At 52.3% G+C, this 141,159-nt stretch overlaps 4 protein-coding genes across 4 annotated transcripts; 2 read left to right on the top strand and 2 right to left on the bottom strand.

Annotated features, from left to right (window-relative positions):
* Nucleotides 1–27,659: 27,659 nt before the first annotated feature.
* Nucleotides 27,660–28,601, bottom strand: LOC112996818 (olfactory receptor 6P1-like). The gene has a single exon (XM_026122503.1). The coding sequence runs from the start codon at nt 28,599–28,601 to the stop codon at nt 27,660–27,662; it is 942 nt and encodes a 313-aa protein (XP_025978288.1).
* A 17,516-nt stretch (nt 28,602–46,117) lies between these two features.
* LOC135326938 (olfactory receptor 14J1-like) lies at nt 46,118–46,933 on the top strand (the record flags this gene model as incomplete). The annotated part of the gene is made up of 1 exon (XM_064504580.1): nt 46,118–46,933. A coding segment is annotated over one exon (816 nt), but the record flags the coding sequence as incomplete, so codon positions are not given.
* Nucleotides 46,934–51,069: 4,136 nt separating this feature from the next.
* Nucleotides 51,070–91,019, bottom strand: LOC135326937 (olfactory receptor 14A16-like). Its single transcript, XM_064504579.1, has 5 exons — nt 90,978–91,019; nt 87,774–87,896; nt 72,602–73,543; nt 51,891–52,029; nt 51,070–51,161 (listed from the first exon to the last, which is right to left on the bottom strand). Exons 1-5 carry the CDS (start codon nt 91,017–91,019, stop codon nt 51,070–51,072), a joined length of 1,338 nt encoding a protein of 445 aa, XP_064360649.1.
* A 15,135-nt stretch (nt 91,020–106,154) lies between these two features.
* LOC135326936 (olfactory receptor 14C36-like) lies at nt 106,155–107,114 on the top strand. Its single transcript, XM_064504578.1, has one exon. The coding sequence runs from the start codon at nt 106,155–106,157 to the stop codon at nt 107,112–107,114; it is 960 nt and encodes a 319-aa protein (XP_064360648.1).
* Nucleotides 107,115–141,159: the final 34,045 nt, after the last annotated feature.

Below are 141,159 nucleotides of genomic sequence, written 5' to 3'. Positions count from 1 at the left end.
CTGTCTCTCCCTTTCTCAGGGCACCAGAGGGAGGTCTCCACACTCCCCTTCTAAGCAAGGACACACAGGGCTCTCTTCAGCTGCCCGTATACAGTTTCCCAATACCATCTCCATACTCTCAGCATCTCTACAGATTCTTCATGGATCTCTCAGACATCACAGAAATGCCATGAAGCAGCGGTGCCCTTCTGGAGGGTAGCTCAAAGTCTGGCAGGACATGACATGGAAATGGTCAAAGGACGTTAGGACTGAAGATGGGATTTCCTTGAGGGAGAGTCACCTGAACTCCTAACCCCACAGACTGCATTTCCTGGAGTCACACAGGTTAGAAGGAGGCTGCGGACACCCCACTCCCAAGCAGACCCCTCTCTTGCACAACTTGCAGGGCAGGTGTCAGAACTGCAGCTGAAAACCCAGCAGACCCAGGGAGCCTGAGAGAAGAACAGGGGCAACATGGAGAGGAGGGGAAACAAGGAGCAACACCATGATTCTGCTGCCAAGGGAGGCAAGGAGAGAGAGGCAGATGGGCACTCAGGAAAGCCTCCACCTTACCCAGCTGGGCATGCCACCTCACAGACGGTGACATCACAGGGCAGTCGCTCTCAGCCCCTTTGTCGGGCAGCAGTAAATTTGCCCGTGGCAGCAGAGAGGCCCCTCTCCTCTGCTGGAGGTCTGGCTGCAGAGGAGGGGGCTCATGCCCTGGACCCCATGGCTGCCAGGCAAGAGGCTCTGCTGGGTGGGAGGGGAGATGTGGGAGGCTTGCGCAGAAGAAGCTGTCTGCATTGCAGGGACTGACCAAGACTTGCTCAAATCCATTCTCCCATGACGATTCTGTTGGCAGTTCCCTCTCATTCCCTGCCCATCTCTGCTGCCTGGCACTGCCCCTGCTGGCAGCTCTTTCTCTGTCCCAACATGGTTTTCCCAGTCAGTGCTCACAGACCCCATCCCACCCTCTGTGTGCTCAGTTCTGCCCTACAGAAACTGCCCAGGACAGGGCACTGGGCACAGGTATCTCTGTTCTCACAGGTCCTAAGGAGCGGGTCAGAAAAACTCTTATCAGGCAATAAAGGTGCTGCCGGTGCTGTCTGTAGGCTGAGGTGGGGTTGAAGGGGTTTGCTGGAGTTTCTCACAGACCTATTGATCTCTGAGAGTGAAGGTTTGGGAGTCCATGTTCCTTTTGCCAAACCAGAAAGTTCTTTCCTCTTTTCTCCCTGCCAAAATTAAGATGTATTCTTTCTAGTTTTGGTAGTACTAACGAGCTTTTACTAGAAGGAGAACTCCTTCCCTTTCAATTAGGCTTTTTTTTTTTTTATCTTCCTCTGAAAAGACCCTTTGGACATAACCTGTGCATGAGCTCGAGCTGCTGGTACCCCTGACCCACGCATGGCCTTCTTGACAGGAGAATGAACCTGTCCTGCCAGAGGTCACTGAATTCATAACTCAATCTACCAATTATAGGATGGACTGGGTTCAGAAGACCCCCCCAGGAACGTCAGTAGCGTTGCCCTGCAGCCAGAGGCTTACCGTGTCAGGGGCTGTGAAGATTTCTCCCACAAGGAGCACTCAGCTGTCCTCCCACTCCACACTGCCTTGCACTTCTCTCTGCCTTCTCTCATCTCCTGTCAGCAGCAGCAGGCAGTGCCCGCAGCCCTGCTGCTCCTTGCAGAGGAGCTGCTCCTGCACACAGCTGTCTCTGGGCAGTGCTGCCAGGTTGCCATGAGCTCCCTCCATCCCAGGAGCCTGGCCTCACTCAGGAGCAGAGGCCCAGGTGAAGGCCTGAATTTCTCTGTCCCTTGTGCTCCCTCCTCCTGGGAAATGCTCACTGAAGTAAACTAAAATAATCATCTCATTGTCCTTTGCTAAAGAGTGGAGAGAGACAGATTCCAACATTGCAATTTCTTTCGTCAGAGGATGACTATCTATGAGAGGTCGAAATGTCCCACTCTGGAAGCCCCTATTCCCATCTCTTTACTGGGCAGGACACCTAGAAGGGGACAAGAAGGGAGCTCATGGACACAGGGTTCAGGTGCTGATTCAGATGAGTCAATCTGGGCTTCTCATGCCAGTTTAGAAGCCCCTGGGATGCAGTGAGATTCAGTTCCCTCCTGTGAACCCCACAAACACACAGGATTCCCCTTACCAAGCCAAAGTGAGCACAACAGAGGTGTCTGCATGGGAGCTCCTTGTCTAACCCTCTCCCCCGTCGTAATCACTGGAGATGGAGGGTGGGAGTCAACTGCTCACACACAAACACCTGGGGACATTGGAAGAGACAGAGGTGGTCCCAGGCATGTGCCATGTCTGTTTACTCTAATGGAGCGGCTATGAGACCCACATCCTTCTGGAGCATGAGGTGGGGGCCAGCTGGGGAATCTTCTTGGTCGTCTCAAATGACCCTGGATGCCTACTACAACTAAAGCTCATCTCACTGGGGAGCTGAGACATCTGAAGATCCCAATGCTAAAAACAGCTATTGTGGGTCAGTGCAGACACTTGATTTAATGACACAGAAATAGGCCTGTGGGGCCATCTCAGATGCCTGGGGTGTCTAGGATAACCACATGTTCCTAGTAGATACAGCATGGGACCTACAGGAAAACGATGCCCCTTCAGAGTGGTTGCTGGGCCAGTGTCCCAGGGCATCCCAGGTTTGCTGCCTGTGCCCAAGCAAATGAATCCCACCACTGTCTTTAGTCAAAATCTGCACTGTCTGCATCCAAGCATGCTTCATAAATGGGAGAGGCACATCACAGCAAGGTCTCCACTCTAGTCTCTACCCTCTCAAACCCTTCTAGTTCTCCTTCCCCTGAATGTCTTCTCACCCCCCAATATGATAAGAACAGGCACTGGGCTAACAGTGTCCTCAGGGTGGCTGGATCACGGGCTGCCCAGGCCCAGGGGCTTTTTCAGTTGCATCTTGTCCTGCCTGGAGATCAACTCACCTCTGTCACAGGCCCCAAAGTGCTGCAGAGTCAGCCCAGGCAGCAAACCCCTCTCCTGCCAGGGCTGCACAGCCCAGCTCTGCTTCTCCCTGCCTCGGGCACTGCAGGGTTTGCTCTCTTAGTGGGAACCTCCTTTCACCACTACATTGCCACCTGCTATCCATGCCAGCATGTCACCACTTGCAATCAAAGCCTTTGCATACATGAGGTCCTTGGTAACATGTTTCCTGAGACAAATCTTCAGCAGGCACCACAGCTGAGGTGCTGAAGCCAACACATATGCAAAGACATGCAGCCTGGGGTGCAGCCAGGAGCAACTGGAGATGCACAAGCCCTCCCAGGAGTGCCACATGGTTGGAATAGCTGAGATGTGGTGGGACCACTCGCATGACCGGAGTTCTTTAATAGCAGGGTGCAAGTTCTTTGGGAGAGACCACCAGGGAAGATCAGGAGGGGGATGCCCTATGTGTGAAGGGGTAGCTTGGATGTATGGAGCTCTTCCATGGGATGGACCAAGGGAGGCAGCTGTGAAGCACAGAGGAGCTCAGGAAAGCTGGCTGGTAATTAAGGACAGCACCTGTCAAGCACAAGAGTTCTCCATACAAACAGTTTGTAAAATTAATAGACATCTCTCGACCTCAGCGTGGATAAACAGGGAACTCCCAGGTGAGCTCCAGGGCAATAAGGCAGCATACGGAAAGGGGAAGAAGGCAGAGGCTGCAAAGGAGGAATTTAGAAATACTGTCCAGCAAAGTAGAGATGGTGTTAAGGAAGCCAAAGCTCCCCTGGGACAGGGACACTTACAGGGGATGTGAAGGACAGGAAGAAGAGCTGCTACTGCTTCAGTGACAGTAAAAGGATAAACAAGGAGATGTGGGCTCACTGCAGAATGGGGCAGGGATTGTTGTAAAGTGGATGTAGATCGGTCTGGGGAAGTCAAGTCCTTCCTGGCTTCAGCCTTCACCAACAAGGTCTCCTGAGCTGTTGTGGGCTCAAGTCAGGAGTCCTGAGGAGAAAACCAACCTGCAGTGCCCAAGTCTCTAGAGCTCAACCCACACAAGTCTATGGGACTGGATGTCTGGCCTCCATGGACACTGAGAGAGCTGGCTGCTGTGACAGTAAGGCTGCTCTCTATCATCTTTGAAAGGTTGTGGAGATCATGGGAGGTCCCAGTAAGCAGAAAAAGCAATATGTTGTGCCCATCTTCACAAAAGTCCACAAGAACAAACCAGGGAGCTGCAGGCCATTCAGTTTCACGTTGGTGAGGCATGTGTCATGGAGCTCACCCTCTCCAATCACATTTCTGGGCACATGAAGAAGGTGCCTGGGAACAGTCAGCATGGATTTCCTGATGGTGAATCACTCCTGACCCACCTGATTGCCTTCTGTGATAAAAGACCTGCACTTGTCGGGGAGAGGAGAGTAGTGGATGTGCAGTAGACATCCAGACGGGCAAAAAGCTGGTAGAACGATCAAGCTCAGAGAGTTTTCATCAATGGTCATGCTTTACTGGGAAGCCAGGTTAAGGTGGGGTATGCAGCGGTATGCTGTGCATCCTGTCCTGTTTGAAAGGCTAAGCTAAAGAGCCAGGGGAGGAGGAAGACTGGGAAACTATGGAAAGTGCATATGCCCAGATCGTCTGATGCAAAGTTGACTTTAGAAGTGATCAAATTAATCAGGGCATGTAGAATTAGGGGAAATATTAATGAGGTTAAAACCACAGCATATCAGAGAGAGCAGTGGTAATGCAAGTTAAGGGGCAGATCAACATTTCTTCTCCCGAGACTCATGCCCTTCCTCAAAATTTCCATTATGTCATCATGGGAAAACACTGACATTTTATTAAAATTATTCAGTCCTTTCAGCTGATGAAAATGGTCTCATATGGTTTTCTTTTTCTAATGTTGAAAACAGTTCTTCCCCTTTCCAGGCAGAGCTCAGGTGTCCAACCACAAGCACCCAGCAGCACTTGGAGAGGCCCCGGTGTCTCTGAGGGACCTGCCTGGGCCTGGCAGCTCTCACGGGGGACCTGCAGGAGACCGGAGCCCCTGGGAGCTGCAGAGGGAGGCTGGGCAGAGGGGAGCAGGGCACCTGAAATCCATGACCCTGTGACTGCATCCCACCCCAGTTCTGAAAAATCTCTTTCCTTTTCAGATAAAAAGATAACATATAATCACCCCAGAAGACCAGCATACTGAAACCGAACAAATCAAGAAAGACAATAAGAACACACAAAAAAAAGACAAACTGAAAAGTATGACAACACATTTCTTTACTTTGAATCTTTGTCCTAATTTCTTTCTTGTTTCATTTTTAATGTCATTTTCTAAACAGTTCTGCTATAATCAGGCCTGCACCATTAAACAAGATATTTTTGTGTCTCACACAAAGCCCAGTGCTCAGAAAACCACCCTCTGTCCACAGCTGTCCGTGCCACTCCCCACTCTTTGCACAGAGCATGTCACACTCTGAGGTGTTGGGCTCTCTCGACTGATGAGGAAAGCAAAGTGACCAGCTTCGTCTATTTTTGGATGACCAAATTTGCACAAATCTCAACATACCTGTGTTACTATGACCTTCTAAAGGAGTCCCTAAAACATCTAGCCACACACCCTTTACATTCCCTGCACAGTCAATGAAGTGTGACTGCATTTTTAGGGGACAACAGGGAGGAGGCTGATCTCACCCCATGCCAGACCCCGCCAGTGCAGAGGTCTCTGTCTGACCCAGTTGTCTGCACTTCCCTTTCTAGTCAATGGAGGGAAATAGGTTTTCTCAGCTGAGCTGTTTTAAGATACAATTCCTAATGACAAGCTAAGGTCCCATAGGAGCCGCCCCCAAAACCTCCAGCACCACGTGGGAACACGGCCATCCCAGGGCATCTCAGGCAGCAGCAGCTTCTCTGTGTGGTCAAATGAATCAAGCCCCAAAAGGAGAATCTAGTCATAAGCTGAAATCTTCTCAAAAAATAGCTCAGTGTGATAACTGACAAAAAAAAAAAATCCCCATTTCCAAAACTCCACACGTTTACCATTTCCACATATTTTTTTTTCTTTCTTTTTAATTGGCAGCATCATGTTCATGCACTACAGTGACCACGGCTATGAAGCATGGCAGGGACCAGGGTCCCAGATAAAGCTGCCAGGATGATGTGTGTTAAGGGCACATTTGCTCTTCTCATGTGTTTCATCTCTATCTTAAGCATTACAGAGTGGGAAAACTTGCTGAGGACTTTCAAAAACAAAGAGGCTGCTTTGGTGCCTCAAGGAGGAAGGCTGTGTCCTGTCCCAGATTGTCCTACATCCTGCTTCTACAAAAAGAGCAACCCACAGTAGAGATCAGCTTTGAGGCTCACCAAAGCATCTCAACCCTGGCCAGACTTTGTGCTGTTTCATTCCACATGACTTGGATCTCGTCTTTGAAAAATGCCAAATGCCAAACCAACCCCCACACCCCAGTTTCTTGCGCACATCTGCCCAGCGCAGAGACCTGACAGTGCAGGGGTGCAAAGTGACCTCTCCAGGGCCTCCTTTTAGATATATCACAGCCTCTGGCACCATCTGGAGATGTTCCTGGAGAATTTATCAGCAAGATTTTGCAAAATACCTGGGGTGAAGGAAGGGGAGGGGAGGGGAAATCTCTCTGCTCTCTCCCTGGCTGTGCCATCTCCATGGCAATGACCTACTGAGCCCTCAGGTGACACGAGCTGAGGTCACAGTGGGATGTGCTGCATCACAGGGAGGTCTCCCTGGTGCTGCAGGAGTGTCCTCACTTCCCTGCAAGGCCCAGGAGCTGCTCACACGCTCCCCACCACTGCCCTGCGGAGCTGCTCCATGGCAAGGAGTGGGGACAGGAGGCAGCGGGCCACCTTGGGGCCCCTCGCTGAAAGGCAGAGGAGCAGATTGGAGAGGAGTTTTGGGTGACGAGATGGGAAGAACATACTTTTTCCTGGATGGACAGAAGAGGTGAGGGCAAGGGGGCAAGCGAGATGGAGGACTGCTGGACCAAGACCATCAGCCCAGAACACAGTTTCTTCTTCGCAAGACTCCTGTAGCTCTCCGCCAAGGGTAAGGACCTTGGGAGCTCCTTCCCAAGGTGTCTCACAGAGACCGCTAACTGTAAAAACTACTGTGGGTCCTGGGCTCTGGGAGCGGCTGCACAGCGCTGGAGGCTGTCATGAGAGCCCTGCCTGAGGGTCCCATCTGGCTCAGGGGACAATGTGGCAGCCAGGACTCCCGGGTCCTGGGGCTGGTACTACCCTGAGTTCCAAGGCTCCTGTGGGGCTGGCTCCATCCCCTTGTGGAGGGTGGGGGGCAATCCATGGCCAGGATTCCCTGGGAGTGGGTCCCCCTTTGGCATCTGGCTCTGGCAGGAAAGGGGTCCTGCGTCCTGGAGGCTGCGGTGTCCTGCAGCTCCCGGGGGGCTCTCAAGAGCCTGCTGGAAAGGCCCTTGCTGGAAATGGATCCTTCACCTTGTAGCAACCCCAAGGGGTCTACTGCTTTGGTAGAACCTCTGTTCCTTGCCCCTGAATCCTTTCACCGTTATAACATGGCAGAGCATGTTTTGGGCTCAGAGATGTTGTCCTCCGATGGCCACAGCCCCTGTCCTCCTGCAAACTAGGATCCAATCTCTGCACCCAGAAGACAGCCTGTTTGGGGGAGCAGCTTGGGAACAGGTGGGGGTGCCAAGGCCACCCCACGAGTCCCTGCTGGCCCCAAGCCTGTTTCTCTGAGCTGTGGGGGGCAGTGCTGGGGGGAGCCCAGCAGGGCCATCTCCCCCACCCCCTCCCGCCCCCACCCCTCCACTGCCCAGCACCGGCAGGCCCAGAGCTGCTCTGGCCCCAGCTGCCCCGTGGCCCCGGGGCTCCTCAGCCCTGCGGAGCAACGCACCGGGGCCCAGCCCAGCCCCACAGAGAGCAGCCGCTGCCTGGCCATGGCCCAGCCCTGCCGGGCGCAGCGCAAGGGCTGCTGAGCCCCGGGGCTGCCAGGGGCTGGGGGCTGGGGCCCCAGGGGCCAGAAGGCCCTGCCTGGCCCTGCCCTGCCCAGGGGCAGCAGAACACTGCCTGCGGGATCCAGTGCCCCGGCCATGCCCTGCCCTGGCGCCCACAGCATGGCACCCAACCGTGAGGGGGGAGGGGGGAGGGGGGAGAGGGGAGGGGAGGGGCAGAGCTGGCCGCCAGGGCAGGAGGCTGCAATGTTCCCCTGGCAATGCCCCAGTGCTGCCTCCTATTGGCTGGTGTGAGGAGCAGGGCGGGGATGGGATTGACTGATAGCTCTTTCAGCCAATGGGAGTGCAGCATGCAGCAAAACTCAGTCCTGGAAGCAGAGCAGGATCGAAGTGGGTGTGAGCGGTGCTGCCCGGGGCTGCTTTCATCCTGGAGCTGCAGCAGGGGCTGGTGGGGCCGGGAGCACGGGACAAAGCGCCCTGGCCCCGGGGCAGCTGCCCTGCGAGCCAGATGTGCCGGCTGCCCCCGAGCAGCTGGGCCGGGGCGGCTGGGGGGGGGTTGGGAGCAGGAAGCTTTGCCCCTGCCCTGGGTCACAGACCCCTTGTCCAGCCTTTCCCGGAGCTGCTGCTTTGGGGCAGTAACTGGTCCGTAGCAGGTGTTTTGCTGCCCGACAAGCATTGTGAGGCCCCGGGGTGAGTCCGGGCGGCCGCTCAGGAGCTGGCTGAGCCTTGGGGGAGGCAGGGGCAGCTGCAGGCGGCAATAGCCGCGTGGCCGGGCTGTGGGCAGGGAGGTCACGGCTGTCTGTGAGAGCTGGGCCAGGAGATCCCCAGTGTCAAATCAGCTCTTGGTCAGTAGCTGCCAGGCCAGCAGGAGGCCCGTGGCTTGGCTGTTGATGGTGAGGTCACTTCTGCTGGAGTCCCTGATAGGCCAGCAGCAGGAACCAGGCTTGGCTGTTGATCATGAGGTCACTTGTGACTGATGAACTGATTGAACAGCAGCAGAGCAGTGGCTGGAAAGGCGAGTGTGAGGTCACTTGCAGCTGAGCAGTTGATGGGGCAGCAGCAGGTGCCTGGCTGGGACATGTGCTTTGGAGCTCACTCTGCCTGAGCAACTGATAAGCCACGATTTTACTCAGGGCTGGGGAAGTTATCGTGAGGTAGCTGCTGTCTCAGAGCCTCATAGGCCAGTGACAGGCACACGGCTTTGAAGGGGACTGTGAGGTCATCTCCTTCTGAGTCCCTGATAGGCCAGCAGCAGGCCCCTGCCTGGGAAGTCCCTTGGGAGGTCACTGCAGACAGAGCAGCTGGCAGGCAGCAGCTGGCCCCTGGCTGGGAACTGACTCTGAGGTCCCTCCTGTCCCAGCAGCCTCTGGGGCTGCAGCAGGTGCCTGGCTGTAAAGGTGCCTGTGAGGTGCCTTCTGGGTGAGAAGCTGATAGGCCAGCAGCAGGCTGTGAAGTGGGGAATGTGCTGGTGAGGTCAGCTGTGTCTCAGTATGTGATAGGCCAGCAGCAGGCCCATTGCTGGGAACTGACTTTGAGGTCATTTCCTCCAGAGCAGCAGGGAGGCCAGCAGCAGGCACATGGCAGGGAAATGTTTGTGAGCTCAGCTCTGTCTCAGTGCCTGGTAGACTGTGTGGAGGCACCTTGCTGGGAGAGTCGCTATGAGGTCACTTCTCTCGTCAAGGTTCACACTTGGCTAATGGCTTGGGCATATGCTTGTAAGGTCACTTCTGCCTGAGTCCCAGATAGGTCAGCAGCAGGCAGACGGGTGTGGGAGCAGATCATGTGGTCTCCTGTGTCAGAGTACCTGGTAGGGCAGCAGCATGTTCATGGCAGGGGATGTTATTTCAAGGAAACTTCCTTGTCTGAAGGCCATAGACCATCAGCAGGTACCTGGTGGAGGTATGGACTTGTGAGGTCACTTTTATCTGAGCAGCTGCTAGGCCAGGAGAAGGCCCATGGCTTGGATGTTGGTGGTGAGGTCACTGCTGGGTTTGGTGAGTGTGCCGGGAGGAGGGATTGACACCTGCAGAGCTCTACAGCAGTATAGAGATGCAACTAATAAATCAAGCAGAAGTAGACAATAACATTCCACACCATCTGTCACAAATTTTATTCCACTCCATGTGCATCATGAATTAGTAGTGCTACATTTAAAATGAGGATGATGTTTGCTGGTAAACGTAGGATTTCACTTTGTACTTCTTGCTAATAACTTCCTGCTGCTGGTGGATGAAGGAGTCCAGCTAGAATTTTTATGCTGCAAAATGAATGAAGTGCTGGCGTGAGCAGTGACATTGGTAATCTCTGAATTCCAGTGCCTGTGTGCTGCAGAGAATTCTGCCCCATCCAAATACCAGGGGGTTTCTGAGATTTTTTTCCTCCCAGATCTGAAGGATATCTCTGTCCTTTGATTCCTGGAGGTGGGAAGTGAACAGGCACAGGGCTGTGCCTGGCTGTTGGGAGGAAGGGCCTGTTGCAAGGCCTTGGAGGACTGGAAGGGAATGGAAGGGCTGGAGAGTTGGTGTGTGTGTGTTTTGGGGCCCTGGGGGTGCCCTGTCTGCTACCATGTGTGGTGCTGTGCCCTGTGTGTCCCTGCTGCAGAGGTGCGTGTTGGCTGGCCACCCTCTGTGAGGTGAGGGGTGGGGGCAGGGGGTGTCACAGTGGTGGGGTGCCCTTTCATGGGGATGGGTGGTGGCCCCAGTGTCTTGTTGTTACTCTGCATGGGAGGAGGTGTCTGGAGAGAGCAGTGCTGTGCGTGGGGAGTGCTGCCAGGCTGGGGAGCAATGCGAGGTGAGGAGGTGACTTGGCTCGCAGGGCCCAGGCTGCCCTGGTGGCGTGACCAAGGGAATCAGGGAGCATGCTGCCGTCTGTGCAGGATGTGCAGGCAGGATGCTGCCTAAAGGCCAGGCAGTGGTTCTGCTGTCTCTGAGATGTGAACCAAGCCTGCTTTTTCCCTCCTTCCCTCTTGTTTGCTTTCTGCAATGAGAGATTTCCCCTGCAGCAGTGTTTGCTGAGGGAGGAGGAGGCGGAGGGAAATGCTCATGACCTGCTGGCTGTTGGCATGCTGGCAGCTCTTTGGAGGAGTGAAGGCCTTGTGGAGAGGTGGTGTTTGGAGACAGGCAAGACTGTTCTTGGCAGATGACTGTTAAGGGGCTTTTACCTTCACATGCCGGATCTATTTAGGCAAGCAGGGCCTTTGAGAAGGCAAGCCAAGCCAGAGTGCCCTGCAAGGGATGCACAGCTCAGGTTTCTCTTCCTTCCAGTTGCAGTCTCTGCAAGTTCCTCCACTGTCCTGCTCTAGTGTGACCTTCCTGTGCTGCAGCAGGGGAAAAAGAGAGCAGCCCACGTGCAGGCAGGAGTGTGCTAGGTGTGGTGTCATCAGGTGCTGCCACTGCTGCCATGGGCAAGGGGCTGGTTTTTTCCTGAGCTTTGGGTGGATGTGAGGAGCCCCACTTAGCCCTAGATGCATTGCTGTGAGTAGCTGGAGCCAAAGCAGTGGTGTGGAGCACAGTCATCCGCCAAGGAGGCTGCCGGCTTCTGGGCAGGCATTGTGGACCCTGTGTGCTGGAAGCACTTTCCCTTGGCTTTTTGCAGATGAGTGCTTTTAGAGTTTCTCCTCATTTTTTTAGAGGATATTCTTAGAGCTTTTGCCTTGTGACCACTCTTGTTTTCCAGCTTGTCCCAGCTGAGGCCCTGATGGGATCGTCTCAGTACAGCCCTGCAAAGTCAAGGCACCAATGAGTGGAGCACTGGGGCTCAATTGCTTACTAAGAGAAGAGAGAGAAGTGGTCCTTCCTCCAGCCTGCCCCCGGTGCTGGTTTAGAGGAGAGGTCCTTGTACCAAACCTGAGGACAAAGGAGCTTGGCTCTCCCACACCCCCAGCTCCTTCAGTGGGTGACTCTGCTGGTGCTCTCGGACTCTCCCTGTGCAGTGCTATGTGAGACCTTGGAGGCAGGGCCTCAACTGGCTTTTGCATGTGTCATACACACTGCTGAAACCTGCTGGCTTGGCTCCAGGCTTTGCTTGGGAGAGAAATCCCAGCCCTTGCAGAGACAGGGGAATGCAGATGCTTGAGAGCAGCGGAAGCCTTGTGCCATTCTCCTGGTTGGAAGCCTGCTTGTCTAGGGCTGGTGCGCTGGCCCTGTGCGTGCTGGTCAGTGTGTCTGTGTGTCACCACATGGTCATTTGTGAGCCCCCTGCGCCAGCCCTGTGAGAGGGTGAGTGGTGCCAAAGAGACTGGGCCTCCTGCATTGGAGGCCTCAAGGGCACCTCCGTAGGGAGGCCCCTTGGGTGAGCGCCCTGGGGGCATGGGAGGCAAAAGCGAGAGGCAGGAGCTGGCCTGCTGAGCCCCTGGGAGAGCACTTGCTGTCTGCTTGCTGGAGGTGGGAAGTGAGCAGGCGCAGGGCTGTGCCTGGCTGTTCAGAGGCAGGGCCTGTTGCAAGGCCTTGGAGGACTGGGAGGGAATGGGAGGGCTGGAGAGCTGGTCTGTGTGTGTTTTGGGGCCCTTGGAGTGCCCTGGCTGCTGCCATGTGTGGTGCTGTGCCCTGTGTGTCCCTGCTGCAGAGGTGCGTGTTGGCTGCCCACCCTCTGTGAGGCGAGAGGTGGGGGTGCAGGGTGTCACAGTGGTGAGTGTCCTGTGGTGGCGATGGGTGGCGGTCCCCACACCTTGGTGCTCTTCACGAGAGGAGGTGTCTGGAGAGAGCAGTGCTGTGCTCCCAGGCCGTAGCCTGCCATTACAGTGTTCTTCTGGGAGACCTGGGGTGGGGACCACTGGTGACCATGTTCCCTCCTTGGAGCATCCTGGTGTGAGCCAGGGATGCTTGCAGTATGCTGGTTCCTGTCAGTTGAGGTTTAGGGTTGCAGTTTCTGAAGCTCTTGATGCTTCGCTGAGTCTTTGAGATTGTACCAGGAGTTCTGGGGAAAGTCACCTTCTCACTCCTTGAAGGCTTTCTCTTGAATCTGGATCCTCACTGCATCTTCCCATCCCAGACCCTAATCCATTCCGATCCATCAGAGAGATGGGGAGTTCATCGAAGCGGTCAGAGCCACTTCTCCCCTTTTTGCCTGCCCAGACCCTTGCAGACAGTGGAGATGCCACCTCACAGGAAGTCAGGACTCTTGGGGCAATGGGTGGCTCAGAGACACCTGTCCTTGGTCAGCTGTGGAGGTGGAAGCTCCAAAGCTTCTGGTCCCTTTGGAACAGAGTCTCAGAATAGCAGATCCCTTGAGCCTGCAAGGGAGGAGACATCTGGAGGTGGGGGTCCAATGCCATGCTCAAGGCAGGTCCCAGGAGATGAGGTATCTTTGGGCCTTTTCCAGCAAAGTTTTGAATCTCTCCAAGGATGGAGATGTGAGAATCTCTCTGGGTGCCTGTGCCACAGTTTGGCCACCTTCATGGAGAAAAACGGTTGCTTTTAATCTCTAGGGAGAATGTCTTATGCTCCAATTTGTCCCTGTTGCCTCTCAGGTTGTTACTGTGCACCTGCAAGAAAATCTGGTTCCGTCTTCTCTGTGCCCTCCATCAGGTAGCTGTGCAGAGCAAGAGGATTCCCCCCTACCCCTTGGCCTTCTCGTGCTTAGGCTGGACAAACCCAGCTCTTCCAGCCTCTCTTTATATGCCCCATGCTCCAGCTCCTGACCTACTTGGTGGCCCTGTGCTGCACTCCCTCCTGTGTGTTCCTGCCTTTCTGGAACTGGAGATCCCAGACAGGACCTACTATCCAGACGTGGCCTCAGCTGTGCCAAAAAGAGGGGTAGAAAGTCTCCGGTGGCCCTGCTGGCTCTGCTTTCACAAATAAATATATCTCGGCGTAGAGGGGAGACATTTGCCCCTGGCTGTTGTGACTATGTAAGGCCAGCAGAACTGACAGTAACCCTCCAATTCTTTCTTCCTAGGTTGCTCCAGTCATGGTCAGGTAGGCTGCCAGTGCAGTCCTGGAGCCCCCGAGGATGGAGGCAGGGTGCCAGGGTGTGTCCCTGTAGCTGTCAACACCTTGGCCAGCATTGTGAGCCCTGTGTGAAAGCAGCTGCTAGTGAATGAGGTGAGGCTACATATGGATGCAAAGGCTTCAGTAATTGCGCCTGGCTTTCTTGGGTGACCTGGGGTGTGGGTTCCCCTCCTGGTACCTCTGTTGTGCTGCTAATTCCTCCTCCCACAAATGCTGTTAGTGCCAGCCTGTGCAGCAAATGCTGTAGTGCCCCCTCCTTTTCCTAGATGGTTGTGGTGCCATATAGGACAAGTCAAAGACCCTTCTAATAAATGCCAGCATCCCCTGTGTGCCTTTGTCTGAGTGCCCCAAAGCCTGCTTAGCTTGAACTGAGGAAGTCTCAGAGCTCTTGGCCTTCTGGCTCTGCGAGGGGTGAAGCTGTGCCCAGGGCCAGGCTGCCCAAGGCACCCAGCCATCGGTGTGCTGCAAACCCAGGTGCGGAGCCCAGGCTCCTGCTGCAGAACCCGTTCCCACAGGACTGCAGGTGTTTCCCCAGACCTCCAGTCTGGGGCTGTCTCCTTGCTGATGCCTCCTTTCAAAGCCTCTGCACCCCTTTGCCCTTCACAGAAGCTCCTTGTCCAGCTAATGAAAGGAAAGGGGCAGAGGTTGCTTTGGGCTCAGGAGACCTACAGGACTCCCAGATGTTTCCAAGTTGTGCCTGTGACTTCTCTATTGCAAAACAAATGCCCTAGCCCTTGTCCCTAGCTGGAGGTTCGTGATGTGGTGGGGTTGTGGGGGTGGAAAGCAGCAGGCTGCTGTGCCCACAGGGAGCAGCATCCTTCCTTCTGAAAGCACCAGCATCACCCGAGGAGCCAGCTCTGGCCCTGGTCTTGTGCTGAGAGTTTGCACGCAGCTTGTGAGCCCAGAGTGCCTTGGCCACCTCCTGGTGTCACCACAAGAGCTTCCCTGTGTGTCTGAGGTGAGGATCCAGGGGAAGGCAGCGAGCAGAGCAGTGCCTGGGGAGTGTGCAAGTGGTGAGTGTCCTGCGTCCATCTCTTCTTGCTGGCACTTGGTTGTATCTAGCAGAAGGGCCAGCTCTGTGGGGCAGAGACAGTGTGTTTGCAGACTACCTGGCACAGCCGAGGTCTGGAGTCAGGTCGATGCCTGGTGCAGTGCTGCGTGGATCTAACAGTGTCAGAAACCCTTTCCAGTGCAGCTGCTGCCTGGGCTGATCTCTTTACCGAGGCCCTAGAAATGGAGGTGGCATCCTGCTGTCATTTAGCAGGTGCTGCAGAACAAGTTTTTCACAGCTAGGACTCAATAGTAAAGGAGATGCAAGTGCAATTGTTCCTTTTTATGATTTGTGCCCAGGGTGACAGAGTGGAGATGTTGCATGACCTGGAGAGAATCCTGCCAGGAGATGATAGCTGTTTGCAGAGGAGCGTAATGAAAGGAGTGAAGACAGTGACATCAAGGTGCATGAGAGCGGCCCAGGTGAGCTTCTCTTCTGTGAAGGGCATCAGAGAAGCCTGCCTTAACCCGTGTGTTCTTGTGAAATACAGAGTGGCCCAGAGATGTTTCTCATGCCTGAAGAACCAGTGGAGTTTCCCAGCTCCCCCTGTGACAGATCCTTTGGCAGAGCACCTTCCTGTAGAGAAAAGGCTGTGCCCAGCAGGCTCTTGGTTGGTGCAGGTTCTTGGGATGTCACCTCTGTGTCTTCTGCTGATCAGCAAGAAACCTTTTAATAGCTTCAGTGTGGCCTTGGAGGTCCCTTCTGCCTGAGTACCTGAGAGGTCAGCAGCAGGCCCATGGGGAGGGTCTGTGCTTGTGAGGCCACTTTATCCTCAGGAGCTGCTGGGCAAGCTGCAGGCAGCTGGCTTGGGTGCTGCCTGTGAGGTGACTTGTGCCTCAGCACCTCCTAGGCCGGGGGAGGCACCTAAGTGCTGTTGGTGCAGGTTGTGAGGTGCTTCTGCCTCCGTCCTTGATAGGCCAGCAGCAGGCACATGGCTTCGAGGCTGAGTGTGAGGTCACTTGTGCCTCGGTATGGGATAGGCCAGCAACATGGCTGTCATTGGTGCTTGTGAGGTCAGTGGTGACTCAGTACCTGCTAGGGCAGCTGTAGGGACACGGCTCCAGGGCTTAATGTGAGGCCCCTTTTCAATCCCTACCTGGTAGGCCAGCATCAGGGACATTCCTGCTGGTTGTCTTGGTGAGGACGTTGTGCCTGAGAACCAGAGAGACCAGCCTCATGCACATGGCTTTGGTGGTGATGATGAGGTCACTTGTGTCTCAAAATGTGCTAGGCCAGGAGCAGGCACGTTGCTGCTGTTTGTTCTTGTGGGGTCCTTTCTGCCTCAGCACCTCCTAGGCGAGCATCAGGCCCATGGCTTGGATGCAGATGGTGAGGTGTCCCTTGGCCTCAGTGCCTCATATTGGCATATTGGTGCAGTTTGTACTTGTGAGGCCACTTCTGCCTCAGTCCCTGATGGGCCAGGAGTGGTCACATGTCTTTGATGCAGATTGTGAGGTCACTTGTGCCTGCGACCCTGATAGGCCAGTGGCAGGCCTATGGCTGCTGTTTGTACTTGTGAGGTCACTTCTGCCTCAGGCCCTCATAGGCCAGGCACACTGAGCTTGAGAGAAATTGTTTGTCAAGTATAGGAGTTCATTAGAGATAAGTGGTCCTACACATATAACAAACATTGGGCAGCACCAAACCATCTACAAACTGTAAGTATTAACACACCTAAAAGTATATCCAAGCCCTACTGTTAAGCCACTGATGCACAGTGTAGTGACCATTCCTGCTTTTTCCTTGTCCTTATGGAGCCACTCCTCCGGTAACAGTTTTCCCCAGATTGTTCTCACCACACTCCAGCTGCGCTGGGATGATTCATGTCCTCCCTGGCAGTTGGCCTCAGCGTCGTCCCCACTGATGGGTGGGTTGTTGGGTCCGCAGGCCAGCTGATGGTGAGTGCGAGTCCCCACAGAGGTGTGTGGCTTACTCTCTTAGCCTTCCTGGGCTTAGTTCATCATCCAGTCAAACAATGCCAGACCACGGTTACACAACAGCCGTATGGCCCCAGTCAATACCAACAGGCATACCAAGAGATAACCCAGTGCTCCGTCGACAACAGTACACTTATTCAACAGACAACCGTACTCAGTCGATAACAGTACACCCATCAGCAGGTCCTTCAGTGGAGAATTCCACAGTACCCGGATGCCTGCGGTGTGAGTCTGTGGTGTCACTTCCCCTTTGCTGACCAGGTTTGTTCAGCGATCATGGGGTCGTTGCAGGGTGTGCCACTAGGCTACAGCAACTGCACGGTGTGGTGACTCCAGCCGTGGTGTCCCCAGGGTTTCTTAACTCTTGGGGAGCACCCCAGAGCAAACCCCTCTTCCATGGGCTGCCCCATCCTGAGTCCCGCGCTTGCCTGTGTGGCACCTATCAAATGGCTGCAAAGGCTCTAGCAGGAGATGGAGAGAATGCCCCCCCCATACTCCAAAAGGCCTGGGCCACATGTGTACAGAGGCCTCCTATTCAGAGAAGTTGAGGCAAAAAAGAGAGGCAAGGGCTGTCCTGCTGAGCCCCTGGGAGAGCACTTCCTCTCTGCTTGCTGGAGGTGGGAAGTGAAGAGGACCAGGGCTGTGGATGTGCAGAGGAATTCCCAGTTGCAAGGCCTTGGAGGACTGGAAGCAAATGGAAGGGCTGGAGAGGTGGCCTTTGTGTGTTTTGGGGCCCTTGTGGGTCCCCTGGCTGCTGCCATGTCTAGTCCTGTCCCCTGTGTGTCTCTGATGCAGAGGTGTGTGTTGGCTGGCAACCCTCTATGAGGCGAGGGGCAGGTGGTGCTGTGTCACAGTGGTGGGTGCCCTGTGGTGGGAACGAGTGGTGGCCCCAGTGTCTTGGTGCTCATCATAGGAGGAAGTGTCTGGAGAGAGCAGTGCTGTGTGTGGGGAGTGCCGCCAGGTTGGGGAGCTGGGGAGCCCTTGGAGGTGAGGAGGTGACTTGGCTCGCAGGGCCCAGGCTGCCCTGGTGGTGAGAGCCAGGGATGCTGGCAGCCTGCTGCCTTCTGTGCGCCGTGTCCCCGTTGCCTGCCTCTCCCCATCCCCCCGGCCCGTATACCATCTCTGGTGGGATCAGTGGTGGTGTGATTCTCTTCTTGACCTCAAAATGGCTCCTACCAGCACACAGCCCATGAGGTTCCTCTACAAGAGGTGACCTCACCATCAATACTGCAGTGTCACTTCTTTTTCTCCCCCGCCCCTCTTCTGAATTATCCTCGCTTCTGGACCCCCACCTTCAACATCCCAGCCATGTCCTCTTTACTGGCACCTCCCTCTCCCCTATCCCTGTAGAATTACACACATGTGGCAGGATGAAACTGGGCTCCTGAGGAAGGCAGGCTGGGATGGCAAGGAGGTGCAGGTGTGCTCTGTGCAAAGGGGTGGCTGGAGTGCAGAGACCTTTGCCTTGGAGCAGGTGATGAGCCAGTGGAGACCTTGTAGGAAGGACAAGAGGACACAGCAGTCTGGGTGACATGCTGGTAGGTGATTCAGCTAATTCAGGATCTGCTTGGCAGGATCCAACAGGAGACTTCCCTGGAGGGCAGAGGGGCCATGAGGCCTCTGTGAAGACAGACTAGACAGAGGAAGAGAGGACAGAGAGGCAGAAGAAGAGAGAGGAGACATGTCAATTTGAATGCAGTAGTTTCTCAGAACAAAGTTTCTCCATTCAGAGGGTTGCCAGGAAGTGTATCATGAAGAATAACATAGACATACATATAAACATGTAAACTCACATACAGTAATTACTGTAGTGCAGAGGCATAGTGCTGCCAATAAAAAAGAAATAAATTATTCATTAGAATTGATAAAGAATTTTTGAAATTCTGAAAACAAAGAATTTCTTCAGTTCTTGCATAGAGGTATTTTTTTCATAGATTTCAAACTGTGACAAGAACTTTACATTCAGGCCTTTATAGACACATATAAAGGCCACTGCTGCCTGAGATGCCCTGTGTAGCTGTGTTCCCACGTGGTGCTGGGAAATGTGACCCAGGAACTATGGGAACCTTTCTGGAGCATTAGCTGGTCACCAGGAGAGGCATCTCCAGCCCTCTCAGTGGGACAACTTATTTCGCTCCATTGACTAGAAAGGGAAGTCCAGACAACTGGATTAGCCAGAGACATGTGCCCTGAAAGGTCTGGCATCGGGTGAGATAATTCCCATCCCTGTTGTCGTCTGAAATGGAGTCGCACTTCATGACCATGCAGGGAATGGAAAGGGAGAGTGGCTAGATGTGTAGGGACTCCTTAAAGACGTCACTGTAACACAGGTACGTTGAATTCTGGCCATCAATAACTAGGGCATTTTATTGAAGCTGATCAGCCTGCTTTCCTCTATCATTGTGAGAGCTCAGCACCTCATGGTGTGACTCACTGTGTGCAAAGAGTGAGGAGTGGCAAGGAAGATCCTGGGCAGGGAGTGGTTTGAGGGGTGCTGGACTTGTATGAGATACAAAAATAGATGTTTTTAATACTGTAGGACATATCATAAAAGAAGACTTTAGAAACTGTCAATAAAAAAGAAAGAAGAAATAAATTAAATAAATTACTGAAAGTGAAAAAAAGAATGTTTTGTTACACTTTTGACCTTTTGACACTTCTTTGTGTTCTTATTGCCCTTTTTTGTTTAGTTCTTTCTTGATACACTAGTCTTCTACAGAGATTCTTTTCCTTTTTTTTTTTTTTTTTTTCCTGAAAGAGAAAGAGAATTTCAGAGCTGGGGTGGGATGTAGTCACAGGGTCATGGACACATGCTGCCATTGCAGGTGCCCTGGTCCCCTCTGCCCAACCTCCCTCTGCAGCTCCCAGGGGCTCCGGTCTCCTGCAGGTCCCCTGTGAGAGCTGCCAGGCCCAGGCAGGTGCCTCAGAGACACCAGAGCCTCTCCAAGTGCCACTGGGAGCTTGTGGTTGGACACCTGAACTCTGCCTGGAAAGGTGAAGAACTGTTTTCAACATTTCAAAAATATAAGCCCACTTTCATCAGCTCAAATGATTGACTAATATTAATGTCAATGTTTTGCTATGATGAAAGAGTGGAAATCATCAGGAAGGGTCTTAATCTCGGGAGAAGAAATATTGATCAGCCCTTGACCTTGTGTTTCCACTGCTCTGTCTGTTAGGCTGTGGACGTAATCTCAGTGATCTCTCACATATTTCCACATATCGTGATTAAATTCATCATTTCTAAAGGTATCTTTGCATCAGACTCTCTGGACATATGCACTTTCCCTAGTTTCCCAGTTTTCCTCCTCCCCTTGCTCTTTATCATTCAGATACCTCTCAACTCTCCAGGTGCTGCTCTGAGCATCTGGGAGTCTGAAGCTTGCCTTGTCTTTCAGCAGTCTCATTGTCTCTTTAGCCACCTCCTTTGTTCTGTTTTTTTGGTTTTTTCTTTCCCTATCTATCTTTTGAAAACATTTCAAGGAAGGTTATTTCTTGCGGGTGGTGAAGCTCACTGGAGGAAGCTTGGACTTAACATACACTTGAGGACAGTCTCTTTTATGAAGCTGTTTCAAAATTTATTTTTGTTTGATCACAATTAAGACAAATCCTTCTGTGCATGTTTGCAGCTAGTTCTCTAAGGCAAGCAGGTGGGAATTGGTGCACATGAGCTGTAACCTTCAGCTACAGCCTTGAGAGGAAAAAGGTGAGATTTTAACCAGAGTGCTCTAAGTCCCCAGTGGCTGATGAGGGAAGTGGCAGGGCTGGGGAGCTGGGGAGGAAGGTTGTCCATACATGTCTCCTATCAAAAATACTGCTTTTCCTACATGTCCAGGCTTCATTCGGAGACCCAGAAGGTCAGTATGAATTGGAGAATGTGGGTATCGCTTATTGTGAAAACTGAAGAATAAAGAAAGCTTCAGAAGCAGACATCTTTCTTTTTCAGGTGCTCATTGAAATCTGCCTAATCTCAATACACACCTGAAAACTTTCTAATTAGCCACACAAGATCTGAAGAACTGAAGAAAATTATGGAAAGAGGCATGGCACCTTAGAGGGTTTTTAATGACCCCTCGGGTGTATTTGGTACTGAGGGCATGAACCTCCGATACTGAGAAGAAACTGAATGAACCTCTCAAGAAGTTGAAGTCAGAAGCAAATCCCAAGTTTCTTGGAGTGCTAATGAGTCCCACTGAGGGCAATTACCAAGAAAGTCTCCCCAGGGGCTGATTAGAGCAGAAAGTTGGAGGCCCTGATTGCAGGTAGGCAAAGGCAATGTGCAGGTGGCTGTGATGCCAAGTCAACCTTGCTGTGTGTTATCAAGCAGAGCAGCCAGGCACTGACAGCCAGCCCCTGGGCAGGGTGATCCTTTCCATCATGCATTGCTCAGGGCTGTTCCTGGGGGCAGTGTGCAGGTAGGGGTGCGCAGTGCCGAGTGCAGGACCATGATATGGCACCTCCTGGGCTCCCAAGGGACAAGGAGGCAGCCAGGCCACAGTGCTTTAAGGAATGGCATCTTCTCCTGGGCCTTGGTGGCCCAGACACCAGCCATAGACAGGAGGACAAAGACCTCGCTGTTGGGAGCTTTCAGCCTTGGCAGTGCCCCTGGCCATCTCCACCACAGGCTGTCCTGTGCTTTCGCACACCTGTGCCTGTTTCCCTGCACACTGTACACACCCAACACACCCAACCTGCTTCCCCACCTTGCTCTCACCTCGGGGTCTCCCTACAGCTACTGATGTCTCTCTGTCCTTGCTTGCTTTTCCTTGAAACACAAAGCCAGGGGCTAATCACAGAGTCCCTCTGCATGACCTGTAGCACCACAGCACTTCCCTACGAGTGACATTCTTTTACTTGAAGTCCAATCTGAATCTCTCAGGCTGCTGTTTGTGGCTCTTTCCCCTTCTCATGCTGTTTCCCACTGTTAAGAAAGTTATTGAACTGAAGCTGTCTAGAGGTAGCTGCTTAGCACAACTTATATAAAACTTGCTTAGCATGAGTAGCTAAATTTGCTGAAGCCTTGTTGTGGTCTGGAATTACCACCTCTTCGTCAAGCCCTTGAGAGACAACGGCAGGACCCAACGAGGAACAAAGACACATCCCTCAGCAGAAACCGCAACAGTAAAGATAAGAAAAGAAACTGCCTGCCCAGGGACAGTGATGAGACCCAGTAAGGAGCAGGAGACCCCAGACCTGAATATTACTATTGGTCTGAACTACCGTGTGAGGGGTGGAGAACTGAGATTGAAAGCTCATAATTGCCCAGGGATTTTTTTGTTCTGGGTCCTCTTAGAAGGCACCCAGCTCGAGCTGTAATTACTGAATGTATGTCTGTCCCGATCCAATATCGGGAGGGTTTCGTTACGATCCCAAGGACGAGATTAAGACGCTAAAACCGGTCAAATATCGTACAACCTTTTAACTTTATTTTCCACAGAGTGGGGAATAAAGGTGGGGAAAGGCAAAGGGGAGGAGAGAGAGAGAGAAAGAGAGAGAGAGAAAAGGGGGGGAGAGAAAGAGATATCACCACCCGTGGATCCAGCGGCGTCCCGTTGGTCCTCTTCACCCTGGGTGTAAATTTTAGCGATGCACGTGCAGTAATTACAACTCGAGCAGGGTCCGACCCTAGGTTCCTGCTGAAAAGTTTGGAGCCAAATCAAGGCAAATTAAATAAATAAATTGTAATGACACGCGTGCAGTAGTTACAGCTCGAGTTGGGTGCCTCCGAAGAGGGACCCTGAACAAAGAAATCCCTGGGCAATTATAGCTTTTTTCAAATTAAGTTTCCCTCCCCTCATGCGGCAGTTCAGACCAATAGTAATCTTTGGGTCTGGGGTCTCCTGCTCCCTTATTGGGTCTCATCATTGTTATCTTTACTCTGCCCTTCTTTCTCAGGGCCTTGACAAACAGGTGTTGTTCCAGCAATTAACACTTACAGTGTTATCTTCCAAGGTCCTGATGAAGAGGATACAATCCAGACCCCCCTAATTAACACTGTTTCAGCAGTGAGGGGAGGCTTTGTTTCTCAGGGTCCTGGCGCCCAAGCAGGCCTTATTTCAAAGCCTTGACATCCTCCCTCCCGGAGTGTGACACATAGGAATGCAAACTGCTGGTAACTCCCTTATCTTTCCAGTCTGCACCAGCTCTGGGGCCCTTCCTCACTGAACTAGGGAGTGCGGCCTAAGGCTTCAGCAAATTTAGCTACTCATGCTAAGCAACTTTTATAAAAGTTGTGCTAAGCGGCAGTAATTTGCAGTCCAGGTCCCAAAGTCTCTGCCCGATCATGGTCCGGTTCAGCGCAGGCTCGGTGTGTCCCGAATGGTCGCAGGGAGACCATTTCAGGGGTCGCAGCAGCTCAGTCCTGTTTCCGCTGGGAACAGATGGCTTGTTTGGGGTTTTGGTTTGCTTGCACCTTATGTACCAAGAAATGTTTAAGGCAAAAGTTCACTCATCTGTCCGCCACAATGTCATTAAAATTTATTTATTTATTTAATTTGTTTTGATTTGGCTCCAAACTTCTCGGCAGGAACCAAGGGTCGGACCCTGTTATGGTGGCCGGCGAGCCTAACCTTCCATAAAATAAGATTCAGGTTTCATGATTACGGTTACAAGTTAGGTTTTCGCTTAAGAACATAAGTTTTTGGGTTAGTGTTTAAGTTGGCATTAGGATTCAGGTTCTAGGGTTTCGAATTAGTGTCATTAGGGATATGGTTAGGTTTAAGGTTATTGGTTACCTTTAGGTAAAGGTTAGGGTTATGAATTAGGGTAATGGTTGTTTTAATTGCTCGAGGTTTAGGGTTAGTGCTTGTTAGGTTTTGGCTTGCTTGATAGGGTAAATGTCAGATGGTTAGGTTTAGGGATCGGGTTTGGATTTTGTTTAAAAAATAGTGTCATGAGGCGTAGGTTAGGGTTTAGGGTTGAACATTAGAGTTATGGGCTAAGGTTAAGGTTTAGGTTTTGGTTAGGATTTGAGTTAAGCTTATGGGCCAGGGCTTGAGTTAGGGTTAGGTTTAGAGTTCTGGGGTTAGGGTTTTAGGGTTAGGATTAAGGTTTTTGGAGAATGGTTAGAGTTCAGGTTATTGGTTATGGCAGAGGGTGGGGATTAAGTAAGGGTTAGTGTTAGTTTTAGAATTCAGGGTTAAGACTAGGGTTAGGGCCATTAGGGTTAGGGTTGGGGTTAGGTTTAGGCTTTCCTGACAACATCCAAGCACGCCTGGGCCAGGTTTCTCAATTTGTCTTTGGAGCCTCTCCCTGCTTTCACCTCCTGCGTGCTGCCTGTTTGCCCTCGAGCTCCACCCCACGTGCCCCTGTTCACACCAGCCCGCCTGCAGGAGGGCAGGGGGACACCTCACCTGAGACAGTTTTAATACCGCCTGAAGGCCAAAATCTCTTTGGAGGGGGAAGCCACCTGTGCAGTAGTAAACCTCCAGGGCAAAGGCTTTGGGATGACCTCATGTGGCACCCACCCCTGAAGGAGGAAGGTCTCACCCCACAGCAAGAGCCCTTTCATCTAGGAACTTAAACAGTTTCCTTTGGGAAGGAAATCCGAAACTATCACTACCACCACCTGCCAAACCACCCAAGTCCTCCACCCAAGGTCTGCCTCCAAGTCCTGTCCGTGTCTTGCAAGATACAGAGATGAGATGCGCCTGTCTCCTCTCTTGGTGCCTCCCCTCCTCTCTTGTCATGCCGTTCAATCACTAGCAGGAATTCAGTGGTCAGAAACCTCCTGGCTGAGAGGCAAGAGCAGAAGTTCTCCCAGGAATTTGATCAGGCAGGGAAGTCGGGAGTGGGGAATCCTCCCTCAGCAGATGCCACTGACCTCATATTGTCAGGAGGCTCAGTGGTCAAACTCATGTCCTTTCCAGGTCCCTCCTGGGGGAACAGGTTTCCTCCCCATAAAGAGATGATACCAGGGTCCAGGATCAAGGGGGGAAACAGGAGATAACAGCTCCAGTGGTTCTGGCATCCTTGTCCATAGCCCTGAGGTCCCAGAGGGTTTGTTTGTGGAGCAATGAGCACAGGCCCATCTCAAACCTGGTGCAGAGCATCCTTCAACTCCCCTGCACAGGTCACTCCCAGCAGTCCCTGCTCCAGACCTTCCCCACGGAGACCACAGCAGGGCCAGGAGCGGGGAACTCCCCAAGGACCCAGACCGAGCCCCCGGGTTTGGCTGGGTGCTGCACAAATCCTTCCCGCTCCCACAACAACATCCTCCCATTGTGCCAGGTGTTGGACAGACACCTCTCCCCAGCTGATACTTGGTGCCCCTGTGTGCACGGTGCTGCACAGGCCCTCTGACCCAGACCAGGAACCATCCCATAACATGCTGAGCATGGCACGAACTCTGTTTTAATAAAACATTGGCCCCTTTCCTCGGCTCTTCACAACCATCCCCCATTTCCTCTCCCAAACCTGAACCTGAAAGGCCACCACATTGCCCCTTCCCTCAACATGCCCACCACCTCAGTCCTTAAACCAGGGTGCCTTACCAGGGAGTCCTGCAGAAAAAAAGGTCTCACTGATGAAATCAATCTATCAAAAGGGAAGGTGATTCATTTTCTCCCAGTACTTAGCCTCTGGAGCGAAAAAGAGAGTTTTACTGGGGAGAAATAGGGATGACAGCAAAAATGAGAGGGAAATGAGAATTCTTGTATAAAATAATATGTAAAGGAGATCAAGGAAATTAAGGAGGGATTCCTATTCTTCAGTTTGGACATGTCCAGAGGAAAGGCTCGATCCATTGCCCACTCATTGATCTCTTTACGAAGGGATGTGGGGGCATCCAAGACACACCCGTGTATCCATTCCTTCGATTTAGGGAAGCTGGTCAAAGAACCTGACTTTTAGAGCAAGTTTTCTCCCCTCATGGGATGGGTGCCCACAGATGGAGGGTGAATCACCTCCAGGAGTGCCCAGCCTTGCAGGCAGGAGGAGCCAGCAATCACTGCAGACTCAGGTGTCTCACTTGGGCTTCTCTGCCCTTGGAGGGAATGAATCCTTCAAAATCTCCCCAAGCATCTGTGTCTCCTGTGTTGATGCCTCCCTCTGAGGGTATCCCCTGCACTTCTGCTATGGCCAGGGGATGCAAAGGAGGAGCTTTGGGATCTCAGTTCATCTCGATCCACAGAGTCCTCCTAGGAAGGGGTAAAGTGATGGCTCTCTGGAACTGCCAATCTCCTTACACCTTCTGTAAAGGCAGACTAGCTGCCCTCACAGCTATCACAACTGGGTGTCAGATGTGTTACCCCATGATCTGAGAATGGCAATCTGTGTCCATCTGTCACCATTCCCAGCAAAGTTGCTCTCCCAGTCCAAGTCCTTTGCTGCCTGCCACTGACCAGGTAGAGGAAACAAAGCCTCTCCCTGATGCTGGTCACCTTCCTCTTTGCTATTTTGTGGCAATCAGGGTCCAACATCTCCAAACCTGGAATAAAATCCCAACACACGGGCATGGTTAATCATAGCTGAGATTATGATTGAACATCATGGCACACAGTGTCTGCGGTCATCTGCCTCTAGTTTCAGTGGTGCCTCTGACCCTTCTACTAAAGTTCAAGTTATGATTTCACAGGAAGGTAGATGAGAGGTACAGTGGGAACAATACACACAGGCCCTGAGATGAAAATGTCCCAGTTTGGCTTTTTAGCATAGAGAATGAGCCCTGAGAGGGAGGAGAGTGAAGGACAACATGGAGAGTGGTCAAGGTGCCTACAAAGGACTTTGAGGGCTTCCTAGGGTCAAAAGCCTGCCTTGGCTGATTCTGCTGACCTGATTGTCATGGGATAGAAAGGGATCCCCTGCTTACAAGCTTCCAGAGACATGGTCTCACCACAGACACCTACACCACACCTCTGAGGACCACCGCAGGTAGTGAAACTGCGGGTGAACACAGTGATTTAGACATTAGCAGGAATTGGGGTTTGAGGCCCCACTTCATCTCAGCAAAGGCTTTTTGTTGACCCGGGAGACTTTTTCAGCTGAGCTGACCTGCAAGGTCCCTGGAGAGACCACAGACAAAAAGAGGTGCTCTGAAGGGAAACTGCATGTACCCACTGCACTCAACATAGGTGGAACTGCAGACAGGCTGGCCCTGAAGTCTCTGCCTGCAAGTGTGAGTGCCCTTGCCCAGGCACGATACTGAGGGACTTTTCACGTGCCCTGGGGTTTGCCTACAGCATCCACTTGCAGCACCAGTCCCAGGTGGACCCTTCACTACCTGCCAGGAACCCACAGGTGTCTGGGAAACTTGAAGCCATCACAAATGACAGGAGACACCAACGCGTGTTTGGGCAACTCTACCAGTACGTGCCTGACCTTTAAACTGAAGAGGAATGAGGCCTGTGGGCTGAGACACTGCCTTCTACCTTGGAAATGTTCACAGCAGAGGGAGATGGGTCCATCTGAGGAACCTGCAGTCAGGAAAGCACTGCCGCTCCTGATCTCCATTCCTATTCTCCATACTCCTTCTCGACTTTAACTGTTCCTGTGATTCTGTTCTGTTCTGTGTGATTCTGCTCACTTTTCACCCCAGATGAATTTCCTCTCACCCCAGAAAAGGAAAATGACAACACTGCAGCACTTCCACGTACAGCAATACCACTTTATTGTCTGTAAAGGAAGCACGAAGAATGGGACACTTCCATTCTCTTCTGAACCACACATTAAATTGCTGATGGAAATCTATACTCTCTTCCTCCCTTCTGCTCACCACAAATATCCTCAGTGCTGTGTTATTCTGAAGGGATACCGGCTATGCAGCACTTACTACCCATTCTGACTTCACTACTTTGCAGAACCAGCAGTGTTTTGTACACAGGAGTGTACAACTGCTCTAAGCCAGAGCTTTCCTGAGTGCTTTCCTCAGGGCCTCCCTGACCTCCCTGTTCCGCAGGCTGTAGATGAGGGGGTTGACCAGGGGCGTGAGGACAGTGTAGAAAAAGGAGAACACTTTGTTGAGCTGCCTCAGCTGGGGGGTTCTGGGCAGGGTATAGACAACGATGAGGGTGCCGTAGAAAACAGTGACAATGGTGAGGTGAGAGGAGCAGGTGGAGAAGGCCTTCTGCCTGCCCACGCTGGACGGGATCCTCAGGATGGCAGCTATGATGCACACGTAGGAGGCCAGTGTGAACAAGAAGGGGAAGACTATATCCAGGATAGCAAGTATGAAAGCTAGCAGTCTGACCACATTGGTGTCACTGCAGGCGAGCTCTAGCACTGGGGTAAAATCACAGAAGAAATGGTCAATTATCCTGAGGCCACAGAACCTTAAATGGGATAAGAAAGAAGTGGCTACTGTAGAGGTAAGGAATCCTGCTAGCCAAGACGCTGCTGCCAGCTGTAGAGAGACCTTCCAGGTCATGAGGCTTGTATAGAGCAGGGGCTGGCATATGGCCAGGTACCGATCATAGGACATCATGGCCAGCAGGTAGCACTCACTAACTAAAAAACAGCCAAAGAAATAGAGCTGTGCCATACAGCCACGAACAGATATGATCCTGTCCCCAGTCAGGAAGCTGGCCAGGAGCCGGGGCAGGATGGTAGAGCTGTAGCAGGTCTCCAAAGAGGACAGATTGCCCAGGAAGAAGTACATGGGGGTGTGCAGATGCAGGTCTGCTATCACCAGCACAACTATGAGGATGTTTGCAGCCATCGTTACCAAGTAGATGATGAGCGAGAGGAGGAAGAGGGGTGTCTGGAGCGAGGGGACATTCCCCATTCCCAGCAGCATAAACTCCACTGGCAATGTATGATTATCCCATTCCCATTTCTCCATGCAGCACCACTGGTCCCTCATTCCGCTTTTGCCAGCAAGGGAACCTAGAAGAAAGAACATTTGCTTCATTCCTTCCTTCCTCTAAAGAATCATGAAGGACTTTGCTGTCAGAGAGAACATAAACTCTGCCACTTCTCTGACTACATTTGTGTTCCCTTTATGGCCTCCATGCCTAGTGAAAGGAGGGAACTAGGTTTTTCCGGAGAGTTAAACCATGCATCTAAAGAGAAGCATCTCCTAGGAGAACCACAGAGGTGAGCTGTCCCACGGAGGTGCTCATTTCATGCTTGGAGTGGAGTTAGAGGAGAGAAAGCATTCGCTCAGACTGTGACAGTGAGTGTGTCACAGGATGGATGTCTCAATGGTGAGCGGTGGGTGAGGTTAGGGAGGAGCACTGTTCCCATCCTGTTTGTGGTAAATGCCTGGGACCTGCCTGGGGGCATGGCCAGGGAAAGTCCCTGCCTGAGAAACACAGCCCTCAGCTTGGATCCTACCTCCCAGGTGAGGTGTTTCTGCCCCTCGGCAGGGTTCTGGGCTGGCTCAGGGGCAGAAAAAGTACAAACTCTAACCCTGTGCTGACCGGCAAGCTCCCCAGGACTCTGCTGAACTAACAAGGGAGTCAGAAGAAATGTGTGGAGGGAAGAGGAAGCTGGAGTAGAAGACTCCCAGGAAGGGAAATGTCCATCACCTTTCTCACCCATAGATGCCACCATGCAAAGCCTCACCAGCTAAAAAGGAACAGACCTGACTCAGAAGGCACAGCACAAACCTGCAGTCCTCAGGATGAGGTGATGACCTCTGCACTGATGGTGCTGGGCTATGATGATTGAGGTTGGGGTCTCACCCTCCGCCTCTTCCTTACCACGTCCTTCTCTGAGCTCTCTGCAAACCATCACCCAGGGTTCAGGCATTACTCTGTCCTTGCCATCTTCTTCCAGCAGCACCTGTGGTGCATGTCTAACAACACTTGAATGTCCCCTGCCCTCTGGTGTGTCCTGAGGTTTAAAGCACTAACCAGTCTCTGAAGGCTCCTGCTGCGGCTGGTCTCTCCCTACGGACTGAAGCGAGTGAGCAATGAGTAATTGGCTCTCAAAGGAGACTGAAACCTCTGAACTGCTGGAAACTTTGTAAACACTTCTGGCACATAGAAGTTTCCCCATAACTCTGGTCAGTCGCACTCTGGGACAGGCTCCTTTGAAAAGGAAACTGAGGCCAAGAAATCATCGGACCTTCTCCAAAGTCATGAAGCAAAGCCAGGAGAGATCCCATGAATGGGATTCCCCTCACCTCCCTGCAGACGACTGTCTGTTCACTGATTCTCTCAGGTTGAGAGTCCTGCTTGCCTGAGCTGGTCCCTCCAGCCTCCTGTGACGGTCAGTGGGGAGGAGAGGCTGAGCCACAGGCATTTCCTCCCAGCCATGGAGACTTGCCCTGGGCATGGGGTGAGTCCCCCTTGGGTGCCAGGCTCTGTCCCCTCACAGGAGAGGGCCCCTCAACCTCTCCCAGAAGCAGAGGGGCCTGGCATGTCAAGGGCTGAATGGAGCAGAGTTCTTGACATGTCCTCCTGGTTCGGGCCCACCTCTCCTCCCTGGCAGGTTCCCAGAGGCCTCTGTTGCTCGTGTTGTGGAACTAATGAGTTCCACCAGGCATGATTCCTCTTGGCCCTGTTGGATTTGCCTGTCATGAGATGCAATCTCCTAGGCCTTTGCCCTAGCTGGAGAGGCAGGAGCAGCCGGCCCCATGGACACAGAAGTTTGTGTGGCAGCCACTTGAGCATCCTGATGGCCTGCTACTGAACTGCCTCCAGTTTGTCAGTCTTGCCTTTATTTGGGACCCAACACTGGATGCAGCACTCCAGATGTGGTCTAACAAGCACTGAGTAATGGGGCAGGTGCTCACTTCCCTCCATCTCCTGGCCGTGCTCCTGTACACACAGTCCAGGAGGCTGGTGGCCTGCCTGACCGCCAGCGCACACTGCTAGCTCACGCTTACTTTGCTGTGCATCAGGACCCCCACAGCCTTTTCTACAGAGCTGGTCCTGGCCAGTCTGTTGATAGGTCCCTGAGGTCACTAACAGGCCTTCATGGCCCTGACCAGACTCACCAGGGGCCTCTACATGCAGCCCCTGCCCATGGGCCCAGGACCCTAGTTAAGGTCACGCCTGGGCTGTCAGTCCCATCTTGACCTACATTGCAGGTGTGCCTGTCTGCAGTTGTATTACAGCTGTGCCTCTTCCTGGCCCTGGACCCCTTTCATCTGGACTCTCAGGCACAGCTTGACTTTCCAGGTTGACCTTGAACCTACCTCATCTGTATGGACTGGCCCTGCAATTACGGGGTTCTGTCTGGCTCTGGTTACTGTCATTGGACCTGATCCTGATGTGTTCCTGCTTTGACCTCAGCCCTGTCTTGTCACAAAGAACTTTGCTGATGATCTGGACTCTTGGTTGAACCTGGCTACCATCTCCAGGTCTGCCCTGCTTGCCTTACTGTGTTACAGTGGGGCTGGGCCCTGGCTGGTGGGGCCTCTGCCCTGTCGACCATATTATCACACTCAGCTCCCAGCCCCCTGTCCCTCTGGGAGCAGCCGTTGCTTGCTGCTCCCTGAAATCTGTCAACAGCCTGCATTTTGCAAGGGGTTCTTATTTCCTAGGCAAGTTCCTATTGTCCAAAGCAAGATTTGGTATTTGTCTTTGCTGAATTTCATAGGAATTTCAATTTCATGCTACCTGTTCCTCCAGGCTTTCAAGGTCCCTCTGGATGGCTGTCCCACCTCTGAGCACATTGAATTGTACTCCGCCAGTTTATTCTCCTCTCCAGACCTCCTCCAGCTCAGTGATAAAGATGTAAAAATGGACAGATACCAGTGTAGACCCTGAGGGACTTCCCTTGTTAATGGCCCCCAGCTAGACTATGACCCATCAGACACTCTGTTGTGAGCCCAGTCTGCCAAGCAGTGTTTTATTCTCCTGGTTTCCACCCATCCAGACAACGACGTCCTGACTTGGGAGACCATGTTGAAAGCCTTGCTAAAGACAAGGTGGATGACATCCACTGCTCTTCCCTCTTCCACCAATCCAATGATCTGCCCTAGCAGCTAATAAGGTTAGGGAGGCAAGATTAACAGTTGGGAAACCTGTGCTGACTATTACCTGTCACATTCTTTTCCGTTTACTCGTACCCTTTTGCTCACGAATGTGTTTCAAGAGGACTCACTCCGTGATTTTCCAAGGCACTGAAGTGAGGCTGGCCAACCTACTGCTCCTTGGATCAGCCTCTTGGCCTGTTCTAAAGATGGGCTCAAATTTTCCTTTCCTCCAGCCATTGGGTACGCCTGCCCTCATCTCCACCACCTCGCAACAATGATAGAGTCCTTACAAGGATGTTGGCAACTTCCGTCAGTATGGTTGGATGCAGCCATTGGGTTCCATGGACTTGAGAGGTTGAGTTCTCATAACTAATCCCTTACTCAGGCCTCATCCACTGCAAGTCAGTGGATGATCCACTTCTCCTTGAACCTTTTCACTAATCACAGAGGAGTCCTGTGACTCCATGTCAGCTCTTCCCTTGTGTAGCAATGGGTCAACTCTTTCCTTGTTCAGCCTTTCACTACTGCCAAGGGATGTCCTTGAACTCCTTTAAAAGTCTCAACCATGAGCTTTGGCTTTCCTGACACCATCCCTCCATGACCAGGCCATGTTTCTCTATTCCTCTTTTGCAGCCTCTCCCACCTCTGGCATGCTGCCTGTTTGCACTGGAGCTCTCCCCCAACTGCCTGCCACCTTCACTAAGGGAGGAGGAGAACTTTCACACAGGGCAGTTTTAACACCTCCTGAAGGCCTAGAGCTCTTTGGAAGGGGCAGCCACCAGTTTGGTAACCTTCCAGGGCAAAGGCTTTGGGGTGATCTGACCTAACGCAGTCCTAATTGAGAGAGATGGACATGGGATCAGGACAGACAGCTAGATAGAGGTGACCACAGGAGGATGGGCAGAGAAATGATTACAGACAGGAATTAGTGACAAGGCTCAGGACTGGATATGTGGCCACCAATTACACAAAGGTAAGGTGGGATAAATATGAGAGAGAGGAATAAAAACTTGAAATAATGATAGCCAGACCGACCACCAGTCAGATGAACACTTACTGTGCCAACGTGGAGGCAGCAGAAGAACACAGTGGGATGAAGTATTAGCTAACTAAAACATTAGTAAGATAAGTTTAAATCATGTACACAATGACATTTTTAATTTGTAAAAAGAAAAATATCTTGCCTTAGATGGTACAATCTTCCTTACACAAATGGAAAATGCTGTTATAGAAGTATAAGAAGTATTTGCAAGATGTGCATAAGAAAAATGGCATTCTTAATTATAAGCACAAGATATGATTTCTCCTTTTTCCACTGGTATATATATATGCTGTTAAATTTCTAGATCACTTTTTTTTTAGCATAGAAAAGGAAAAGAAGATATTTTAAAAAAATAAAGCAGACATAAATCAAAGGGAAACATATTTTTAAGGTGACTCCTTGGTCCAAAATCAACCTCAGCAGTTGCCTGGATGCCAAAAAAAAGTTATAAAAATTGTTTATCCTACACTTTATTTTTCTTAACAACTTTCTTTGACCAATAGAAAAAGAGCAAATAAAAATAGCAGGCAACCTTTGCTTTTCATCCCCATTGAGATTTCTTCACATCATAGGTTTGACAACTATATCAAAGAAGTCCAAAGTAGAAGTCTGAATGGAGGGGGCATTTTCTCACACTAGTATAAGCCACAACCAGTATAGAGAAAGAAAGGGGGTAATCATGTTCCCCCTGTTCCCTTCTTGATTACAGAGGTTGAGGGTGCAGCCACATGATGGGAGGGATTCATGTCCCCTGGGCATCCCTGCGCACAGGGCAGATGTCACTTCTGAGCTAACCATGGGCTTACTTGCGCTCTGGTGAGGAATAGGCCAGAGAAGACCCGGGATGAAGGGTGTGGGGGGTGGACAGGGCCAAACGGTCCAGGAGAGGCTTCTCCAAAGCCCTACAGATGTGACCTACTTGGCAACAATTGTCCAGGGAGTGACAGGTCAGAGACAGGTCTCAGAGAGAGATCATGACAAAAAAATTCCCTGTTCTCAAGAAATATCAGTGGCTTGGGTTGAGCTCAAGTTTCACACTCCTCAAATCGGGGGTCTACAGAGAGGGTTTTTGATTTGGCCCGAGGAGAAGATTCACTTGCCAAGTGTCTAGGGACATTCAAAAGGACCGCAGGTGTCCAAGGCATCTTCTCAGCACTGGCAGATATGGCACTGGGAGGGGGGGGGAACACTCTTCTGAAGTGGCAGCTAGAGGCTGCGTGAGGTACCTTCCATATTGAAAATGGTTCCAGCATCCTCTGCTGAGGCAACAGCATTCCTCCCCTTCCATCCCCAGATATGCTCAGCATAGTCCATGGTGTCCAACAAGCAATTCAACTGAGGCGAAAATAAACACTCCCATTTGCTCAGCTGGAAGTCCTCTGCACCCCTGCCAGGGAGCAGCCAGAGCAGGGCTGCACCACAAGGTGAGACGAGCTGGGAGCCGAGGTGCCCCCAGAGCAGGCAGTGCTCTCAGTGACAGGCACAGTCCCACCGCATCCAAGCTGGGCGAGCAGAGCAGGGTGCTGGTGACAGGGTCCATCGACAGCCTCTGCAGTGGCAAGGGGACCAACCAGGTCCAGGGTCCATCCGGGGGGGCCCATCCAGAGCAACATAAAACAAAGACAACACCAGGTCTGGAGACAGGTACACGTAAAATATAGCTCAGGACAGGGCTGAGGGCTCCGGCTAGAGCTTAAATGGAGGCCTTGGAGCAAGGGGCAGAGGGTGCATGAGGGCAGGCCCCAGGTGGGGCTGGTCAGGGCAATTGAGGCCTATTAGTGCCCTCAGGGCCTGACACTCCTAGGAGAGATGCTCTGCCTGACTTGTTAGTCACGGGCAAAACAGGAAGAATGGTTTGGAGATGTGAAGATTGAGGCAGCCCTGGCTGTGCAGTGGTGGAGATCTAAAAGTGTAGGGAAGGGAGAAAAAAAAAAGAGCAGAACTGCAGCCCTGGACAGCCCGGGAGCAGACTTTGGCTTGTTCAGGGCTCTGCGTGCCAGGATCTCATGTCATACCTCTCTTCAGACATGGCAGTAATTGGGTGTAGGGCTCAGCCAGACAAACATACTGACCAGCAGCTTGTTGGCATGGCTCTGCTCCCTTTCATCACTCCTCCTCTCCATTTTCCCAGGGTTCTTCCTCTCTGATTTATCTGCATCCCCCCTCTTCTCTGCCTTTGGCCCTTCCCCTGAACATCACAACATAAGCTATCACATTCCCACAGTCCCCTTAAAACATCCCAAGAGACATTCTGCACATCTCAAAAGACTCCTCCATTATTTCACAAGATGTTTGCTCTTTCCCAGGAGCAAGAAAAATTTTGTCTCCTTGGCTCTATCTCATATGTTCATTTCAAACGGGAATCCATCGAGTGGCCACGTATGCTTCGAGCACGATGGCTGCATCCCCAAGCCTACCTCCTCATGCAAGTCATGCCGAGCAGAGCCACACCATTGCTGCTCTCCATCTTAACCCTGTGGACTGATGGTAGTTGAAACATCGACAGTGAGCACATGGAAAAGATGTTGAGCCTACTCCAAGGACTACTCGATGTCAAATCTGAAGAATCAGCATGGGACAACCCCTGGCAATGACAACCATCATGGCTGTCAACTTTAGTACAATGGGGAAAACACATTATACTCCTTGGTCTTCTGGACTGATTAACTTTTTATGCATATATGTTATAATATACTATATATTTACTATAATTTAGTTGCTTGTACACCTTAGCTGTCAGTTAAGCTAGTGCCTGAAAGACATGTCCAAACCTTGCCTACACACTGGTGGCACCAACACCACATCTCTGTCAGTCAGGGGGTGGAGTGCGGTGAGAACACCTGCGGGAGATCTGGTGAGGAGTCAGGGGACTGGCAGAGTACGTGGTCGCAGCCCCAGTGTGTGCTCTCTGCACACTGACTGAAACCCCTCAAGGCTGGACACACATATTCCATTTTGTCAGCCGTGTCTAGCTGCTTCGCAGACAGTAGCCACTCAAGGTTAGCACAGCTGAGGTAAGGAAATAGTTCTAGGAGATAAAAAGGACCTTTAATATACATAGAGTGAGTCCTGCCTGTGCATCTGACCTGTCCATCCAGCAGCATCCCATCAGTGACCCCTCCATGCAGTTCCCAGTTCATTAAATCTACTCTGTTTAACCCTTCATGAACCTCAAGTGTCTCTTTATGCCAATATCTGATCCTCCCATTCCCACCTTGCGGTCACACCATCCTCACACCCTCCTAGAAAAACAGCACATTTCTGTTTACACTTTTCTCATAGGCCCTGGTTTTGTTGGCCTTGCACCCTCATTTGGTGTTTCTGAAACTCGTTTGCTCCTTCTGAGATTATTGCCCTGGTAATTCCTATTTCAGCCAGCAATTCCATTCAACTAGAACCTCCTTTTATTACTTGTGGTGTCCTGCATTTCCAGGACACAGGCGTTTCCAGCAGGCTCTTGGGAGCCCCACGGGAGCTGCAGGCCACCCCAGACTCCTGGATGCAAGACCACTTTCCTGCCAGAGACAGTTCCCAAAGCGAGACCGACTCACAGGGAAACCTCGCCATGGATTGCCTCACAGCCTCCAGCCCCAGCCCCAGGGCCCAGGAGTCCTAGCTGCCACATTGTCCCCTGAGCCAGATGGGAACCTCAGGCAGGGCTCTTGTGGCAGCCCCCACCCTGTCCTGCCACCCCCATGGCCCGGGACCCACAGCTGTCTTTGCAGTTAATGGTCTCTGTGTGACAACTCAGGAAGGAGCTCCCAAAGCCCTTACCCTTGGTGGAGAGCCACAGGAGTGCTGGGAACAAGGAACTGCAGTCAGGCTGATGGTCTTGATCCAGCAGTCCCCCATCTCACTTGCCCCCTTGCCCTCAGCTCTTCTGTCCATCCAGGGAAAAAGGACACTCTTCGCATCTCATCACCCAGAACTCCTCTCCCTGCTCCTCTTCCTGGCATTGAGGGGCCCCAATATGGCCCTGCTGCCACCTGTCCCCACTCCTTGCACTAGAGCGGCTCCGAAGGGCAGTGGTGGGGAGCACAGGAGCAGTGTCCAGCAGCTCCTGCACCTCACAGGGAAGTGAGGGCACCGCCGTGGCACCGCAGAGACAGACCTCCCTGTGATGCAGCACATCCCACTGTGACCTCAGCTCATGTCATCTAGTGGCTCCGTCAGACACCACCATGGAGATGGCACAGCCAGGGAGAGAGCAGAGAGATTTCCCTTCACCTCACCTCCCTTCACCCCAGATATTTTCCAAAACTTGCTGATAAATCCATCAGGAATGTCTCCAGACAGTGCCAAAGGCTGCAATATATCTAAAAGGGGGCACTGGAGAGGTCACTTCTGCACCCTTGCACTGTCAGGTCTCTGCACTGGGCAGACCAGTGTGGGAAGCTGGGGTGTGGGGGTTGGTTTTGAGGTTTGGCATCTGTCAAAGATGAGATCAAAGTCATGTGGGATGAAACAGCACAAAGTGTGACCACACACTGAGATGCTTTGGTGAGCTTCAAAACTGGTTTCTACTCTGGGTTGCTCTTTTTGTAGAAGCAGGATGTAGCACAGTATGGGAGAGGCCGCAGCCTTCCTCCTTGAGGCACCAAAGCAGCCTCTTTGTTTTTAAAAGTCCTCAGCAAGGTTTCTCGGTCTGCGGTGCTTAAGGTAGAGATGATACAGCAGAAAAGAGCACATGTGCCCTGAACACATATCGTCCTGAGAGCTTTATCTGGGACGTTGATCCCTACCATGCTTCACAGCTGTGGTTACTGGAATGCATGAACCAATTAATGCCAATTAATAAGAAAGAAAAAAAATACGGAAATGGTAAAAATATGTGAAGTTTTGGAAAAGAGGATTTTTTTGTTAATTATCACATTGAGTTATTTCTTGAGAGGATTTCAGCTTATGGCTAGAATCTCCTTTTGGCGCTTGATTCATCTGACCACATAGAGAGGCTGCTGCTGCCTGAGATGCCCTGGGATAGCTGTGTTCCCACGTGGTGCTGGAGATTTTGGAGGTGGCTCCTACGGGACCTTAGCTTGTCATTAGGAAATGTATCTTAAAAGAAATCAGTTGAGAAAACCTGTTTCCCTCCATTGACTAGGAAGGCAAGTCCAGACAACTGGGTTAGACAGAGACATCTGCACTGACGGGATCTGGCATGGGGTGAGATCAGCCTCCTCCCTGTGGTCCCCTAAAATGAAGTCACACTTCACTGGCTATTCAGGGAATGAAAAGGGCGTGTGGCTAAATGTTTTAGGGTCTCCTTTAAAAGGTCACAGTAACACAGGTATGTTGAGATTTGTGCAAAGTTGGCCATCCAAAAATACACAAAGCTGGGCACCCTGCTTTCCTCATCAGTCAAGAGAGCCCGACACCTCAGAGTGAGACGTGCTCTCTGCAAAGAGTGAGGGGTGGCACGGACAGCCGTGGACAGGGGTGGTTTTCTGAGCACTGGGTTTTGTGTGAGACACAAAAATATCTTTTTAATGGTGCAGGCCGGAATATAGCAGAACTGTTTAGAAAATGACAGTAAAAATGAAACAAGAAAGAAATTGAAAAATAGAGATATTAATAGAAAAGCAATGTGCTGTTATACTTTCCAGTTTTTCTTTTTTTGTGTGTGCTCTTATTGTCTTTCTTGATTTGTTCTGTTTCAGTATACTAGTCTTCTGGGGTGATTATGCATTATCTTTTTGTCTGAAAAGGAAAGAGATTTGTCAGAACTGGGCTGGGATGCAGTCACAGGGTCATGGATTTCAGGTGCCCTGCTCCCCGCTGCCCAGCCTCCCTCTGCAGCTCCCAGGGGCTCCAGTCTCCTGCAGGTCCCCTGTGAGAGCTGCCAGGCCCAGGCAGGTGCCTCAGAGACACCGGGGCCTCTCCAAGTGCCACTGGGTGCTTGTGGTGGGACACCTGAGCTGGGCCTGGAAAGGAGAAGAACTGTTCTCAACATTTAAAAGTATATATATATGAAAACATTTTCATCAGCTGGGATGACTGAATAATTTTAATAAAATGTCAGTGTTTTCCCATGATGACATAATGGAAACTTTGAGGAAGGGCGTAAATCTTGGGAGAAAAATGTTGATCTGCCCCCTAACTTGTGTTACCACTGCTCTGTCTGTTATGCTGTGGCTTTAACCTCAGTAATCTTTCACCTGTTTCCACGTGCCCTGATTAAATTGATCATTTCTGAAGTCAATTTTGCATCAGATCATCTGGGCATATGCACTTTCCATAGTTTCCCAGTCTTCCTCCTCCCCTTGCTCTTTATCATTCAGATACTTCTCTACTCTCCAGTTGCTGCTTTAAGCTTCTGGGAGTCTAAAGCTTGCGTCATCTTTCAGCAGTCTAATTGTCTCTTCAACCAACTCCTTCACTGTGTGTCTATCCAGCCTTTCCTATCTGTTTGTGAAGAATGTTTCAAGGAAGGTTGTTCCTTGTAGACTGTGGACCTCACTGGAGGCAACTTAGTTTGGTCGCAATTAAGACAAATCCTTCTGTGTCTGTTTACAGCCAGTTCACTACTGAAAGCAGGTGGGAATTGGTGCACATGAGCTGTAACATTCAGCTGCAGCCTTAAGTGGAAAAAGGTCAGATTTTTAACAAGGGTGATCCAAGTCCCCAGTGGCTGATGAGAGAAATGGCAGGTGGAGAGGAGTATTTCCCATGGATGTCTGACCTCAAGGATGCTGCTTTTCCTCCATGTCCAGACAGCATTAGGAGCCACTCTGGATCAATCTCAGTTGGAGAATGTGGATATCACTCTGTTCTGCAAGGGGAGAAATAAGGAAAACTTTAAAAGCAGGCATCTTTTCTTTTTTTTGATGCTCATTGAAATCTTTCTCTTGTCAATACACTCCTGAAACCTCTCCAATTAGCTACACAAGACTTGAAGAGCTGAAGAAAATTATGGAAAGAGTCATGGCTCCTTAGGGATTTTTGCATTTTAATGAGCCCCATGGTGTATTTGGTGCTGAGCCCATGAACCTCCGATGCTGAGACTGAGCAGACTTCTCAAGAATTAAAGTCACAAGCCAAGTTTCCAAGTTTCTTGGAGTGTTAATGGGTCCCACTGAGGGCCATGACCAAGAAAGCCTCCCCAAGGGCTGATTAGAGCAGGAAGTTGAAGGCCCTGATTGCAGGTAGGCAAAGGCAATGTGCAGGTGGCTCTGATGCCAAGTCATGTGTTACCAAGCAGAATGGCCAAGCCCCATGGCCAGCCCCTGGGTAGGGTGATCCTTTCCCTCCCATGTTGCTCAGGGCTCTTGCTGAGGGCACTGTCAGGGTAGGGGAGGTGCACAATGCCTAGTACAGGACACGATACAGCTCCGTGGAGGCGAGGAGGCAGCAAGGCCACAGTGCTGTAAGGAAACGTCATCTTCTCATTGGCCACAGTGGCAGAGACACTAGCCATAGCAAGGGGGACAAAGACCTCAGTTCTTTCGGAGGCTTTCAGCCTTAGCATTGCACTCTGTCATCTCCACCACAGACTGTCCAAAGCTGTGCCAAAGCTGTACCTCTTTCCCTGCAGCCTGTAGACACCCAAAATTCTTCCCCACCTTGCTTTCACTGCAGGATCTTCCCACCTTTACTGACACCCCTCTGTCCTTGCTGGCTGCTCCTTGAAACACAAAGCCAGGGGCTGATCACGGAGTCCCTCTGGGTGTCCTGTTGTACCACAGCACTACCCTACAGGTGACATTCTTATCCTCCCCTTCACCAGGCTAAAGCATGCCAGGTCCCTCAGCCTCTCCATACAGGCCATGTGCTTCAGGTCCCCATCCCCATCTTGGCAGACCTCCTCTGGATCCTCTCCAGTTGCTCCCCATTCCTCCAGCACTGGGCAGCCCACTCTGGGACACACTGTTCCAGACGTGACCACAGCAGTGCTGAGTTGAGGGGGATAAGAAGTGCCCTTGCCTCGGTGGCCATGCTTTTCCTAATGCAGCCCTGTATGCAGCTGGCCTCATTTGTGGTGAGCACGCATCACTGGCTCATGGCTTGTAACGTCCAGGCCCTTCTCCTCAGAGTCACTCCTCTGCCAGTCAGGTCTCTGCCTGTCCTGAGGAATGTATTGTTCTGCCCTGCTGATGAGCCTTTCAAACAGGACAGGATGTGGGGTATACGGCTGCATAACCTCTGCATACCTGGCTTCCCAGTAAAGCATGACCCCTTCATGAAAACCCTTTGAGCTCGATCATCCAAACAGCTTTTTGCCCCTCTGGATGTCTACTGGACATCCACTCCTCTCTCCTGCTCCACAAGTGCAGGTCTTTCATCACAGAAGGCGATTAGATGGGTCAGGAAGGATTTACCTTCAGGAAATCCATTCTGACTGTTCCCAGGCACCTTCTTCATGTGCTCAGAAATGTGATCGGAGAGGATGCGCTCCATGACACACGCCTCCCCAGTGTGAGGCTGAATGGCCTGCAGCTCCCTGGTTTGTCCTTGTGGCCTTTTTTGAACACAAACACAACATATTGCTTTTTCTGCTCACTGGGACCTCCCCTGATCTCCACAACCTTTCAAAGATGGCAGAGAGCAGCCTTACTGTCATAGCAGCCAGCTCTCTCCATGTCCATGGATGCCAGCTATCCATTCCCATAGACGTCTATGGGTTGAGTGGCACTCATTAGGCACTGCAGATTGGTTTTCTCCTCAGGACTCCTGACTCAAGGCAGAACAACTCTAGAGACCTTGTTGGTGAAGGCTGAAGCCAGGAAGGACTTGACTTCCCCAGACCTATCTACATCCACTTTTGCTAGAATCCCTGCCCCTTTCAGCAGTGAGCCCACATTTCCTTGTTGATTCTTTTACTGTCACTGAAGCAGTAGCAGCTCTTCTTCCTGTCCTTCATATTCCCTGCAAGTGTCTCTGTCCCAGGGGACCTTTGGCTTCCTTAACACCATCCCTACTTTGCTGGACAATATTTCTAAATTCCTCCTTTGCAACATCTCCCTTCTTCTCATTTCCATAGGCTGCCTTATTGCCCTGGAGCTCACGTGAGAGCTCCCTGTTTAGCCCCGCTGGCGTCCAGAGATGTCTACTAATTTTACAAACTGTTTGTATGGAGCATTCTCATGCTTGACAGGTGCTGTCCTTAATTACCTGCTGGCTTTCCTGAGCTCCTCAGCCCTTCAGAGCTGCCTCCCTTAGTCCATCCCATGGAAGAGCTCCATACACCCAAGATGCCCCTTCACACATAGGGAACCCCCTCCTGACATTCCCTGGTGGTCTCTCGTGAAGAACTTGCACCCTGCCATTGAAGGACTCCATCATGCAAGTGATCCCACCACATCTCAGCTATTCCAACCATCTGGCACTCCTGTGACAGCTTGTGCATCTCCAGTTGCTCCTGCCTGCACCCCAGGCTGCATGTGTTTACATGTATGTTGGCTTCAGCACCTCAGCTGTGGTGCTGACAGAAAAGATGTCACAGGAAAACTTGTTACCAAGGACCTCATGTATTCAAAAGCTTTGATTGCAAGTGGTGACATGCTGGCATGGATAGCAGGTGCAATGTAATGGTGAAAGGAGGTTCCTACTGAGAGAGCAAACCCTGCAGTGCCCGAGGCAGGGAGAAGCAGAGCTGGGCTGTGCAGGAATGGCAAGAGAGGGGTTTGCTGCCTGAGCTGACTCTGCAGCACTTTGGGGCCTGTGACAGACGTGAACTGATCTCTAGGCAGGACAAGATGCAACTGAACAAGCCCCTGGGCCTGGGCAGCCCATGATCCAGCCACCCTAAGGACACCGTGAGCCCAGTGCCTGTTCTTATCATATTGAGGAGTGAGGAGACATTCAGGGGGAGGAGAGCTAGAAGGTTTTGAGAGGGTAGAGACTAGAGTGGAGACCTTGCTGTGATGGACCTCTCCCATTTATGAAGCGTGCTTGGATGCAGACAGTGCAGATTTTGCCTAAAGACAGTGGTGGGATTCATTTGTTTGGGCCCAGGCAGGAAACCTGAGATGCCCTGGGACACTGGCCCAGCAACCACTCTGAAGGGGCATAGTTTTCCTGTAGGTCCCATGCTGTATCTAGTAGGAACATGTGGTTGTCCTGGACACCCCAGGCATCTGAGATGGCCCCATAGGCCTATTTCTGTGTCATTAAATCAAGTGTCTGCACTGACCCACAATACCTGTTTTTAACATTGGGATCTTCAGATGTCTCAGCTCCCCAGTGAGATGAGCTTTAGTTGTAGTAGGCATGCAGGGTCATTTGAGACGACCAAGAAGATTCCCCAGCTGGCCCCCACCTCATGCTCCAGAAGGATGTGGGTCTCCTAGTCGCTCCATCAGAGCAAACAGACACTGGCACATGCCTGGGACCACCTCTGTCTCTTCCAATGTCACCAGGTGTTTGTGTGTGAGCAGCTGACTCCCATCCTCCATCTCCAGTGATTCCAGTGGGAGCTTAGACAAGGAGCTCCCATGCAGACACCTCTGTTGTGCTCACTTTGGCTTGATAAGGGGAATCTCACCTCCAGTATGTTTGCGGGGTTCACAGGAGGGATCTGAATCCCAGTCCATCCCAGAGGCTTCTAAACTGGCATGAGATGCCCAGACTGACTCATCGGAAACAACACCTGAAGCATGTGTCAGTGAGCTCCCTTCTTGTCCCCTTCTAGGTGTCCTGCCTAACTAACAGACAGGAATAGGGGCTTCCAGAGTGGGACGTTTCCATTTATCACAGATAGCCATCCTCTGATGAAAGAAATTGCAATGTTGGAATCTGTTTTTCTCCACTCTTTACCAAAGGAGAATAAGTGATTATTTTAGTTTACTTCAGTGAGCATTTCCCGGGAGGAGGGAGCACAAGGGACAGAGAACTTCAGAACTTCAGCTGGGCCTTTGCTCCTGAGTGGGGCCAGGCTCCTGGGATGGAGGGAGCTCGTGGCAACCTGGCAGCACTGCCCAGACACAGCTGTGTGCAGGAGCAGCTCCTCTGCAAGGAGCAGCAGGGCTGCGGGCACTGCCTGCTGCTGCTGACATGAGATGAGAGAAGGCAGGGAGAAGTGGAAGGCAGTGTGGAGTGGGAGAACAGAGGAGAGCTGCTTGTGGGAGAAATCTTCACAGCCCTTGACACGGTAAGTCTCTGGCTGCAGGGCAATGCTACTGACGTTCCTGGAGGGGTCTTCTGAATGCAGTCCATCCTATAATTGATAGATTGAGTCATGAATTCAGTGACCTCTGGCAGGACAGGTTCATTCTCCTGTCAAGAAGGCCATGCGTGGGTCAGGGGTGCCCGCAGCTCGAGCGCATGCACAGGTTATGTCCAAAGAGTCTTTTCAGAGGACGATCAAAAAAAGGCTAATTGAAAGGGAAGGAGTTTTCCTTCTAGTAAAAGCTCATTAGTACTACTAAAACTAGAAAAAATACATCCTAATTCTGGCAGGGAGAAAAGAGGAAAGAACTTTCTGGTTTGGCAAGGAACATGGACTCCCAAACCTTCACTCTCAGAGATCAATAGGTCTGTGAGAAACTCCAGCAAACCCCTTCAGCCCCACCTCAGCCTACAGACAGCACCGGCAGCACCTTTATTGCCTGATAAGAGTTTTTCTGACCTGCTCCTTAGGACCTGTGAGAACAGAGATACCTGTGCCCAGTGCCCTGTCCTGGGCAGTTTCTGTAGGGCAGAACTGAGCACACAGAGGGTGGGATGGGGTCTCTGAGCACTGACTGGGAAAGGATGCTGGGACAGAGAAAGAGCTGCCAGCAGGGACAGCTCCAGGCAGCAGAGAAGGGCAGGGAATGAGAGGGAACTGCCAACAGAATCGTCATGGGAGAATGGATTTGGGCAAGTCTTGGTCAGTCCCTGCAATGCAGACAGCTTCTTCCAAGCAAGCCTCCCATGTCTCCTCTCCCACCCAGCAGAGCCTCTGCCCTGACAGCCATGGGGTGCAGGCCATGAGCCGCCTCCTCTGCAGCCAGACCTCCAGCAGAGGAGAGGTGCCTCTCTGCTGCTACGGGCCTGCTTACTGCTGCCTGACAAAGGGGCTGAGAGTGACTGCCCTGCAATGTCACTGTCTGTGAGGTGGCATGCCCAGCTGGGTAAGGTGAAGGCTTTCCTGAGTGCCCATCTGCCTCTCTCTCCTTGCCTGCCTTGGCAGCAGGATCATGATGTTGCTGCATGCTGCTCCTGTTTTTCTCTCGGGCTCCTTGGGGTCACTCCCTGGGGGGGGTGGGGTTCAGCTGCAGTTCTGACACCTGCCCTGCAAGTTGTGCAAGAGAGGGGTCTGCTTGGGAGTGGGGTGTCCACAGCCTCCTTCTAACCTGTGTGACTCCAGAAAATGCAGTCTGTGGGGCTGGGAACTGAGCTGACTCTCCCTTAAGGAGAGCCCATCTTCAGTCCTGATGGTCCTTTGACCGTTCCCCTGTCATGTCCTGCCAGACTTTGAGCTGCCCTCCAGAAGGGCACCGCTGCTTCATGGCACTTCTGTGATGTCCGAGAGACCCCTGAAGAATCTGTAGAGATCCTGAGAGTGTGGAAATGGTGTTGGCCAACTGTATACAGGCAGCTGAAAAGAGCCCTGTGTGTCCTTGCCTAGAAGGGGAGTGTGGAGACCTCCCCCTGGTGCCCTGAGAAAGGGAGAAATGGTTGGACAGCTGTGGTTTTGAAACTGGACTCCTCTGCTCCTAGCAGTGGCTGGGGTTTTTTTTAGGGCAATGTATGAGAGTGACGGTCCTCCAGCTCAAAGCAGTGTGAGCACAGGACAGCTGGGAACAAGGCTAACAGACAGACAAGCTGTCCTCACTCTGTACCAAGTGGCAGTGAATCTTTTTGTTTTCAAGACTCACAGTAGAAATGCTGAGAATTTCTGCCTTTGAGGAACACTCCCAGGGATGACAAGGACATCTCAGAGAAAATAAACATTATTAAAACTTCCCTAAAACTCTGTTCCTCAGCTGTCATTCTTTAGAGCAGGTAGTGAAAACACTGAAAAGCCATTCCACATGACGAATAGATTTAGTTTGACAGAAACTGTGAGTGTCAGAGCTGTTGACCCCTGTTCCCATGTTCCCACCACTGTGCAGAAGGACTGACTGCTCTGTAGCCCATGGGCAGAGGCTTCTGCTCCTCACAGCACACTCAGCCAGCATAACCCAGAGCTCACGCAGGTTACCTGCCCAGTGATCCTCCCCAGAAAAGAGAGAAGTAATGTGGTGTTTTCAAAGATAAATGTTACTTGTTTTTTCCTTGGAACATCTCTCCTAACTTTTCAATGTCGTTTCCTCCTTAAACAGTCCCGAAAGCCCAGTGGGACCAAATGACCAACGGCAGCTCCTTCAACGAGTTCCTCCTCCTGCCATTTGCAGACACACGGGAGCTGCAGCTCTTGCACTTCTCCCTCTTCCTGGGCATCTACCTGGCTGCCCTTCTGGGCAACGGCCTCATCATCACAGCCGTAGCCTGCGACCACCGCCTCCACACCCCCATGTACTTCTTCCTCCTCAACCTCTCCCTCCTCGACCTGGGCTCCATCTCCACCACTGTCCCCAAATCCATGGCCAATTCCTTGTGGGACACCAGGGCCATTTCCTACTCAGGATGTGCTGCCCAGGTGTTTTTCTTCTTTTTCTTATGTTCAGCTGAGTTTTCTCTCCTTACCGTCATGGCCTACGACCGCTACATTGCCATCTGCAGACCCCTGCACTACAGGACCCTCCTGGGCAGCAGAGCTTGTGTCAAAATTGCAGCAGCTGCCTGGGCCAGTGGTTTTCTCTGTGCTGTCCTGCACACTGCTAGCACATTTTCAATACCACTCTGCCAAGGCAATGCTGTGGACCAGTTCTTCTGTGAAGTGCCCCAGATCCTCAAGCTCTCCTGCTCACACTCCTACCTTAGGGAAATTGGGCTTACCGTGGTTAGTGCCTGTTTATTCTTTGGGTGTTTCATTTTCATTGTGGTGTCCTACGTGCAGATCTTCACTGCTGTGCTGAGGATCCCCTCTGAGCAGGGCCGGCACAAAGCCTTTTCCATGTGCCTCCCGCACCTGGCCGTGGTCTCCCTGTTCATCAGCACTGGCTCGTTTGCACACCTGAAGCCCCCCTCCCTCTCCTCCCCAGCTCTGGATCTGGTGGTGGCTGTTCTGTACTCGGTGGTGCCTCCAGCAGTGAACCCCCTCATCTACAGCATGAGGAACAAGGAGCTCAAGGAGGCACTGAGGAAAGTGATCCAGTGGCAACAAGGTCAGCATCAGTAGCTGTCCCACATTCATTCACTCACCAGGATATCCGGCATCAAGGGTGTGTGTTGTGCATTTACTTCTTTCTTACTTTTCTCTTTTACATCTACAGTAAAAACGAAGAAAAATATCCAGTTCATGTCATGTCTCCTCTGGAATCTCTCCTTTGAATCTGACCCAGAGACCATGTTGAAACAGGAAGCCAGGCTTCCCCCTTCATCAGCAGAGGTGGGGGAACCTCAGAGCCCACTAGTTTGAGCTCCCTCGGATGCCCCCAGTGCAATGGGTTTCCCTTTGCAGTGTCTCTTTCAGAACTGACACCAAGGATGCTCAGAGGCCCAGAGCCAGGCTCAGATGAGCACTGACAGGGTGAGACCAGAAGTCCGATGTCCATTAGGAGAGCCCAGATCTCCTAGCCACACTCAGGGTGTGACCTCACACCCTTCTCCTGCGAGGGTGGCAGACAGCTGTCACCATGGGCTGGTCCTTTCCCTCTTCAGTGCTCCAACATTCACAGCGGAGCAGGAGCAGAAGGGAGGAGAGTCTGGATGCAGCTTGTGGGGACAGACCCTCTGCTCCTCAGGACCATCCCTACTACTCCCTACATCCCTACTGCCACAGCAGGCATATCCTTGCTGTAGCTTTGGAGTGGGGGCTGCAGCTTTCCTGCAGACTCGTCCACCAACAGCAGCAGGACTTTCTCTTTTCAAGGCTGTTCTCCTAATTTCCACACTGTCCTGCTGTGCTCTCGTGTGTGTACATGGCCTAAGCGCTCCTGTAACATGGTGCTTCCTTGTGCATTTCTGTGAGCTCAGGCAGGACCAGGCCCTGGGCACCCTTGTGCCAGACCTGACCTCCAGAACAACATTTCCATAATAAAAGAGGATCTCCTGTGTGACATGCCTGAAGTCTGGCCTTTCTTCAGAAGATGGAGTCAAAAATACACTCAAGGGGTTGCACCACTAAGGGGTCTAGCGTTCTGTTTGTGGACTCCATGGGTTGTAGGGGATGAGCTCCGAGCACCTGGGTGATCTGTTAGCAACAGAGGGCTGCACTCAGAGCTCATTTCTCGGTGACCAGTGCGAGTGGAGATGGGGAATGGTCTCTGAATCACCTGTGCCAGGCTGTCCCACAGGTGACAGTGCTGATGAGAGATGCCCATCCTTCTGGAGGGCAATCTGAGCCCCCAGGAGAGCTCACGGGGTCTCCAGGGACAGTGTGTGCCTGGGGGTGGGCAGTGAGTGGAGCCTCACAAAGTGAGGGATGGTCCATGGTGCAGTAACCAGAAGGTAAAGCACTAAATCCAGGGATGTAGGGGGAAACGAGGGCTCTGCAATCCCTGGAGAGGCAGTGGGGACCCAGGAGTCCCAGGGAAGGGGCCCTGGAGAGTGATTCCTGCCCCCTCAGTGAAACACCACAGCCTGGAGCTAGTGCCCACCCAAACACATCTCCTGCCATTGCAGGTGACCTGGGGTCACTCTGAGCACCTTCCATGAGCACAGACAGGTGCCAGCAGTATCAGTGGTGGTGATCCCTGTCCAGCTGGGTCTGATTCCTGCCCTGACCAGCATGGCCAGAGCTGAGTCAGGAGTCACCCCGTGGCCCCACAGCTCACTCGCTCTGCAGAGCAGAGAGGGGCCCTACGGGGAGCACAGGGCAGGGGTGCAGGAATGGCCAGGCCAGCACTGACACACTGACTTGGGAAAGGCTCTCTGGGGAGCAGGGATGCCCCAGGAGAGGAGCAGGGCAGCATTCAGAGATAGGAAATGAGAATGAGAAACAGGTTTCCCTAGTCACCAGAACGGGGCAGGCTGCTGTGTCCCTGGGGCAGCAGGAGTTGCCAGAGGGGCTGCAGGCAGACAGGGAGGGGGATCTGCTGGGCACAAGAGCAGGGGAGGCAGAGAGTGACCAGCCTCATTGCAAGGCCTTGCCCCCTTGCCAGGGAGCTGCTGCCCTTGTCCTTGGGCCTGACCTGAGTTATGCCGTGGACACGCCTGTGCCTGGCCCTGCACCTCTCGGATCCTGACCTCACCTTGTCCCCATCCTGCTGACCTGACTCCTCATCTTTACCTTGGACCTGCCTCCAGACTACAGTCAGGAAAACCTTGGCAAGGGAAGCTGGGACTGAGCAGATCCCAGAGAAGCCTGTAGGTACAGAAGGTGACCATATATGTCCACAGCAGCAACCCTTGCCTGACAGCCAATTTGAAGGTGCAAGGAGGGCTTTGGATTTGGACCCCCTACCCAGGTAGCACTGCACAGAAAGTCTGAGCTGGATGAAAAAGCGAGCGCAGGCACTGGGGTCTGATTTTATGATGCATAGTTAGGAGAGCAGGCTTTTCTGTGTCAGAGCTCGAGTGTTTATGCACCATTTGTGACAGGGATCCTGCTACAAAGAGTATGTTGTCAGGAGCAATAAGAGTGAGGCTGCTCTGTGTGGGAAGCAGAGCCAGGAGTCAAGGGTGCCGACAAGGCAGGCAGGGCAGTGCCCCACCGACGGGAGGTGCCCTCCCCCAGTGCCTGGAAAAAAAAAGCAGAGCAGGTTTGAGGATGGTAACCAGGGTCAGGCACAGTCCAGCGATCACCAGAGAGGACTGTAGGGCTCCAACCAGCCTCGCCTTGTGTGGGAGGTTGGACTGGAGACCTCCAGAGGTCCCTCCCCACTGAAACTTCTGTGACTCCGTGAATTCTTGCTCCTCAAGCTCTGCTCTGGCTCGACTGGCAGCAGGATGAGAGCTCCTAGGGCAGGGCAGAATCAGCCCAGCTGGGAGAGCCTCAGGGGGAAGATCCAAAGGTGCCTGGCTCAGTCCTGGGCTTTGGAAAACTCCCTCATGCATCAGGAGAGGCTCCGTCTGCCTCTTCCACCCTGCCCTGTGCTCCCCTCCCCTCAGCCAAAGTGGAGTCCAGCATCACCTGGGGACGCTCTTCCCCATGCAGAGGAGAGGGAGGGCTTTCACCAGCCCCCACACTGCCTTTCCCACCCCCAGCCTTTGCAATTGCATGTGCCTGGCTCTGCCCACTTGCCTGCATCACAGTCACAGCTGCACTGAAGCCCATGAAAATCCCGGAGCTCCTACCCTCGACCTGGCATCTACCCTGAACCTGGAGCCTGGTCACCCACCAAAGCATCACCTGTCCAGTGCCCCAGCTGTGCAGCTGAGGACAGGGGTCTTCGCCCCAATTTCCCTGCTCCTCCCCATGCTCTGGGCACCATTCACGCATGGGAGCTGCCTGCTGGCATTTTGCCTCTCCCAGGCCCTTTCCAGACCAGACCAGACCCTCCCCAGCTCTCCCCACCTCCCCTGCCCTCTCCTCAGCCCAGCCCAGTGAAGCAGCCCAGGCTGGGGTGGTCCCACAGCAGTGCCTGTGGCAGGGGGCTGCAGAGCTCTGGGCACTCACCCCACAGCCACAGCCCCTCTGCAGGGCACAGCAGCTGCTGGGGGGACAGGGAGGGGTGTCAGCCTCCCCATCAGCCCCACACCTGGGGGCCAGCAATGGCACAAGGAAATGGTCTCATGACCAGAGATCCTTGACCCTGGCTGCCTGCAGCCCCTCTGGGCAGCCCCTCTCCCCAGCACAGCACTCACGGCCCACTCCAGGCACATGCTGGCCCTGCAGATCCCCTGTGCTCCCTGGGTCGTTCCATATCCCCTTCCAGCAGCATGGGCATCTCTCACCAGCCCTGTAATATGTGGGACAGTCCCCGGCAGACACCTCTTGACCACTCACCCTCTCCAGGGGCACTGGGCATCCACAAGGGACAGCTGAATCCAGCCCTCATTCCCTAACGCATCACTCTATGAGCTGATGCCCCGTAGCCCATGCAAAACCCAGGCATGGCAACAGGGCCTTTTTGGGTGCATTTCCCTGAGTGCATTCCTGGCTCCAGTTTGGGAAGAAGAGCCCAGCCTCCAGGCACAGTACTGAGAATATCCTCTTTTATTACAGAGATGCTATTTGAGATGCCAGCTCTGAAACAGTGAGGGGCAGATTTACAAAAGGCCTCTCAGTCAGACACATGGGGTTTGTGTCTCTGGAGAAGTGGGATGCATTCAAACATTTGTTCACAAACATGACTGTCACAGAGAGAGCACTCAAAACAAAAGAGTTGCCTGAGATGAATTGGAAATGATATGTGAGGAGAGATGGGCAGCTTATTGCTGCTGAACTAGTACCACTTGAAGCAGTTTGCTGAGGGCCTCCTTGAGCTCCTTGTTCCTCATGCTGTAGATGAGGGGGTTCACTGCTGGAGGCACCACCGAGTACAGAACAGCCACCACCAGATCCAGAGCTGGGGAGGAGATGGAGGGGGGCTTCAGGCAGGCAAACATGACAGTGCTGACAAACAGGGAGACCACAGCCAGGTGCGGAAGGCACATGGAAAAGGCTTTGTGCCGGCCCTGCTCAGAGGGGATCCTCAGCACAGCAGTGAAGATCTGCACGTAGGACACCACAATGCAAATGAAACAAACAAAGACTAAACAAAGACTAACCACAATAAGCCCAACTTCCCTGAGGTAGGCATCTGAGCAGGAGAGCTTGAGGATCTGGGGGACTTCACAGAAGAACTGGTCCACGACATTGCCCTCACAGAGTGGAATTGAAAATGTGTGAGCAGTGTGCAGTACAGCATAGAGAAAACCAGTGCCCCAGGCAGCTGCTGCCATTTTGATACAAGCTCTGCTGCCCATGATGGTCCCATAGTGCAGGGGTCTGCAGATGGCCACAAAGCGGTCATAGGCCATGACTGTGAGGAGAGAATACTCTGCTGACAAAAAGAAGACAAGGAAAAAGACTTGGGCAGCACATCCCAGGTAGGAAATGGCCCTGGTGTCCCACAGGGAATTGGCCATGGATTTGGGGACAGTGGCAGAGATGGTGCCAAGTTCGAGGAGGGAGAGGTTGAGGAGGAAGAAGTACATGGGGGTGTGGAGGCGGTGGTCGCAGGCTATGGCTGTGATGATGAGGCCGTTGCCCAGGAGGGCAGCCAGGTAGATGCCCAGGAAGAGTGAGAAGTGCAAGAGCTGCAGCTCCCGTGTGATGACGAATGCCAGGAGAAGGAACTCAATCAGGGAGCTGCCATTGGAGATTTTGCTCTCTCCAGGCATGGGGGACTGTCCAAAGAGGAAAAGACATTGACAAGTTAGGAGAGATTTTTTTCAAGCAAATAAAATCCCCAGAATGTTCCGGTACTCATACAACCCCCCCACACACACACACATTCCTTCTCTCTTTACTGAGAGGATCTTTGTGCAGCTCCCTTGCTTGAGCTCCACTTTGCACTGGCTGAGCTTGCCGTGAGGAGTAGAGACCTCTGCCCGTGGGCTCCAGAGGACTCAGTCCTGCTACGCAGGAGTGGGAACAGGGGAATGGGGGTGACTAGCCCTGACAGTCACAGTTCCTGCGAGGTGAAATCCACTTGCCATGTAGAAGAGCTTTTCAGAGTCTTCACTCCCAGTTCTGAAGGATGAGGTTTGAGGAACAGAGTTTTAGGGATTTTGTAGGGATTTTACTTTCTTTTAGATGTCAGCCCTGGGCAGTGTTCCTCAAAGGTAGAAATCCTTGGCATTTCTACTGTGAGTCCTGAGAAAAACAGATTCACTGTCCCTTGTTGCAGAGTGAGGACATCTCATCTGTCTATTAGTCTCATTCCCAGCTGTCCTGTCCTCGCACCTCTTTGAGCTGGAGGATGATATTACCCTAAAAAGAAACCAGTCCCTGCTGACTGCAGAGGAGTCCAGGTTCAAAGTGCAGGTCTCCAAACTTCTCACCCTTTCTCAGGGCCCCTGAGGGAGCTCTCCACACCCCCCTTCTAGCCAAGGACACACAGGGCTCTTTTCAGGTGCCCACTTACACCCTCCCACCACCATCTCCATACTCTCAGCATCTCTGCTGCTCCTTCATTTGTCTCTCAGATATCACAGAGGTGCTATGAGACAGCTGTGCCTTTCTAGAGTGCAGCTTGCAGCCTGGCAGCACAACAGAGAGAAACAGTCGAAGGACTGTCAGGACTGAAGGTGGGCTCTCCTTAAGGGAGAGTCAGCTCATTTCCCAACCCCACAGACTGCCTTTCCTGGAGCCGCACAGCTTAGAAGGGGGCTGGGGAAACCTCATTCCCATGCAGATCCCTCTGTTCCACAATTTGCAGCATCAGTGTCTGAATTGCAGCTGAAACCTCTCTAACCCCAGGGAGCTCAAAAGCAAGAACAGGAGCATCATGGACAGGAGGAGAAACAAGGAGCAACACCATGATCTTACTGCCAAGGGAGGAAAGGAGAGAGAGGCAGATGGGCACTCAGGAAAGCCTTCACCTTATCCAGCTGGGCATGCCACCTCAAAGACAGTGACATTGCAGGGCAGTCGCTCTCAGACCCTTTGTCGGGCAGCATGAAATGAACCCGTGGCAGGAGAGAGGCCCCTCTCCTCTGCCAGAGGTCTGGCTGCAGAACAGGACGCTCATGCCCTGGACCCCATGGCTGTCAGGGCAGAGGCTCTGCTGGGTGGAGGGGAGACACGGGGGGCTTGCTCAGAGGAGGGTGTCTGCATTGGAGGGACTGACCATGGCCACAAAGGTGCTGCTGGAGGTGGAGCTGAAGGGGCTTGCTGAGGTTTCTCACAGACCTATTAATCTCTCAGAGTAAAGGGTTAGGACTCTCAGGTCCTTACCAAAACAAAACCAAAAAAAGCAACCCCCCCCGCCCTTTCCTTCACTCTCTGCCAAAATTAGGGACCTGAAAGCACAGACACTAGAAGGAAAGCTCCTCCTCTTTCAAGTAGCCCTGTTCCTGACATTCCTCTTGAAAAGCTGGGGGTTGCTCCTCTCACCCAAAGCTTTGTCCTGCAGCACCATAGGGAGCTCCCCGGGCAGGCTGAGTGCTGATTCTTGCAGGTGGCAGAGTCACTGCCCTGGGCGCACAGCACCCTGGGGCGCAGGGACACTGCTCTGAATTACAGCCCTAGGCAGGCCTGTGTGCACACCCCGGCTTCACACCCGTGCAGGGTCCCTGGGAGAAGGGAGCAGCATGCCCTGTCCCTCTGCCTGTGAGTCAGGGAATCCCTCCTTTGAAGCATCTCCTCCTCTGCTTATGCACCGGAGGAGCCGGGAGGATGATCCTTAAAAAGCCTATCAGTCATGGGATGGGATGGATTCAGAAGGCCCCTCCAGGAACCTCGGTAGCATTGCCCTGCAGCCAGAGACTTACCGTGTCAAGGGCTGTGAAGATTTCTCCCACAAGCAGCTCTCCTCTCTCCTCCCACTCCACACTGCCTTGCACTTCTCCCTGCCTTCTCTCATCTCCTGTCAGCAGCAGCAGGCAGTGCCCGCAGCCCTGCTGCTCTTGGCAGAGGAGCTGCTCCTGCACACAGCTGTGTCTGGGCAGTGCTGCCAGGTTGCCATGAGCTCCCTCCATCCCAGGAGCCTGGCCCTGCTCAGGAGCAGAGGCCCAGCTGAAGGCCTGACTTTCTCTGTCCCTTGTGCTCCCTCCTCCTGGGAAATGTTCACTGAGGTAAACCAAAATAATCACTGATGGTCCCTCTCTAAACAGAGTAGAGAGAGTGTTTCTAGCATTGCAATTTGTTTCATCAGTGGATGGTTATCTGCAAGAGGTGGAAATGTCCCACTCAGAAAGCCCCTATCCCCATCTCTTTACTAGGCAGGACACCTAGATGGGGACAAAAGCAGAGCTTGTTTTCCCATTGTTCAAGTATTGTTGCAGATGAGTCAGTCTGGGCTTCTTGGGCTGCTTTAGAAGGCCCTGGCCTGGCGTAGGATTCAGATCCTTCCTGTGAGCTCCACAAAAAGCAGCCAGGAGGTGGGATTGCCCTTGCCCAGGCAGAAGTGAGCACAGCATGGATGTCTGCATGTGAGATCAGGAGTCAGCTGCTCACACACAAACACCTGGTGACACTGGAAGAGACAGAGGTGGTCCAAGGCATGTGCCAGTGTCTGCTTGCTCTGATGGAGCAAGTGTGAGGCCTGCATCCTTCTAGAGCATGACTTGGGAGCCAGGTAGGGAATTGCCTTGGCCACCTGAAATGCTGCTCGATGCCCACTGCTCCCAGAGCTCCACTCACTAGGAAGCTGAGACACAGACAGATCCCGACATTGCAAACAGTTGATGTCATCCAGTGCAGACACTTGATTCGGTGACACAGCAATAGGCCTGCAGGGCCATGTCGGATGCCTGGGGTGTCCAGCACAACCACAGGTCTCTAGCACATACAGCATGGGAGCTATAGGAAAGCCATGCCCCTTTGGAGTGGTTGCTGGGCAAGTGCCCCAGGGCATCTCACGTTTCCTACCAGTGCCCAAACAACTGGATCCTACCACTGCCTTTAGGCCAAGTCCATCCAATCTACAGCCAAGCGTGCTTCATAAATGGGAGATGCACATCACACCAAGGTCTCTGCTCTAGTCTCTGCCCCTTAAAACCTTCTAGCTGTCCTCCCCATGAACCTCTTCTCACCCCTCAGATGATATGACATGGGAATGGGCTAGTGATGACCTCAAGGTGGCCAAATCACAGGCTGCCCAGGCCCAGGGACTTCTTCAGTGGCACCTTGTCCTGCCAGGAGATGGATTCACCTCTGTCACAGGCCCCAAGGTGCTACAAATCATCTCAGGCAGCAATTTCTGCTGCCAGGGCTGCACAGCCCAGCTCTGTTTCTCCCTGGCCCTGGGCACTGCAGGGTTTGCTCTCTTAGTGGGAACCTCCTTTCACCATTGCATTGCCGCCTGCTATCTGTGCCAGCATGTCTCTGTTCTGAACTGGGGCCATTGCACACACAGTGTCCTTGGCTCGTGGTAACAGGTGTCACCGTTACAAATCTGTTCCCTGTGTCACAGTTGAGGCTCTGCAACCCAAATATACACAAGTGCATGCATCCTGGGGCACAGAGAGGAACAGATGGAGATGCACAAGCTGTCACAGGCCTGAAACATGGTTGAAATAACTGAAGTGTGGTGGGACAGCTCGCATGACTGGAGGGCTGTGATGGCAGGGTGCAAGCTCTGCAGGCAAGATGGCTAGGGAAGATGAACAGGGGGGATGCCCTTGGTGTGAAGGGACATCTCAGATGTATGGAGCTCTTGCATGGGATGGACAAGGGTCAGGGCTCCAGAGAAGAAAAACAGCCAACAGTGGATGGGGGTTAAGTGAGGGACTGCTTGCAAGAGCCAATCCCATACAAGTCTTTGGGGCTGGATGGGCTGCATCTGAGGACACTGAGAGGGCTGGCCTATATAATAACAAGGCCAGTCTCTATCGCCTTTGAAAGGTTGTGTAGATCAGGGAGGTCCCAGTGGCCAGAAAAAGAAATATGTTGTGCCCATCTTCAAAAAAGGCCACAAGGATAAGCCAGGGAGCTGCAGGCCCTTCAGCCTCACTTTGGTGAGGAGTGTGTCATGCAGCCAATCCTCTTGCCTCACATTTCTGGGCACATGAAGAATGTGCCTGGGAGCAGTCAGCATGGTCTTACTGAAGACAAATCATTCCTGTGCAAGCTGATTGCCTTCTGTGAGCAGAGACCTGTGATTGTGCAGGAGCAGAAAGTACTGGATGTCATTTACCATGATTTTAGCAAGGTGTTGGACCCTGTCTCCACAAATATTCTTGAATACAAGTAAGGCTTTACAATAAGATGGGTAGAGAACCCAGTGGGTAAAAAAGCTGGTTGGATGATTGAGCTCAAAGGGCTTTTTGGTGTGGGTCATGCTTTACCAGGAAGCCAGGTAAATGTGGAGTATGCAGGGGTCTGTATTGGGACCTGTCCTGTCTGACAGGTTCATCAGTGACCTGGAGCATGCAACTCTCATCACTGTTGTAGATGGCACCTAATCAGGAGGAAGAGTCATTTGTTTGAGGGCTGCCATTCAGAGGGACCTCAGCAAGCAGGTGGAATGGGCTGTCAGGAATGTTGTGAAAGTGCAGGTCCTGCACCTGGGGTAGACCGACACCCTGCAGTGATAAGGCCTGGGGAGTGCCTGGCTGGACAGCAGCTCTTTGGAAAAGGACCTGGGAGTCTTTGTGGGCAGGCAGCTGAACATCAGCCAGCAGCGTGCCCTAGAAGCAAAGGAGGCCACAGTGTCCTGGGCTGCATGAACAGCAGCACAGCCAGGAGATCCAGGGAAGTGATTAGCCCCCTCTACTCAACACTCGTCAGAGCCCATCTAGATACTGCATCCAGCTGGGCTCCCTGTGGAACACTGTTGATCACATGGAGTGAGTTCAGTGGCAGGACCCAAGGTGGTTGGGGGCTGCAGCACTTGCCCTGGGAGGAGAAGCTGAGGGAACAGGTTTGTTCAGTGCAGAGAAGGGAAGGTTTCTGGGGGAACTCATAGCAGCTTCCCAACCTAAGGTTGGCACCAATAAAGAACAAGGCTTTTACAGCAATTCATGGCAGGAGAATGAGAAGCAACGGTCATAAACTGACACAAGTGCAGCCAAAATTCTAGATAAGAAAAATCAGTGAGGATCCTAAAGCATTTGAAGAAGGGTCCAGAGAGGTTATGGACTCTCTGTTCTTGGAGGCTTTCAGGACGCAGCTGGACAAAGCCCTGAGGAACTTGGTGTGAATTCAGTGTTGATCCCTATGTGAGCAGGAGGTTGGACTAGAAACCTCTCAAGGTCCCTTCCGACCTGAATGATTTGGTGATATTGTTATCTCTGGCAATAGCTACTACAATTCTTGCAGTCAGGAATTGTTTTCCTGCACAGAGGTTAGCACCTGACATGGCCTCCGCAGAGCCAGGCTCTCCTAGTGGTGTGAGTTGCCTCTTGGGCCTGAAAGGTTTTAAGGTCAAGGGTTAGTTATGAGTGACTGCTTGTCCAGAGTGAGCCCTCTTCACAGCCTACAACACCTGCACATTACAACATGATGCCAAATGAGTATGACATATGCAGAAAGTCACGGTAGGAGGGTGATTGCACTCTAACATCCATGAGGTCCTTTGCTGATCCAAAAATATCCAGAAGGATTGGAAGAGCCTTAAACCTTCTAGGCACACATAGCTAATGTTGACTTTGTCACTATGGGAGGCTGAGGGAGCTGGGTTTGTTCAGCCTGGAGAAGAGAAGGCTTTGGGCAAACCTAATAACAGCCTCCCCATACCTACCAGGATGTCACCAAGGAGATGGAACCAGCCTCTTCACTGTTGTGCATGATGTGAGGGTGAAGGTCAATGGGCATTAGCTGAAACAAGAGAGGTTCAGGCTGGGCGTAAGGAGAAACTTTTAACCAATCCAGACAGCCAAGCACTGGGGCAGGTTGCCCTGAGAGGCTGTGCCATCTCCATCCTCAGAGGTCTCCAAGTCCTAAATGAGTAAAGCCCTGAGCAACCTGATTGGAGCTGATAGCTGACCATGCTGTGAGAAGGAGGTTGGGCCAGAGACATCCTGAGGTCCCTTCCAGATGGAATGATTCTGCATTTCCTTCCGCCCCAGGTCTTCTCTTGACCTTGGGAAAACATTCAGCTTGCCTGTGATCATGGAAGCAGATCCCACAAAAGTATGACCAGATCAACTGCAAGTTCCTTGTCCTGCTCCAGTCAGAGTAGTTCAAACTGAGGACTGCTTGGCAGGTACCCACAAATAGCCTTGATTTTTAGCTGCATCTTTTATTGCATTTTTCCCTCTTTTCCACCTTCCAAATTCTTCGCTTTTAACATCCTGATACCCTCCCATGCTGTCAGCCAGTCTCAGCTTGCCCTGTCTCCATTGGCCCGGGATTTTCTTTCTTCATTCAGCTTTCTGAGATAGTTGCCATGGTGGTCCCTACCACTGCCAGCAGTCCCTTCAAACAACTACCTCCTTTTATTATGTGTGGTGTCCTGCAGTTCCTCCTGCCGTTATGCTGTCAGAGGCACCGCAAGACAGGATGAGGCATCTGCACACACTCCTTAACAGCTGACAGAAGGGAGCTTCAGTCCAGAGGGGCCTTGAGAAACTTGGGGATTTGGCCAACAGAAGCCTCAGGACGTTGTACAAGGAGCAGTGACTGGTCCTGCATAGAGTGGCAGAACAGCCTATAGATCAGGACAGGCTGGGATATGACCGTCAGAGGAGTGACCCTGCGGAGAAGGGCTTGGATGTTAGGAGGGATGCTGTATGAGCCAGGGGTGCACGCTCACTGCAGATGAGGCCAGCTTCATACGAGGCTGCTTCAGGAAGAGTGTGCGCACCCAGGCAAGTGGAATTATTATACCCCTGGGCTCAGCACTGGTGTGGCTGCATCTGGAATAGTGTGTCCCAGGGTGGGCTGCCCAGTCCTGGAGGAATGGGAAGGAAGCAGAGAGGGTCCAGAGGAGTTATCGTTCTGAAGCACATGGCTCATATGGAGAGGCTGAGGGACATGGGTTTCTTCAGCCTGGTGAAATGGAGGCAAAGGGCAGCAGTGTAAAAGGCACGAGAAGGGGAAACCAGGCTAAAACGGGAACTCACAACTCACCTCCAGGGCAATAAGGCAGCATACAAGAATTGGAAGGAAGGAGAGGCTGAAAAGGAGAATGTCAAAAACATTGTCCACCAAAGTAGGGATGGTGTTAGGGAAGCCAAAGCTCTCAGAGGGTAGACACTTGCAAGGGACATCAAAGGCCTGAAGAAGAGCTGCTACTGCTTCAGTAAGGGTAAAGGATAAAAAGGAAAACGTTGGCTCTTTGCTGAAGGCGGCAGAGAATCTCGTAACAGCTGACGTAGGTAGGTCTCAGGAGCGCAGTGCCTTTTTGGCTTCAGTTTTCACCAACAAGGTCTCCCACACTGTTGTGCCTAGAGTCTGGTCTCCAGATGGGAAAAGCAACCAACAGTGCATGAGGTCTGAGTGAGGGACCTGCAAGGACTCAACCCCTACAAGTCAGTGGGACTGGAACGACTGCATCCAAGGACATTGAGAGAGCTGACAGCTGTCACAGCAAGGCTGCCCTCTATCACCTTTGAAAGATGGTGGAGATGGGGTGAGGTCCCAATACCTGCAGAAAGGCAAACGTTACATCCATCTTCAAAAAAGGCCCAGAGGGCAAGCCAGGGAAAGACAGGCCTTTCAGCCACAATTGGTGAGGAGTGTGTCATGGAGTGAGTCCACCCATTTTTGGGCACATGAGGGAGAAAAAGGTGACAGCGAAGAGTCAGCATGGATTTACCCAGGGTGAATTGTGCCTCACCAACCTGATTGCCTTCTATGATTAAATAACTCTATTTGTGGTTGGAGAGTAGAAAGTGCCTTTCAACTTGACTTTTGCAAGGTGTGTGAAACTGTCTTCCACAATATTCTTGTGGAACAGATTTTGGAAATTCACAGTCTAGATGGGTGGACAACCAGATGTCTAAAGAACTTGGTGGATGATCAGGCTCCAAGGGCAGTGGTGAATGCGTAGTATTCTTCTTGGAGGCCAGGGAGAAGTGGAGCACGCAGGTGCCCTGTGACAGTGGAAGTAGACCAGCTTTCTTGTCCTCCTCCAGGCAGAATTTTTCAGATGCAGGGCTTCTTGTCAGGAATCCCCAAGATCAGCCTGATCAATCCTTTACTTCACTTTTAATATCCATGTCTCCTCCTCCACCCCCAAGTCTGTCTCTTTTACCATTCTGATCCCTTCCCCTACAATCAGTCCATTCCTGCTTACCCTTAACCCATTGGGGCTGTTTTGGATTGTGGGTTTTGGGTTTTTTTTGACACAGAGGAGCTTCAGTCCCGAAGGGTCTTGAGAAACTCAGGTGATTTGGATAACGGATACCTTATGGAGATTTAGAAGAGAAGTGTCAAGTCCTGGGCCTAGGCGGGAAAGACCCTGTCCATTACAAGAGGTTCAGGGACCTGGGCTTCTTCAGCCTGCTGAAGTGGAGGCAAAGGGCAGTAGAGTAGGAGCCTGTGACTGCTTGAAGGGTGGTTTCAGAAGTGATGGAGCTTTTCTTGGTAGTGGGAAACAGGAGAAGAAGGATAAAAAGCCACAAACAGCAGCTTGTGGGGTTTAGATGTGACATTAGGAAAAGGAAATGTCACTCGTAGGGTAGTGCTGTGGTGCAACAGGACGCCCAGAGGGAGTCTGTGATCAGCCCCTGGCTTTGTGTTTCAAGGAAAAGCAAGTGAGCACAGGAAGACATCAGGAGAGGTGAGGAGATCCTGGAGTGAGAGCAAGGTGGGGAAGCAGGTTGGGTGTGTACAGTGTGCAGGGAAACAGGCACAGGCATGGAAAAGCATAGGACAGCCTGTGGTGGAGATGGACAAAGGCACTGCCAGGGTTGAAAGCTTCTAACAGAGCTAGGTCTCTGTTTTCTTGGCTATGGCTGTTGTCTCTGCCACCAAGGCCCACGAGAAGATGCCATTCCTTAAAGCACTGTGGCCTTGCTGCCTTCTTGTCCCTTCAGAGCTCAGGAGGGGATGTATTATGGTCCTGCACGCAGCATTGCACACCCCACCCATGCACTGCCCCCAGGAAGAGCCCTGAGCAATGCAGGATGGAAAGGATCACCCTACCCAGGGGCTGGCTGTCAGTGCCTGGCTGCTCTGCTTGATAACACACATCCAGGTTGACTTGGCATCACAGCCACCTGCACATTGCCTTTGCCTACCTGCAATCAGGGCCTCCAACTTTCTGCTCTAATCAGCCCCCGGGGCGGCTTTGTTGGTAATTGCCCTCAGTGGGACTCATTAACGCTCCAAGAAACTTGGGATTTGCTTCTGACTTCAACTTCTTGAGAGGTTTCTTCAGTCTCTTCTCAGCATCGGAGGTTCATGGACTCAGCACCAAATACACCCGAGGGGTCATTAACATGAAAAACCCCTAAGGAGCCATGCCTCTTTCCATAATTTCCTTCAGTTCTTCAAGTCTTGTGTGGCTAACTGGGAAGTTTTCAGGAGAGTATTGAAATTAGGCAGATTTCAATGAGCACCTGAAAATGAAAGATGTCTGCTTCTGAAGCTTTCTTTATTCTTCAGTTTTCAGAATAAGCAATACCCACATTCTCCAATTCATATTGACCCACAGTGTCTCCTAATGAAGTCTGGACATGTAGGACAAGCAGCATTTTTGATAGGAGACAGGTATGGACAACCTTCCTCCCCAGCTCCCCAGCTCTGCAGTTCCCTCATCAGCCACTGGGGACTTAGAGCACTCTGGTTAAAATCGAACCTTTTTCCTTTCAAGGTTGTAGCTGAATGTTACAGCTCATGTGCACCAATTCCCACCTGCTTTCCTTAGAAAACTAGCCGCAAACAGGCACAGAAGGATTTGTCTTTATAGCAAACAAACAAAAATAAAATTCGAAACAGTTTAAGAAAAGATAAAAGACACTCCTCAACTCTATGCCAAGTCCAAGCTGCCTCTGGTGAGCTCCACTGCCCACAAGACATAACCTTCCTTGAAATGTTTTCAACAGATAGATAGGAAAGGATAGACAAGACACAGAACAAAGGAGGTGGCTAAAGAGACAATGAGACTGCTGAAAGACGAGGCAAGCTTCAGACTCCCAGAAGCTCAGAGCAGCAACTGGAGAGTTGAGAGGTATCTGAATGGATAAAGAGCAAGGGGAGGAGGAAAACTGGACAACTATGGAAAGTGCATACACCCAGATCGTCTGAGCAAAGAGGACTTTAAATATGATCAAGTTAATCAGGGCACGTAGAAATACGTGAGAGATCACTGAGATTACATCCACAGCCTACTAGACAGAGCAGTGGAAACAGAAGGTCAAGGGCCGGTCAATATTTCTTTTCCCAAGATTAAGACCCTTCCTGAAGATTTCCACTATTTCATCATAGCAAAACATTGACATTAACATTAACTAATCATTTCAGCTGAGGAAAGTGGTCTTGTATTTTTGAAATGTTGAAACAGTCCTTCCCCTGTCCAGGCTGAGCTCAGGTGTCCAGCCACAAGCACCCAGTGGCACGTGGAGAGGCCCCGGTGTCTCTGAGGCACCTGCCTGGGCCTGGCAGCTCTCGCAGGGGACCTGCGGGAGACTGGAGTCCCTGGGAGCTGCAGAGGGCCTACACTGTTAAAAAAACTACTTATGTGTCTTGCACAAGTCCAGTTCCCCTCAAACCACTCCCTGCCCAGGATCATTCCTGCTGCTCCTTGCTCTTTGCACACAGCAAGTCACACCATGAGGTGTTGCACTGTCACAGCTGATAGAGGAAAGCAGGCTGATCAGCTCAGTGAAAACACTCTATTTAGCAATGGCCTAATTTGCACCAATCTCAATGTACCTGTGTTACAGTGATGTCTTAAAGGAGTCCCTACACATCTAGCCACAAATCCTTTTCATTCCCTGCATGGTCCTGAAGTGCAACTCCATTTGAGGTGACAACAGGGATGGGAATTAGCTTACCCAATGCCAGACCCCTTCAGCGCAGATGTCTCTGGCTAATCCAGTTGTCTGGACTTCCCTTTCTAGTCAATGGAAAGAAATAAGTTGTCCCCCTGAGAGGGCTGGAGATGCCTCTCCTGGTGACCAGCTAATGCTCCAGAAAGGTTCCCATAGTTCCTGGGTCACATTTCCCAGCACCACAAGGGAACACAGCTCCACAGGGCATCTCAGGCAGCAGTGGCCTCTGTATGTGTCTATAAGGGCCGGAAAATAAAGTTCTTGTCATAGCCTTAAATGTATTCAAAAAATAGCTCTATGCAACAACTGATGAAAAATCTTCATTTTCAGAACTTTAAACATTCTAATGACTATTTTCTTTCTTTTTGATTGGCAGCACCATATGCATGCGCTGCAGAAATTACCCTATGTGAGTTTACATGTGTATACCTATGTCTATGTTATTCTTCATGATACACTTCCCGGCAACACTCTGAATGGAGAAACCTTGTTCTGAGAAACTACTGCATTCAAATTGACATGTCTCCTCTCTCTTCTTCTGCCTCTCTGTCCTCTCTTCCTCTGCCTAGTCTGTCTTTACAGAGGGCTCAGGGCCCCTCTGCCCTCCAGGGAAGTCTCCTGGGGGATCCTGCCAAGCACATCCTCTGTTAGCTGCAATCACCTTGGGCTGTGATTTGGCTTCTTGTCTTACGTCTCCACCATCCCACAATCTTTGCAGCCATAGCTGCCCTCAACCTTTACATCCCCATCCAGGTCTGCTTGTGACTGACAGAGTCCAGCCGGTGTTGGCTCATAGATCGCCTGTGCCAAGAAATTGTTCTCAGCACTCTCCAGGAATCTCCTGGGCTGCTTGTGCCCAGGCCCACTGCCCTCCCAGCAGATTTCAAGGGGGTGAAACCACCCTGTGAGAACCAGGATGTGTGACCGTGAGGCTTCCCCCAGCTGCCTGCACAAGGTTTCAGCTACGTCCCTTCCCTCCTCAGGCAGCCGTTAGCAAACACAGGATGTCACCCAGGCTGCTGTGTCCTCTTATCCTTCCTACAAGGTCTCCACTGGCTCATCACCTGCTCCAAGGCAAAGGTCTCTGCACTCCAGCCACCCCTTTGCACAGAGCACACCTGCACCTCCTCGACACCCCAGCAGCCATGTCCATCCCCCTGGAGAGCTAAACTACTGCTGGGCACCAAGTGACCATAATGCTCCTGAGGTATGGTGACCACCAACCCCATACTCAAGAGATGACGGCTCTCTGGTTCCAGGGTTATTTCTTTGTGTGGAAATTGCAGATCCAACCCTGCACTCCCGGGCTTGGCTCACATGGGGAGGCAGGCTTGGGGGGTGCAGCCGTTGCACTCTAAGCACATGCGGCTGCTCCATGGATTCCCCTTGGAAACAAGCATATGGGATAGAGCCACGGCATGGGTGGTCCTTGAGGCAGGCAGTTGCCTGATGAATGCTTTTGCTGCGACCCCTGAGAATACCAGAAGAGGACAATTTGTGCAACTGCTCTTTGAGCAGCCTGTTCATCTGCTCTGTCAATCCTGCCCTTTGCAGATGGCAGGGTATGTGATATGTCCAGGCTATTCCCCGCTCTCCAGACCAATTCCAAACATCACTGCCTGGAAAGTGAGTGCCCTGATCACTTTGGATTTCCACTGGGGAACCACATAACCCAGTCAAGACTTCTAATGCCTTAACGGTGTGAGCCTGGGTGGCTGTGGTGCAGGCGTGGGTGTACATAGACCAGAGCAGGTATCTACAGTGGTCAGGACATATCTGTGCCGCTGGCTCTCTGCTAACGGTCCAATGCAGTCAATTTGCCACTCCTCGCTAGGCTTCTGTCCTCTGCAGATATATCCCTTACTGGTCCACAACCGCTATGGAGCTAAGCAGGTGCAACGGGGGGCAATGCTGCCAGGACCCTGCTTGTGCCACTGGCAGCTCCCCCTCCATGCATGCTGCTGGTGGGGCAGTGGGTGTCGGGGATCCCCCTTGTGCTCTCCCGGGACCGTGGGGCAGAGCCCCCATCCTACTGAGCTCCTCTCTAGTAAAATAAACTGCCTCTGCCCCATCATCCCACAACCTTAACAGCCACTCTAAGAACCCTTCACAGGGCGGCTGCCTGCAGCACCCCTGCACATCCTGCAGCTCTGAGGCTTTAAAATCGCCGGTAGTTGTGGTCCCTTGTAGATTGGCTGCATTCGGTCTGGTAAGTGGCTGCTCCACCACCAGCTGGGCAGCTGTGTCCACCTCCTGCTCTGTGTCTGACTCCGAGCTGGGGGCCTCGTCAGGGTCGCAGACATTCCCATCCCAAGTTTCTGGATCCCAATGCACTTTTCACACCAGTGGCCGCACCACCAGAGGACGGACATCTTGTTGACCCCCCTGTCACCACCCACAATTTGCAATGTGGGTGGCCAAAACAGCATGTTGGTGCTACAGCTTGTCAGCTCCATCTGTGGTTGCAGTTGCAACCTCCTGGGTAGGTTGGCAAGACTCCTTAGCGGCTTTGAGATCGCTTCCCAGCTGCCCATTTCCCTGGTGCTGCATCAGTAACGCCTTGTCCAGGGTGCGGAGAGCAGTCAGGAGGATCCACCCCAGATCCCTTGTCGCCTTTCACACTGCCAGCCCTGCTTTTTCCAGCTGGAGCTTGGAAACCAGTTCCAGGAGCCGCTCTGGGGATACTCCCAGCTCACTCTCTAGCTCCGGCCATGCAGTGGGGCGACTCACCCCGCCAGCCTGCGAGCCATGGGTAACCACCAACCCGTAGTGGCCACCCAGGAACGTGGCTCCCCACCTCCCTCTTGTCCTTTCACACCCAAAGAGGCATCTCCACACTGGTCTCCTGCCGACTACACCAAATGTGACCTCAAGGCAGGCAAGAGAGGGTTGGATACCAGCAGAGAGGGACACTCAAGGTTCAGAAGGGGTTAAACAGGATAGATTTAATAAAGGACTTACACCACAGACTGAAGGAGGAGCCCCGGGAACCGTGAGGAGGGGTTGCTGATGGGAGGCTGCTGGAGGCATGGGTCGGATGCATGGGTCGGACGCCCAGGCAGGGCTCGACTCATTGTATCCTAAGGGCCCTTTAAATCTACTAGAACCATTTCCCTATCTCAGCTGTGTGAACCTTGAGAAACTACTGTCCGGGAAGCAGCTGGACGTTGCTGACAAAAGGGAATATGCCTGCCTGGCCCTGATGGGAATTTGGTCAGTGTGTAGTTTCACATGCTGGGCCTGCTGCCACGTACTCTGCCAGCCCCTGACTCCTCACCAGGTCTTCCACAGGTGTTCTCACTACAGTGGGGAATGGCCAGTGCTGGAAATGGCTGGTACAAGGGGTTGGGTGTGGGAGGAGTTTCCTGGGACAGCTTCTCCTCTCTGTTCATGCAACAACAAGCTGGGCTGGGTCTTTGGTCTGACAGACCCTGCTTGAGGCCCCCCACAAGATGAGGATGGTCTACAGGCCCAGTAGATGGTCTCAGGATCTCCTCTGCATGCTCCCTGCCAGCCCTGCAGAGCACCAGGAGAGGGCTCGTCCTGCCAGGGCTCACGGCAGGATGTCCAATCCTCCAGCTGGGCATGGAGCCTTGTCTGGATGTGACTTTTGGGGTAAGGACCAGGCTCTCTGTGCCACCCCTCACTCTTTGCACAGAGCGAGTCACACTTTGTGGTGTTGAGCTCTCTCAACCGATGAGGAAAGCAGGGGACCAGCTTCAAGGAAATGCTCTAGTTTTGGATGGCCAACATACCTGTGTTACTGTGGTGTTTTAAAGGAGTCCCGAAAACATCTTGCCACACTCCCTTTTCCTTCCCTGCATGGTCAGTGAAGTGTGACTTCATTGTAGGGGATAACAGGGAGGAAACTGATCTCACCCCATGCCAGATCCTGTCAGTCTCTGTCTAATCCAGTTGTCCAGACTTCCCTTTCTAGTCTATGCAGGGAAATAAGTTGAGATGTTTTGAGATACATTTCCTAATCGCAAGGTAAGGCTCCAATCTTTTCCAACAACTTTGCAAAGTTTTTACCATTGCCAAATATTTTTTTCCTTTTTATGACTTGGTAGTACCATGTTCATGCACTAGAGTCATTAGTCCGTCTATGTGAGTCTCCATACCTATATACACATTCTTCATCAAAATACATTTGCTGCCAATATTCTGAACAGAGAAAGTCTGTTCTGAGGAACTGCTTTATTTAAATCGACAAGTTTCAGATCTCTTCTTCTGCCTCTCTGTCCTTTCTTCTTCCTCTGCCTCTTCTCTCTTTACAGGGAACGGTTCCCTGAATCACAGCCCTTGGGGTGGACGAGACCTCTGGATTTCATCTAGTCCCAACCCCCCGGTCAGTGCAGAGGGAACTAGATGGGGTTGCTCAGGGGCTCCCTCCAGTTATGCATTTTCCACAAAGGTGCTGAGAGTGCGCTCCATCCCATGGTCCAGGCCATTAAAAAGATGTTAAACAGTCCTGCCCCACATGTTGATGCCACAAGGAACTGACTGCCCCTTGGAACTTGTACCACTGAGCACAGCGTTTCAGCCTGATGGTCCAGCCAATCAACCATCTGCCTTATTGTCTATTGATCCAGAGCAGATCTCAACAATTTGCCTATAAGGAGACTACGAGGGACTGTGTCAAAGGCCTTGCTAAAGTGAAGGTTCACAAAATCCCCTGCTTTCCCCTCGTGCACAAAGCCATTAGTCCTACGATAGGAGGCAATCAGGTTGGTCAGGCATGGTTTCCATTTCCTCTTGGTCAACCCATGCTGCCTCTTCCAACCCTTCTCCTTCATATGCTTGGAGATGGCTTTCAGGAGGATTTGCTCCATCACCTTGCCAGGGTTGGAGATGAAGCTGACCACTTTATTGTTCCCCAGATCCTCCCTATTGCCCTTCTGGAAAATGGATGTGGTCTGCCTTTTCCTAGTCATCAGGAACCTCCCTGGTTACCCTGACATTTAAAAGATGATGAAGAGCAGTGTTGCAATGACTCCAGCCACTTCTCGCTGCACCCTGGGGTGCTTCCCGTCTGGTCCCATGGACTTGTGTGTGCCCACTGGACAAAAGTCCTCCCCAGCTGCATCGTCCTCTGCCATGGGTGAGGCTTTGCTAACATAGATGCTGCCAAAGGTCTCGGGGGCCTGGCAGTAGACAATACCAGTAAAAGAAGAGGTAAAAGAGGCAATGAGCACTTCATCCTTTCCCCGTCTTTGTCACTAGGTCCTCTGCTCCACTGAGCAGGGAGACCACATTTTCCTTGGATGGCTGTCAACATCCTTCTCATTCTCCCCTCACCACGGAGGGGTCCAGGCAATGGATTTTTATGTGGTTAAAGGTGGATGCAAAGAATTTCCAGGGTGATGTAGATAAGTCTGAGGCAGAGCCTCCCAGGCTGCCCTTACAGTCAATGGGGAGGAGGAGGTGTTCACCTGCCTTCTTTCAGATGGTCACATAAAACACAAATGACTCCTGTCCCAGAAACATTAGCTCTGTGCTTGAAATGGGGCCTGAGGTCACAGGCTTTTAGGATAACTCAGGCTGAAGGGGCCACAGGAGGCCTGTAGTGCAACCTGCTGCTCACAGCAGGGTCAGAGAGAGGGTCAGAAACCAAAAGATGCTCCTGCCAAAGGACTTCTGGGGTGATATGGCAGGAGAAGACAGTAGAGGGTTGATGGGGTGGTAGAAGTCTCCTGGACAAAAGGGTTTCCTTTTTCCCTTTCTCCAGAGAATTAAATCTTGAGCTCTCCAGAGGGAAGGAGCTGGGACACTAGCTTTGCCACTAACATGGAGGCGGAGAAGCTCCTGAGGCCCTTACAGACAGAGACTGGTCCAAAGGCCACCACCCCCATGGCACCAGACCCCCAGGCATGCCTGCCTTGCTGCTGGGCACCCTCCAGCCCCAGGCAGGAGGTCTGCGGGGAACAGCGTGGGGTCTGCAGCCTGCAGCCCTGGCCACCCTGCAGGTGTGGTGGGACCCCACTCCTCTGGATGAGACTGGGCTCTGCTGCATTTCCCCAGTGTGAAGACTGTGTTCCCTCCAGCTGGGAATACAGCCTGGCAGGGAGGGTCAACACAGGAAACACAATCTCTGTTCCGGGATGTGAAGAGAGAGTGGAGGGCAGAGGGGGATCTGCTCATGCCCCAGGCAGTGATTCCCTCCCTGCAGCCAGTACAGCCCTGCTGATGCCCTGTAACCTGTGAGCCCAGGAGATGGGACTCCCATCTGCCCTGGCTCTAAAGATTTCTCAGCCCTCAAGACCCAGGATGCAAAGCACCGCTCTGGGGACACCTCAGCAGTCGAAGGGGCTGAATGCCTGACATGTTCCTGAGAACTTTTCTGCAGTCTTCTGCACTGGTTTGAGGCCTGTTGCCCATGGAGCAGAGACTCCTTTTGAGGATGAACTCACTCCCTGTGTGACTCTGAGGACAGAGTTGACCAGGCAGTACAAATGCCAGCAAGGCCTCAACCCCACAGCAGTGTCCCCTGCCCAGGACTCTACCTTCCAGCCCCTTCCTCCTGGAGGATTTGGGTTGGGAGGGACTGCTGGAGATCTCCAGGATCACAGTCTTCTCTGAGCTGGGCTAACTTTACAGTTGGATCAGGTTGGTGAGTGCTTTCTCCAGGAGAGTTTTTAAAAATCCCTGGGGCCTTGCTCCAGTGCTGCTCAACTACCATGGTTATTTCTTTATTTTTTTTCCTTAATCTCATCTGAAATTTTCCTTACTGAATCTTCTCCTTGCTGTCTCTTCTCCTTTCCTCCCCTTGGCCCCCAGCCAGACCATCCCATCTGCTTTGACCAAGGACAATCGCAGCCTCACCTCCAAGCACAGCCTTGCTGGGATCTCCAGGCCCTGTGCAGGTGGGCCGTGGTGGCCAGCTCCAAGCAGAGCTATGTGCTGCAGGTCCCTACATGGTCTCAGAGGAGAGTGTAGGGAGACATAACATGACCCAGGGCAGAGCCTGTGGGCTGACACCAGGGCAGAGCTGAGATCAGCAGGGGTGAGAACAGCAGACCTCCAGCAGCTCCTCTCCCTGCCTGTGCAGGGAGTGACACACCCAGCAGTGCGCCTGAGAGAGGACAGTGACGCAGGACGGAGGGCACCGTGAGCTGCGTTACTGGGCTCCAACCACCTGTGCTGGGTCTGGGAGTCCTGGCAGCCTGTGCCGCTGGCTGCAGCCCTCGAGAAATCCCCGACTCTGCTAGCAGCAGTGGTTCCCCTCCAGGACTGTCGGGAGCTTCTGGAGTGTCGTGGCTCCTGTCTCCCTCCTGTCCCTGTGCTGGCCCAGCCCTGCTGCCCTCCGTGTGACCCCATGGCCCCACTGTGCAGGCACCGCACAGGACAGGGTGCGTTCAGGGTGGGGAGATGTCCCCCCAGCATGGTTCCCATGACAGCCCTCAGTGCCCACTCCCCCAAGGCCCTCCTGCCCAGCAGCCTCCCACCAGTCCCCAGCCCCTGCCCAGCCCTGATCCTGTCCCCCAGGGTTAGCAGAAGGCCATGCTCCAGGGTCTGCTGGGGTCTGGGCCCAGGGAGAGAGGCCAAGCGGGGTGGTCATTCCCCCCACCCAGGTGCTGAGCCCAGCAGGCAGACGGAGCTGCTCACATTCAAAGATCAGCCCTCACCAGGACCATGGGGAATGGCCAGTGCTGGAGATGGCTGGTACCAGGGGCGGGTGTGTGAGGAGTTTCCTGGGACAGCTTCTCCTCCCTGTTCATGCAACAAGCAGCTGGGCTGGATCTTTGCCCTGAAGCACTCTGCTTGAGGTCTCCCATGGGAGGAGGATGGTCTACAGGCCGAGTAGACGGCCTCGGGATCTCCTCTGCATGCTCCCTGCCAGCCCTGCAGAGGATCCAGGAGAGGGCTCATCCTCCCAGGGGGTCACAGCTGGACGCACGGTCCTCCAGCTGGGCATGGACCCCTTTCTGGATGTGACTTTTGGGGTGAGGACCAGCATGCAGGGTGAGGGAGATTGTCTCAAGGTCATGTGCTGGGGACCTGGCATGAGGGACAGCAGCAAACTGAAATGGCTTCTGGGTCCTGCTTCCTTCAATGCAGGCTCCCACAAAGGGTTCCAGACTTTTTTTTTTTTTTTTTTTGGTGCCACCCATCAGGAGGGACGATGGCACTCTGAGCTGGGAGGGTGGGGAGCATTAATCCTTCTTCAGGCACTGCCCAGGCCATGGGGAGGGTCAGGACAGCGAGGACTTCTGGCTCTACACCGTAAGCTCGCTTTAGTGTACTCACACTCTGAAAGTTTACTTTTTTAATGTACGTCAGCATTTTTCTCTCCAAGACACTTTCAAGCCCAGTTCCACTTCCTTCTAATTTCTCCCAGTCACTCCTCTGATCTTGCTGGCCATTCCCACACCCCCTCCCCTGCTCTGCAGGGCACCAAGCTGCTGGCACTGCTCTGCAGAATGAGCAGGCTGTGAGGCCACAGGGCCATGACGTGACTCTGCACTGGCCGTGCTGGTCAGGGTGGGAGCAGACCCAGCCAAATGAGGATCACAGCCTCTAATCCCTGCAGGGGGACTGCAGATGTGGCAGGTGCTTGCAACGACTATGGAGCATTTCCAAGGGCGCTAGTTGTGTCCAGGTGTGCTTCTAGATCCTACCCATGGTATTTCACAGAGAGTGACATGAAACGCTCTCCAGGCTCCCTTCCCCGTGCCAGCTGGGTTCCCACTGCCTCTCCTTTGCCTGTGGAAACCTTGTGCTGGCACTTCATCTTTGACTCCACCTTGGAGCATCTTTCTTTCTATGAGGCTCCTCTCACTGCCCACCCATAGAACATGCTGTCCCAGGAGATCTGAGCTCTCCTGGCACCTCCTTCTTCCCCGCCAGAAGGACAGGCATCAGACACTGTGCTTTAACATGTGGCACAGCTCTGGGTATGTGAATCTGTGACCATTCATCCCCTCCACTGTCACTGGACACTGATGGGAGAGTCCTAAATCCAGCCGTGGTCTCTAAGAGATCATTACATGATCATGAGCTTTTTGCTCCTGAACCCATGGAGAACCCCATCAGCATCAGCCCCTTTGGTCATGATTTCCTTGGGCCTATTCTTGACAGCAGCTTTGGAGGAAGCCCAGCCTTCAAGCTCTGCACCAGAAAGAACCTACTTGATTTCAGAGATACTGTGAGGGAGTCAGCTCTGACCCAGTGTTGGACACAATATCATGTGGGCACCAGGGGAGACAGAGCAGTCTCAGTGAAGGTGGAATGAATCCAAGCATTTTCACAGCAACATGATAACAAATACTACTAATCATAGTAACAATAGTGAACAAACAATGCTCAGTCCTGGTATTGGATACCGTGGGAGTCATTGGTGGAGAGCAATGGCAATGTTACCACTGCTGAAAAATGTCCATGAAATCACTTTCCTCAGGGCATCTTGGAGCTCCTTGTTCCTCATGCTGTAGATGAGGGGGTTCACTGCTGGAGGCACCACCGCGTACAGAACAGCCACCACCAGATCCACAGCTGGGGAGGAGAGGGAGGGGGGCTTCAGGTAGGCAAACATGCCTGTGCTGACAAACAGGGAGACCACGGCCAGGTGCGGGAGGCACATGGAAAAGGCTTTGTGCTGGCCCTGCTCAGAGGGGATCCTCAGCACAGCAGTGAAGATCTGCACATAGGACACCACAATGAAAATGAAACACCCAAAGAGTAAACAGCCACTAACCACAAGAAGCCGAACTTCCCTGAGGTAGGCGTCTGAGCAGGAGAGCTTGAGGATCTGGGGGATTTCACAGAAAAACTGGTCCACTGTGTTGCCTTGGCAGAACGATATTGAAAATGTGGTAGCACTGTGTAGGGCAGCATACAGAAAACCACTGGCCCAGGCAGCTGCTGCCATTTTGACACAAGCTCTGCTGCCCATGAGGGTCTCGTAGTGCAGGGGTCTGCAGATGGCAACAAAGCGGTCGTAGGCCATGACTGTAAGGAGAGAATACTCAGCTGCGAACAAGAAGACAACCAGAAAGACCTGGGCAGCACATCCCGAGTAGGAAATGGCCCTGGTGTCCCTCAGGGAATTGGCCATGGATTTGGGGACAGTGGTGGAGATGGAGCCAAGGTCGAGGAGGGAGAGGTTGAGGAGGAAGAAGTACATGGGGGTGTGGAGGTGGTGGTCACAGGCTATGGCTGTGATGATGAGGCCATTGCCCAGGAGGGCAGCCAGGTAGATGCCCAGGAAGAGCGAGAAGTGCAAGAGCTGCAGCTCCCGCTTGTCTGCAAATGGCAGGAGGAGGAACTCGTTGAGGGAGCTGCTGTTAGAGGTTTTGCTATCTCCAGGCATGGGGGACTGTGCAAAGGAGAAAAGACATGGAGCAGTTAGGAGAGAATCTTCAAGCAAAAAAGCCCCCAGTTGTTGCAGTTCCCATACAACCCCCCACATTGCCTCTCTCTTTACTGAGAGGATCTTTGTGCAGCTCCCTTGCTTGAGCTCCACTTTGCACTGGCTGAGTGTGCTGCTGTGAGGAGCAGGGGCCTCTGCCCATGATCTCCAGAGGAGTCAGTCCTGCTGTACAGCAGTGCGCAGAGGGGAATGGGGGTGACGAGCTCTGACACTCACAGTTTCTGTCAGGTGAAAACTACTCATCGTGTAGAAGGGCTTTTCACCGTCTTCTCCTCCCATTCTAAAGAATGATGTTTGAGGAAGAGAGTTTCTGGGATTTTATATTTTATTTTAGATGGTATTGTCACCCCTGGGGAGTGTTCCTCAAAGGTGGAAATCCTTGGCATTTCTACTGTGAGTCCTGAGAAAAACGGATTCACTGTCCCTTGTTGCAGCATGAGGACAGATAGTCTGTCTGTTAGTCTTGTTCCCAGCTGTCCTGTGCTCACACCTCGTGGAGCTGGTGGACGATCACACTCATATGTTGCCCTGAAAGGAAACCAGCCCCTGCTGAGAGCAGAGGAGTCCAGTTTCAAAGTGCAGATCTCCAACCTTCTCACCCTTTCTCCAGGCACCAGAGGGAGGTCTCCACACTCCCCTTCTAGCCAAGGACACACAGGGCTCTTCTCAGATGCCCATATACAGCCTCCCACCACCATCTCCATACTCTCAGCATCTCTGCACCTTCTTCATTTGTCTCTCAGCTATTACAGATATGCTATGAGACAGCAGTGCCTTTCTGGAGCTCTCAGCCTGGCAGGACACCCTGGGGAAACAGTCAAAGGCCCATCAGGACTGAAGATGGTTTCTCCTTAAGGGAGGATCAGCTCATTTCCAAACACAACAGACTGCATTTCCTGGGGCTGCACAGCTTAGAAGGGGGCTGCAGACCCCTCACTTCCATGCACTCGCAGCGGTGGTGTCTGAACTGCAGCTGAAAACCCATCCACCCCGGACAGCCTGGGAGAACAACAGGAGCAGCATGGATAGAAGAAACAAGGAGCAACACCATGATCCTGCTGCCAAGGGAGGCAAGGAGAGAGACAGAGGGACACTTGGGAAAGCCTTCACCTTACCCTGCGGGGCATGCCACCTGGCAGATGGTGACATTGCAAGGCAGTCACTCTCAGCCCCTTTGTCGGGCAGCACTAAACGGGCCCGTGGCAGGAGAGATGCCCCTCTCCTGTGCTGGAGGTCTGGCTGCAGAGGAGGCAGCTCATGGCCTGGACTCCACAGCTGTCAGGGCAGAGGCTCTGCTGGGTGGGAGCAGAGACGTGGGGGGCTTGCTCAGTGCAGTGTGTTTGCATTGGAGGGACTGACCATGACTTGCCCAAATCCATTCTCCCATGATGCTTCTGTTAGCAGTTCCCTCTCCTTCCTTGCCTGTCTCTGCTGCCTGGAACAGTCCCTGCTGGCACCTTTCTCTGTCCCAACATCTTTTCCCAGGCAGTGCTCACAGACTGCATCACACCTTTTGTGTGCTCAGATCTGCCCGACAGAAACCTCCCGGGACAGTGCACTGTCCAGAGGCACCTCTGTGCCTGCAGGTCGTAAGGAGCAGGTGACATAAACCCCAGGGAGACCACACAGCTGATGCTGATGCTGTCTGTAGGTGGAGGTGGGGTTGAAGGGGTTTGCTGAGCTTTCTCACAGACCTCCTGATCTCTGAGAGGGAAGGTTTGTGAGTCCCAGTTCCTTGCCAAAACAGAAAACTCTGCCAAAATTAGGGAGAAAACAGAAAGCACAGAGACCAGAAGGAAAGCGCCTTCCCTTGGAAGTAGCCCTCTCTTCCTCTTGAAAAGACCCCCTTGGACGTGTCCTGTGCATGAGCTAGAGCTGTAAGCAGCCCTGACCCATGCAGCACCCTCTTGATGGGAGAATGAACCTGCCTGGGTGGGGGTCAATCGCCTCACGCAGAGCCTCTCCCCACAGTGCCGTGGGGAGCTCCCCAGGCAGGTTGAGTGTGGACCCTTGCAGGCGGCAGAGTCACTGCCCTGGGCACACAGCACCCTGGGGCACAGGGATGCTGCTCTGACTCACTGCCCTAAACAGACCAGGGTGCCCACCCCAGCAGCACACCACTGCAGTATCTCTGGAAGAGGGCAGCAGGATGCCCTGTCCCTGTGACAGTGTGGCAGGGAATCCTGCTTGAAGCATCTCCTCCTCCTGCTATGCCCTGGATAATCCAGGAGAGAGAACAACAAAAATGCTCTCAGCCATAGTTTCTGCTGGGTTCAGAAGACCTTGCCAGGAACCTCGGTAGCATTGCCCTGCAGCCAGAGACTTACTGTGTCAAGGGCTGTGAAGATTTCTCCCACAAGGAGCCCTCCTCTGTCCTCCCATTCCATACTGCCTTGCACTTCTCGCTGCCTTCTCTCATCTCATGTCAGCAGCAGCAGGTAGTGCCCGCAGCCCTGCTGCTCTTGGCAGAGGAGCTGCTCCTGCACACAGCTGTGTCTGGGCAGTGCTGCCAGGTTGCCATGAGCTCCCTCCATCCCAGGAGCCTGGCCCCACTCAGGAGCAGAGGCCCAGCTGAAGGCATGAATTTCTCTGTCCCTCGTGCTCCCTCCTCCTGGGAAATGCTCACTGAAGTAGACTAAAATAATCAGCTATTGTCCTTTCCTAAAGAGTGGAGAGAGACTGATTCCAACATTGCAATTTCTTTCATCAGAGGATGGCTATCTATGAAAGGTGAAGACGTCCCATTCTGGAAGCCCCTATTCCTATCTCTTAACTAGGCAGGACACCTACAGAGGCCCAAGAAGGGAGACAAAGGGAGGCAGCTCTGAAGGGCAGAATTTCTCAGGGATTTGTCAAACAGAAACATGCTGATGATGTGCAGAGAGAAATGGCAAGGTGTGTACAGGGGGCAGAATAACCCCATGCTAAAATAATCACTGATGGTCCCTCTCTAAACAGCGGAGAGACACCCATTCCAACATTGCATTTTGTCTCATCAGAGGATGTTCATGTGTGAAAGGTGGAAAAGTCCCACTCTGGAAGAGCCTCTTCCCATCTTATCCCACCACTGCCCTGAGGCCAAATCCATCCCGTCTGCATCCAAGCGTGCTGCATAAATGGGAGAGGCACATCACACCAAGGTCTCTGCTCTAGTCTCTGCACTCTCAAACCCTTCTTGCTCTCCTCCTCATGAACCTCTTGAACCTCATGAACCACCCCCAGATGACATGAACAGGGACTGGCCTGATGATGTCCACAGGGTGCCTGGATCAGAGGCTGCCCTGGCCCAGGGACTTCTTCAGTGGCACCTTGTCCTGCCGGGACATAGATTCACTTCTGTCACAGGCCCCATGGTGCTGTGAATCAGCTCAGGCAGCAAACTCCTCTCCTGCCATTTCAGCACAGCCCAGCTCTGTTTCTCCCTGGCCTTGGGCACTGCAGGGTTTGCTCTCTTAGTGGGAACCTCCTTTCACCATTCCATTGCCGCCTGTTATCTGTGCCAGCATGGCTCTGCTCTGAAGTGGGGCCATTGCACACACACCGTCTTTGGCTCTTGGTAACAGGTGTCACCATGACCAGTCTGCTCTCTGTGCCACAGCTGAGGCTCTGCAGCCCAAATACATGCAAATGCATGCAGCCTGGGGTACACACAGGAACAGCTGGAGATGCACAAGCTGTCAGAGGTCTGAAACATCGTAGGAATGACTGAGATGTGGTGGGATCCCTCACAGGACTGGAGGGCAATGCTTATAGGGTAAAATCTCTTCAGGAGAGACTGTCAGGGAAGATGAGCAGGGGGGATGCCCTTTATGTGAAGGGGCAGCTCGGGTGTGTGGGACTCTTCCCACATGGGATGCATGGGATGGACAAGGGTTTGGGAGAAACTGATCAGGGGTGGGATAGTCAGTGTGAGCCTGGCCTACCGTGACCATGAAAATGTGGAGTCCCAGATCCTGAGGAGACTGAGGAAGGACAGTAGCAGAGTACAGACCCTGGACTTCAGAGGAGCAGACTTCCTGGGCTGTTCAGGGCACTGGTGGGGGATGCCATGGGAGGCAGCTCTCAAGGGCCCAGGAGCTCAGCAGAGCCAGCAGGCCTTTAAGGACAGACCTGCCAAGCACAAGGATGGGCCATCCTGATACTCGCTAAAACTAGCAGACACCTCAGAGGACCAACTTGGCTAAGCAGGGACCTCGCACCTGAGCTCCAGGGTACTAGGGCAGCATGCAGCATGGGGAAGAAGGGAGAGGCAAAGGAGGAATTTAGAAATATTGTCCAGCCTCATAGGCTTGGTGTTAGGGAAGAAAAAATCTCCCCTACCATTGACACTTGCAGGAGATGTCAAGGGCATGAAGATGAGCTGCTACTGCTCCAGTAAGAATCAAAGAATAAAAAGGGAAATGTGGCTAAATGGGACAGGGAATCCTCTAGCAGCAGATGCAGATAGGTGTGAGGAACTCAACCCCTGGTTAGCTTCCATTTCCACAAGCAAGGTCTCCTGGGCTGTTGTGCCTTGAGTCAGGACTCCAGAGGAGAAAAACAGCCAATGGTGGATGAGGTTAGTAAGGGATTCCTTGTGAGAACTCAAACTACACAAGTCAGAGGGGTTGGATGGGCTGCATGTGAGGATGCTGTGAGAGCTGACTGCTGTCACTGCAAGGCCACTCGCTACCATCTTTGACAGGTTGTGGAGATGGGGCAAAGTCCCAATGACTGGAGAAAAGCAATTGTTACCATCTTCCAAATTGTTATCCATCTTCAAGAAAGGCCACAAGGGCAACCTGGGGAGCTGCAGGCAGTTCAGCCTCACATTGGTGAGGAGTGAGTCCTCTTGGATCACAGTTCTGGGCACATGAAGGAGAAGAAGGTGCCTGGGAACACTTAGCATGGATTTGCCCAGGGTAGATTGTGCCTTGCCAACCTGTTTGCCTGCTATGAATAAAAAACTCTATTTGTGCATGGAGAAGAGTCAATGTCTTTTACCCAGACTTTATCAAGGTGTCTGACACTGTCTCCCTCAATATTCTTGCGTGCATGTTAGAACGTTACAGTCTAGAAGAGTAAACAACCGGATGGGTAAAAAGCTGCTTGGATGGTCAGGCTCAGAGGGCAGTGGTGAATGGGTAGTACTCTTCCTGGAGGTCAGGGAGAAGTGGAGCACTACAGGGTCTCTCCAGGAACTTGTCCTGTTTATCATCTGTATTAGTGACATGGAACAGGCAAAACTCATCATGCTTGTGGATGACCCCAAAGTGGGGGAGGGAGGGACCAGTCATATGCTCGAGGGCTGCCATTCAGAGGGAGCTAGACAGGCAGGAGGAATGGGCTGTCAGGAACCTCACGGAATTCAACAAGGACACATGCCAGATGTTGTACCTCGGATAAACCAACACCCCACAGTGATACAGGCTGGGGCCTGAGTGCCTGGGGAGTGGTTCTGTGGAAAAGGACCCGAGGGTCCTGGGGGACAGGAGGCAAGACATGAGCCAGCAGCATTCCCTGGCAGCAAAGAAGGCCAGAAGCATCGTGGGCTGTCTGGCCAGGAGCACAGCCAGGAGGCTGAGGAAAATGATGATCGCTTTCTAGTCAGTATTCATTAGACCATGTCTAGAATACTGCATCCAGGTTTGGGTTCCCACAAAAAGAGGCTGATAACTGGGAGCGAGTTTGACCGAGGACCCTCACGGTAGTCAGGGAGCTGGAGCACTTGCTCTGTGAGGAAATGGGGCCTGTTCAATTGCAGAAGAGATGGCTTTGGGGGGATCTCATAGCAGCTTTCCAATGGCTATGGGAAGGTCATCCAGAAGATGGAGCAGGGCTCTTCACCAGGGTGCACAGTGGGAGGACAAGAGACAATGGGCATAAGTTGAAAGAAGAGATGTTTGTGCAGGAGATAAGGAAAAGCTTTTCCATTACGAGGATGGTCAAGCATTGGAAGTGATTGCCCAGAGAGGCTGTGCAGTCCTCTCCCTTGGAGGTTTCCAAGACCTGACCAGATGAAGCCCAGAGCCACCTGGTCTGATCCCAGAGCTGACCCTGCTCTTAGCAAGGAGATTGGACTAGAGGCCTCCTGAGGTCCCCTCCACCTCAGTCTCCAAGACAGCCTTGATCAGTCCTTTACTTTGCTTTCAAATTTCTTGGGTTTTTTTCTTTCTCCCCTTTTAAGTTTTTCTCCTTTACCATCCTGATCCCTTCCCCTACAATCGGCCCCACCCCTGCTTACCCTTAACTCATTGGTGCTGTTTTGGTTTCTTTCTTTTTTGTTTGTTTGTTTGCTTGTTTGTTTGTTGTTTTGACACAGGAGGAGCTACAGTCCAGAAGGATCTTGAGGAACTTGGGTGATTCGGACAACAGGTACCTCATGAAGATTTACAAGAGAAGTCTCAGTCAAGTCCTGTGCCTAGGCAGCAATAATCCCATCCATGAGGAGAGGTTGAGGGACCTGGGCTTCTTTAGCTTGCTGAAGTGCAGGCAAAGGGCAGTAGAGTAGCTGCCTGTGACTGCTTGAAGGGTGGTTTCAGAGATGATGGAGCTTTTCTTGGTGGTGGGAAACAGTATGAGAAGGAGAAAGAACCACAAAGAGCAGCCTGTAGGGTTTAGATGTGACTTTAGGAAAAGAAAATGTCACTTGTAGGGTAGAGCTGTGGTGCTACAGGACACCCAGAGGGAGTCTGTGATCAGCCCCTGGCTTTGTGTTTCAAGGCAAAGCAAGTGAGGACAGGAAGACATCAGGAGAGGTCAGGAGATCTCGGGGTGAGAGCAAGGTGGGGAAGCAGGTTGGGCATCTACAGTCTGCAAGGAAACATGCACAGGCATGGGAAAGCACAGGACAGTATGCGGTGGAGATGGCCAGAGGCACTACCAGGATTGAAAGCTTCTAATAGAACTAGGTCTTTGTCCTCTTGCCTATGGCTGTTGTCTCTGCCACCAAGGCCTACGAGAAGACGCCATTCCTTAAAGCGCTGTGGCCTGGCTGCCTCCTTGTCCCTTGGGAGCTCAGGAGGGGATGTATCATGGTCCTGCACTCGGCATTGTGCACCCCCACCTGCACATTGCCCCCAGGAAGAGCCCTGAGCAATGCATGATGGAAAGCATCACCCTACCCAGGGGCTGGCTGCCAGTGCCTGGCTGCTCTGCTTGATAGCACACATCCAGGTAGACTTGGCATCACAGCCACCTGCACATTGCCTTTGCCTGCCTGCAATCAGGGCCTCCAACTTTCTGCTCTAATCAGCCCCCAGGGAGACTTTGTTGGTAATGGCCCTCAGTGGGACCCATTAACCCTCCAAGAAACTTGGGATTTGTTTCTGACTTTAACTTCTTGAGAGGTTTCTTCAGTCTTTTCTCAGCATCTGCGTTTCATGGGCTCAGCACCAAATGCACCCAGGGGCTCATTAAAGTGCAAAAGCCCCTAAGGAGCCATGGCTCTTTCCATAATTTCCTTCAGTTCTTCAAGTCCTGTGTGGCTAATTGGGAAGCTTTCAGGAGAGTATTGAAATTAGGCAGATTTCAAAGAGCACCTGAAAACAAAAGATGTCTGCTTCTGAAGCTTTCTTTATTCTCCAGTTTTCAGAATAAGCGATACCCATATTCCCCACCTAATATGGATCCAGAGCATCTCTTATTGAAGTGTGGGCGTGTAGGAAAAGCAGTATTTTTGATAGGACACACATATGGACAGCCTTCCTCCCTAACTCCCCAGCCCTGCCACTTCCCTCATCAGCCACTGGGGACTTAGAGCACTCTGGTTAAAATCTAACCTTTTTCCTCTCAAGGCTGTAGCTGAATGTTACAGCTCATGTGCACCAATTCCCACCTGCTTTCCTTAGAGAACTAGCTGCAAACAGACACAGAAGGATTTGTCTTAATTGCAATGAAACCAAAATAAAGTTTGAAACACTTTAAAAAAAGATAAAAGACGCTCCTCAGCCCTATGCCAAGTCCAAGCTGCCTCCAGTGAGCTCCACTGCCCACAAGACATAACCTTCCTTGAAATGTTTTCAACAGATAGATGGGAAAGGATAGACAAGAAGCAGAACAAAGGAGGTGGCTAAAGAGACAATGAGACTGCTGAAAGCTGAGGCAAGCTTCAGACTCCCAGAAGCTCAGAGCAGCAACTGGAGAGTTGAGAGGTATCTGAATGATCAAGAGCAAGGGGAGGAGGAAAACTGGGAAACTATGGAAAGTGCATACACCCAGATCATCTGATGCAAAGCTGACTTTAGAAATGATCAATTTAATCAGGGCATGTGGAAATATGTGAAAGATTAGTGAGATTAAATCCACAGCATAGCAGGCAGAGCAGTGGTAAGGCAAGTTAAGAGGCAGATCAATATTTCTTTTCCCAAGATAAAGACCCTTCCTGAAGAATTCCACTCTTTCATCATAGCACAACATTGACAGTAAAATTAATCATTTGAGCTGATGGAAGTGTGTTATTATTTTTGGAATGTTGAGAACAGTTCTTCACCTTTTTCAGGCTGAGCTCAGGTGTCCAACCATAAGCACCCAGTAGCATTCGAATGGCCCCAGTGTCTCTGAGGGACCTGCCTGGGCCTGGCAGATCTCGCAGGGGACCTGCAGGAGACCGGAGCCCCTGGGAGCTGTAGATGGAGGCTGGTCAGAGGACACCAGGGCACCTGCAATGGCACCACATGTCCATGACCCTGTGATCCCAGCCCAACCCTGAAAATCACTTTGACTTTCAAAAAAAAAAAAAAGGAAAAAAGAAAAAGAATCTCCCCAAAAGACCAGTGTATCAAAAAAGAACCAAACAAAAACGGGCAATAACAACACAAAGAAGTTTAAAAAGTTTAAAAGTGTAGCAAAACTTTTTTTTCCCACTTTTCATAATCTGTTTAATTTATTTCTTTCTGGCTATGTTCATGCACTGCAGTAATTACCCTATTTGAGTTTACATGTTTATATATATGTATATGTTATTCTTCATGATATGCTTCCTGGCAACACTCTGAATGGAGAAACTTTGTTCTGAGAAACTACTGCATTCAAATTGACATGTCTCCTCTCTCTTCTTCTGCCTCTCTGTCCTCTCTTCCTCTGCCTAGTCTGTCTTTACAGAGGCCTCATGGCCCCTCTGCCTTCCGGGGAAGTCTCCTGTTGGATCCTGCCAAGCAGATCCTGAATGAGCTGAAACTGGCTCTCCTGCAGCCCTGGGCTCTGCTTTGGCTTCTTGTCTAACTTCCCTACTATCTCATGATCATTGCAGTCATGGCTGCCCTCAGCCTTTACATCCCCATCTCGTTCTGTTTTGCTTTTGACTGACAGAGTCCAGCTGGTGTTGGCTCATTGATTGCCTGTGCCAAGAATTTTTTCCAACACTCTAGGAATCTCCTGGGCTGCTTGTGCCCAGGCCCACTGCCCTTCCAACAGATTTCAAGGGGGTGAAACTACCCTGTGAGAGCCAGGATCTGGGACCATGAGGCTTCCCCCAGCCGCCTACACAAAGTTTCAGCTACTTCCCTTCCCTCCTCAGGCAGCCGTTAGCAAACACTCCCAGCATGTCACCCAGACTGCTGTGTCCTCTTGTCCTTACTACAAGGTCTCAAGTGGCTCATCACCTGCTCCAAGGCAAAGCCCTGTGCACTCCAGCCACCCCTTTGCACAGAGCACACCTGCACCTCCTCGCCACCCCAGCCTGCCTTCCTCAGGAGCCCAGTTTCATCCTGCCATGTGAGCTGTCCCACCACATGTGTGTGTAATTCCCTGGAGATAGGGGAGAGGGAGGTGCCACTAAAGGGACATGGATGGGATGTTGAATGTGGGGCCCAGAAAAGAGGATGACTCAGAAGAGGGACAGGGGAGAACAAGACAGAAGTGACACCTCTGCAGTGTTGATGGTGAGATCACCTCTTGTACAGGAACCTCATGGGCTGGGTTGTGGTAGGAGCCATTTTGAGGACAAGAAGAGAATCACACCACCACTCATCCCATCAGAGATGATATACAGGCAGGAGGATGGGGAGAGGCAGGCAAAGGGGACATGGCTGCAGTGTTGACTGTGAGGTCACTTCCACTGCAGCTGCCTGATTGGCCCTCAGCAGATGTGCTGGCCAGCACGCTTTGTGATGTCACCCAGTGCCTCAGAGAGCCCTGCCAGCATCAATCACAGCCCTGGGGAGGGGAGGGGGTGATGCAGGTGGCAGGGGCCCATCTGGGTGCTGATTGTGAAGGCACCTCTGTTGCAGCCACCCCACTAGTCTGCAGCCGGCCGGCAGGCAGGCACGGCTCATGGCCACCCTGCTCAGGACTAGCCCTCTGGAGTGGACCTGCTGCCAAGCAGTGCACAGCTCCTCACCTAGATCTCCTCCAAGCCCAGCATGCTGCCCCTGTGGCCCAGAGAAACCATGGACGTTACCTGGAGGCTTGCTTTGGCAGCTCAACCTTCCCAAAGTAGCGCATGGTGTATTGTTACTAGCCAGAGGGGCATTTTATAGTGTGCTACCAAGAAGGAGTCATCCTGCAGGCTCCAATATACAGTTTGATGATGGGTGGGTGAACTGAACTGTGCAAGGCCTCCTGGCACAGCCCTGCACTACCCTAGAAGGAACTGACCCTCACTTGCTTTTATCCACACCTCACGGCCAAGAGGGCACCTTCCTCCAAATTAGCCTCAGATCCACACTTGGGATGTCATCTCACAGGGGGTTCACTTGCAAAGAAGAGTCCATGAGTGACTTAATACCAATGCTATGCCCAAGCTGATCAGGCAGGAGCTTCAGAACCTGCAGGCCTCAACCAGCTCAGTGACACACTGCAAAACGTGCTCAGCTGAGTTGGACATCTGATCTGTCAGGTCAGAAATGACTCCCTTAGAGCAGAGAGGAGCACGTGGAAAGGTGAGGACCATAATTCTGAGGGGGCTTGCAAGTTATCTGCACAAAACAACTTCAGCTTTGCAAGCTGATTCTCAGCTATGACCCCTGAAGTATTTCCTGCTGACTTGCAGGAAGTGCTTGAGCATCACAACTCACTTTAGTCACTGTGTATTTGGAAGAAGTGATTTTAAAGGCCAGTTCTTTTCTGGAGAAATACTTTGTCTTTGGAAGTTTCCTTATTTTGCCCATTTGAAAAGCTAATAATTGTAGCACTGCCACTTGAAAGGGTGTCTCTGAGTGCTCCACTGTGGCAAGACCATTTTCTGGTTAACTCTGTGTGAAAAAAGTCCCATGTGATCTAAACTGCTCTCTGAGGCCTCCCGCTGGATGTCAGCCCCTGGATGTCCCATGTCAGAGCCCAGGGCAGTGCGCAGGGTGCAGGGTGTAACAGAGAGCCCCAAAGCAGAAAGGCCTTCAGCAGGAAGAGCTCAGGACCTTTCCCTACCCATTATATTTCCCTGGAGTAGAGGGGTGTTAACTGGAAGGCTAATTAAGGGCTAATTGGGGTATACTACTGCATTATAAGCAAGGAGTTTCTAGGGTCCTGCCACATGAGAAGAAAAGAGTGTCTGCACCAATTATGTATAGGGGCGGTATCCATTCCCCCCACACACACACACCTTAGCCTTTGCTAATAGGAGAGAGAGGCAAGTGCTCTGCCTCTAGCCTAAAAAACCACTTGTGGTTGGACAGATCCCAGCAGTGTTAACTTCAAGAATCTCCAGCAAGGAACCCTTTCTGAAAGATGACCTCTTGTACTCCAAACACTCTAAGCTCCATATGTCTATGTATTTCATAGTCTATGTGGGATATCTGGCTGCAGATCCTGGCAAGAGCGAAGGAAAATCCAGGCCTGAACCTCAGTGCACAGAAGGCAGCAGGCTGCCAGCATCCCTGGCTCTCGCCACCAGGGCAGCCTGGGCCCTGCGAGCCAAGTCACCTCCTCACCTCCAAGGGCTCCCCAGCTCCCCAGCCTGGCAGCACTCCCCACACACAGCACTGCTCTCTCCAGGCACCTCCTCCCACACAGAGCAGCACCAAGACACAGGGGCCACCACTCGTTCCCACCACAGGGCACCCCACCACTGTGACACACCACACCACCTGCCCCTCACCTCATAGAGGCTTGCCAGCCAACAAATGCCTCTGCATCAGAGACACACAGGGGACAGGACTCGGCATGGCAGCAGCCAGGAGACCCACAAGGGCCCCAAAACACACAAAGGCCAAGTCTATATCCCTTCACTTCCCTTCCTCCAAGGCCTTGAGACAGGGAATTCCTCTGGACATCCATCTCCTGCTAGAGCCTTTGCAGCCATTTGATAAGCATCACACAGGCAAGCGTGGGACTCAGGATGGGACAGCCCATAGAAGAGGGGTCTGCCCTGGGGTGCTCCACAAGAATCCTGGGAACATCACAGCTGGAATCACCACACTGTGCGGTTGCTGTAGCCTAGTGGCACACCCTGCAACGACCCCATGATTGCTGAACAAACCTGGTCAGCAAAGGGGAAGTGACACCACAGACTCACACCACAGGCATCTAGGTACTGTGGAATTCTCCACTGAAGGACCTGTGGATGTGCATACTGTTACCGACTGAGTACGGCTGTCTGTTGAATACGCGTACTATTGTCGACTGAGCACTGGGTTGTCTCTTGGTATGCCTGTTGGTATTGACTGGGGCCATACAGCTGTTGTGTAACCATGGTCTGGCACTGTTTGACTGGATAATGAACTAAGCCCAGGAAGGCTAAGAGAGTAAGCCACACACCTCTGTGGGGACTCGCACTCACCATCAGCTGGCCTGCAGACCCAACAACCCACCCATCAGTGGGGACGACACTGAGGCCAACTGCCAGGGAGGACATGAATCATCCCAGTGCAGCTGGAGTGTGGTGAGAACAATCTGGGGAAAACTGTTACCGGAGGGGTGACTCCATAAGGACAAGGAAAAAGCAGGAATGGTCACTACACTGTGCATCCGTGGCTTAACAGTAGGGCTTGGATATACTTTTAGGTGTGTTAATACTTACAGTTTGTAGATTGTTTGGTGCTGCCCAATGTTTGTTATATGTGTAGGACCACTTATCTCTAATGAACTCCTATACTTGACAAACAATTTCTCTCAAGCTCAGTGTGCCTGGCCTATGAGGGCCTGAGGCAGAAGTGACCTCACAAGTACAAACAGCAGCCATAGGCCTGCCACTGGACTATCAGGGTCGCAGGCACAAGTGACCTCACAATCTGCATCAAAGACATGTGCCCACTGCTGGCCCATCAGGGACTGAGGCAGAAGTGGCCTCACAAGTACAAACTGCACCAATATGTCAATATGAGGCACTGAGGCCAAGGGACACCTCACCATCTGCATCGAAGTCATGGGCCTGATGCTCGCCTAGGAGGTACTGAGGCAGAAAGGACCCCACAAGAACAAACAGCAGCAACGTGCCTGCTCCTGGCCTAGCACATTTTGAGACACAAGTGACCTCATCATCACCACCAAAGCCATGTGCATGAGGCTGGTCTCTCCGGTTCTCAGGCACAACGTCCTCACCAAGACAACCAGCAGGAATGTACCTGACGCTGGCCTACCAGGTAGGGATTGAAAAGGGGCCTCACATTAAGCCCTGGAGCCATGTCCCTACAGCTGCCCTAGCAGGTACTGAGTCACCATTGACCTCACAAGCACCAATGACAGCCATGTGCTTGTTGCTGCCCTATCCCGTACCGAGGCACAAGTGACCTCACACTCAGCCTTGAAGCCGTGTGCCTGCTGCTGGCCTATCAAGGACGGAGGCAGAAGCACCTCACAACCTGCACCAACAGCACTTAGGTGCCTCCCCCGGCCTAGGAGGTGCTGAGGCACAAGTCACCTCACAGGCAGCACCCAAGCCAGCTGCCTGCAGCTTGCCCAGCAGCTCCTGAGGATAAAGGGACCTCACAAGCACAGACCCTCCCCATGGGCCTGCTGCTGACCTATCAGGTACTCAGGCAGAAGGCACCTCCACATCCACACTGAAGCTATTAAAAGGTTTCTTGCTGATCAGGAGAATACACAGAGGTGACATCCCAAGAACCTGCACCAACCAAGAGCCTGCTGGGCACAGCCTTTTCTCTACAGGAAGGTGCTCTGCCAAAGTATCTGTCACAGGGGGAGCTGGGAACCTCCACTGGTTCCTCAGGCATGAGAAACATCTCTGGGCCAGCCTGTATTTCACAAGAACACACGGGTTGAGGCAGGCTTCTCTGATGCCCTTCACAGAAGAGAAGCTCACCTGGGCCGCTCTCATGTACCTTGATGTCACTGTCATCGCTCCTTTCATGACGCTCCTCTGCAAACGGCTGTCATCTCCTGGCAGGATTCTCTCCAGGTCATGCGACATCTCCACTCTGTCACCCTGGGCACAAATCACAAAAAGGAACAGTTGCACTTGCATCTCCTTTACCATCGAGTCCTAGCTGTGAAAAACTTGTTCTGCAGCACCTGCTAAATGACAGCAGGATGCCACTGCCATTTCTAGGGCCTCGGTACAGACATCAGCCCAGGGAGCAGCTGCACTGGAAAGGGTTTCTGACACTGTCGGATCAACTCAACACTGCACCAGGCATCGACCTGACGCCAGACCTCGGCTGTGCCAGCTAGTCTGCAAACACACTGTCTCTGCCCCACAGAGCTGGCCCTTCTGCTAGATACAACCAAGTGCCAGCAAGCAGAGATGGACGCAGGACACTCGCCACTTGCACACTCCCCAGGCACTGCTCTGCTCACTGCCTTCCCCTGGCTCCTCACCTCAGACACACAGGGAAGCTCTTGTGATGACACCAGGAGGTGGCCAAGGCACTCTGGGCTCACAAGCTGCGTGCAAACTCTCAGCACAAGACCAGGGCCAGAGCTGGCTCCTCGGGTGATGCTGCTGCTTTCAGAAGGAAGGATGCTGCTCCCTGTGGGCACAGCAGCCTGCTGCTTTCCACCCCCACAACCCCACCACATCACAAAACTCCAGCTAGGGACAAGGATTCGGGCATTTGTTCTGTAATAAAGAAGTTACAGACACAACTTGGAAACATCTGGGAGTCCTGTAGGTCTCCTGAGCCCAAAGCAACCTCTGCCCCTTTCCTTTTGTTAGCTGGACAAGGAGCTTCTGTGAAGGGCAAAGGGGTGCAGAGGCTTTGAAACGAGGCATCAGCAAGGAGACAGGCCCAGACTGGAGGTGTGGGGAAACACCTGCAGTCCTGTGAGAACGGGATCTGCAACAGGAGCCTGGGCTCCGCACCTGGGTTTGCAGCACACCAATGGCTGGGTGCCTCGGGCAGCCTGGCCCTGGGCACAGCTTCACCCCTCGCAGAGCCAGAAGCCCAAGAGCTCTGAGACTTCCTCAGTTCAAGCTAAGCAGGCTTTGGGGCATGCAGACAAAGGCACACAGGGGATGCTGGCATCTATTAGAAGGGTCTTTGACTTGTCCTATATGGCACCACAACCATCTAGGAAAAGGAGGGGGCACTACGGCATTTGCTGCGTGGGCTGGCACTAACAGCATTTGTGGGAGGAGGAATTAGCAGCACAACAGAGGTACCAGGAGGGGAACCCGCACCCCAGGTCACCCAAGAAAGCCAGGCGCAATTATTGAAGCCTTTGCATCCACATGTAGCCTCACCTCATTCACTAGCAGCTGCTTTCACACAGGGCTCACAATGCTGGCAAAGGTGTTGACAGCTACAGGGACACACCCTGGCACCCTGCCTCCATCCTCGGGGGCTCCAGGACTGCACTGGCAGCCTACCTGACCATGACTGGAGCAACCTAGGAAGAAAGAATTGGAGGGTTACTGTCAGTTCTGCTGGCCTTACATAGTCACAACAGCCAGGGGCAAATGTCTCCCCTCTATGCCGAGATGTATTTATTTGTGAAAGCAGAGCCAGCAGGGCCACCGGAGACTTTCTACCCCTCTTTTTGGCACAGCTGAGGCCACGTCTGGATACCAGGTCCTGTCTGGGATCTCCAGTTCCAGAAAGGCAGGAACACACAGGAGGGAGTGCAGCACAGGGCCACCAAGTAGGTCAGGAGCTGGAGCATGGGGCATATAAAGAGAGGCTGGAAGAGCTGGGTTTGTCCAGCCTAAGCACGAGAAGGCCAAGGGGTAGGGGGGAATCCTCTTGCTCTGCACAGCTACCTGATGGAGGGCACAGAGAAGATGGAACCAGATTTTCTTGCAGGTGCACAGTAACAACCTGAGAGGCAACAGGGACAAATTGGAGCATAAGACATTCTCCCTAGAGATTAAGAGCAACCGTTTTTCTCCATGAAGGTGGCCAAACTGTGGCACAGGCACCCAGAGAGATTCTCACATCTCCATCCTTGGAGAGATTCAAAACTACGCTGGAAAAGGCCCAAAGATACCTCATCTCCTGGGACCTGCCTTGAGCATGGCATTGGACCCCCACCTCCAGATATCTCCCCCACTGCAGGCTCAAGGGATCTGCTATTCTGAGACTCTGTTCCAAAGGGACCAGAAGCTTTGGAGCTTCCACCTCCACAGCTGACCAAGGACAGGTGTCTCTGAGCCACCCATTGCCCCAAGAGTCCTGACTTCCTGTGAGGTGGCATCTCCACTGTCTGCAAGGGTCTGGGCAGGCAAAAAGGGGAGAAGTGGCTCTGCCTGCTTCGATTAACTCCCCATCTCTCTGATGGATCGGAATGGATTAGGGTCTGGGATTGGAAGATGCAGTGAGGCTCCAGGTTCAAGAGAAAGCCTTCAAGGAGTGAGAAGATGACTTTCCCCAGAAGTCCTGGTACAATCCCAAAGACTCAGCGAAGCATCAAGAGCTTCAGAAACTGCAACCCTGAAACTCAACTGACAGGAACCAGCAAACCGTGAGCATCCCTGGCTCACACCAGGATGCTCCAAGGAGGGAACATGGTCACCAATGGTCCCCACCCCAGGTCTCCCAGAAGAACACTGTAATGGCAGGCTACGGCCTGGGAGCACAGCACTGCTCCCTCCAGACACCTCCTCCCATGATGAGCACCAAGGTGTGGGGACCGCCACCCATTCCCACCACAGGACATTCACCACTGTGACACCCTGCACCCCCGCCTCTCGCCTCACAGAGGGTGGCCAGCCAACACGCACCTCTGCAGCAGGGACACACAGGGCACAGCACCACACATGGCAGCAGCCAGGGCACCCCAAGGGCCCCAAAACACACACAGACCAGCTCTCCAGCCCTTCCATTCCCTCCCAGTCCTCCAAGGCCTTGCAACAGGCCCTGCCTCTCAGCAGCCAGGCACAGCCCTGCGCCTGCTCACTTCCCACCTCCAGCAAGCAGAGAGCAAGTGCTCTCCCAGGGGCTCAGCAGGCCAGCTCCTGCCTCTCGCTTTTGCCTCCCATGCCCCCAGGGCGCTCACCCAAGGGGCCTCCCTACGGAGGTGCCCTTTAGGCCTCCAATGCAGGAGGCCCAGTCTCTTTGGCACCACTCACCCTCTCACAGGGCTGGCGCAGGGGGCTCACAAATGACCACATGGTGACACACAGACACACGGACCAGCACGCACAGGGCCAGGGCACCAGCCCTAGACAAGCAGGCTTCCAACCAGGAAAATGGCACAAGGCTTCTGCTGCTCTCAAGCATCTGCATTCCCCCGTCTCTGCAAGGGCTGGGATTTGTCTCCCAAGCAAAGCCTGGAGCCAAGCCAGCAGGTTTCAGCAGTGCGCGTGACACATGCAAAAGCCAGTTGAGGCCCTGACTCCAAGGTCTCACATGGCATGGCACAGGGAGAGTCCGAGAGCACCAGCAGAGTCACCCACTGAAGGAGCTGGGGGTGTGGGAGAGCCAAGCTCCTTTGTCCTCAGGTTTGGTACAAGGAGGTCTCCTCTAAACCAGCACCAGGGGCAGGCTGGAGGAAGGACCACTTCTCTCTCTTCTCTTAGTAAGCAATTGAGCCCCAGTGCTCCACTCATTGGTGCCTTGACTTTGCAGGGCTGTACTGAGACGATCCCATCAGGGCCTCAGCTGGCACAAGCTAGAAAACAAGAGTGGTCACAAGGCAAAAGCTCTAAGAATATCCTCTAAAAAAAGGAGGAGAAACTCTAAAAGCACTCCTCTGCAAAAAGCCAAGGGAAAGTGCTTCCAGCACACAGGGTCCACAATGCCTGCCCAAAAGCCAGCCAGCAGCCTCCTTGGCAGATGACTGTGCTCACCACCACTCCCTTGGCTCCAGCTACTCACAGCAATGCATCTAGGGCTAAGTGGGGCTCCTCACATCCACCCAAAGCTCAGGAAAAAACCAGCCCCTTGCCCGTGGCAGCAGTGGCAGCACCTAACGACACCACACCTAGCACACTCATGCCTGCACGTGGGCTGCTCTCTTTTTCCCCTGCTGCAGCACAGGAAGGTCACACTAGAGAAGAACAGTGGTGGAACTTGCAGAGACTGCAACTGGAAGGAAGAGAAACCTGAGCTGTGCATCCCTTGTAGGGCACTCTGGCTTGGCTTGCCTTCTCAAAGGCCCTGCTTGCCTAAATAGATCCGGCATGTGAAGGCAAAAGCCCCTTAACAGTCATCTGCCAAGAACAGTCTTGCCTGTCTCCAAAGACCACCTCTCCACAAGGCCTTCACTTCTCCAAAGAGCTGCCAGCATGCCAACAGCCAGCAGGCAGTGAGCATCTCCCACCGCCTCCTCCTTCCTCAGCAAACACTGCTGCAGAGGAGATCTCTCATTGCAGAAAGCAAACAAGAGGGAAGGAGGGAAAAAGCAGGCTTGGCTCACATCTCAGAGAGAGCAGAACCACTGCCTGGCCTTTAGGCAGCATCCTGCCCGCACATCCTGCACAGACGGCAGCATGCTCCCAGATTCCCTTGGTCACACCACCAGGGCAGCCTGGGCCCTGCGAGCCAAGTCACCTCCTCACCTCGCAGTGCTCCCCAGCCTGGTGGCACTCCCCACGCACAGCACTGCTCTCTCCACACACCTCCTCCTGTGTGGAGCAGCACCAAGACACTGGGGCCACCACCCATCCCCATGACAGGAGACCACAGCGTTGTGACACCCCACACCCCCACCCCTCGCCTCACAGAGGGTGGCCAGCCAACACATGACTCTGCAGCAGGGACACACAGGGCACAGCACCACACATGGCAGCAGACAGGGCACCCCCAGGGCACCAAAACACACAGCCCAACTCTCCAGCCCTTCCATTCCCTCCCAGTCCTCCAAGGCCTTGCAACAGGCACTTCTTCTCAACAACCAGGCACAGCCTTGCGCCTGCTCACTTCCCACCTCCAGGAATCAAAGGACAGAGATATCCTTCAGATCTGGGAGAAAAAAAATCTCAGAAGCCCCCTGGTATTTGGATGGGGCAAAATTCTCTGCAACACACAGATGCTGGAATTCAGAGATTACCAATGTCACTGCTCACGCCAGCACTTCATTCATTTTGCAGCATAAAAGCTCTAGCTGGACTCCTTCATCTACCGGCAGCAGGAAGTTATTAGCAAGAAGTGCAAAGTGAAATCCTACGTTTACCAGCAAACTTCATCCTCATTTTAAATGTAGCACTACGAATTCATGATGCACATGGAGTGGAATAAAATTTGTAACAGATGGTGTGGAATGTTATTGTCTACTTCTGCTTGATTTATTAGTTGCATCTCTGTACTGCTGTAGAGCTCTGCAGGTGTCAATTCCTCCTCCCGGCACACTCACCAAACCCAGAACTGACCTCACCACCAAAATCCAAGCCATGGGCCTTCTCCTGGCCTACCAGCTGCTCAGATAGAAGTGACCTCACAAGTCCATATCCCCACCAGGTACCTGCTGATGGTCTATGGCCTTCAGACAAGGAAGTTTCCTTGAAATAACATGCCCTGCCATGAACATGCTACTGCCCTGCCAGGTACTCTGACCCAGGAGACCTCACAATCTGCTCCCACACCCATCTGCCGGCTGCTGGCCTGTCAGGGACTCAGGCAGAAGTGACCTTACAAGCATATGCCCAAGCCATTAGCCAAGTGCTAGCCTTGCAGAGACAAGTGACCTCACAGCGACTCTCCCAGCAAGGTGCCTCCACACAGTCTACCAGGCACTGAGACAGAGCTGAGCTCACAAACATTTCCCCACCACGTGCCCGCTGCTGGCCTCCCTGCTGCTCTGGAGGAAATGACCTCAAAGTCCATTCCCAGCAAGGGGCCTGCTACTGGCCTGTCACATACTGACACACAGCTGACCTCACCAGCACATTCCCCACTTCATAGCCTGCTGCTGGCCTATCAGCTTCTCACCCAGAAGGCACCTCACAGGCACCTTTACAGCCAGGCGCCTGCTGCAGCCCCGGAGGCTGCTGGGACAGGAGGGACCTCAGAGTCAGTTCCCAGCCAGGGGCCAGCTGCTGCCTGCCAGCTGCTCTGTCTGCAGTGACCTCACAAGGGACTTCCCAGGCAGGGCCTGCTGCTGGCCTATCAGGGACTCAGAAGGAGATGACCTCACAGTCCCCTTCACAGCCAAGTGCCTGTCCCTGGCCTACAAGCCTCTGAGACAGCAGCTACCTCACGATAACTTCCCCAGCCATGAGACAAATCCTGGCTTATCAGCTGCTCAGGCAGAAGTGACCTCATCATCAACAGCTGAGCCACGTGTCTCCTGCTGGCCTGGCAGCTACTGACCAAGAGCTGATCTGACACTGGGGATCTCCTGGCCCAGCTCTTGCAGACAGCCATCACCTCCCTGCCCACAGCCCGGCCACGTGGCTATTGCCGCCTGCAGCTGCCCCTGCCTCCCCCAAGGCTCAGCCAGCTCCTGAGCGGCCGCCCGGACTCACCCCGGGGCCTTGCAACAATCACAGTGCACAAAAACATCCGCTACGGAACAGTTCCCACCCCAAGAGCACATCAGCTCCTGCCTAGGTAGCACCTACACCTGGCCCGGGAAAATTAGCAATTGCAGAAAGGCCTGCAAGTAATTCTGGGCAACATCTCCTAACAGGAGGATTGCATGGGAGCAGCGACCATGGAGCTGGAGACAGCAGGGCCTCATGGCCCAGGCAGAGGCAGAAGCCTTCCCGCAACTCCCAAGTCTGGTTCCTGCCCCAGTGCTGAACACCCCCAGGAAATCCTCCACACCCCCAGGACAACAAGCACTCTCCTGCTTGGGGCCCTGACACTCGGAGACACGGGCAAGGACTGCGGCCAGGGCACCTCAGCGGGGGAAACCAGCAGAGCCGGGATTCAGCAGCTCTGCAGCCCGGCCTGGGAGCAGGGCTAATGGCACCAGCCAGGGCAGCACTGGCCGCCCAGCAGCTGCCCAGGCCCTGCAGCAGCCCAGCAGCTCCCAGCACAGAGCTGCTCTGCAAACACCCTCCCGGCTGCTGCCAGGGCCGCAGGGCTGCGGCCCAGCAAGAGGCCCGGAGCAGCCGCAGCGGCTGGGGCCCGGCGGGTCCCGCGGGGACAGCCTCTCTGCGAGCCCTGGAAACGCACTGCTCAGGACAAAAGGGAGCCTGGGTCAGGGCCCTGGTGAGGCCCCCAGCAGCCTGCTGCACTGCCGTTGGCTGACAGAGCCATCAGTCCAACTCGGCCTGCCCTCCTCCCCTTGCTGGCCAATAGGAGGGCAGCACTGGGGGCAATGCCATGGCAATGCTGCAGCCCTGTGTGACCCAGCGGGCAGCCCCTCCCCTCGCTCCCCTTCTCCCCTGCGATTGGGCACCATGTTGTGGGTGGCAGTGCGGGGCGTGGCGGGGCCTGGGGGCAGCCCAGCGCTGAGTGCCCTGGCAGTGCGGGGCCCCAGGGCCCGGCCTCTGCCCTGCAGGGGCTGGGCTCTGCCACAGGGGCCCCGCGGGGCTCCTGGCTGCCCTGTGCCTGTGGGCTGTGCTGGGTGTGGGGGAGCAGCTCCAGGGCCGGTGCTGGTGCCGGCCCTGGCAGCAGTGCGGGGGCCCTGGGCATGGCTGGGGCGCTGGAGCCTGCGACCAGCATTCCTGCTGCCCCCCGGCCAGGACAGGGCAGTGTCCTCTCACCCCTTTGGCCCCATCAGGACCCTACAGCAGGGTTGTCACAGCAGCCCCCACCCTGTGCAGCCACCCCCACAGCCCGGGATCCACAGCCCTTCTTGCAGTTAACAGTTTCTGTGCGACCGACCCTTCAGGAAGGAGCTCCCAAAGTCGTTGGATGGACGGGAATGGATTAGGGTCTGAGATGGGAAGATGCAATGAGGGTCCAGCTTCAACAGAAAGCCTTCAAGGAGTGAGAAGAGAACTTTCTCCAGCAGAGTCAGTACAATCCCAAAGACTCACGGAAGCATCAAGACCGTCAGAAACTGCAAGCCTGAACCTCAGCTGACAGAAACCACCAAACTGCGAGGATCACTGGCTGTCACGAGGATGCTCCAAGGAGGGAACACGGTCACCAACAGTCCTCCCCCAGGTCTCCCAGAAGGACTCCATGATGGCAGGCTGGGCCCTGGGAGCACAGCACTGCTCTCTCCAGCCACCTCCTCCCATGCTGAGCAGCAAAACACTGGGGCCACCACCCTGCTCCACCACAGGGCACCCCGCAGTGGGACACACCGCTACCCCCGAACCTCAGGGGGTTGGCAACCAACATGCACCACTGCACCAGCGACACACAGGGCACATCACCAGACATGGCAGCAGACAGGGCACCCCCAAGTGCCCCAAAACACCGAAAGCCCAACTCTCCATCCCTTCAATTCCCTTCTAGTCCTCCAAGGCCTTGCAACAGGCCCTGCCTCTGAACAGCCACTCACAGCCCAGGGCCTGCTCACTTCCCACCTCCAGGAAGCAGAGGAGAAGGGCTCTCACAGGGGCTGATCAGGCAGCTCTTGCCTCTCGCTTGTGCCTCAACTTCTTTGAAAGCCTCTCAGAGCCACTCGGAAATGCCATTTTCAGAACAAGAGAGACCCCTGGGAAGGGCCCCTCGCGAGGACACCAGCAGCCTGCTCAGACTTTGCCCAGCAGCTCCCAAACGCAGCTCTGAGCAGCACCTGGGGGCTGCGGTGGCAGCAGCAGCTCAGGGAAACCCTTGAAAATGCGTCTCAGACCCACAAGGGCAAAGCTTCCTGCTCCCAAACCCCCCCAGCCGCCCTGGCCCAGCTGCTCGGGGGCAGCCGGCACGTCTGGCTCGCAGGGCAGCTGCCCCGGGGCCAGGGCGCTTTGTCCCGTGCTCCCGGCCCCACCAGCCCCTGCTGCAGCTCCGGGAGGAAAGCAGCCCTGGGGCAGCACCGCTGCCCCCGCCCCAGCAGAAGGGCACCCGCCGCCATCGGGATGTGCCCGCAGCCCCGCCAGCCCCACTCACACCTGCTCCTGCCCACCCCCTCACTCCCGCTTTGATCCCGCCCCGCTTCCAGGGCTGGGGTTTTCCACTTGCTGCACTCCGATTGGCTCATAGAGCCACCAGTCAAACTCATCCCCACCTTCCTTCTCACACCAGCCAATAGGAGGCAGCACTGGGGCGTTGCTGGGGGAACGTTGCAGCCTCCTGCCTGGCAATCAGCTCTGCCCCTTCCTCCCCCCCCACCTGCCATGGGGCACCATGTTGTGGGCAGCAGCGGGGGGTGCGGTGGGGCGCGGTGGGGCCTGGGAGCAGCCCGGCGCCATGTGCCTGGACAGTGCGGGGCCCCGGGGCTCGGCCGCTGCCCCGCAGGGACTGGGCTCTGCTGCAGGGGCCCCGCAGGGCTCCTGGCTGCCCTGCGCCCGTGGGCTGTGCTGGGTGTGGGGGAGCAGCCCCAGGGCCAGTGCTGCTGCCAGCCCTGGTACCAGCACAGGGGCCCTGGGCATGGCTGGGGCACCAGAGCCCGTGGGGCAGGGCAGGGCCAGGCTGGGCCGGGCAGGGCCCTGTGTCCCCTGGGGCCCTGGCCCCCTGCCCGTGGCAGCCCCGGGGCTCGGCAGCCCTTGTGCTGCGCCCGGCAGGGCTGGGCTATGGCCAGGCAGGGGCTGCTCTCTGCGGGGCCGGGCTGAGCCCCGGCACGTCCCTCCACAGGTCTGAGGAGCCACAGGGCCCCGGGGCAGCAGTTGAGGGCAGCAATGGGGAGAGCAGCTGTGGGCCTGCTGGTGGTGTAAGGCCTGGAGGAGGTCTGGTGTAGATGGCCCTGATGGACTCCCCCCAGCACTGCCCACCACGGCTCAAAGAATGCTTGGGATCAACCAGGACTTGTGGGATGGCAATGTCACCCCCACCTGTTTCCAAGCTGCTCTCCCAAGCATACTTTCTTTTGGGTGCAGAGGTGTGACATCAATTTGCAGGAGGACAGGGGCTGTCACCACCTGAAAATGGCATCTCTGAGCCAGAACATGCTCTGCCAAGCTGCAGGCAGAAGAGGATCCATGGGGAAGAACAGAGGTTCTCTCAAACAAGTAGACTACTAGGATTTATTACAAGGTGAAGGATCCATTTCCAGCAAGGGCATTTCCAGCAGGCTCTTGAGAGCCCCACAGAACTGCAGGCCACCCCAGCCTCTGGATTGCAGCACGCCTTTCCTCTCAGAGCCAGATCCCAAAAGGGGACCCTATCCCAGGGAAACCTGGCCATGGATTGTCCCCACCCCCACAGGATCATTAGGGCTTAGGGCCGAGCCCCAAGACCCAGGAGTCCTGGCTGCCACATAGTCCCCCCAGCCAGTCAGGACTCTACAACAAGGCTCTCTTGGCAGCCCCCACCCTGTGCAGCCACCCCCACAGCCCAGGATCCACAGCCCTTTTTACAGTTCACAGTCTCTGTTCGACCCCTCAGGAAGGAGCTCCCAAAGCCCTTACCCTCATTGGAGAACCGCAGGAGCCCTGGGAACAAGGAACTGGGGTCTGGGCTGGTGGTCATGGACCATCAATCCTCCATCTTGCTTGTCCCCTTGTCCTTGGCTCGCTTCTCCAGACGAGGAGGAAGGACGCTCTTCCCATCTCGTTACACAACACTCTCTGATGTGCCCTTGCTCCTCTGCCTGTCAGTGAGGGGCCCCAGCATGGCTCCCATCCCCTCTCCTTGCCACGGAGTGGCTGCAAAGGGCAGTGGCAGGCAGCACATGAGCGGTGCCCAGCAGTGACCAGGCCTTGCAGGGAAGTGAGGGTACCCCTGTGGCACCATCAGGGAGACATCTGTGTGAGGTGGCACATCCCACTGTGACCTCAGCTCATGTCATCAGGGGGCTCAGGAGGTCACTGCCATGGAGATGGCACAGCCAGGGAGAGAGCAGAGAGATTTCTCCTCATGTCCTGGAAAGCAGTCACCTCCCTTCACCCATGTTATTTTCCAGAACTTTTCTGATAAATCCTTCAGGAATGTCTCCAGATGGTGCCAAAGGCTGTGAAATATCTCAAATGGGGCACTGGAGAAGTCACTTCTGCACCCCTGCACTGACAGGTCTCTCTGCCCTGGGCACACCTGTGTGGGAATCCAGGGCTTCAGGGCTGGTTTAAGGTTTGGCATTTTTCAAAGCCAGGATCAAAGTCACATGAAATGAAACAGCACAAAGTGTGGCCACAGGCTGAGATGCTTTGGTGAGCTTCAAAACTGGTTTCTGCTGTGGGTCTCTCTTTTTGTAGAAGTCAGATGTAGGACAACATGGAACAGGACAGAGCCTTCCACCTTTAGGCACCAAAGCAGGCTCTTTGTTTTTAAAAGTCCTCAGCAAGGTTTCCCCGTCTGTGGTGCTTCGGAGGAAGATGATATGCCAGAGAAGAGCAAATGTGCCCTTAACACCCATCATCTGGAGGGCCAGCCCAGGGAGCAACTCTGGGGAAGTTTTCCCTTTTCCCATGCATTTTGCTCAGCTTTCCTTCTGGCTGAGCCTAGGCAAAGCCATTTTTCCTGCCTGGTCCTCTTTTGGGCCTTGGGCTTTTCAGTGTCCCCTCAAAGTAGTGCTTCTTGCCTGGGAGTTGCTAAAGCCTCTGGCACCCAGGACATACCCTGCCACCACACAAGATTTCCTGGGGGTCTGTACAGTCCTGGCACCCTGGATCTCCCACAGTTTGGACCCTGGGCTTCTCAAGACATGCCCACACACTGCAGTGCTGCTGTGCAGGCTCTGGTGCAGAGCCTGTAAGGTGGTGCAATGCCTCAGGACCTGCATTTGGGATCATTCAGAAGTTTGTGAGGTGAGCAGCTCCCAGCTCTGCAGCTGCTGAAGCTTGAGAATGTCCCTACAACCAGCCTTCCTGCTCTTCCTAGTCTCTGCACAGTCCCAGGTGACTCTTGCAGAAGGGAGACTCCATCCCTCTTGAATACTGTCAGAGATGGGGCTTTCCAAGTCACTGCCAAAGGAAGGACTCGTTTACTTCTTTGGGTTGCTTATCCAGCCTGTGGCACCCTCCCTGTGACACTGTGAGCCCCAGCTCTGCACCCTGAGGTCTCTGCCCTGTCTCCTGGGTGTCTGCCCAAGGTCTTGCCAATGCACCAGGGCCATGGGAAGTGTTGCTTTAGAGAGCTCACTTGAAGCTGTGACATGTCGTGGAGCTGCAGCCTAGTGGAAGCTAGCCTGGGACGTGGCCATGCCCCCACACCCCCCCCTGCTCCTGGCCCAGGGTCCAGGAAGGTCTCTGGGGAGAGCAGTGGGTTTGGTGTGGGTGGGATGGGTTTCCTCTGACATGCCTGAGTCCTGCCTGGGTTGCTCTGAGGGCCCAGGAAAACCCCTCTTCTCTAGGGACTTGCATAGAGTGTTTTCCAGACTTCTGTACAGAAACACAACTTGGCCCAAGATGTCCAAGAGCAGCACAGCCCCTGGCTTGGTCCAGGACCCCCAGCAGCTGTATGGCTCTCTCCTCTTTTTCCACATGTCTTGATTACATTAACAATTTCTAACATCCCCTTTACAGCACATTATCTGGACACTGTAACATTGCAACTCCTTCCATTACCCTTTGTTCATTCCCACACTGCACTGATGTTTTGCTCTTTGGGGAGTTTAAAGCTTGCTCTGACTTTCAGTAGTTTGCTCCTCTGGGCAAATCCTCCACTCTGTTTCTATCTAGCATTTCCTATCTATCCAAAAGCTTTCTAGTCCATCTCTCCCTTGTGGAAAGGGGACCTCATTGGAGGCAGCTTGGACTTAGCATGCAGTTGAGGGGTGTAATTATTTTTAGGAAACTGCACCATGCCTTTTTTTTCCTGGCTTGCAATTAAGAAAAATTCTTCTGTGTCTGTTTGCAGCTCGTTCTCTAAGGAAAGCAGGTGGGAACTGGGGCATATGAGCTGTAACATTCAGTTGCAGACTTCAGTGAAAAAAGTTAGACTTTAACAAGAGCAATGCAAGTCCCAGGTGGCTGATGAGGGCAATGGCAGGTTTGGGGAGATGGGGAGGAAGATTGTCCATACAGTGTCTGACCTCTGGGACACTGCTTTTCCTACATGTCCTGACTTCCTTAGGAGACACTCTGGATCTATATCATTCAGAGAATGTTGCTGTCACTTATTGTGAAAGCTGAATAAGAATACTAATCATAAAAACCTTAAAAAGCAGAAATACCTTTACACTATGCTCAAACTGAAGTCACTATCATTCCGCTACACTGCTGAAACCAATTAGCCATACATTACTTGAAGAAAGTTATAGAGAGAGATGTGGTTCATCGGGGCTCTTTGCATTGTAATGAGCCCCATGGTGTATTTGGCGCTGAGTCCATGAACCTCAGCTATTGAGAGGAGATGGAGCAAAATGTTCAAGTCAAAGTCAGAAGCAAATCCCAAACTTTAGCAGAGCATTAATACATCCCACTGAGGGCCATTACCAGCAAAGACTCACTGGGGGCTGATTAGAGCAGAAAATTGTAATCACCAATTACAGGTAGGCAAAGGAAATGTGCAGGTGGCTCTGGTACCATGTTAACCCTTGGTGTGTTTTTCAAGCCAAACGGCCAAGCATCGACACTGAGACCCTGGGAAGGGAGATCCTTCCCCCCACGTGTTTTCCATGGCTCTTCCTGGGGGCAGTGTGCAGGTCGGGGTGTGCAATGTTGAATGCAGGAGAATGGCATGAGACCTGCTGGGCTCCCCAGGGGACAAGGGGACAGTGAGGCCTTGGTGTCTACTCATAGGTCTCAGTGGCAGAGACAACAGCCATAGGGGACAAAGACATCAGGTCTGTTGGAGGCTTTCAGCCTGTTTCAGGCAGTTGGCCTTCCGTGCTGCCCAGGCACACTGCTGTCTGTCTAACTTGCATACGAACTTGTATGCAAGTGTACTGTGGGAGAAAGTGTCAAAAGCCTTCCTGAAGTCAAGGTACGCAGTGCTTTTAACACAGAAGACCATCAGGTTGGTGAGGCATCATTTCCCCTCAGTAAATCTTTGCTGACTCTTCCCAGTCACCTTCTTCTCCCTTGTTTACCTAGAAATGGGATTGGAGAAGACTCGGTCCATGACACACTCCTGTCACCCTTGCCGACCTATCAGGCTTAGCTGTGCTCAGAAGGAGTCCTCCACACCCTCCAGAATCCTCTTGGACTCTTTCTACCCTGCTGCGTTGCCCTCCCAGCATATGCCGGGGAGATTAAAGTCTCCCCATTGAAGCCGAGGTCTGTGATCCACAGACTTTCTCAGGTTGCCTAAGGTTGCTTTTGTAGTTCTGCAACAGCTTGTGCATTTCCCCTTCCTCTTGTTTGGTGGCCCAGGCTTTGTGCATTTGTGAATATTTGGGCTGCAGAACCTCAGCTGTGGCACCAGGGCTGAGCGCAGCGTTGTTGCTGTGAAGCCTGTTCCCCAGAGCCAAGGACACCATGTATGCAAAGGCCAAAGTTCAGCACAGAGACCTGCTGGCGTAGATAGCAGATGGCAATGTAATGATGATATGAGGCACCCACTAAGAGAGCAAACCATGCAGTGTCCAAGGCCAGAGAGAAACAGAGCTGGGCCACGCAGCCGTGGCAGGAGAGGTGTTTGGTGCCTGAGGTGAGCCTGTAGCATCTGTGTCCAAGGTGACTTTGCAGCACCTTGGGGCCTGTGACAGAGGTGACTGGATGTCCAGGAAGGACAAGGTGCCCCTGAGAAATCCCGGGACCTGAAGAGCTTGCAATCCAGGCATGCTGCAGCTGAATCATTAGCCCAGTCCCTGTTCATATCATTGGGAGTCAGAAAAGGTTTAGGGAGAGGAAAACGAGCAGGGTTTGAGAGTATAGGCATGTGCGTGGAGACCTTAGTGGGACGCGTCTTCCATCTTTGCAGTATGCTTGGATGTAGATGGCATGGACTTCTCCTAAAAGGGGGGATCCCTTGTCTGGGAAGAGGTAGGAAACCCAAGATGCTGTGGGGCGTTTGTCCAGCAACCACTCCGAAAGCATATGATTTTCCTGTAGGTCCTGTGCTGTATCAGCTAGAAACATGGTGGTTGTGCCGAACACCCCATGCATCTGATGTGGCTCTGCAAGCCTATTGTCATTGCACTAGATCAAGTGTCTGCACTGAATTACGTTAGCTGAAATACATTAGCTCCACCTGGCCCCCAGCTGATGCTCTAGAAGGATTTGGGTGTCATAGTTGCTGCATCAGAGCAAGCAGACACATATCTTGGACGACCTCTGGCACCACAAATGTCAGAAGGTGTTTGTGTGCGAACAGCCGACTCCCACTCTCCATCTCCATTGATGGCAGTGGGAGCTTAGACAAGGAGCTCGCATGCAGATACCCATTTTGTACACAGCAAAACTGGGACAGGGAGAATCGCTCCTCCTACGAGTTTGTGGAGTGCACGGGAGGGAATTGAATCCCATTTCATCTTGAGGGCTTCTCAGTGGGCATTAGATATATTGATTTCTTCCTCTAAATCAGCCCCTGAAGCACAAGTCAATGAACTCACTCTCCTCCCTGTCTACGTGTCCTGATGGGAGCAGGGCTTTCTAGAGTGGGACATTTCCACCTCTCAGATAAGCATGCTCTGATGAGACCAACTGCAATGCTGGACTCAGTCTCTCTCCACTGCTTAGAGAGGGACCACCAGTGATTATTTTAGTCCACTTCAGTGGACATTTTCCAAGGGTGACTCTGCTACCTTTCTGGAGATGTCAGCCCTGGAGCCCTGGGAATATCTTGAGGGTGCACAAGGGACAGACAGAGCAAGTCACATCTTCAGCTGGGCCTCTGCTCCTGAGCTGGGCCTGGCTCCTGGGACTGCAGGAGGCCATGGCAACCTGGCAGGAGCTGCAGAGAGACAGCTCTGTCCAGGAGCAGCTCCTCTAAAAGGAGCAGCAAGACTCAGGGTGCTGCCTGCAGGCTCCAGGATGAGATGAGCAACTCAGAAGTTAAAGACAGTCAGGAACAGGAGGACAGCTAGGGGTTCACTGTGAGCAGTAATCTTCACCGCCCTCGACACAGTAAGTCTCTGGCTGCAGGCAATGCTGCTGTGGTTCCCAGAGGGCTCTTCTGCAGCTGGCACCTTGCACAGCTGATAGGGTCTGTCAGGGCAGCTCTGCCAGCTTCTCCTGTTTGGAGCAGGTGGTGCTTTAGAGCAGGAATTCCCAGCTGTCAGATTGACAGGGCATCATGGCTACCTTCTTCAGGGGATGGTGCAGGGATGTGAAGCTGGGGTGTGCACCTGGGTCTGCCCAGGGCTGTAACTCAGAGCAGTGTCCCTGCACCCATGGGTGCCGTGTGCCCAGGGCAGTGACTCTGCTGCCTGCGAGGGTCAGCACTCAGCCTGCCCGGGGAACTCCTCAAGATGCTGCAGGGAGAAGCTCTGGGTGGGAGGATCAAAGGGCAGGTTCATTCTCCCATTGAGAGGGTGCTGCATAGGTCAGGGCTGCTCACAGCTCCAGCTCATGCACAGGACATTTCTGAGGGGACTTTGCAAAAGGAAGGTGAAGGCAGGTGTTTACTGAAAGAAAAGGCAATTCCCTGAGATAGTGCTTTGAGTGTCCTTCCACCTGGCAAGGGGAAAATGGAAATGGAGCTGTCGGGTTTGGACACGTGGCTGAGACTCATTAACTCACCTGCACACAGAGGGATGCCCCTGGACAGTGCCCTGCTGCTGGGAGGTTTCTGCAGGACACACCACAGAACTCTGGGGAAGGTTTTGGCATCGCATGACTGACCATGACTTGCTCATCTCTCTCCTCCCATGATGTTTCTGTTAGAGATTCTCTACCCTTTCTTGCCCATCCCTGCTGCCTGGAGCTGTTTCTGCCAAGAGCTTTTTCTCTGTCCCATAGTCTTTTCCCAGTCGATGTTCACAGACCCCATCCCCCACTCTGTTCTGTGATGGACAGAAACCTCCCGGGTCAGGGCCCTGGCCAGGGCCATCTCTGTGCTTGCAGGTCCTGAGGAGCAGGTCAGAGAAACCCTGATGAGGCCATAAAGGTGATGCTGCTGCTGTCTGCAGGCTGAGGTGGGGCTGGAGGGACTTGCTGAGGTTTCTCACAGACTTTTTGCTCTGTCTCTCTCTTAAGAGAGAGAGTTGACTCTTCCTGAGCTGTCTCCCTCTTAAGGAGAGCCCATCTTTAGGACCCTTGCCTATTTCTCTGGGCTGTCCTGCCAAGCTGCAAGGTGCCCTCCAGAAGAGCACAGCTTCCCTCTAGCATTTCTGTGATATCTGAGAGTCCTTGGTCTGCTCCTGTGAGTCAGAAACCTTGTCACACTTCTCATCACTTCCTCCATCTCTGGGCTGAGAGAGAAGAATTGGAAATCTTCCCTTTCTAACTGAAGTCCTCCGCTCCCAGCTCAGTCCAGTTTCTTTCTTAGAGGAATGTGTGAGTGTGCTTGTCCTTTATCTGAGTGAAGTGCAAGTGCAGGGCAGTGAGGGGCAAGACTCACTGACAGACCAGAACCCAGGACTGTACAAAGTCACAGCGAGCCCTTTTTTCTTCCTTGGATGCACAAGTGCTCATGCTGAGAGCAACTGAAATGCCAGAGATTTCTAGCCCGTCCAAGAATGCTCCCACAGTGTAATGGAGGCATCTAAAATCTAAATCAATATATAATCAGACTCCTCTGCTGCAGGTTATTTTCTGGAGGTAATAGGTGTCAAAATATTGAACAGCCCTTCCACATAAGGGGTGGACATAATTTGCGGGATGTGCGGGATGTGCACATCAGAACCAGCCCCTTGCCATTCCCACTACAGAGCCTGGAGGAAGGGCACAGATGTAAACTGATGTGAGGAGCTGGTTTATCTCACTGGAACGGGGACATCTAGAAAAAGTCAGGTCAGCCCCTGCCCTCGCTTGGCTGTTTCCCTCCCTTGCTAGGGTAGGGTGGGAGCTGGTGTGACTGATTCAGACACAGACACCTCTGTTCAAGAGGGCAAGATTGGGGGGCATGAATCCCTCACAAGGGTCTTCTCTTTCAGACACAGCTGCCAGGAGTGCTGTAGTCAGCTCTCATTATGGTAAATAGAGAATATTCCCCCTGGGTCACTGGACCAAGCCCCCTCCACCCAGCTGATGCAGCCTGTTCCCAGGTATCCCCCCAAATACCTGGGACTGTTTGACATGTCCATTTACACCTGCGGCAAAGCAGAACCAACTCCTCTGGAGCTATGGGCAGAGGCCCCTGCTGCACATGACACACTCAGCCAGCTCAACCCAGAGCCCCAGAAAGGGAGCTGAAAGAAGGTAAAGGACAGAGCAAAGGTGGGGGGGTGCTATGAGAAACAGAATGGGTTTGACTCAGAGAAGCCTGCTCCAATATTTTCTTTTCTTTTCTTTCTTGGACAGGCCTCCTGTGTCCCAAAGGAGCATATGTCCAACGGCAGCTCCTTCAATGAGTTCCTCCTTCTGGCGTTTGCAGAAACATGGGAGCTGCAGCTCCTGCAATTCCTGCTCTTCCTGGGCATCTACCTGGCTGCTCTCCTGGGCAACGGCCTCATCATCACAGCCATAGCCTGCGACCACTGCCTCCACACCCCCATGTACTTCTTCCTCCTCAACCTCTCCCTCCTTGACCTTGGCTCCATCTCCACCACTGTCCCCATATCCATGGCCAATTCCCTGTGGGACACCAGGGCCATTTCCTACTCAGGATGTGCTGCCCAGGTCTTTCTTGTTATCTTCTTGTTAGGAGGAGAGTTTTATCTGCTCACAGTCATGGCCTATGACCGCTATGTTGCCATCTGCAGACCCCTGCACTACGGGACCCTCATGGACAGCAGAGCTTGTGTCAAAATGGCAGCAGCTGCCTGGGCCAGTGGTTTTCTCACTGCTGTCCTGCACACTGGGAACACATTTTCAATACCACTCTGCCAAGGCAACACAGTGGACCAGTTCTTCTGTGAAGTGCCCCAGATCCTCAAGCTCTCCTGCTCAGACTCCTACCTCAGGGAAATTGGGGTTACTGTGGTTAGTGCCTGTGTGGGCTTTGGGTGTTTCATTTTCATTGTGCTGTCCTACGTGCAGATCTTCACTGCTGTGCTGAGGATCCCTTCTGAGCAGGGCCGGCACAAAGCCTTTTCCATGTGCCTCCCGCACCTGGCCGTGGTCTCCCTGTTCCTCAGCACTGTCATCTTTGCCTACCTGAAGCCCCACTCCATCTCCTCCCCAGTTCTGGATCTGGTGGTGGCTGTTCTGTACTCGGTGGTGCCTCCAGCAGTGAACCCCCTCATCTACAGCTTGAGGAACAAGGAGCTCAAGGAGGCACTGAGGAAAGTGATTTCATGGATATTTTTCAGCAGTGGTAATATTGCAATTTCTCTCCACAACTGACTCCCACTGTATCCCATACCAGGACTGATCTTTTTTTGTTCACTTTATTTTTATTATGACTATTATTACTATTAGTAGTAGAATTTTATATCATGTTGCTGCACAAATGCTTCAGTTCATTCCACCATTACTGAGACAGCTCTGTCTCACCTGATGTTCACATTACAATATGTTCAACACTGGGTCAGAGCTGACTCCCTCACAGGATCTCTGCAATAAAGTAGGTTCTTCCTGATGCAGTGGCTGGCTCTTCTTCCAAAGCTGGTGTCAAGAATAGGCCCAAGGAATTGCACCCCAGAATGGCCTACAGTGCAGGGTTGTCCATGGGTTCAGGAGCAAAAAGCTCATAATCATGTAATGATCTCTTAGAGACCAAGGGCTGGATTTAGGACTCCCCCATCAGTGTCCAGTGACAGTGGAGGGGATGAATGGTCACAGATTTACATACCCAGAGCTGTGCCACATGTTAAGGCCCAGTGTCAGATGCCTGTCCTTCTGGAGGGGAAGCTGGAGGTGCCAGGAGAGCACAGGGGATCTCCTGGGACAGCGTGTGCCTGGAGTGGGCAGTGAGCGGAGCCTCACAAAGGGAGAGATCCTCCAAGGTGGAGTCACCTAAAGTGCGAAACCCAGGTATCCATGGGCAAATGATGCCTCTGCAATCCCAGGAGAGGCAGTGAGGACCCAGCTGTCACAGGGAAGGGAGACTGGAGAGCAATTCATGTCACACTCTGCGAAATGCCAGGGGCAGGATCTAGAGGCACACCTGGACACTGCTAGCACCCTTGGAAATGCCCCATAGTCCATCCAAGCACCTGCCACATCTCCAGTCCCTTGGAGGGATGAGAAGCTGCGATCCCCATTTGGTTGGATCTGCCTCCCACCCTGACCAGCATGACCAGTGCAGAGTCACCTCATGGCCCCGTAGCCCCACAGCCTGCTTGCTCTGCAGAGCAGTATCACCACTCAAGGCCTTGGAGGAGAACAGAGGAAGGGGTGTGGGAATGGCCAGCAAGATCAGAGGAGCAACTGGGAGAGATGAGAAGGAAGTGGAACTGGGCTTGAAAGGGTCTTGGAGGGAAAAATGCTGACATATAATGCAAAGAAAAAAATGTTCAGAGTGTGGGTACACTAAAGCAAGCTCACGGTGCAGAGCCAGAAGCTCTTGCTGTCCTGGCCCTTCACATGGCTTCGGCAGTGGCTGAAGAAGGATTAATGCTCCCCACCCTCCCAGCTCATCCTGCCCTCGTCTCTCCTGAAGTGTGGCACCAAAAAAGAAGCCTGGGACCCTTTGTGGAAGCTTGTGTTGAAGGAAGCAGGACTTGGGAGCTACATCAGTTTGTTGCTGTCCTTCAGGCCCTGTCCCTAGTGCATTTCCTTGAGACAATCTCGCCCACCCTGTGTGCTGGTCCTCACCCCAAAAGTCACCCCCAGGCAAGGCTCCATGCCCAGCTGGAGGACTGTGTGTCCTCCTGTGACCCCTGGGAGAATAAACCATCTCCTGGGTCCTCTGGAAGGCTGGCAGGGAGCATGCAGAAGAGGTCCTGAGGCTGTCTACTGGGCCTGTAGACCATCCTCCTCCCATGGGGGCACTCAAGGAGGGTGCCTTAGTGCAAAGATGCAGCAGAGCTTGTTGTTGCATGAACAGGGAGGAGAAGCTGTCCCAGGAAACTCCTCACACACCCAGTCCCTGGTACCCGCCATCTCCAGCACTGGCCATTCCCCATGGTCCTGCTGAGGGCTGATCTTTGAATGTGAGCAGCTCCGTCTGCCTGCTGGGCTCAGCACCTGGGTGGGGGGAATGACCACCCTGCCTGGCCTCTCTCTGGGCCCAGACCCCAGCAGACCCTGGAGCATGGCCTTCTGCTAACCCTGGGGGAACAGGATCAGGGCTGGGCAGGGGCTGGGGACTGGTGGGAGGCTGCCAGGCAGGGGGGCCTTGGGGGAGGGGGCACTGAGGGCTGTCATGGGCACCATGTTGGGGGATATTTCCCCACCCCAGAACGCACCCTGTCCTATGGGACACCTGCACAGTGGAGCTGTGGGGCCAAACGCAGGGCAGCAGGGCTGGGCCAGTGCAGGGATGAGGTGCAGATGGGAGCCACGACACTCCAGAAACTCCCAAAGGTCGTGGAGGGGACTCACTGCTGCTAGCAGGGTCAGGGGTTTCTCAAGGGCTACCACCACCAGCACTGCCTGCCAGGACTCCCAGAGCCAGCACAGGTGGTCAGTGCCCAGCACTGCAGCTGACAGTGCCCCTTGCCCTGTGTCACCGTCCTCTTTCAGGAGCACTGCCAGGTGCATCACTCCCTGCCCAGGTGTGGAGGGGAGCTGCTGAAGATCTTCTCTTCTCACGCCTGCTTCCCCCAGCTCTGCCCTGGCATCACCCACGGGCTCTGCCCTCGGTCATGTTATGTGGCCATATGTTCTCATCTGGGATCTGCAGCACATAGCTCTGCTTGGAGCTGGCCACCACGGCCTGCCTGCGTGGCCCCCGGAGATCCCAGCAAGGCTGTGCTTGGAGGTGAGGCTGTGATTGTCCGCAGATAAAGTTGGTGGGATGGTCTGGCTGGGGGCCAAGGGGAGGAAAGGACAAGAGGAGAAGATGCAGTGGGGGAAATTTCAAATGAGTTTAATGAAAAAATGAAGAAAGAACCATGAGAGCTGAGCAGCACTGGGGGAGGGGCCCAGAAATTTGAAAAAAAAGAAAAAAAAGAAAAAGAAAGAAAAAAAGACTCTCTTCGAGAAAGCACTTCCCAACCTGATCTAACTGTAAAGTTAGCCCAGCTCAGAGCAGATCGTGGTCCTGAACATCTCCAGCAGTCCCTCCCAACCCAAATCCTCCAGGAGGAAGGGGCTGGAAGGAGGAGTCCTGGGCAGGGGACACTGCTGTGGGGTTGAGGCCTTGCTGGCATTTGTACTGCCTGGTCAGCTCTGTCCTCAGAGTCACACAGGGAGTGAGTTCATCCTCAAAAGGAGTCTCTGCTCCGTGGGCAACAGGCATCAAACCAGTGCAGGGAGACTGCAGAGAAGGTCTCAGGGACATGTCAGGCATTCAGCCCCTTCGACTGCTGAGGTGTCCCCAGAGCGGTGCTTTGCATCCTGGGTCTTGAGGGCTGAGAAATCTTTAGAGCCAAAGTAGATGGGAGTCCCATGTCCTGAGCTCACAGATTACAGGGCATGAGAAGGGCTGTACTGGCTGCAGGGAGGGAATCGAGGCATGAGCAGATCCCCCTCTGCCCTCCCCTCTCTCTCACATCCCGCAACAGAGATTGTGTTTCCTGTGTTGGCCCTCCCTGCCAGGCTGAATTCCCAGCTGGAGGGAACACAGTCTTCACACTGGGGAAATGCAGCAGAGCCCAGTCTCATCTAGAGGAGTGGGGTCCCACCACACCTGCTGGGTGGCCAGGGCTGCAGGCTGCAGACCCCACGCTGTTCCCCGCAGACCTCCTGCCTGGGGCTGGAGGGTGCCCAGCAGCAAGGCAGGCATGCCTGGGGGTCTGGTGCCATTGGGGTGGTGGCCTTTGGACCAGCCTCTGTCTGTAAGGGCCTCAGGAGCTTCTCCGCCTCCATGTTAGTGGCAAAGTTAGTGTCCCAGCTTCTTCCCTCTGGAAAGCTCAGGATTTAATTCTCTGGAGAAAGGGTGGGGGGAAAAAAAAAGACTGTTGTCCATGGGACTTACACTACGCTGTCAGCTCTCTACTGTCTTCTCCTGCTCTATCAACCCAAAAATCCTTTGGCAAGGGCGTTTTTGCTTTTGTTTCTGACCCTCTCTCTGACCCTGCTGTGAGCAGCAGGTTGCACTACAGGCCTCCTGTGGCCCCTTCAACCTGAATTATCCTAAAAGCCTGTGACCTCAGGCCCCATTGCAAGCACAGAGCTAATGTTTCTGGGACAGGAGTCACTTGTGCTTTATGTGACCATCTAAAAGAAGGCAGGTGAACACCTCCTCCTCCCTCTTGACTGTAAGGGCAGCCTGGGAGGCACTGCCTCAGACTTATCTACATCACCCTGGAAATTCTTTGCGTCTACCTTTAACCACATAAAAGTCCGTTGCCTGGATCCCTCAGTGGTGAGGGGAGGAATGCAGGCTCTTCTGCCTCTAAGTAGATGGTGCCATCCTGCCCTTTCTTTCTTTCTTGCCTGAAGCTGAGCCTGGATGGGGAAGTGAATGTGGAGGTTGTCTGTCACTGCAGTGACCGTGAGATGGTGGAGAGGTAGGAGGAATAGCAGGATCACCGCCCTGGACTGCAGCAGAGGATCAAGATGATCCTTGTCAGGATGCCATGAGTGACTGGCCTGGAGGGCAGAGGCGCCATGGAGCCCTCTTGGAGCTTCAGGAATAATGTCCTCAAAGCACAGGAGCACAGGAAAGTCTGCAGGAAAGTCCTTCAGGGCCTGACCTGAGGCTGGCATGGATGAACAGGGACTTTGTGATTTAGGACTTGAAAAGGCAGAAGGAAGTGCACAGAGGGTTGGAGGGGGAATGGGCTGCCCAGGAAGAAGACAGAGACATTGCGTAACATGGAGTTAGGCAAGCCAAAGCTCAGCTGGAGCTGGAGCTGGAGCTGGAGCTGGAAGTGGGAAGGGATGGGGAGGGCAACCAGAAGGGCTTCTGTAAGGATGTTGGCAGCACAAGGAAGGCAGCGAGCAAGGAAAATGTGGTCTCCCTGCTCAGTGGGGCAGGGGACCTAGTGACAAAGACAGGGGAAAGGCTGAGGAGCTCATTGCCTCTTTTACTTTGTCTTTTACTGATATTGCCTACTGCCAGGCCTCCCCGGCCTCCGAGTCCTTTGGCAGCATCTGTGTTAGCAAAGCCTCACCCATGGCAGAGGAAGATACAGCTGGAGAGGACTTTTGCCCAGTGGCACACACAAGTCCACGAGACCAGAGCGGAAGCACCCCAGGGTGCAGGGGGAGGTGGCTGGAGTCATTGCAACACTGCTGTTGATAGTCTTTTAAAGGTCAGGGCAATCAGGGAGGTTCCTGATGACGGGGAAAGGCAGACATCACACCCATTTTCCAGAAGGGCAAGAGGGAGGGTCTAGGGAATGACAAGCTGGTCAGCTTCATCTCAGTGCCTGGGAAGGCAATGGAGCAAAACCTCCTGGAAACCATCTCCAAGCATATAAACAACAAGGGTTGGAAGAGGCAGCATGGGTTGACCAAGGGGAAATGGAAACTGTGCCTGACCAACCTGATTGCCTTCTACTATCAGATGAATGGCTTTGTGCAGAGGGGGAAAGCAGGGACCTTCACTTTAGCAAGGCCTTTGCTGCAGTACCTCATAGTCTCCTTACAGGCAAATTGTTGAGACCTACCCTGGGTCAATGGATCATAGGGAAGGTGGAAGATTGGCTGGACCATCAGGCTGAAATGCTGTGCTCAGTGGTACAAGTTCCAAGTGGCAGCCGGTTCCTCGTGGCATCCCTCAGTGATCAACATGTGGGGCAGGACTGTTTAACCTCTTTATTAATGGCCTGCACAGTGTCTGGAGCACACTCTCAGCACCTTTGTGGACAATGCATAACTGGCGGCAGCCCCTGGGCAACCGCATCTAGTTCCCTCTGCAAGGACCAGGGGGTCTGGGACTAGACGACATCCAGAGGTCTCATCCACCCCAAGGGCTGTGATTCAGTGAACCATTCCCTGGAGAGCTCTGTAAAGAGAGAAGACGCAGAGGAAGCAGACAGGAGAGGGAAGCAGAAGAGATCTGAAACATGTCTATATTTAAATAAAGTAGCTCCTCAGAACAAAGTTTCTCTATTCAGAGTATTGGTGGCAAATGTATTTTGATGAATAATGTGTATATATATACATATACATATATATATATCTGTGTGTGTGTGTAGGCTCACACAGACACATTAATTCCTGTAGTGCATGAACATGGTGCTGCCAATGAATAAGAAAGAAAAACTATTTGGCAATGGTGACAACTGTGTGAAGTTTTGAAAATGAGGATTCTTTGTCAATTATTGCATTGAAAATGTTTTAGAGACTCCTTTAAAACCTTGCTTTAACATGGGTATGCTGAGATTTGTGCAAATATGGCCACCCAAAAACAGAGCATTTCCTTGAAGCTGGGCACCCTGCTTTCCTCATCAGTTGGGAGAGCTCGACACCTCAGAGTGCAACATCTTCTGTGCAAAGAGTGAGGAGTGGCACAGACAGCCATGGGCAGAGAGTGGTTTTCTGAGCAGTTGGCTCTGTGTGAGACATATCTTGTTTAATGGTGCAGGCCTGATTAAACAGAAATGTTTAGAAAATGACATTAAAAACGAAGCAAGAAAGAAATAAAGAAAAAGATTTAAAGCAAAGAAATGCTTTGTTATACTTTCTAGCTTTTCATTTCAATGTGTTGTTATTGTCTTTCTTGATTTATTCTGTTTTAGTATACTAGTCTTTGGGTCAATGATGTATTATCTTTTTGTCTGAAATATTGAATTTGATTTTCAGAGCTGGGCTGGGATGCAGTCACAGGGTCATGGACGTGTGGTGCCACTGCAGGTGCCCTGGTCCCCTCTGCCCAACCTCCCTCTGCAGCTCCCAGGGGCTCCGGTCTCCAGCAGGTCCCCTGTGAGAGCTGCCAGGCCCAAGCAGGTGCCTCAGAGACACCGGGGCCTCTCCAAGTGCCACTGGGTGCTTGTGGTTGGACACCTGAGCTCAGCCTGGAAAGTTGAAGAACTGTTCTCAACATAAAAATAAAAACATATGAGACCATTTTCACCAGCTGAAAGGACTGAATAATTTTAATAAAAGGTCTGTGTTTTCCAGTGAGGACGTAACGGAAATTTTGAGGAAGGACGTGAATCTCAGGAGAAGAAATGTTGAACTGCCCCTTAACTTTTGTTACCACTGCTCTGCCTGTTATGCTGTGGTTTCAACCTCACTAATCTTTCACCTGTTTCCACATGCCCTGATTAAACTGATCATTTCTAAAGTCAGCTTTGCGTCAGACGTTCTGGGCATAGGCACTTTCCACAGTTTTCCAGTCTTCCTCCTCCCCTTGCTCTTTATCATTCAGATACTGCTCAACTCTCCAGTTGCTGCCCAGTCCCAGCTGAGCCCCACGTGGGGGTCAGCAGACAGCCATGCTCCAGGATCTGCCAGGCTCTGGTGCAGTAGAGGGGCCGTGCAGGGCTGGCCTTTTCCCCTCCATTGGGGGACATCTCCATGTAACAGGGACTTTGGTTTCTTCAGATTTCTTTCCATACCAGAGACTGGACGACACAGTTTCCTTCAATCTCAGGTCAGGTGGGGTTTCCCCCAAATACACCTTGCAAGCAGGGAAGCCCGAAAGAGCAAGCCTGACTCGGAAGGTGGGGGAAGGCAGACAACTGAGACTGTCGGAGCCTGACCAACTCCTCCATGGTCAGCAGTAACCGTGACATCAGAGACTGTGACATCACAGCTGGGTGACCAGGTGAGCACATGAGGTGGGGCAGCACAGGCACACCTGCCTTGGAGGCCAATGGGCACCAACGTGCTTTTCTTTGCTCTAGCAGGGGTGATGACCTGAGGGACTGCTTCAAAGCAGTTTCCTAATAGAGCAAGGAAACCTGCTTTTCTGTCTCACCCAAGGCTGGAGCTGGTCATTTCTGCTGAATTTCATGGCATCTGGCCACCTGCAGTCCTGCTCTCAGATCACCTGGGTCTAGAGAGGGCTCCTCTGGCTTCTCTCTCAAGGAGAAGGATGGACTGCATTTTGTGTCTTTTCTGCTGGTGGAGGCAGTGGGTTCCTAGGATGTGTCCTGGCTCCCAGAGCTCTCCCCTGGACACGCTGGACAGCGTGCTCATGGCTGTGGCTTTACTGACTGTTGGTCATCCTCTCCCTCTGGTCGTTCCCAGTGGAACCATCTCCTTACCAAGTCTGCCAGGCTGTCAGCACAGATGCTTCTGCCCTGCTTGTTCAGGCTGACCCTATCTCTTCTGAGCAAAGAGGGCCCCATGGTCGTAAAAACCAAAGTCCTGTTGCTGACACCAGCTGTGCAACAGTTGTTGGCCCACAGGATCTGTCCCCACCTCCTCAAGCCCTTTGCCATCACCAGCACCCAATGTTGAATTGCCATAAGACATGCAGACATCGCTGTAGTCTCTTTTGTGTTATGATTTGATGGTAATTTTGAATGATGGTTACAGAGAAATTGAGGCAGCTTTGCAATAAAGACCTACCTATGTCACCTTTGTATATAAAGGAAAGAGCAATGGCAAAGACTGGTGGCACCAAACTGTGACAGCTGTTTCACAAAGGTTGTCATCTTCCATTCCTCAGCCGTCAATGGAGAGAGGCAGACTGCAATGGTCTGAATCACCTTTTAGGGATGGCTTCCTCTCCTGTTTGATTAGACAGGGAGCTGGCATGGGATATATTCCATCTCTAGAAAGGTTATTGCCAAAACAGTCCAAAATAGGCCTGTATTTTTGGGCAAGATATATTTTTGGGCAAGAATAGATGAATGGCCCTTTAGGCACTACTGATTGTACCCTGTAGGTGGGCACCTGCAGGCTCCATTCAGTTGCTGACACATTGGGACCTCCAGTTAGCTAAGACTTAAGCTGTGTGGGGATGTCTGAGACATCTCAAATGGCACTGGATGCCTAATTATGAGCAACTAAATCAAGCACCTTAAGTCAGGCATGATGAATCTCAGTTGAAAAGACAGATGTCTTAGGCTGAACTGGTCACTGCAGGCCCCTTCTATAGTTGTGGAGGGCTAGGCAGCCTCAAAAAATGGTAGTAGGTGACTAACTCCGAAGGTGCAGATGTCCAAGTTAGGTGTGATGAACTTGACCCTGAATACCTATGTGTAGGGACTTCACTTCTCTTTAAAATCAGGATGTGCAAAACTTACTAGATGTCACCTGAGAAAATATTCAACACTCTACATCACTCTTGTTCTTTCCCATGACAGAGAATGCACAGAGATGGAGAATGTGACATCTGTGACAGAGTTCATCCTAGTGGGATTTCCTAACATCCATGAGGTGGAGATCCCCTTCTTCATTGTGTTCCTGCTTATTTATTTAGCGGCTGTCTTGGAAAACGCTCTTATCATTGTCTTGGTATACACTGATTGCCATTGTATTACTTCCTCAGTAACCTGTCTTTCATTGAGATCTCCATGACTTCCTCTGAGGTTCCTAAAATGCTGGCAAACTTCCTGTCAGAGAAGAAGGTCATTTCCTTTGCTGGCTGCTTTAGCCAGCTCTACTTCTATTTCCTCATGGGCACAACTGGCTTCATCTTCTTTGCTGTTATGTCCCATGACCAGTATGTGGCAATATGTAACCCACTGAGGTATCCCAGCATCATGACAAGTGAGGTATGCAGTCAACTTGTTTTGGGCTCCTGGGTGGGTGGCTTTGTCATGATTCTGTCGTCTCTGGTTCTGAAAGCCCGGTTGCCGTACTGTGGTCCCAATGTAATCGACTACTACTTCTGTGACAGTGCGCGTTTATTACACCTTGCTTGTGCTGACATCCAGCTCATTGAGTTGATTGATTTTGTGGTGTCCTGGTCTTGCTCCTTGGCTTTTTGGCATCGACTGTGGTCTCCTATGCCTACATTATTTCTACCATATTCTGGATCCCATCAACTCAGGACAGGCAGGAGGCATTTGCAACTTGGGCTTCTCATTCCACTGTTCTTTCCTTGGGTTTGGGCATCTTTATCTTTGTCTATGCCAGGCCTTCCCAGGTGACCTCTGTGCATCTCAACAAAATACTCTCTGTGTTCTCCAGTATTGTGACACCTCTTTTAAACCCATTCATATTCAGCCTAAGGAATGAACAAATGAAAGAGGCCTTGAAAAATGCTGTGCACAAGGGCCTGGTGATGCCTAAGAGGGCAGGAAACCCACGAGCTTCCTGATGGCTGTTACTCAGTCAATCCTTGAAAAATGTGAGCAGGACCTTTGCGTTCGTATGGATAAACTAGCCAGATTAGATTAGCCTCCTTGGATGAGATTCAGTGGTGCTTAGAATATGCTTCAGGTAAGCAGCCAGGTGGTATCTACATGAGGATGACTGGAATCATTCTCTCAACTCCATTGTCTGTATTGATAAGGGACTAAATTCCAGTCACAGTCACATGGGGGCCAGTGCCATTTGAGATGCCACAGCATATCCTAGTTGACCTCCACCTGCCTTTCTGGAAAGGAACAAGTCTCCCAAAGTCCCTTGTCACAACTGCACAGATGTCTTGGGCTCCTTAGGGCATCTCAAAAAGCAGAAGGCACCTGCATGTGAACAACTGAATCCCATTCTCTAAAGAACTGTGGTGTTCAGGATTCATCTCACCTAGCTTTAGCCACTGCAAAGGATGTGTCTGTATTTGAGATTACCGTGAGCTATTGCTAGAGTGAGTGGAAAGAAAGATATTTCCACACAGTCCTTCAGCACAACTTGGGATAGGTGCACTGACCTGGCCTCTGGAAGTGGTGAATTCTGACTGTTAATTGTAGACTCAGCCTGGCTGAGTCTCTTGCATACATCAGGTGTGCCTCAGGCTACACTTCTGTTCTTGTGGTGTCTTCCAGGGGCTGAGTCAGAGTACCTGAGCAAGTGATGCTGACTGGTCTGCATCCATTCTGTCTGCAGAGTGTCAGTTCTGGCATCTTCTTTTCTGCACCCAGATTCTCCCATGAAGGGAACTAATTGGCTCACTCCAGATAAGGTGCAAACTAAGAGCTTCAAAGTATGGATGGTCAGAATTACTAGGGACTCTGGAGAGAAATATGAACCTCTGAACACCTCTAAATCAATTAGATTTGACCCCTCCTGAAGTTTCTTTCCCCCCTCCCGCCCTTTTTTCACATCAGTTAAACATTATGATCTGGTTTATATTGTAAACTATATGAATTGTCTCTGTAGCTGTGGATTGGGCTCTCTTAAGCATGCAGATGATTGGTGCATTTAAAAAAAAAGTAGAATAATCTGCCTTCACAGTACCCTGCAGCACAGGAAGAGACAGATTGATTGGGCTTTATATATTAAAGTATTTTTGCAGTTTTTAAAATCTGAATATGTAAGGTAAGTAAGAACTTTCTTTCCCTCTCTCACTCCTTTTTTTTTTTTTAACTTCCTGGGAAAACTTTAACTGAAAGAGGAGTACATGATTTCAGAGAGATGATTCATTATTATATTACTCCAAATGTGCGTTCTCATTGAAAATAAAGGCTATGGTTTCCTCAGAATGCTGCGTCCTTCTTTATTAAGTGCTCATATTGTATCTTTAGTGTCATAACTGTATCATTACTTGGGAGATTCCAGTGTTTAAACATGGTATGTTTGAAATGAGGTGTCTCACATGAAACACAAAGTTGCTGAGAACAAAAAGTCTGTTGAAACAAAACCAGAATCAATTACTTAATTGTTTTCTTTTTTTCATTTTTATCTGTGCGGTCCTTCCAACAAAATCAAAATCTTTCTAGCAATTTCTGTCCTTGAAAATGATTAGGTTTTGTTTGTTTGTTTGCTTGCTTTCCAAGGGCTCACAATTCCTCCAAGGTCTTGTTTTTGTCATGAGATGGTCTGGTAAAATCAACCTGCAAAGACCTTTATTTTCAGTCACTGCAAACTTGGATTAACTGATGGCTGTTCCTTCACTCCTACTTGATGTTAACATCTATGTATTATTCCACCTTGCTCCTCTTGATGATTTCTTCTTCTCTTCAGTTATCTTATTATTTATTCCTTGCCTTAACTTTAGCTATGTCAGTGTCCACCCATAGTGAGCAGATGCTTTGTGCTTCATGGTGCATTAACACTGAAGAATGCTGCTTTTGGTATCAATCGGTGCACTCCTCTTCCCGAAGTTCAGTCACCTAATACACAGCCATACAGCCTGCTGCTCTGCAGAAGCCACAGGGAGGTGGAATCTCAGAGGAATCCTGACCTTAGGGATGGCATGACTCAAGCCCCAGTAGCTCTGTCTCTCTCCGGTGACTGCAGAGATTGGATGACCCATTGAGGCTTAAAGTTGCTTAAATGAGTTATATGAAAAAGCTGAAGATTAAATGAAATTATTTCCATGTCTGCCTATTTGGAGGTACAATAAAAGGCAATCCTCCACATTTAAGTAGCGTTGACTTCTGTAAGACTTGGCCTCAAAACCAAAAAGCTTGCCTCTTACACGCCTTGCCTTACTAGATTAAGAGAAGCATTTGTAAATCTGCCATTAAAAAGTTAAAAATACAGGTGAAAATAAATTTCATCAGGCAGTTCAGATGCCAGTAGCTATGATAAAATCTAGTCTTTCCTGCTGAATGGGTAACGTCACACTATGATTTCTTGATAGCTATTAGTTTTTCTAGATACAAACTAAATAAAATGAGATTTTTTTTTTTCTGAAATGTTCATTGAAAAAACAAGGAATTAACTTCTGGATCAGATTCCACTATACTTATTTTACCTTTCTTATCTAAACTGTGGTCTCTCTAGAGACAAGTGGAGACAGGTATGTTTTACTAAATGGAGAGCCCTCCAGTGCTAAGACACTCTCTAAACTGCCTACATTCATCATCTTCTGCAGGTGCCATTCCTTTTCCCCGACTCTGAAGGGGCAGCAGACACTAACTCTGATGTGAACAACTGCAGTGCAGCAGTGGGATTCAGCTCCAGACAGTGAAACTGGTGTCTGCAGCGCAAGTGGTCTGAGCTCTCATTATATTCAACAGTGATCTGGCCAATAGTGTCCACAGAGCTTACAGAGCATTTTTGCTGAACAAATGTAGGGAAATGATTAGTTGATGAAACATGGGCATGTAGTGCTCTTTTTAGTATTCTAGGATATTCTAGGATATCTTAAATGCCTACATGGGATGGAAGAAAAGACAACAGACACTTCTGGCTCAGAACCAGCTGATTAAATCTTCTGGCTCATAGATGCCTGTATTTAAGCAGTTGGTCTCCATTGACTATAACAGAAGCTTATAAGTCCCATTCGCTGGTGCTCCACAGAGAATGAAAGTCTTGGGGTCCACTGACCAGACCTTAGAACCATTCAGCACCCTCATGCTCTCAGTCTGAGTCAGTGCTTTCTAGAGGGAAGAGACCTCACTCCCCTGGCCTTGCCAGCCCGCCAAACCAGAACAATTGCTGTCTCTGACCTCTTTTCAAGTCATTCTCCTAAATTATTTTACAACTTCCACTCCACATATCCTTTCCCTACTTTTTTGATCTCCAAAGCCTTACCAGCAGTAAGACTTCCTTGGCATTGCATGTCCTGCTGTTGGATGGCTTATCTTCTGGTGTGTGCTGTTGTTTGGAGTTTTATGGGACATCACAAGGGATCATGCTTTTGGGGGAAAAGGTGATGATCTAGAGTGCAAGTGGAGAAGGCAGGAGTAATTTGCAACTTTTTTTCATGCCTCAGTAACTGTTTGTTTGAGCAAAGGGAGAGATGAATCTCTGCCCTGATGGGAGGGGAAGGGGGAAGAGGGAGTTTGTGTAGAGTTCTGCGTCATGCAGAAGTCCAAAAGTCAAGATGGAGTGATGGAGTGTGATTCCACAGAAGGGTCAAGGAGTTCTCTGGACCAAGAAAAACAGAGGTAGGAGCACTCGGTTACCTCACTGGGGATGGCTACCATAGAGATGTCTCTCCCTGAGCTTCCTTTGTAGTTAGGAGAAACATCTACTGTTGGATACAAGTCATTTGAGCTAATTTAGACAATTCACATAAGACGAGTTGTATCCCTCTAGAAATGCCTCACTGGGTGTGAAGGCAGGCTAAAAGAGAAAGCTCCTTCAGGATGGTACCTCTTGCAGGCATCTAGTGGTACTCCAGGTGCCCTGGGCATGTATACATCACATATGGAAAACCTGTGCCCTTCAGGGAGGCAGTTTGAGGCCAGGCAGGACGTCCTCAAATGGCCTTGAACACCTGCACATACGAATTCACAGAGCCTCTTGTATCAAAGTCACCTCAGCCTCACCTGTTACCTCAGGTCCCTCCCAAGTCCATGACAAGAGACCAGCATCCCCACATCTCCAGAGCGGGAGTCATCCTACCTGTTTCAGGAGTCCATCTTAGAAGAGCATCTCTCATTCGCTGATGTGGCTGATTCTGACTGTCAGTGAAATCTCCCTGACCAGCAGAGATTTGGATCCTAGAAGTTTGTTGAAGTGAATCGCAGGGGACTCACTCTTAAAAAGAAATTAAATTTGGGGATACTCAAGGAAACTTTTTTTGGTTTTTTTTGGTAGAGGTCATTGGGTCCAACACATCCCTTCAAAGAAAAGCAAGCTATGTGGCTCATACTTTTTCCCCTCAGGTATCACCTCACTATCTCTCACATCTCAAGTTCTTTTCTCTGTCATACCACTTTCAACCATAGTATTTTCCAGATTTCCCTTTCTTTGTCATTCCCCAGACAATTGTGCACCTCGTTAGAAAGAACATCTCGTTCACATGCTCAGCTCACCCTGGGATGCAGGAGGTGACTGAAGTCCAGCTCTTCAGGAAAGGGGGAATGGTTGCTTCATACAGGAATATCCATGCTCACATACTTCATTACTGATCAGGGAGAAGCTTGGCCTGCACCTGCTGGTACTCATTATTTCTGTCTGAAAGGAAGATAGCACCCACCCAAGGACAGTCAAGCCAAGCCCGTTACTGTCCCAAGTGAGCTCTGTGTGATCCATCACTCCCCTAGTCTGGGGGTCATAGTGTGTCAAGAACTCACTGTGCTTCTGCTTGAGACCCCATCCCATGCTGCTGCTGGAAGTCCCCTCTTTCAATCCCCATGCAGAGTTATTGTGGGGAGGAAAAGGAATCCTGGAATGATGAAACCACTTCCAGTGGCATCTGAGATACCGGTTTTCAGAGGCTGAATTATCCTCTGCAGATACTGCTCTGAAGTACAGAACAGAGCCAATATCACTGTGCCAAGACTTAGAGATCAATACTTCAAATATCTGAAGTTAAGGTCGATGAATGCCACCCAGAGAATTTACACACTGGTTATAGTTATATGCTCAGGGAATTAAGGGTACCCAGAACTTCATGACCAATTTCTGTCACTCTAAAATTACATCATATTCATCCCTCTGGCTATGGGACGGGACTCTTAGGAAAGCTTTCTTTATTATCAACACCCTTGTTTTCTCATCTCCCACTGCAGCAGGATGGTATTGGCTCAGTTATTAACAAACAAACGAACAAACAACAAACATGCTTTCCTCTGTGAATTCAGATGAGGGGAAGCAAAGAAAGATGAAGAGAGCTTCAGAGGCCATGGTAAGCATGAACTGTGGGAGTAAAGCAAAGAGAGAGGATTAGGGGTAGGAAAGGAAGAAAATGCAAGGCCTCAGTCCATAAGAGCTATGTCAGTGAGTGGGGAACAAATGAGTAATTAAAATGTGTTTGTGGGGGGGAAATGATGCAAAGGAAAGCAGAGGAAAGTAATGATTTCTGCTTAAAGTATTGGGAAAATAAGACCCAGCTAATATACCTTTCCTCTGAAGAAGAGCCTACAACTTTTTAGAGGGGCTGAGACTATCAGACCAGCTTTCACAGTTCTCCTCTGCAAGAAACCTTGGGGGAACAGGAGGGATGGGATTCACCTTCTCAGATGCAGACATGTTCAGTGGAAAGGCTTGATTCAGTTGCCCACTTATCCCTGCCAACATGGAGATGCCCTGAGGTATCCAAGACGTGCACAGGAATGCCATCCCTCAGCTTAGCTGGGCAACGGGAGAGAAAACAGCCCCTCAAAGTAAGGTTTCTCCCACTTCAGAACAGGTGCAACAGGCATGAGGGAACACAGGATGTTGGGAGGCTGACTGAGAACAAAAGCTCAGAGGAAGATTAAGGCAGGCCCTGCCTCTGGTGACCAAATTACAATCAGCTTCTGTTGATATACTTATCACATGTTTGTGGCTCCACAGGTAATAGCTATATCTCCTCAGAAGACCACCCCAGGTGCTGAAAGCTGGGTGAGGGAAACGCTCGAGGCATGCACAGGAGTGAGGCTTTAGGGATGGGCTCATATATGAAGGCTTGAAAGAGACCACTGAACAGCAGGAAAATATTGACTCAGAATAAAAATCATGTTGCATGGGTAATGGTGTAGGTAACCATTTGGGAATGCTCCTACATGTCTAGTGGTAAAAGCTGAAGCCCTGTAGTTGATGTTTGCAAGAAGTTTACCTCGTAATGCATGAATGTGAGTGATATGCTAAGAGCTTTCCTTGAAGGAAAACAACCCCCCCAAAAAAGAACATAGCAAAGAGAAAAAGAACATAATTTAATTGCATAAAATGCATAAATTGAACAGCGTCTCACTGAAAATAAAAACACAAAGTTCCTGTGTTTGTTACAGAGATGGAACCAACGACAGCAAACGCTGATGGACGACAGAGAAGATCGCTGCACAAGTTTTTGTGAATAGTTCCTCATGATTTGGATGAAGCAAGCAAGCACAAATGCGATTTATCGGACTGTTGGTATCACCAGAACTGCCGACAGACAGAGCTGTTCCTGCCCGGGGAACTGGGATAACTCTTGATGCCAACTGTGTGTTGTGTCTCCTCCCGGGCAGTGCTGAGGACTAAGCAATCCTCTCCCACCCTGGGCACGGTGTTAGCAGTATCTGGCCTCACTCCACTTCGGTGGCTTCTCTTTTCTTTCCGTTTGGTTTCCTTATCCTACATGCATGTGTGAGAAGGGGAAGAGATGATAACTTTTAGACTAACTGCCTCGGCTGCACTTGGAGAGAGCAGAAAACCATCAGTGAGCCGAAGTAATAAAATCAAATGGACCCAACTGAAAGCTGCCTCCACCTCCAGACAAGAGAAGCCCTGTTTCTCCTGGGGAGGAAGGACCGCTGTTACGTACTGGGAGCTGTGGTCTGCGAGCACAGGGCTGCCGGGTGGCCATGTTGCCCACGGGGCATGCTGGGAGCTGTAGTCTGCTGGTAGGGGCTGCTGGGTGGTCACGTTCCCCACGGGGCATGCTGGGAGCTGTAGTCTGCAATCACAGGGCTGTGGGGCAGCCATGTTGCCTGTGGGGCATGCTGGGAGCTGTAGTCTGCGAGCACAGGGCTGCCGGGTGGCCGTGTTGCCCACGGGGCATGCTGGGAGCTGTAGTCTGCTGGTAGGGGCTGCTGGGTGGCCATGTTGCCCACAGGGCATGCTGGGAGCTGTAGTCTGCAATCACAGGGCTGCTGGGTGGCCATGTTGCCCACGGGGCATGCTGGGAGCTGTAGTCTGCTGGTAGGGGCTGCTGGGTGGCCATGTTGCCTATGGGGCATGCTGGGAGCTGTAGTCTGCAATCACAGGGCTGTGGGGCAGCCATGTTGCCCATGGGGCATGCTGGGAGCTGTAGTCTGCGAACATTGGGCTGCTGGGTGGCCACGTTGCCCACAGGGCATGCTGGGAGCTGTAGTCTGCAATCACAGGGCTGTGGGGCAGCCATGTTCTCCACGGGGCATGCTGGGAGCTGTAGTCTGCAATCACAGGTCTCTGAGGCAGCCATGTTGCCCACAGGGCATGCTGGGAGCTGTAGTCTGCGAGCATTGGGCTGCTGGGTGGCCATGTTACCTGTGGGGCATGCCGGGAGCTGTAGTCTGCAATCACAGGGCTATGGGGCAGCCATGTTCCCCACGGGGCATGCTGGGAGCTGTAGTCTGCAATCACAGGGCTGTGGGGCAGCCATGTTGCCCACGGGGCATGCTGGGAGCTGTAGTCTGCAATCACAGGGCTGTGGGGCAGCCATGTTGCCCACGGGGCATGCTGGGAGCTGTAGTCTGCAATCACAGGGCTGTGGGGCAGCCATGTTGCCCGCGGGGCATGCTGGGAGCTGTAGTCTGCCAGCACAGGGCTGCTGGGCGGCCATATTGCCCACAGGGCATGCTGGGAGCTGTAGTCTGCCAGCACAAGGCTGTCGGGTGGCCATGTTGCCCGCGGGGCATGCCGGACCGGGGGCTGACTGCCCGGGGCTGGGCCAGGACAGCGGCCATGAGGAGCAGTGGCCCAGGAGAGGCCGGGGCAGAGATGTCCCGTCGTGGCAGCACCCAGGACAGTCCCCAGGGAACTATGAAGGGCACCGCAGCTGCCTGGGGATCCCCAACGGCCCCGAGACCCCGGAGCAGCCCCGGGGTGGTGGGAAGAGGGCGGCAAGGGTGGTGTGCTGTAAGGGGCAGCGCAGGGGAAAGGGGACGGTATTTTGGTAATTCCTGCTATTTCAGCTCCTCGGCCTGGGCACTTCTGTAAGGGGGCGAGGTCCAGCGCTGCCCCTGCCAGGCTGAGGAGGTGGCATGGAGGAGAAGGGGGTGGCTGGGAGTGGATCCATTCCCCCCGGCATTTGGGGGACAGGGGCTGCTTTGGCCTGGGGGGGGCTGTGTTGTGCCGGGAACCATCCCTGAACATCTGAGTGCCAGCACGGAGCCCCCCGGAACTGCTGTGGCAAAGTGCCCTGCTCTGGGGATGCAGAATAGCTGCCCCTTGCCTGGCCCAGCAGAAATGGTGCCTGGAGAGGGGAGGGGACATCACCGAGAGTCATGTGCAAGCTAAGAAGCGGGTGGGAAGCATTTCCTTTTGCTGTGGGAGGTGGGGATGCATATGGGTTACTTGACGTGTTCCCCTTCTTTGGTGTCTTTTGAGAGAAAGGGGAAGGTGCTGCTCCTGGCAGGCCTGTGGGGAGAGCAGGGGGAGGCTTATAGGGAGAGGCACAGAGGGGTGTCAGCCTCCCCATCAGCCCCTGGGGTGGAGGCCAGCAACGGTATGAGGAAACTGAGGCCAGTCAGTCCTTGTCTCCACTGCTGGTGTGTCCAGGAGACCTTAACGCTGGCTGCCTGCAGCCACTCTGTGCCAGCCCTTCTCCGCAGGACAGCACTAGTGTCCTGGCCCCGGGGCTCCTCAAGCAACTCCAGCTGCTCCAGTAACGGAGCAGCCTGCTCTGAGCTGACACACGTAGAAACAAGTATTCATTTATACCTCTCCTCAAGCACGCAATTGCTTCTTTGCTCTTCTCCAGAGATGTCCCTGCTCCCCAGGGAGCCTTTCCCCAGGTCAGTGTGTCCGTGCTGGCCTGGCCAGCCAGTCCTGCACCCCTCCCCTGGGCTCCTCGCAGGGCCCGGGCTGGCAGTGGTGCTCTGAAGCATGAGTGAGCTGTGGGGCCGTGGAGCGACTCTGCACTGGCCGTGCTGGTCAGGGCAGGAAGCAGACCCAGCATGGCCCGGCACCTGACAACCTTCTCCCCAGGGGCTGGGGCTGTGGAAGCTGCTCGGAGCAATCGCAGGGCATTTCAGATGGCTCAGGATGGTTCACGTGTCGTTTGATCCCGCCCATGGTTTTTCAGTGTAGGTGACATGACCTGCTCTCGAGGCTCCCTTCCCTGTGCCCACTGAGTCCCCACTGCCCTGCTGAGATTGCTGAGCTGTCATTTGGTGCATACTTCAGTTTAGCCCTTAGCTTTTGGGTGACTCCACTTGTTTTTGTGAGTCTCCGCTCACTGCCCATCGCAGGCACACGCTGTCCCTGGAGACCCCCTGTGCTCTCCAGGCAGCTCCATGTTCCCTTCCAGAAGGACAGGCATCTGTCACCAGCCACGTCACAGGGGAGACAGTCCCCAGGAGACACTTCTTGACCTCTCACTCTCTCCAAGGGCACTGGGCACCCACAAGTGAGGCTCCACCCAGCCCTCTTTCCCTAAAACATCACCCTGTGAGCACATGCCCCCTTGCCCATGGAAAGCCCAAGCACAGCAGCAGGGCCTTTTAGGGTGCTGTTCCCTGAGCACATTCTTGGCTCCAGCTCTGAAAGAAGATCCCACCTTTCGGGCACAGTACTGAGAAAATCCCCTTTTATTACAGAGATGCTACTTGGGAGGCCAGCTCTGACACAGTGAGGGGCAGATTTACAGAAAGCCCCTTGGTCAAACCGATGGGGTTTGTGCCTCTGGAGAAGGGATGAATGCAAACATTTGTGTTGTTAAGGAATAGCGAACTGAAACTGTTTAGAGATAGCCGCTTAGCACAACTTCTATAAAACTTGCTTAGCATGAGGAGCTAAATCTGCTGAAGCCTTAGGCCGCACTTAGATAAAATAATGAACTTTTACTTAGTCCAGTAAGAAAAGGGCCTCAGAGCTGGTTCCAGCTGGGAAGATAAGGAAGCTACAAGCAGTCTGCATTCCTGAATCTTACACTCTGAAAGGGAGGGTGTCAAGGCTTTGAAATAACACCAGTGCAGGGCATCAGGACCTTGAGGGGCAAAGCCTTAGTTCACTGCTGGGGCAGTGTTCATTGTAATGATTTGGAATCACCTCCTCCTCCTCCTCAGGACCTTGAGAGACAACAGTAAGACCCAACAAGAAACGAAGGTACAACCGTCAGCAGAAAGCATAACAGTAAAGATAAGGGAGAAAAACAGCCTGCCTAGGGACAACGATGAGACCCAATAAGGGGCAGGAGACCCCAGACCTAAAAATTACTATTGGTCTGAACTACCACGTGAGGGGTGGGAAACTTCATTTGGAAAAGCTATAACTGCCCAGGGTTTTCTTTGTTCGGGGTCCCTCTTTGGAGGCACCCAGCTCGAGCTGTAATTATGGCACGCGCGTTATTAAAATGTAATTATTTAATTTGCTTTGATTTGGCTCTGAACTTTTCTGTGGGAACCTGGGGTCAGGCCCTGTTATGGTGGCCGGTGAGCCTAATTTCCATTACAGTGAGATACTTTATTTCTCTCCCTTGACTAGAAAGGGAAGTCCAGAGAACTGGATTAGACATAGGTATCTGCACTGATGGGGTCTGGCTTTGGGTGAGATCAGTCTCATCCCTGTTGTCACCTCAGATAGAGCCACATTTCATTTGCCCTGCTGGGAATGAAAAGGGAGTGTAGCTAGATGATCAGGGACTCCTTTAAGATGTCACTGTAACACAGGTATGTTGAGATTTGTGCAAATTTGGTCATCCAAAAATAGATCATTTCACTGAAGATGGTCACCGTGCTTTCCTCTGTCAGTTGAGAGAGCTCAGTGCCTCCGGGTGCAACTTGCTCTGTCCAGAGTGAGGGGTGGCATGGACAGCCCTGGGGAGGGAGTTGTTTCAGGGGCACTGGACGTTGTGCGAGACACAGAATAACTCTGTCATGGTATAGTCTTGACTACAGAAGACATATTTAGAAAATGTCAATAAAAAAGGTTCATCATTTCAATCATTCCTCACCCATCTAATCGCCTTCTGTGATAAAAGACCTGCACTTGTGGAGGAGGAGAGAGGAGTGGATGTCCAGTAGACATCCAGAGGGGCAAAAAGCTGTTTGGATGATCGAGCTCAAAGGGTTTTCATGAAGGGGTCATGTTTTACTGGAAAGCCAGGTATGCAGAGGTTATGCAGGGGTATACCCCACATCCTGTCCTGTTTGAAAGGCTCATCAGCAGGGCAGAACAATACGTTCATCAGGACAGGCAGAGACCTGACTGGCAGAGGAGTGACTCTGAGGAGAAGGGCCTGGACGTTACAAGCCATGAGCCAGTGATGCGTGCTCACCACAGATGAGGCCAGCTGCATACAGGACTGCATTAGGAAAAGCATGGCCACCGAGGCAAGGGCACTTCTTATCCCCCTCAACTCAGCACTGCTGTGGTCACGTCTGGAACAGTGTGTCCCAGAGTGGGCTGCCCAGTGCAGGAGGAATGGGGAGCAACTGGAGAGGGTCCAGAGGAGGTCTGCCAAGATGGGGTTAGGGGCCTGAAGCACATGGCCTGTATGGAGAGGCTGAGGGACCTGGGCTGCTTTAGCCTGGTGAAGGGGAGGATAAGGCCAGTACAGTAGGAGCCTGTGACTGCTTGAAGGGTGGTTTCAGAGATGATGGAGCTTTTCTTGGCGGTGGGAAGCAGCATGAGCAGGGGAAAGAGCCACAACCTGCATCTTGAGAGGTTCAGACTGCCCTTCAGGTGACAAGAATGTCACCTGTAGGGTAGTGCTGTGCTACAACAGGACACCCAGAGGGACTCCGTGATCAGCCCCTGGCTTTCTCTTTCAAGGAGCAGCCAGCAAGGACAGAGGGGTGTCAGTAAAGGTGGGAAGATCCTGCAGTGAAAACAAGGTGGGGAAGAATTTTGGGTGTCTACAGGCTGCAGGGAAAGAGGTACAGCTTTGGCACAGCTTCGGACAGTCTGTGGTGGAGATGACAGAGTGCAATGCCAAGGCTGAAAGCCTCCGAAAGAACTGAGGTCTTTGTCCCCCTTGCTATGGCTAGTGTCTCTGCCACTGTGGCTAATGAGGAGATGACGTTTCCTTACAGCACTGTGGCCTTGCTGCCTCCTCGCCTCCACGGAGCTGTATTGTGTCCTGCATGAGGCATTGTGCACCTCCCCTACCCTGACAGTGTCCTCAGCAAGAGCCCTGAGCAACATGGGAGGGAAAGCATCACCCTACCCTGGGGCTGGCCGTGGGGCTTGGCCATTCTGCCTGATAACACATATCCAGGTTGACTTGGCATCAGAGCCACCTGCACATTGCCTTTGCCTACCTGCAATCAGGGCCTCTAACTTCCTGCTCTAATCAGCCCTTGGGGAGGCTTTCTTGGTAATGGCCCTCAGTGGGACCCATTAACCCTCCAAGAAACTTGGAAACTTGGCTTGTGACTTTAATTCTTGAGAAGTCTGCTCAGTCTCAGCATCGGAGGTTCATGGGCTCAGCACAAAATACACCATGGGACTCATTAAAATGCAAAAATCCCTAAGGAGCCATGCCTCTTTCCATAATTTTCTTCAGCTCTTCAATTCTTGTGTAGCTAATTGGAGAGGTTTCAGGAGTGTATTGACAAGAGAAAGATTTCAATGAGCATCAAAAAAAAAAAAAAAAAGATGCCTGCTTTTAAAGTTTTCCTTATTTTTCACCTTACAGAACAGAGTGATATCCACATTCTCCAACTGAGATTGATCCAGAGTGGCTCCTAATGCTGTCTGGACATGGAGGAAAAGCAGCATCCTTGAGGGCAGACATCCATGGGAAATACTCCTCTCCACCTCCCCAGCCCTGCCATTTCTCTCATCAGCCACTGGGGACTTGGATCACCCTTGTTAAAAATCTAACCTTTTTCCACTCAGGGCTGCATCTGAATGTTACAGCTCATGTGCACCAATTCCCACCTGCTTTCAGTAGTGAACTGGCTGTAAACAGGCACAGAAGGATTTGTCTTAATTGCGACCAAACTAAGTTGCCTCCAGTGAGGTCCACAGTCTACAAGGAGCAACCTTCCTTGAAACATTCTTCACAAAAAGATAGGAAAGGCTGGACAGACACACAGTGAAGGAGTTGGTTGAAGAGACAATTAGACTGCTGAAAGACGATGCAAACTTTAGACTCCCAGATGCTTAAAGCAGCAACTGGAGAGTAGAGAAGTATCTGAATGATAAAGAGCAAGGGGAGGAGGAAGACTGGGAAACTATGGAAAGTGCATATGCCCAGATGGTCTGATGCAAAGTTGACTTTAGAAATGATCAATTTAATCAGGGCACGTGGAAACAGGTGAAAGATTACTGAGGTTAAAACCACAGCATAACAGACAGAGCAGTGGTAACACAAGTTAGGGGGCAGATCAACATTTTTTTCCCAAGATTCACGCCCTTCCTCAAAGTTTCCATTATGTCATCATGGGAAAACACTGACATTTTATTAAAATTATTCAGTCATCCCAGCTGATGAAAATGTTTTCATATATATATATTTTTAAATGTTGAGAACAGTTCTTCATGTTTCCAGGCCCAGCTCAGGTGTCCCACCACAAGCACCCAGTGGCACTTGGAGAGGCCCCGGTGTCTCTGAGGCACCTGCCTGGGCCTGGCAGCTCTCACAGGGGACCTGCAGGAGACCGGAGCCCCTTGGAGCTGCAGAGGGAGGCTGGGCAAAGGGGACCAGGGCACCAGCCCTCCATGACCCTGTGACTGCATCCCACCCCAGTTCTGACAAATCTCTTTCCTTTTCAGATAAAAAGATAACGCATAATCACCCCAGAAGACTAGTATACTGAAACAGAACAAATCAAGAAAGACAATAAGAACACACACACAAAAAAAAGAAAAACTGAAAAGTATGTCAACACATTTCTTTACTTTGAATCTTTGTCCTAATTTCTGTCTTGTTTCATTTTTAATGTCATTTTCTAAACAGTTCTGCTATAATCAGGCCTGCACCATTAAACAAGATATTTTTGTGTCTCACACAAAGCCCAGCGCTCAGAAAACCACCCCTTGCCCATGGCTATCCATGCAACTCTTCACTCTTTGCACAGAGCACGTCACACTCTGAGGTGTTGGGCTCTCTCAACTGATGAGGAAAGCAAGGTGATCAGCTTCGTCCGTTTTTGGATGGCCAACTTTGCACAAATCTCAACATACCTGTGTTACTATGACGTTTTAAAGCAGTCCCTAAAACATCTAGCCACACGCCCTTTTCATTCCCTGCACAGTCAGTGAAGTGTGACTTCATTTTAGTAGACAACAGGGAGGAGGCTGATCTCACCCCATGCCAGACCCCATCAGTGCAGAGGTCTCTGTCCAACCCAGTTGTCAGGACTTCCCTTCCTAGTCAATGGAGGGAAACAGATTTTCTCAACTGATTTCTTTTAAGATACATTTCCTAATGACAAGCAAAGGTCCCATAGGAGCCACCTCCAAAATCTCCAGCACCACATGGGAACACAGCCATCCCAGGGCATCTCAGGCAGCAGCAGCTTCTCTATGTGGTCAGATGAATCAAGCCCCAAAAGGAGATTCTAGCCATAAGCTGAAATCTTCTCAAGAAATAACTCAATGTGATAATTGACAAAAAAAATCCTCTTTTCAAAAACTTCACACATTTTTACCATTTCCATATATATATTTTTTCTTTCTTATTAATTGGCAGCATCATGTTCATGCATTACAGTGCCCACAGCTATGAAGCACGGCAGGGACCAGGGTCCCAGATAAAGCTCTCAGGACGATGTGTGTTCAGGGCACATTTACTCTTTTCTGGTGTATCATCTCTATCTTAAGCACCACAGACCGGGACACCTTGCTGAGGACTTTTGAAAACAAAGAGGCTGCTTTGGTGCCTCAAGGGGGAAGGCTGCGTCCTGTCCCAGATTGTCCTACATGCTGCTTCTACAAAAAGAGCAGCCCACAGTAGAAACCAGTTTTGAAGCTCACCAAAGCATCTCAGCCTGTGGCCACACTTTGTGCTGTTTCATCCCACAGGACTTTGATCTTGTCTTTGAAAGATGCCAAACCCCAAACCAACCCCCACACCCCAGCTTCCCACACAGGTCTGCCCAGTGCAGAGATCTAACAGTGCAGGGCTGCAGAAGTGACCTCTGCAGTGCCCCCTTTTAGATATCTCACAGCCTCTGGCACTATCTGGAGAAGTTCCTGGAGAATTTATCAGCAAGTTTTTGGAAAATACCTGGGGTGAGGGAAGGGGAGGGGAGGGGAAATCTGTCTGCTCTCTCCCTGGCTGTGCCATCTCCATGCCAGTGACCTACTGAGCTCCCAGATGACACAAGCTGAGGTCACAGTGGGATGTGCTGCATCACAGGGAGGTCTCCCCGGTGCCACAGCAGTGTCCTCACCTCCTTGCGAGGCCCAGGAGCTGCTGGGCACTGCTCACACGCTCCCCACCACTGCCCTTTGGAGCTGCTCCATGGCAAGGCATGGGGACAGGAGGCAGCGGGCCACCTTGGGGCCCCTCGCTGAAAGGCAGAGGTGGAGGTTGAAGAAGGGTTTTGGTTGATGAGACGGAAAGAGCATCCTTTTTCCCTGGATGGACAGAAAAGGTGAGGGCAAGGGGGCAAGCGAGATGGGGGACTGCTGGACCAAGACCATCAGCCCAGAACACACTTCCTTGTTTGCAGTACTCCTGCAGCTCTGCACCAAGGGTAAGGGCTTCAGGAGCACCTTGCTGATGGGTCACACAGAGACTGTTAACTGCAAAAATGTCTGCAGATCCTGGGCTGTGAGGGTGGCTGGACAGGGTGGGGGCTGCCATGAGAGCCCTGCCTGAGTGTCCTGCCTGGCTTAGGGGACAACATGGCAGCCAGGACTCCTGGGGCCTGGGGATGGGGCTGCCCTGAGAACCTCCTCTAGGGCTGGCTACACCCCCTCATGGCAGGAGGCAATCCATGGCCCACGTTTCCCCGTGAGTGGGCCCCCTCTGGGATCTGGCTCTGGCAGGAAAGCGGTCCTGTGTCCTCAAGGCTGCGGTGTCCTGCAGCTCCCGTGGGGCTCCCAAGAGCCTGCTGGAAATGCCCACATGGGAAATGAACCCTTCACCCTGTAATAAACCCAAAGCATATACTTGTTTGGGAGAACCTCTCTTCCTTCCCCCTGCATCCTTTCATGCTGCCAACTTGGCAGAGAATGTTTTGGGCTCAGAGATGTTGTCCTTCGATGACCACAGCCCCTGTCCTCCTGCAAATGGGGGTCCAACCTCTGCACCCAAAAGACAGCCTGTTTGGGGGAGCAGCTTGGGAACAGGTGGGGGTGCCATCGCCATAGACCGAGAAAACTTGCTGAGGACTTTTAAGAGCTAAGAGCCTGGTCTGGTGCCTCAAGGAGGAAGGCTGCATCCTGTCTCATACTGTCCTACATCCTACTGCTACAAAAAGAGTGGCCCACAGTAGATACCAGTTTTGAGGCTCACCAAGGCATCTCAGCACATGGTCACGCTTTGTGCTGTCATGTGGGATGCCATGTGACTTTGATGCTCTCCTTGAAAAATGCCAACCCCCAAACCTCAGTTTCCTGCACAGGTCTGCCCAGTGCAGAGACCTGTCAGTGCAGGGGTGCACAAGTGACCTCTCCAGTGCCTCGTTTTAAATATTTCACAGCCTTTGGCACCATCAAGAGATGTTCCTGAAGGATTTAAAAGCAAGTTTTGGAACATAACTGGGAGCTAAAGGGAGGTGGCTGCTTTCTAGAACATGAGGGGAAATGGCTCTGCTCTCTCCTTGCCTGTGCATCTCCATGGCGATGAATGACTGAGCCCCCAGATGACACAAGCTGAGGTCACAGTGGGATGTGCTGCATCACAGGGAGGTCTCCTTGGTGCCACAGCACTGTCCTCACTTCTACGGGAGGCCTGGGTGCTGCTGGGCACTGCTCACGCGCTCCCCACTGCTGCCTTTGGAGCTGCTCCATGGCAAGGAGTGGGGACAGGAGGCAGTAGAGCCATGCTGGGGCCACTTGCTGACGGGCAGAGGAGCAGGGACACATTGGAGAGGAATTTTGGCTGACAAAATGGGAAGAGCATCCTTCCTTCCTGGCTGGAGAAGCGAGCCGAGAGCAAGAAGTAAGCGAGATGGAGGGCTGCTGGAGCAAGACCATCAGCCTGGACCACAGTTCCTTGTTCCTGATGCTCCTGGAGCTCTCCACCAAGGGTAAGGGCTTCGGGAGCTCCTTCCTGAGGTGTCACCCAGAGACTGTTAACTGCAAAAACGGCTGTGGGTCCAGGGATGCGGGGGTGGCTGGACCAGGCTGGAGGCTGCCATAAGAGTGGTACCCTGCCTTAAGGTCCCACCTGTCCCAGGGGACAATGTGGCAGCCAGGACTCCGGGGTCCTGGGGCTGGCACTGCCCTGAGCCACAGCTCTATCCCATCACGGCAGGGGGCAATCCAGGTCCAGGTTTCCCTTGGAGGGGGGCTCCCTTTTGTGGCGGACACATGAGTGAACTTTTGCCTTAAACATTTCTTGGTACATAAGGTGCAAGCAAACCATAACCCCGAACAAACCATCTGTTCCCGGTGGGAACAGGACTGAGCTGCTGCGACCCCTGAAATGGTCTCCCTGCGACCATTCGGGACACACCAAGCCTGTGCTGAACCAGACCACGATCGGGCAGAGACTTTGGGACCTGGACTGTAAATTACTGCTGCTTAGCACAACTTCTATCAAACTTGCTTAGCATGAGTAGCTAAATTTGCTGAAGCCTTAGGCCGCACTCCCTAGTTCAGTGAGAAAGGGCCCCAGAGCTGGTGCAGGCAGGAAAGACAAGGGGGTTACCAGCAGTTTGCATTCCCATGCTTCACGCTCCGGGAGGAAGGATGTCAAGGCATTGAAGTGAGGCCTGCTTGGGCACCGGGACCCTGGGGAGCAGGGCCTCCTCTCGCTGCGGAAACACTGCTGATTGGGGGGTCTGGGCTATCTCGGGGTCCAGATCATATTCCCTTTGTCTGGACCTCGGGAAATAACACCTACCGTCACTGCTGGGGAAGTAATAAACTGTCAGGGCTTTGAGAGATAAGGGCAAGACCCGAAGAATGAAAACGCATCTGTCAGCAGAAACCACAACGGTAAACAACCTACCTAGGGACCCAATAAGGAGCAGGAGACCCCAGACCTAAATATTACTATTGGTCCAAACTACTGTGTGAAGGGCGGAGAGCTTAAGATTGGAAAGTATAATTGCCCAGGGATTTCTTTGTTCGGGGTCCCTCTTCGGAGGCACCCAACTCGAGCTGTAACTACTGCATGCGTGTCATTACAATTTATTTCTTAATTTGCCTTAATTTGGCTCCGAACTTTTCAGCGGGAACCTAGGGTTGGACCCTGCTCGAGTTGTAATTACTGCACGCGCTTCACCAAAATTTACACCCAGGGTGAAGAGGACCAACAGGACGCCGCTGGATCCATGAGTGGTGATATCCCTTTCTCTCTCTCTCTCTTTCCCTCTCTTTTTCTCTCTCTCCTCCCCTTCGCCTTTCCCCACCTTTTCTCCCCACTCCGTGGAAAATAAAGTTAAAAGGTTGTACGATATGTGGCTGGTTTCAGCATCTTAATCTCGTCCTTGGGATCGTAACGAAACCCCCCCAATATTGGATCGGGACATCTAATTGGAGTCACGGACAGGATCCTTTGAGATGAGGGTATCGTACAACCGTATGGTGTGCTGAGCGATTGTGTGTGAACAAGATGTACGAACAAGTACGAAGTGAGTGCGGAGTTCCGATCCGCGGTTCCGCTCTCCTGCGAGGGAAGCGGCCGGAAATGAACGAAGTGTGAGGAAGGAGTGAATGGTGAGATCTTTCATATACTAGTTTACGGTTTGGCCTCCTGAGGGTGTATAGGGGAAACTTGGATTTTAAGGTGTGACCCCCTCAGGATGAAATCCCCTTTGTAGGACACTTTTTGTAGTAGTTTACGGTTTGGCCTCCTGGGAGCGTATAGGGGAAACTTGGACTCCTTTAAGGTTTGGCCCTCCCAGGACGAAATCCCCTTTGTAGGATATGGCTGCTCAGAAGGCAGGCGATTCTTATGAGGAAATCGAGAAATTATATGACCTTTTGGAAGCACACCGTTCTCGTCCCTCACCCCTGGGACGAGAATGGGCACGGGACCATTGGTTCCAATTGCAAAGTGTAGTGGACCGAATAGCGGTCTTGCAAAAAGAAGCCAAAGTTAAGAGAGGAAAAGGGAAAGCTATTGTTTGCGCTGTGCTAGGAGTGTGCCTAGCAGCTGCGGTGGAGGACAGGCAGCGGGCACCTTGTCAGGCGGAGGCTGTGGCTGCCTCGCTGCAAGCGGTGCGAACGCTGCTGCAAGAACAATTACAGGAAACCAAGCAGGTGCTGGAGGAGGAGAAGCGCCAAAATCTCATACTGAAAGAGGAGCTAAGAAACCAGCTCCTGAGGGAGGCAGACACCCTCACCAAAACTGAGGTGCTGCTCAAGGAGAAAGGGGTATGCCAAATTTACCCCCAAAGAGACCTAAAAAGATTAAAGGAGGCCGTAGACGCCCCCCTCCATATGGGCCCACTAATCAAAACGGAATATATATACGAGGACGACAGTGACAACCGCCCTCAGGTTGTTACCAAAGAAATCCCTTTCACAGCTACCGAATTGGCCAAGCTGCGAAAAGATTTTGCTAGAACGGCTAGGGAATCCGAAACGGAATATGTGTGGAGGGTATCCCTGTCGGGGGGGGACGGAATCCTGCTATCGGAAAAGGAGGCAGAGGGATATTGGGGCCCGGGCGTGTTCCTCACAACCGGCAATCGCCGAGCCCCGTGGTCCCTGACTCAGAGGGCTGCATATTGGGCGGGGGGGTTGAACCCTTTGGAAAGGGGGGATCCCCTAGCTATAACAGGTTCTGTCAATCAATTGCTGGAAAGCGTACAAAAGGCAGCTTGTCTGCAAATGATGTACAATCGGGAACTCAAGCCGACCCTGAGCTCTCCGATGTTATTGCCAGTAGATCCCGAGCGGATGACACCCCTAATACGGAGACTTCCCGATTCCCTGAAACCTATTGGGATCCAATTGCAGGGGAGAATCCAAAATGTGCCCCGCGAGGAGAGGATCGCGGCTGCCCTGGAGGGGATGGTAACCCCCAAGCATGGGCGGCTAGGGAAAAAGGTGTGGACCTGGGGAGAGATAGCCCAGGAATTGATCAATTATGGGAGGAAATATGGGCCAGTCGGACGGACTTACCAAAAAGTGGAAACTAGGGCCGTGCGGGCGGCAGAGCCAGCAAACAAGCCACTGGCATTTTCTGGGAGGAGCCCAGACTTAGCCAGAAGAGAAAGATCCCTGACCCGGCAGGGACTATGGCAACTGGAGCTGCAAAAAGGCGTGCCCTGGGACTTGATGGACGGGCTCCCAACCAAAAAACTAGAGCTTCTGGTACAGGGGTGGTCCGGACAGGGACCCCCCCCCAGACTGAAACCACCTTCCGCACTGGTGTTAAACGTGGGGGAGGGGTTTGAGGGGGGTGAAAGGGCGGTGGGAAAACTAGCTCCTCCACCCCCTCAGGGTGAGGGGGGAGGCAGAGGGTGGGTGTGTATAAGACAGCTCACCTGCAATAACAAAGGAGATTTGTTAATCACCATAGCGGTGGGGCCGAAGAGGAGGCCCGTAACCTTTTTAATTGACACAGGAGCCCAAATTACAGCGCTAAAACGGAGTGAGGCGGAACGGTGTGGTATCTCGGTCCCCTCCAAACAAATGCTCTGGGAAAGACCCCAAAAAAACAGAGAGTTGTAATCCCGGCACAGTCCCCCTTCAATTCCCCTGTGTGGCATACCCACCTCCCAGAGCTCTGATCCCACCTGATATCCCATCCCATTCCCCCGGCCAACCTGTTTTGGTCGAACTTCCCACCATGGGAGCCGTACCGCTCATATTAGACACCCCAATAAATAAATATATTTGGAGAGCAAAAGATGCTAGTGGGAAAATCCAGAAGATTCACACAAAATGGATTATTCCCTCCTTCTGACCCGAGGAGTGAGTTTGTTCTTATTTATGTTTTTAAGGGCGGCGATCTGACCAAGATACACCTACTGCTCTGGACCATCCTGATTCAAGGATGCATCCACAAAGGCGACGAACGACCACTCCCTCTACCTTCCCCCAACCCACTTAATCCCTTCGAGAACAACGAATTCATGTTGCTGGTGAAAGCAGTAAGCCAAACTTTCAATTTAAGCCACTGCTGGGTTTGTGGAGGACCGATAGGGTTATCAAGCTGGCTATGGACATCCACATCCCTCACCCCAGACCAGATCATAAGCAATTATAGCAAAACCATGGACGACCTGTGGGACGACGGTGGGACCTGGCCAATTCAGTTTCCAGCCATGGGGTAATATTTTTTAAATCATACCCAGGAGGGAGGGATCGAAGTGGGGGAAAGTAAATGTCGATGGACACTCACTCATAAGCCACTCAACAAAAACAGGAATCTCTACCTATGGATGTGGCTCAATGAAATGGGGCACAGTCGGGGACTTGAGGGATACTGGTCAAATAAAAATGAAACTGTAGTTCACCGACAATCTAATTATCCCCCTTACAAGCGAATCTGCAAATGGAAAGACACTTCTGGGGCTTGGTATCGTACCGGCCAAATAGTTGATGGGGCAGTTACATTTGTCAGCCCTCTGGGCAACAGAGACACAACTTACTTTCAATTCCCGACAGGAATGAATGGGTCATTTGCTCAGGGTGTCGGAGCTAAGAAGGGGCATTATTGGATCTGTGGACACACAGTATATAAATCTTTATCCCCGGGGTGGTCGGGAATTTGTTATATAGGGATTGTCAGACCTTTGTTTTTCCTTTTACCAGAAACAGGTGGACCTCAGTTAGGTGTAAAGGTATATGATAACCTCGGAGACAGAAGTGTTGCCCGTAAGACGCGATCCATTAAGGTAGATTTGGGTGGGATGCAAAAATGGGAGAATAACGAGTGGCCTCCTGACATACCCCCTGGAGGCCACAATCCAGTGGAAAAGTGGAAAGAATGAATCAAACAATTAAGAGACAAGTAGGACAATCAGCACCAGATAAAAGGAGAAAGCTTCAGAAAGTAGATGATATGTCGGGGATGTCAATATAAAGTGTACAATAACAGGGAAGAAGTAGAGAGAAAGGAAGAACAAAAAGAGAAACTGAAAGATAAGGGGCAAAATGCTGCAATCTTGGCAGCTGCATTTGGCCAGGCACAAAATTCCTCTCAGGGAAGTGGTTTTCTGAAAGGACAAGGAGGTTGAAGAGGACATAGAGTAGGAGGGCATTTGGGAAATAGAATTCCACTGAGGAGAGATCAATGTGCAATTTGCAGGGGGAAGGGGCACTGGAAAAATGAGTGCCTGAAGAGACAATCAGATCATTGGAAACCTCAGTCTGCATCTGTTCCAGAGGCAGATTTGCTCATGATTGGTACAGAAGATTCAGACTGACGGGGACCAGGGGTTGAGGAATTGGATTCCCCAGCCGAACCCCTGGTTTCAGTAAAGCTGGGGAGCGAAATGCAATAGAGCTTTTAACTCTGCAGTCCCAACAGATGCGCATGGCAATCCTTCAGCACCGCATGGTTTTAGACTATCTGTTAGCTGAAGAGGGAGGGGTGTGTGGGAAATTGAATATTTCCAACTGTTGTTTAGAGATAGATGATGTAGGTGAAGTAGTTCTCCAGTTAACCAAAGATACCAGAAAAATAGCCCACGTCCCCGTCCAAACCTGGAATGGCTGGAGTGGCGATTTGTGGTCCTGGTAACCGGGGGCACTGTGGCTGTGACCCCCGAAATGGTCTCCCTGCGACCATTCAGGACACACCGAGCCTGCGCTGAACCAGACCACGATCGGGCAGAGACTTTGGGACCTGGACTGTAAATTATTGCCACTTAGCACAACTTCTATAAAGCCTTAGGCCGCACTCCCTAGTTCAGTGAGAAAGGGCCCCAGAGCTGGTGCAGGCTGGAAAGATAAGAGAGTTACAAGCAGTCTGCATTCCTGTGCTTCACACTCCAGGATGGAGGACGTCAAGGCTTTGCAGGGCCTTAAGAGACAAGGCCGGGCGGAAACCGCAACAGTAAAGATAAGGGAAAAAAACAGCCTGCCTAGGAACAACGATGAGACCCAATAAGGAGCAGGAGACCCCAGACCTAAAAATTACTATTGGTCTGAACTACCACATGAGGGGTGGGAAACTTAATTTGAAAAAAGCTATAATTGCCCAGGGATTTCTTTGTTCGGGGTCCCTCTTTGGAGGCACCCAACTCGAGCTGTAACTACTGCACACGTGTCATTACAATTTATTTATTTAATTTGCCTTGATTTGGCTCCGAACTTTTCAGCGGGAACCTAGGATTGGACACTGCTCGAGTTGTAATTACTGCACGTGCATCGCTAAAATTGACACCCAGGGTGAAGAGGCCCTGCCCCCACCCGCCACTGCTGAGACTCCCAAAGGAAGAGGACCAACGGGACGCCACCGGATCCACGGGTGGTGATAACTTTTCTCTCTCTCTTGCTCTCTCTTTCTCTCTTTTTCTCTCTTTTGTTGAATATTGGTAAGATCTGTTTGAAACGTGTGGCACAGGACTTGTCTAGCTAGTTGCAGTAACCGCCATTGAATTATCATATTTGACTGCATGCCTTGTTTTTTGTGTGTTAATAAATCGTAAAACTGGTCGGCTGGTGTCGTTTTCACCTTAATTAAGTCCAAAGGCACCACGAACTTGGTCGTTGGTCCCAAGGGGCGGGAGGTCATCCTAAACGACTCCTTTCGGGCCGCAACACATGGTCATGAGAACTGAGTGATTTCCCTAACACTGAC

This window comes from Dromaius novaehollandiae, unplaced genomic scaffold (assembly GCF_036370855.1).
Source record: "Dromaius novaehollandiae isolate bDroNov1 unplaced genomic scaffold, bDroNov1.hap1 HAP1_SCAFFOLD_41, whole genome shotgun sequence".
Classification (NCBI taxonomy): Eukaryota; Metazoa; Chordata; class Aves; order Casuariiformes; family Dromaiidae; genus Dromaius; species Dromaius novaehollandiae.
Note: the sequence above shows the minus strand (reverse complement) of the source record. Positions and strands in the feature narration are given on the sequence as shown.

What these genes read in the sequence shown, in the direction of transcription:
- LOC135326936 (XM_064504578.1), top strand. Translation starts at nt 106,155, where the DNA reads ATGTCCAACGGCAGCTCCTTCAATGAGTTCCTCCTTCTGGCGTTTGCA.
- LOC112996818 (XM_026122503.1), bottom strand. Translation starts at nt 28,601, where the DNA reads ATGGAGAAATGGGAATGGGATAATCATACATTGCCAGTGGAGTTTATG.
- LOC135326937 (XM_064504579.1), bottom strand. Translation starts at nt 91,019, where the DNA reads ATGTGGTCATTTGTGAGCCCCCTGCGCCAGCCCTGTGAGAGG. An exon ending in TGCGCCAGCCCTGTGAGAGG is followed by an intron (nt 87,897 to 90,977) that starts GTGAGTGGTGCC and finishes ATTTGTGCCCAG; the next exon opens with GGTGACAGAGTGGAGATGTC. An exon ending in GGAAAGTGATTTCATGGACA is followed by an intron (nt 52,030 to 72,601) that starts TTTTTCAGCAGT and finishes CTCTTTGGACAG; the next exon opens with TCCCCCATGCCTGGAGAGAG.